General features: G+C 35.0%; 31 protein-coding genes across 31 annotated transcripts in view; 15 read left to right on the top strand and 16 right to left on the bottom strand.

Moving 5' to 3' along the window:
* Nucleotides 1–140, bottom strand: part of Tsp_03101 (putative anaphase-promoting complex subunit Cdc20) — a 1,395-nt gene extending 1,255 nt beyond the window's left edge. The window contains exon 1 of the mRNA XM_003379392.1: nucleotides 1–140. This exon is cut by the window's left edge and continues 1,255 nt beyond it. Within this exon, the coding sequence (XP_003379440.1) occupies nucleotides 1–140 (140 nt within the window).
* A 944-nt stretch (nucleotides 141–1,084) lies between these two features.
* Tsp_03102 (conserved hypothetical protein) lies at nucleotides 1,085–3,270 on the top strand. The gene is made up of 2 exons (XM_003379393.1): nucleotides 1,085–1,187; nucleotides 1,955–3,270. The coding sequence occupies exons 1-2, from the start codon at nucleotides 1,085–1,087 to the stop codon at nucleotides 3,268–3,270; spliced, it is 1,419 nt and encodes a 472-aa protein (XP_003379441.1).
* An 808-nt stretch (nucleotides 3,271–4,078) lies between these two features.
* Tsp_03103 (gastric triacylglycerol lipase) lies at nucleotides 4,079–7,153 on the bottom strand. The gene is made up of 13 exons (XM_003379394.1): nucleotides 7,037–7,153; nucleotides 6,726–6,791; nucleotides 6,392–6,442; nucleotides 6,281–6,363; nucleotides 6,117–6,226; nucleotides 5,937–6,051; nucleotides 5,705–5,858; nucleotides 5,557–5,655; nucleotides 5,312–5,464; nucleotides 5,056–5,127; nucleotides 4,889–4,957; nucleotides 4,602–4,814; nucleotides 4,079–4,102 (listed from the first exon to the last, which is right to left on the bottom strand). The coding sequence occupies exons 1-13, from the start codon at nucleotides 7,151–7,153 to the stop codon at nucleotides 4,079–4,081; spliced, it is 1,326 nt and encodes a 441-aa protein (XP_003379442.1).
* A 6,289-nt stretch (nucleotides 7,154–13,442) lies between these two features.
* Tsp_03104 (hypothetical protein) lies at nucleotides 13,443–14,462 on the bottom strand. Its single transcript, XM_003379395.1, has 5 exons — nucleotides 14,353–14,462; nucleotides 14,182–14,281; nucleotides 14,066–14,125; nucleotides 13,755–13,967; nucleotides 13,443–13,718 (listed from the first exon to the last, which is right to left on the bottom strand). Exons 1-5 carry the CDS (start codon nucleotides 14,460–14,462, stop codon nucleotides 13,443–13,445), a joined length of 759 nt encoding a protein of 252 aa, XP_003379443.1.
* A 618-nt stretch (nucleotides 14,463–15,080) lies between these two features.
* Tsp_03105 (hypothetical protein) lies at nucleotides 15,081–15,728 on the bottom strand. Its single transcript, XM_003379396.1, is given in 5 exon segments — nucleotides 15,081–15,169; nucleotides 15,286–15,338; nucleotides 15,433–15,569; nucleotides 15,580–15,624; nucleotides 15,678–15,728. The coding sequence occupies 5 exon segments, from the start codon at nucleotides 15,726–15,728 to the stop codon at nucleotides 15,081–15,083; spliced, it is 375 nt and encodes a 124-aa protein (XP_003379444.1).
* An 841-nt stretch (nucleotides 15,729–16,569) lies between these two features.
* Tsp_03106 (putative nudix hydrolase 6) lies at nucleotides 16,570–21,959 on the top strand. The gene is made up of 6 exons (XM_003379397.1): nucleotides 16,570–16,811; nucleotides 20,277–20,336; nucleotides 20,987–21,163; nucleotides 21,235–21,307; nucleotides 21,389–21,523; nucleotides 21,597–21,959. The coding sequence occupies exons 1-6, from the start codon at nucleotides 16,570–16,572 to the stop codon at nucleotides 21,957–21,959; spliced, it is 1,050 nt and encodes a 349-aa protein (XP_003379445.1).
* A 935-nt stretch (nucleotides 21,960–22,894) lies between these two features.
* Nucleotides 22,895–25,928, bottom strand: Tsp_03107 (putative leucine Rich repeat-containing domain protein). The gene is made up of 12 exons (XM_003379398.1): nucleotides 25,903–25,928; nucleotides 25,698–25,741; nucleotides 25,416–25,631; nucleotides 25,249–25,337; nucleotides 25,055–25,175; nucleotides 24,762–24,964; nucleotides 24,366–24,652; nucleotides 24,322–24,335; nucleotides 24,148–24,272; nucleotides 23,901–24,058; nucleotides 23,517–23,784; nucleotides 22,895–22,933 (listed from the first exon to the last, which is right to left on the bottom strand). The coding sequence occupies exons 1-12, from the start codon at nucleotides 25,926–25,928 to the stop codon at nucleotides 22,895–22,897; spliced, it is 1,590 nt and encodes a 529-aa protein (XP_003379446.1).
* A 4,491-nt stretch (nucleotides 25,929–30,419) lies between these two features.
* Nucleotides 30,420–31,349, bottom strand: Tsp_03108 (hypothetical protein). The gene is made up of 5 exons (XM_003379399.1): nucleotides 31,176–31,349; nucleotides 30,850–30,975; nucleotides 30,758–30,791; nucleotides 30,617–30,669; nucleotides 30,420–30,527 (listed from the first exon to the last, which is right to left on the bottom strand). Exons 1-5 carry the CDS (start codon nucleotides 31,347–31,349, stop codon nucleotides 30,420–30,422), a joined length of 495 nt encoding a protein of 164 aa, XP_003379447.1.
* Nucleotides 31,350–37,254: 5,905 nt separating this feature from the next.
* Nucleotides 37,255–37,742, bottom strand: Tsp_03109 (conserved hypothetical protein). Its single transcript, XM_003379400.1, has 2 exons — nucleotides 37,515–37,742; nucleotides 37,255–37,374 (listed from the first exon to the last, which is right to left on the bottom strand). Exons 1-2 carry the CDS (start codon nucleotides 37,740–37,742, stop codon nucleotides 37,255–37,257), a joined length of 348 nt encoding a protein of 115 aa, XP_003379448.1.
* A 629-nt stretch (nucleotides 37,743–38,371) lies between these two features.
* On the top strand, nucleotides 38,372–38,701 carry Tsp_03110 (hypothetical protein). The gene has a single exon (XM_003379401.1). It carries the CDS (start codon nucleotides 38,372–38,374, stop codon nucleotides 38,699–38,701), a length of 330 nt encoding a protein of 109 aa, XP_003379449.1.
* A 2,251-nt stretch (nucleotides 38,702–40,952) lies between these two features.
* Nucleotides 40,953–48,960, bottom strand: Tsp_03111 (hypothetical protein). The gene is given in 31 exon segments (XM_003379402.1): nucleotides 40,953–41,312; nucleotides 41,376–41,462; nucleotides 41,544–41,617; nucleotides 41,707–41,820; nucleotides 41,914–42,007; nucleotides 42,083–42,295; nucleotides 42,363–42,444; nucleotides 42,517–42,599; nucleotides 42,662–42,805; nucleotides 42,868–42,996; nucleotides 43,054–43,194; nucleotides 43,210–43,557; nucleotides 43,641–43,732; nucleotides 43,818–43,899; nucleotides 44,010–44,149; nucleotides 44,304–44,385; nucleotides 44,437–44,508; nucleotides 44,587–44,697; nucleotides 44,757–44,853; nucleotides 44,917–45,039; nucleotides 45,113–45,285; nucleotides 45,353–45,515; nucleotides 45,584–45,693; nucleotides 45,781–45,919; nucleotides 45,985–46,184; nucleotides 46,252–46,344; nucleotides 46,600–47,052; nucleotides 47,329–47,451; nucleotides 47,524–47,668; nucleotides 47,719–47,878; nucleotides 48,894–48,960. The coding sequence occupies 31 exon segments, from the start codon at nucleotides 48,958–48,960 to the stop codon at nucleotides 40,953–40,955; spliced, it is 4,494 nt and encodes a 1,497-aa protein (XP_003379450.1).
* Nucleotides 48,961–49,538: 578 nt separating this feature from the next.
* On the bottom strand, nucleotides 49,539–51,405 carry Tsp_03112 (phosphotyrosine protein phosphatase). Its single transcript, XM_003379403.1, is given in 7 exon segments — nucleotides 49,539–49,544; nucleotides 49,555–49,728; nucleotides 50,086–50,112; nucleotides 50,285–50,393; nucleotides 50,445–50,623; nucleotides 50,681–50,754; nucleotides 51,372–51,405. The coding sequence occupies 7 exon segments, from the start codon at nucleotides 51,403–51,405 to the stop codon at nucleotides 49,539–49,541; spliced, it is 603 nt and encodes a 200-aa protein (XP_003379451.1).
* A 35-nt stretch (nucleotides 51,406–51,440) lies between these two features.
* On the top strand, nucleotides 51,441–56,243 carry Tsp_03113 (microfibrillar-associated protein 1). The gene is made up of 19 exons (XM_003379404.1): nucleotides 51,441–51,516; nucleotides 51,596–51,647; nucleotides 51,706–51,921; nucleotides 52,057–52,192; nucleotides 52,355–52,494; nucleotides 52,543–52,651; nucleotides 52,735–52,876; nucleotides 53,007–53,191; nucleotides 53,253–53,402; nucleotides 53,487–53,575; nucleotides 54,032–54,113; nucleotides 54,174–54,290; nucleotides 54,356–54,476; nucleotides 54,535–54,658; nucleotides 54,722–54,928; nucleotides 54,989–55,114; nucleotides 55,168–55,235; nucleotides 55,577–55,677; nucleotides 55,911–56,243. Exons 1-19 carry the CDS (start codon nucleotides 51,441–51,443, stop codon nucleotides 56,241–56,243), a joined length of 2,574 nt encoding a protein of 857 aa, XP_003379452.1.
* A 134-nt stretch (nucleotides 56,244–56,377) lies between these two features.
* Nucleotides 56,378–60,433, top strand: Tsp_03114 (pyruvate dehydrogenase complex, E1 component, pyruvate dehydrogenase, beta subunit). The gene is given in 10 exon segments (XM_003379405.1): nucleotides 56,378–56,927; nucleotides 57,553–57,596; nucleotides 57,609–57,867; nucleotides 58,025–58,076; nucleotides 58,452–58,671; nucleotides 58,726–58,824; nucleotides 58,887–58,994; nucleotides 59,619–59,796; nucleotides 59,861–60,063; nucleotides 60,143–60,433. The coding sequence occupies 10 exon segments, from the start codon at nucleotides 56,378–56,380 to the stop codon at nucleotides 60,431–60,433; spliced, it is 2,004 nt and encodes a 667-aa protein (XP_003379453.1).
* A 331-nt stretch (nucleotides 60,434–60,764) lies between these two features.
* Tsp_03115 (hypothetical protein) lies at nucleotides 60,765–64,190 on the bottom strand. Its single transcript, XM_003379406.1, has 2 exons — nucleotides 63,644–64,190; nucleotides 60,765–61,450 (listed from the first exon to the last, which is right to left on the bottom strand). Exons 1-2 carry the CDS (start codon nucleotides 64,188–64,190, stop codon nucleotides 60,765–60,767), a joined length of 1,233 nt encoding a protein of 410 aa, XP_003379454.1.
* Nucleotides 64,191–64,662: 472 nt separating this feature from the next.
* On the top strand, nucleotides 64,663–67,653 carry Tsp_03116 (40S ribosomal protein S20). Its single transcript, XM_003379407.1, has 6 exons — nucleotides 64,663–64,716; nucleotides 64,740–64,837; nucleotides 64,901–65,104; nucleotides 65,342–65,610; nucleotides 66,447–66,784; nucleotides 67,546–67,653. The coding sequence occupies exons 1-6, from the start codon at nucleotides 64,663–64,665 to the stop codon at nucleotides 67,651–67,653; spliced, it is 1,071 nt and encodes a 356-aa protein (XP_003379455.1).
* A 2,571-nt stretch (nucleotides 67,654–70,224) lies between these two features.
* Tsp_03117 (hypothetical protein) lies at nucleotides 70,225–70,786 on the top strand. The gene is made up of 3 exons (XM_003379408.1): nucleotides 70,225–70,251; nucleotides 70,335–70,454; nucleotides 70,634–70,786. Exons 1-3 carry the CDS (start codon nucleotides 70,225–70,227, stop codon nucleotides 70,784–70,786), a joined length of 300 nt encoding a protein of 99 aa, XP_003379456.1.
* Nucleotides 70,787–72,322: 1,536 nt separating this feature from the next.
* Nucleotides 72,323–72,637, bottom strand: Tsp_03118 (E3 ubiquitin-protein ligase synoviolin-A). Its single transcript, XM_003379409.1, has 2 exons — nucleotides 72,537–72,637; nucleotides 72,323–72,428 (listed from the first exon to the last, which is right to left on the bottom strand). Exons 1-2 carry the CDS (start codon nucleotides 72,635–72,637, stop codon nucleotides 72,323–72,325), a joined length of 207 nt encoding a protein of 68 aa, XP_003379457.1.
* A 6,551-nt stretch (nucleotides 72,638–79,188) lies between these two features.
* Tsp_03119 (hypothetical protein) lies at nucleotides 79,189–80,481 on the top strand. Its single transcript, XM_003379410.1, has 3 exons — nucleotides 79,189–79,219; nucleotides 80,179–80,231; nucleotides 80,386–80,481. Exons 1-3 carry the CDS (start codon nucleotides 79,189–79,191, stop codon nucleotides 80,479–80,481), a joined length of 180 nt encoding a protein of 59 aa, XP_003379458.1.
* Nucleotides 80,482–83,804: 3,323 nt separating this feature from the next.
* On the bottom strand, nucleotides 83,805–84,215 carry Tsp_03120 (hypothetical protein). The gene has a single exon (XM_003379411.1). It carries the CDS (start codon nucleotides 84,213–84,215, stop codon nucleotides 83,805–83,807), a length of 411 nt encoding a protein of 136 aa, XP_003379459.1.
* A 5,395-nt stretch (nucleotides 84,216–89,610) lies between these two features.
* On the top strand, nucleotides 89,611–94,834 carry Tsp_03121 (plasma membrane calcium-transporting ATPase 3). Its single transcript, XM_003379412.1, has 14 exons — nucleotides 89,611–89,758; nucleotides 90,157–90,351; nucleotides 90,429–90,788; nucleotides 90,862–90,999; nucleotides 91,275–91,478; nucleotides 91,542–91,744; nucleotides 91,817–91,952; nucleotides 92,017–92,255; nucleotides 92,369–92,610; nucleotides 92,726–93,236; nucleotides 93,294–93,500; nucleotides 93,586–93,996; nucleotides 94,587–94,694; nucleotides 94,787–94,834. Exons 1-14 carry the CDS (start codon nucleotides 89,611–89,613, stop codon nucleotides 94,832–94,834), a joined length of 3,150 nt encoding a protein of 1,049 aa, XP_003379460.1.
* A 1,310-nt stretch (nucleotides 94,835–96,144) lies between these two features.
* On the top strand, nucleotides 96,145–96,453 carry Tsp_03122 (hypothetical protein). The gene has a single exon (XM_003379413.1). It carries the CDS (start codon nucleotides 96,145–96,147, stop codon nucleotides 96,451–96,453), a length of 309 nt encoding a protein of 102 aa, XP_003379461.1.
* A 967-nt stretch (nucleotides 96,454–97,420) lies between these two features.
* On the top strand, nucleotides 97,421–97,909 carry Tsp_03123 (conserved hypothetical protein). Its single transcript, XM_003379414.1, is given in 2 exon segments — nucleotides 97,421–97,486; nucleotides 97,505–97,909. 2 exon segments carry the CDS (start codon nucleotides 97,421–97,423, stop codon nucleotides 97,907–97,909), a joined length of 471 nt encoding a protein of 156 aa, XP_003379462.1.
* Nucleotides 97,910–99,902: 1,993 nt separating this feature from the next.
* On the bottom strand, nucleotides 99,903–100,283 carry Tsp_03124 (transcription termination factor 1). Its single transcript, XM_003379415.1, has one exon. It carries the CDS (start codon nucleotides 100,281–100,283, stop codon nucleotides 99,903–99,905), a length of 381 nt encoding a protein of 126 aa, XP_003379463.1.
* Nucleotides 100,284–102,093: 1,810 nt separating this feature from the next.
* Tsp_03125 (vesicle transport protein SFT2C) lies at nucleotides 102,094–103,720 on the top strand. The gene is made up of 7 exons (XM_003379416.1): nucleotides 102,094–102,121; nucleotides 102,166–102,439; nucleotides 102,817–102,848; nucleotides 103,076–103,287; nucleotides 103,342–103,407; nucleotides 103,462–103,530; nucleotides 103,670–103,720. The coding sequence occupies exons 1-7, from the start codon at nucleotides 102,094–102,096 to the stop codon at nucleotides 103,718–103,720; spliced, it is 732 nt and encodes a 243-aa protein (XP_003379464.1).
* Nucleotides 103,721–106,931: 3,211 nt separating this feature from the next.
* Nucleotides 106,932–107,493, bottom strand: Tsp_03126 (calmodulin). Its single transcript, XM_003379417.1, has 3 exons — nucleotides 107,392–107,493; nucleotides 107,198–107,312; nucleotides 106,932–107,095 (listed from the first exon to the last, which is right to left on the bottom strand). The coding sequence occupies exons 1-3, from the start codon at nucleotides 107,491–107,493 to the stop codon at nucleotides 106,932–106,934; spliced, it is 381 nt and encodes a 126-aa protein (XP_003379465.1).
* A 4,889-nt stretch (nucleotides 107,494–112,382) lies between these two features.
* On the top strand, nucleotides 112,383–113,310 carry Tsp_03127 (conserved hypothetical protein). The gene is made up of 4 exons (XM_003379418.1): nucleotides 112,383–112,434; nucleotides 112,706–112,787; nucleotides 112,825–112,889; nucleotides 113,195–113,310. Exons 1-4 carry the CDS (start codon nucleotides 112,383–112,385, stop codon nucleotides 113,308–113,310), a joined length of 315 nt encoding a protein of 104 aa, XP_003379466.1.
* A 3,776-nt stretch (nucleotides 113,311–117,086) lies between these two features.
* Tsp_03128 (mitogen-activated protein kinase 14a) lies at nucleotides 117,087–119,018 on the top strand. The gene is made up of 10 exons (XM_003379419.1): nucleotides 117,087–117,193; nucleotides 117,330–117,459; nucleotides 117,785–117,843; nucleotides 117,916–118,027; nucleotides 118,102–118,131; nucleotides 118,188–118,235; nucleotides 118,300–118,414; nucleotides 118,470–118,541; nucleotides 118,616–118,820; nucleotides 118,886–119,018. The coding sequence occupies exons 1-10, from the start codon at nucleotides 117,087–117,089 to the stop codon at nucleotides 119,016–119,018; spliced, it is 1,011 nt and encodes a 336-aa protein (XP_003379467.1).
* A 5,408-nt stretch (nucleotides 119,019–124,426) lies between these two features.
* Tsp_03129 (conserved hypothetical protein) lies at nucleotides 124,427–125,130 on the top strand. The gene is given in 4 exon segments (XM_003379420.1): nucleotides 124,427–124,452; nucleotides 124,648–124,738; nucleotides 124,749–124,832; nucleotides 124,900–125,130. 4 exon segments carry the CDS (start codon nucleotides 124,427–124,429, stop codon nucleotides 125,128–125,130), a joined length of 432 nt encoding a protein of 143 aa, XP_003379468.1.
* A 2,788-nt stretch (nucleotides 125,131–127,918) lies between these two features.
* Nucleotides 127,919–131,255, bottom strand: Tsp_03130 (hypothetical protein). Its single transcript, XM_003379421.1, has 2 exons — nucleotides 130,908–131,255; nucleotides 127,919–128,248 (listed from the first exon to the last, which is right to left on the bottom strand). Exons 1-2 carry the CDS (start codon nucleotides 131,253–131,255, stop codon nucleotides 127,919–127,921), a joined length of 678 nt encoding a protein of 225 aa, XP_003379469.1.
* A 924-nt stretch (nucleotides 131,256–132,179) lies between these two features.
* Tsp_03131 (conserved hypothetical protein) lies at nucleotides 132,180–132,558 on the bottom strand. The gene is made up of 3 exons (XM_003379422.1): nucleotides 132,500–132,558; nucleotides 132,307–132,458; nucleotides 132,180–132,286 (listed from the first exon to the last, which is right to left on the bottom strand). The coding sequence occupies exons 1-3, from the start codon at nucleotides 132,556–132,558 to the stop codon at nucleotides 132,180–132,182; spliced, it is 318 nt and encodes a 105-aa protein (XP_003379470.1).
* Between the last annotated feature and the right edge of the window lie 775 nt (nucleotides 132,559–133,333).

The following is a 133,333-nucleotide window of genomic DNA, read 5'->3' on the forward strand; positions in this document are numbered from 1 at the left end:
GCTTTTCGCGAAGGAAACAACTGAACTTTTTGCTTCAAACTGACACAACTTTTCGAAGTAGATGAATTCGAATGAACAGAACGTAAAGATCTACTCGAACTGTTATTACTAGACGTGAAAGAAATGTTGAAAGAATTCATTGAAAAGCACTAACTAAGAGCAACAGCAATTAAACTGAAACCTCACAATTTCTCTGCTCTCACTAGATCAGCTACTGAAATTTAAACAAAACGCAAACACTGTTTAATGTAATCTAAATTTCCAATCCGTTAAAATAACTTTAAAACGCGCGTCCATTTACTAAAAAAACACCACTGGTGAACAACAAGTAAGCGATGCACCTTTTTCTGGTGACATAACGAATTAATTTACTAAGTAAAATAATTTTCACATCTTACCTTTCTGCATAGAATATTTTGTTAAAATGCTTCTCCTTTCGCCAAGTGCCGCATTTATTCCTTTTAATTTACAATTCTATAATCTTCATTGTAAAATAATTTGCATTTTATGACAGAAATTTCACAATATGTCCTCTCCTATCTACATTCGGATGAAACAAACTGAAGCTATACTAACTACATAATAGATCAATGAATAATACAGTAAGACATTTGTACCTAATTTTATTTATTTTTACCACAGGAAGATTTTGTTATTTTGAGCATTTGCTTATCATGAATGTTTTTTACGTTCATTATTTGTTGGGAATAATTCTTCCTACTTCTTTAAAATTAGCGCGTTTCGAATATAACGAACATCTTGACCAAAATATTATGGGTTTGTTTTGATATTTTTTATTTCAGTTCTTAGCATCTTTTCATAAATAAATCAATGGTTTATCTTTGAGTTAAATAAACAATTGATAAATTAAATAAGCAAGTAACTTTATATTCACTTATTTATCTGTTTACTATGAATTCAATGCTTAATCAACAGACTATTGAGATGGAAAGATTCTCGCTGATTTCTCTCCTGATTTGCTTGCTTTTTTCTTTAACTTACATATGCAGAGTTTTACATAAATAAACATACATATTTAAATTTATGCAATGTTTTCGCGTCTGTCGGCGTCCAGTTGAACTCAATGTCCATGCGTTTGCTAGTTGTCTTCACTGTTTCAATCATTCACAGTGTCATGCTGATTAGTTTTCATGACATTTTCCTCAGATCCTTATATCGTTTCCATGGTAAGATTCAGATCGATTCGGTTGAACAGTAATATTCGGTGAGTTCAGTTAACTAACTAGGAACAGCCTAACGGCAATTCACCACAGGCTAAAGACCTGACCGAATACAGATGTACAGATTCTTTCATATCATTTATCCATTTCTCTTTGAAATGAACGCAAACCGATTGTGTTTGTTAACTATATGGCAGAAGAAACTGTACCCAATTTCTGTGTCAACAAGTCGACATCGGTAATCGTGACATCGAGCATCGGTGATGTTGACGTCCGTTCTGATCAAATTTTTCATCCGTAAAAACTCGCGTTTGCCAATACATTAGGCTTGAAAAAGCGTGTTTTTCTGTGGAAGATGTCAACACGTCCGTTGCGTATGTATGCTTGTAGCCACAATTATGTGGCCGGTTTCCGCTGTTTAAGCCGGTCTAAATGCTAGTACTGCGAGTTCTGACAAACTGGATTGACGCACTCCTTTTGCTTCAATTTACGTAAAATCATTTAAAATTTCACTCAGTTATTTCAGTTTGCAAACAAATCTGCTATTGTATCGTGATAATATTTGAAAATTTCTTTCTGAAAATAAATAATTTAAAAAAAGCAAATAAATTCTGTAGACTTTGAATTGAAAATGCGATTAATAATTGCACTTGCTGAAATAAGCTCCGCTTTCTTTTATGTTGCCTTTCCGTCGGTAACGTTCAAATGAGTCATTACCTTCGCTGAGATCGCGTGGCCAGTGACAACGTCATGTAAATCTTAGACTGTTTTAGCTTCTGAAACTGCCATGCAAACAGATCAGCTGTCGGATGTCGAATCGTTGAACGGGGGAAACATGAAAACGGTGGACAGTTTTTCCACCGTCATGCAAACATTGTGCGAAATACGAAGGGAAATAACCACAAAACTGCTCAACAAAGAAAAAGTACCAGAAAAATTGGTGACAGCTATTGAAAATATCAAAAATGCGATTGAAGCAAAAATGAACCCCAAACACAGCATAACGTTGGCTCTGGATACGGGCATGGAGATGCAGTTCAACGTCAGAGATGAGTTGGCTGGTTTGGAGAAAGATTTGAAATTTTTGCAGTACGTTCAGTCTGGTTTCAAATCTGCGGACTCTTTCCTAGATTTCCTAGCCAGTTCTCATCCTCACGGTAAAAAACGGTTTTACAACGAAGTTGCCCAGTTGGAATACATGCTTATGCGACGTGTCACCGACGGTTTGGACGTATTCATCACCGATTGGGATGGAACATACAAGACTTATTGTTGCAATTACAGAACAAGCGTTCAGCCAGCTTACAGTGCTTACTGGCTATCCTTATTTGCAAAGAAATGCGCTCCGATGAGCGCCGTACTCACTGCTGGTCCGTTACGTGATTTTGGCATTTTGGATCTCATCGCCGTTCCGGCTGAGAAAAGTGGTATCATATTCGGTGGATCGTGGGGACGTGAGTGGCTAATCAAAGGTAAACGAATGGTCAACAAGAGCTACTTCTGTGCGGCCAGCGAAATCCAGCTGAAAGATCTGGCCACCAAGTTATCAGATATGATCAACGCTAAACCAGAATATCATCGCTTTTTGTTCACCGGATCCGGATTTCAGAAGAAAGTTGATCGTGTTACAATTGGTGTGCAGACGGTCAAAAATGACGTGTCAGAAGAGGAAATTAACGCATTTCTCGATTCTGTCAATCAAGTCGTTCAGGAGCTGGATCCGCATTCTGAAATATTTGTACAACACAAAGAGCGTTTGGATATTGAAATAATTTTGAAAACTACCACACAGGGGACTTGGAGCAAGGCGGAAGGTATTAAATATTTGTTAGACATGCTAGAAATACCCGCATCTAATCGCAGCATCTGGATATGCGGCGATACAGTTTCTGATCTGCCAATGGTTCAATATGCTATACAGGCAAATCGAGCCGGCACGATAGTAACGTTTGTCAGTCCACCGGCTGAAGTGATGCAATTCTTGGTCGAAACGGCAAGACCAGACGGTTATTGTATCGTCGGATGTCCAGAAGTGATCCACGTCGCCATGGCAAGAGTGTTGCGCAAATGCGGTGCCCTTACCACGTAGAGAACCGTGCAAATCCATTTGTTGGAAATTTCTCAAACTGCCCGATTATGACATTATTAACACATTAGCATTTTTTAAAATTAACTCATTTATTATTTTATCTTTAATTTAAGTAAAATTTGTGCGATTTTATTTGCCTTTCAAAATTGTTTGTTTCCATTTTCAAACTGAAGAAGTATAAAAATATATTTTTTCCATCAAATTAAATCATTCCGTGAAGATGATGATTACAATCATCATTGTTCTCAACATCTGATATTCTCATTGTAATGATTTTAATATTTTCCCCCTTTTCATGCAAATACACTGACGTTGTCGTGTCGATTTCTGCTGTCGACTGATTCATTTTTCAACAATTCCATTCTCATGTCAGAAGCTTGAAACAAAGCACACTGCTTATTGTTTGTTTGACTTTGTCAAATTTTCACTACCATTCAAAGAAACTCCCAATAATCCCCCTCCCCCACCCCTCACACACACACACACACACACACCTTTCATCTTGTTCTACCTGTCTCTCTCTCTCTCTCGTACTTGTAATCGATCGACAAAATACTGCGCAATAAAAATGACAGTGTTCGATTGGGTTATATCATTTTTCAAAATTGAAATGCTCCATTTGTCTTGAAAACAACAATAATGAAGAAAACAACACAGAAGGAGAAACGACATTGAACAGTACAGACTTGCAAATTTTACGTCATTGCCTTTATGACAAGAACATCTAACTACGCTCATATTTTAAAACTGATAGAAAAATAAATTCAAGCTATTAGTTAATAATAATAAATTTGGAAAATCAGCTTCATTAATTTTCATAAATATCGATCGACTAAATGAATAAATTAATTAATACTTCAACAAAATTATACACCAAAGCGAAGATCATGGAAAAATAATAAAAGCAAAAAAGAACAAACAACAACAACATGCAGTAAATAAACTAGCTGAAATAGCATGACTATCGTTATTGCAATAGAAATTCAAATCAAACGCCATGAAACAATATTTTTACACCATTTTGTTTACTTAACACTACAACTGATACGACACTGCCTAAGCGATAAATGATAATGTTAATATGATTGCACAAGCCAATTGCTTACTCACCTACTTACTTATTGCCTAAATCGTAAAATATTTTCGAATGTTTGGCCAGCAAATTCAAACAAATAATAATGAATTCAAGCTAATAATAAAATGCTGCGTTTCCAACTTCAAATTTAATTTAATTCAATTTAATTTAATACGAATAAAAAACAATAAATACATCAATCTATACGGCATTACAAAATAACTTGAAAAAAGATCATTTAAAAATTAGAAATTACTTCCAACATTCTTCTGTAGGCACCGTCAGCCATGTTTGTACCCCAAACGAAATCCACGTGGTCAGAGTCATGGTAGTAATGAATGCTTAAAGTGCTTTTCAGCTCCGCTGAAAGTCTCATGATGTCACTTTCTACGGTAAACACGTCGTTACCGCCCCAATAGAGCACCACCGGCACCAGCATGTTTCCAACCTTGTATTTCGGTGATTCTGGCTAAAAATACTACTAAATCACATTGCAGCGCAAATCAAAAAGACAAAAAGTAACTAAATGCAAATAATCTGTACCTGGTTGTAAATTTTCGTATTTTCGTCAGATCCATAATCGAATTTTTTAAATTCACCCTTCTGAATCATCTAAAATATCGCAATTTATTATTGCTATCCCTGCTATGATTAACAACAACAAAAATGAAAAGCATTTTCAAAAAAAAGTTCAGTTCATCAAAGCAAACCTGAGAAAAATGCATAATATTTGAAACTGAAGTACCGGATGGGGTGTGAGCCATGTAAACTGGTAAGCGGGTCTGAAACAAGTGCAAAATGAAAATCAACTGCCGCCGGTAAATTACGAATGACGATGCACGAATCAGCATTGATAACATAGCAATTGGATGAATAAATTTGCAAATTTTGATTACTGATTAATTTTGTCGTTGAACCGTGATTGAAATTTTATTTGCTATTGTGACGACAATTGCGAATGCTTACCATGTTGAAATTGAGAAAATCACAACCAACAAAAAGGAATAAAGCATTCTGGCACAGAAAAGCTGTCCTGCCAGTACAAAGCTTTCCACCCAACCATTTCATGAATCTTGTAGAAGGCATAAATTCGTAGCCGCCGACCATCTCAACCATTGGCTGAAAAGAAGTTAGATGATGATGATTTGCCAAATTTGCGTACAAATGATGTTCTTATTGTAAAATAAATGAAATGACTTGCTTTCAACAACCAACTGTACGGAACGACATGCCTCAGGGCGCTTTTTGTGTTGCCCAGGTAAACAACCGGTGCAAAAGCATGAAACGTTTTCACCTAAGGAAGTCATATGCTTCGATCAAAATAACAAACAACTCAAACAGGCCGTTTGTATTCATCACCTTAGCAGCAGACCAAGTTGGCCTTTCAGAAAACAAAATGAAGCCAATAGTGGTGCCCTGCGAATGGCCTGCATAGTGCAAACTTGGAGCTGATGTTTCATTCAGGACGAAATTAATAATTGCCGGCAAATCATAATTTGCCATTTGATCAATGCTAAAGCGGAAAGAAAAATATTACCAAAACGTTTCACAATTAATTATCATAAAATTGACCCCAATTTCATTTACTTACGTAAATGCCCAAAATTCTTGGGATTTTGGATGTAAAGAAACATGCCGCCGTGAATAGACATTGCCTCGGACGTTGGACAGCCAGACGTCGAAGCCAGCATCCGCAAGTATAAAGCCTATTAACAAAATTGTTGATTTTCGTTTTATTTGATCGTGTTAGTTCGTATTTCAAATTTTATACCAAGGCTGTGATTTCTTGAATTCAATACCCAATCAGAAGCTGACTGCAGCAAGCCGTGCTGAAGAACAACTGGCAATTTCTTGCCAGACCTGTGTCCATCATTCGGAATTCTATGATAAATTTTTTTCTGTATTGTTAAATTACACTCAACAATAATTACTAACCGTTGAAGTCGCAATATGTATCCATCTTCAGTAATTACACTGTGCTCTTCGCATCTGTAGCCTTCACGAACAATAATTCCGCACTAAAAGTAAAATGTACTAATAATATACATTGCTGAATTGTTCACAAAACAATTTTTCGCAACTTTTCACACAATTTGACTAAATGAATAAAATATTAAACATAATAATGCAACAATGATCAAAAGTTGAAAAATTCACCTAAACTACAAGGATCCAATATTTCTACTATTATAAATATTATTGCAATAAACTTTACTGTGTCAAGATGGGCTTCGGGATCTGCCAACGCAGAGACAAACGGAAACAGAATGAACAAGTAATTGATAATTCTAGCAAGAAAAGATAGAAAATTCATATTCAGAATTCAGAATTTGCAATAAGCGGCACAAAAAAGAAATCACTTTTATACTAAATTTATTACATCTGCAAATAAATCCTTGTTTGAGAATAAAGAGACAAAATAAATTGAGTAATGTTTGCCTGACCACTGAAAAAATATTTAACTTATCTTTGAATGCAATTAAATGTAATTATCATTACAGTTATAAGTTATCATTTGCAATTATGGACATGAAATAAAATTTCGAACAATTATTGAGCAAACTACCTATAAAATTTCACGCTCAGCCTTTTTCTAGTATAAAAAAGAAATAAAAGGCTTTTCCTTATAAAATTTTGCCCTTACGATAAAAGTGCGACCAAATACAGTTGAAAAAATTTTAACGCAAAGACCGTGTGTGTCAACATGGTGCATAATATGCAGCATGGGAGAAGAGCGTATTTTGAACTTAAGAGATTCCCACTATAACCGAAATGTCTCGCTGAAGTTGCATCATACTTGGCAAACATTAAAAATAATTAAATTTCATGTTTATTTCGCTTCATTAAAATTTTGAGTTGATGAATTGAAGAAATTTAAATGTCAGCAATAGTGTTCGCAATTAATGCATAAGCGTTTCGCATTTGAATAGCAAATTGCCACAGATACAATAATGTATGAAAAAGAAAATACCACATTTGTTGTAAAAATTTAATATGAATTGCATGTGAATTAACTGACTTGAAGCCAACGCAAAGTATTTTATCATTGCATTTTCAATTGAACACATTTGCAAAATTTATACAAATGCAAATTCACGAATGTGCAAGATGTTTGCTTTTTATGTACCAAAAAAAGAAAAAAGTTTAATTGTTCAGTAAACTAAAGCGCAAAGCGAGTAGTAATGAAATAGTAAAATAAACAACCGCACATATTGAACTTTATATTTGAAATTTATTTTTTTGGTTTATTGAATTCTTTACTGTACAAAATGGCTTCAAAATAAGTAAGCGATCGTCGTTTTTCTGCGTTGGCTGTGCTCAAGTGTGGCGTTTTAAAGAGGTTGGAATAGTAAAAAAGACAAAACATCAAATCCACTGCACCACCAATCAGCATGCAGAAAGTAGATAAAACTTAAACCCATTTGAAGTGCCAATTTTCCGGATGATCCGGAAAGTTGAGCTACTGCAATCGATTGTTACCTAAAATTTGCTTTGCCAGCAACCGAATGCTATTTCCAAATGCAGTGCACTGGACACACTTGGATAATTAACATCTGCCTCTAGTGAGTTTCGTATGCGCTATTTCCTCCTCTCCAGCTCATCCCACCCACAAAAACAGAATCAGTCTCGGTTCCTAAAATGAACATACGCTGAATATAAAGTTAGTTGCAAGGTTTGCAAAACAATATTCGAAATAGATGACAGAAGTGAATTGTGTAATTGTATACTGCATGCGCAAATCCACGCTTGAACAATCAACAATAAAAGCTGTTCGACAAAGCAACAAAGCGGAATAGCCAAATCAAAAGCCAGAAAACACACATCCCACTATCGGAAGACATCGCAGAATGTCCAGAAAAAGAAAAGCAACAGGAACTTTTCACTGCTTAACACATTACTTTTGTAATAGTTAGTTTTTGCCCATCAACGCCAGATAAAAATATCAGTGCCAAATTTTGCAAAATGCCTGCTTAAGTGAGCTAACTGAATGGCAATAACGACGACAATATCATCATTTACATATATACAAGTGGCGTCATTTTGAAAGAAAATTAAAAAACAAAGGCAATTTCAAAGCAGGTAAGCATAGCTCGTTTGTTGTGCTAACACGTGCTCATTAATTTGCAACTAACCAGAAAACATTGATTGTATTGCAACTTAATATCAATTTTTATTGTTGCTTTAATTACAGAAAATTTTCCGCTTTCTAAAAATCGAAAATGTGCGGTTATCGAAATTCAGTATATTGTACACTGCTGCATGAGAGGTAAAAAATACTAAACACGAACACGCAGTTTTCAATCGAAAAGTTGTGGTCAAACGGTTGTGGGTGTTATTATAGACTGTGCATTGAAAAGTTTCCGTTCCCCTTTGGCAAAGCGATAACCCAGCTGCGAATGTTGTTAGTAGTGGGGGTTGAACATAACTGAACAATATTGGCCCCGAAGGTCGGCAACATCCGTACTGGAAAAGGGAGATTTTTCGTTGATCACTTTAAAAAGCATCAGTTTAAGTTGTTCAACAGTATGAAACTAGAAATCAAGAGAACAGCAGCAGTTTCGAATTTCCAACAGTCCATTATTAGTAAATTGAAAGAACAATGAATCTGTGACCAGAATCAATGCATCAGAATGTGGTCACTCAACAATTGCTTCCAAATGCGGGGGCGACGGCCCTTTCATGTTAATGACGCAGAAATTCTTGAACTAATTTCTCCTATTCCAAATCAAATTATTTTACAATTGAGTCATTACAAACTGCTTGCAAGCAACTCAAACTTGCAAGCGGTTTTTTCACCAACACACCATATAGCGCATTGTCAGTGCATGCATGCGTGAAAAGCGAACGATTGTCATTCAAGCGGAAAGCGTTTGTTCAATTAAACTTCAAAAGCAACTTATTCAATCCGGCTAACGTCATTGCAAGCAGAAAACAAAATACACACACACACACACACACACAAAACATTCAATTGCTGAAAAACATGCGTGCTATTTTAAATAAATATACATGTACCTTTATACACCCATATAAGTTTTAATCTTACGCAAAAAAATGAAAAATAAAAGAAAATGGAAAACGCCTGTGCATGTTTCACATAAACAAAAAACGGCACACATGCAAATATAGATAGATGTAAATGCACCGTATAATAATAAATAACTGGCATGCTTTTTTGATTGTTTTATCAGTTGAAAAAATGTCTGCTCGTAAAAGTCACTGCTGAATGGGCTTCCTTGTCCATTCACGACATATATATATATATATGTGTGTGTGTGTGTGTGTGTGTGTGTCGATCAGAATGAGTGTTTAAATGATGAAAACAATTAATAAATTTAAAAAATGAAAAATCACTACATTTCCATGCATGCGTGAAGACAAGCAAAGCAAATACAGAATCATGAGATAGATCTCGTTCACATAAATGATAAAATCAGAAATCTATCCAATCTTGTCAGAGACATTGCTGGTTATTGTGATTTCATTGTCTGCTGCTTACAACGGTTTGTTTTTCCTTTGATCAAGCTAGCCGTCAGTTAATTTAGTTATGCAACGTCCGGTGACGCAATAGGTGGATAAAATTTGCACACATTTTTCAAATTGAACGCAAAAGGCCATTTGTCAAATTGTCATCTCGCACATCGAATCATCAAATGGAAATATATTATTTAAGTTGTTGTATTGTTTGGTTGATTGATCTAGAAAAAGAGACAGACAGAAGAACAATCTGTCTGTGATGCAGCTGAAATTGAACATTCATCTTTCTTCTGTCAAGTGACGACCTGACAGCTTGAAACAAGTATGATAGATATATCGATGTGAAAAATTCAACAACAACTTTTTCTGTACACTATTTCCCAAATCGTGCATGCATCTTGTCGTGCTGTTGCCACATCGTAGATTGGATCTGAAAATTGTTCATCTTCTTTTCTACGGTGCAAAACAACCGAAAAATTGCCTACGGCTAATTGACGATAAGATAACCAGCAGAGCCAAAAATTAGAAACCAGAACGCGTTAAGCAGAACAAATGTATTTCTGTTTCTGCTCTGTGCATCGAAGAAGAAATGCTGCTGCTGCTGCTTTTGCTTTCGCTTGCATGCAAACTACTGGCTGATATATTCAGTCCCATGTGTCTGTTGGTGGAGTTGTTCAATAACGGGTTCCCTGACGCGATGTTTATTTATCAAATGTACAACTTATTATTATTTTCGATTCACTTCTCACCGCGCATAAATAATAAAATTACTTAATAATAACCGTCAATGCATTGTCGAATCAGTCGAAACGTCAGAAATATGTTCGCTTATTTCATCCTCAAGCTTGCAACCAACCTGTGGGCTTTGCAAGCGTTTCTCGTTAGCAACTGTAGGCATAAGCAAATGCTATTGATAGTGCAGCTGATAAAGGTCAAACGCTAAAAATGCCCAACTATCGCAGACGCTGATCTCCGCGCTGCTCCATAAAATTTTGTTCAATTTACCCACTTTTGGAATTAAACTGTCCAGTAGCGCATGGTCTCGTTGCAAAAGTGCAACGGGTCAAGGTTTCCAATGTTTTGTTATTCAGATAATTAAGCTGTTTCTAGTCTTCACGTGTGCCTGATAAGTTGCTCCTAAATCGAGAACAGATTCCAATCTCGACAATTAATAGCTCATGACGTCACATAAATGGCATTGCACAACGTTTGATTTCTTTCTTGACAATACATTTTTCAATAAATGAATTAACTCAGCTAAAATCTCCATCCCATCCTTCGCCTTTCTCTGTTTGTTGCTTTCCATTCATCAACTCCCTCTCCTCCTATTCATTCCACTCCGCCACCTCTTCGCTCCAGCTGATGTTCTTCCAAATTCACCTGTATTTACAAATTCACCGCAAAAGTTCAATTGCAAGCAACGACATTTTCTGTTGATTAAAATATATCTGAATTCTCAGTACTGGTATAGTTCCCAGATGATCCTATGCCAAACAGTATTGATGTAATTTTAATCACAGCACAGAGAAGCTACATTTTTATGGAAAATCAATCTTGAAAATAGGAAAATTTTTCACCTTTATAAATACATACGGATATTATTAGTTTTCAAATTAAAAACTATGACTCGCACAACACAATGAAACCAAAAGCAACCTTGCCCATACTTCATGAACACTTTTTCTTAAAAAAAACTAGAATGAAAAAATTTTAGAAAACTTCTTTCACTGTGCATTGCTCAAGGTAAGCATGATAATAATTATTATTATTTACAAATAAACTACTGTAACACAAATATGCGCACATAGATATTATATTATATTATGACCAAAACAATGACCAAATCTATAAGAGTTATTGTCACTGGCATCCCGAGTGCAATCACTGGCTGATCTACTGAACTTACATAGATGATGTACATACGTGGAACGTTCCTTTCATTAGCACTGGAAGTTAACTCTGCTGCTAATGAACATATTTGTTATTCAATTGAAGACAGTTTGTCTCGATTTCGGGTTTCAACAAAATTCAAAATTTATCATGTCACAATCGTTCTAATCTACAAATCTCTTGAGATTTTCTAAGTTGGACTTTGGAAATTTTAAATTACTTTTCTCAAACAACAGCCAATTAAAATTAAAGTCAGTGATGAACAAGCAATATATTTTCCAAATATCTAATGACGCAGTGCGTTGATGATCTGCGTTCGGAGAATCCGTTTCTCTGAATTAATCAAACCAACTCGACCACCGTCCGACCGTTTTCAAAGTTCTGCGAAATAAATTATTAAAAGAACAAATCGGAATTTTTTTCAGCGAACTTTCACTATTGAATAAAGAGAAAGGTAGATGACTGTTATGTGTAATTTATCATTCGATAAAACTAATGCATTGGTTGCAAGAGATATCTTTTCAAAAGAAATGACTTTAACTGACCACGCAAATGAACAACTGATGATAAGAAAGCTTTTGTAAAACGTTTTCGAAGACAAATTGCGCAAAGATGACTGACGGAAAATGCTAATAAATCAACAACTTATTCATCATTCACCAAATCAACTCGCACCACCCTAGCCTGACAGGTTTCCAATAGACACAGAGTTCGTTATCTATATTATATATATAGCTAGCAAATCTATCGCAGAAATCAATTAAAAGAATCATAACGCACTTGGTCACACTCTTCATAATAGACCTGATAATTTTTCATTTAACTTCAAATTCAGTTCCCCTCTTTTTTAACAAAATAAAAAGAACAAAGAAGAAGAAGAAGAAAAAAACATACCTGACTTTAAACCAGCACGACAACTGCACAACTAACTTAACTGAATTAAGCAAGGAGATAAGAAAGAAAAGCTGAAAACAAAACCAACTAAATAATGACTGAGATAGATACATAAAAATGTCAATTGTAAATTCTCCCTGCTTTCAAATGCCTGGTCGTATTCGGATTAATGGTACGTATTGGTTTGTACTGCACAGTTGGGTGCGCATGTTGAACAGCAGCTTGGACCAAAAAGCAACAGTGTGCAGGTAATCTTTGCAAGAAGCTCGACAATAACTTTTTCGGCTCAACTTGATTTCCACTTGCTGTTGAACTGAAAACGTGTCTACAGTACGCCAAATTGCGTGACTGGCTGATCGCATCGCATCCGAATATTGCGGAAATTTTCCATTCATCGCTCGTCGTAGACAACCTGGCCAAGCAGGTCTGGCTCCAGAACCAAATCACTTCGAAACTACTAACCCTGACTACATCACTTCAACAGCAGACGGTAGAGGCTTGTATTTTAACATTTCTCTCTTCTTCTAATTAACTTTTTTCACTTCTTCCGAGGGATGATTGATTCCATACAGTTTAAACAATTTTGAAATGGGCACACTATTTTTCATTTTCACATCATCATTTTCTCTTCTAGATAAATACATATACGTACATACACACACATTTACATACACACACACACGCATACATATATATATATATATATATATATATATATATATATATATGCTTTTCCTTCTTTTCATTTTTATAGTGATTACCATGGACTAATAATAACAATAATAATAACAGTAATCAGTAGGAGAAGAATAATAATAGTAATTCAACCTACATGTCATAAAATGCAACCAGTTGTTGAATAACCGCAAAGATGCGCGGCGCGCCAAGAATTAACGGAATTCAATGATTTAAAAGTTGTAATCGGCGGAGTGACCCGTGTCGTACCATACCAGAAAAGCAGGCAAAGGTGTGCGCAATTTGTCAACAGTGGAAAAGCAATTGTTGTGCAATTATGAAAAATCATCCGGTCCGCCGACGCAGTACGATGCTTGTTCGTCGTCGGTTCATTCACTTTGGTTGTTTTAAATTTAGAAAAAAAATACATATAGTACTTTGTAAGAACATACAAATAAATAAATAAATAAACAAATAAACAAAAAGCAGTAATAAATAAATGAATAAGAGAAATTAGAGAATTATGTGCAGAAAATTGGAGTTGAGGAGATGTGATGCATGTGCAAGACCGTCTTGCAGCAGCAGCAGCACCAGCACCAGCAATAACAACAACAGCAACAACAACGCCAGCTACTGCAACCAAAAAGCATCTGGCTTCAAGCGATTCGTCGTTGTTGGGGGTGACCTTAAAAAATCTTCTCGCTTGCTTAAATATCGAGGCCAGGAATGATGACAATGCAGTCGGCAGAAGCGACGCGCCTGGGAATCCGCAAGACAAGACACCGCCGACCACCGCCACCAAACACTGTTCCGTTCCCAAAAGCACAAGACTACTCCTTTCAGCTGGAAATGTTTCGATGAAATGTCACCACAAGCAGCCCTACACCACAAGCATTAACTAGAACGGTGTTGCCAAATTCGTTTAGCCGACCACGGCCAAAGTAAGCAAGCGGCCAATAGTAGCAGTAGTAGTAGTAGTCATGGATTAGTCGTATTATTCTTTTTACAAATATGAATCCCAAATCAAATAAAAAATATCATCCATACTGATAAATATTAGAATATTTCACATCTCTTTATGCTCAATCTTGTAAGCCATTGTACAATGTAAGCCATTGTAACAGTTTTTACATGCAATGATGGTGCAATTGGTAGGTGCAATCAGATTCCTCGTCGCCATTAAACCATCAAGCAGTTATTATTGATGTCGCTACAGTGCATGTATGATGGTCACTTTCTCGCAGGTTATCGGTATTTCATTTAAAATATTTTGCAAAATCTCTGTACAAATAATCTACCAGCATTGTCATACACTGGGATTTTTTTTTCTTGTTTTTTATCCAAAATTTTTTCTACTTTCAAAATTTTGCTTTTAATCATTGTATCTTCAATATTTGGTACTCGCCGATGATGTCAACATGGTGTTGTCCAAAAATTTGCAACGCAGTGGAAAAATCCCTTCGTTGATAGCCAATTTTGTCGAATGAATTGCGTCATGAGGTGACCGAAGAGGTCAAAAGCAGAAGCCTTGTTTAACCAAACGGCCAATTCGTACCGACAAGTAGCTCTTGTCAAGTTTAATTAACCAACACTGTCCGGCTAATTGCGTCCACTTATCTCACTAATATCTAGCTAATGCGTCACTGGTTCACTGCTTCGCACCCTCAATCAGTGCTCATGCGCACACATCTGCGATTACTAATATTACGCACTACCTACCACTATTACTATTACTGTTATTATTATGATTTTTAATATTAATCATATTACCAATACTATGGTATTCAATCATCAGGAATTATTCTGAGAGAGTCACCGGTACCAACTTGATCACTACATTGGAAAAATTAGCGTCATCCGGCGCCAAGGTATTCCAATATCCGTAGGCTATATTCATATATACATATACATATACAGCACAGCACAGAACAGAAGTAAAATAGAACAAAAGTGAGTCTGAAAATGTAGTGCATGTTTTGGGGTTTACTTATTTTCTTTATTACCAATCTTTCGTTGATTTTTCATTCCAAATGTTGTTGTAATGGAATACAGCAAACTAAAAACTACTTAACAAAATGATGATAAGAAGAAGAATCTAGTAAGGTTATTTTCCTTTCGGCTTGCTACTTTGTTCTGCATTGCAAAGTTACATATTAGTGGTATATTGGTTAACACCTTGTCCAGCTTTCTCTAAACAGTCAAGTACAAGAGTGTAAAAATTTAAATCAATTTCACGAGAACGACAACAGTCAAGCTGTAGTGCTCGTCGACTTGGCGTTAATCCACTCTAAAGATACAGAAATTTTCAGTCCCATTCGGCCAGTGGACAACTGCCGCCGGCCCTGGATTGCATGCATGTTGACAAATAAGGTGTGACAGCGGCATAGTTGTATACCGGCCGGCTATTCGCACTCGCGAATAGTCGGAATTCCAGAGTGCCGGTCATTGTGATAAAAGTCGGTGACCACCAGCGACGTACACTGTGGCTTTGTGCAGACAACGTGGCGTTCTTTGCCGTTCAATTCTCACTCTCACAATCTTCGTCATTTCAATTCACACAAAGTTACAAATAGGGGCTTCTCAAATCGCTTGTGTAATTATAAATACAGCTTGACACTCGGTCCACTACCTCCTGTAAGTTCTCTAAGATTCTGAGACGATAAGCTAGTATACCCGTTCAAGCAAGCACAATATTATATACACCACTAACTACACCACACTACACTACACTACACTACACTACCGTTAACTAGTAGTACTGGCTGCTATTTTCTCACGCACATATTCACTTCCTCCATTTGCTCATTCCATTATTTTTCTGCATAATATTTGCAAAAACCTTTTAATATAAGACCAGAAGCAAACAATGCAATAATGACCCCGACAGGCATCTTTGCAACAAATGCACTGTTGTTTTGCCACAATTGTTTACGGGATGCTTCTGCTGAGCATTTCTTCTTATCGATTATATTATATTATATTATATTATATTAATTAGTATGCCAAGAGGATTGCTAGATGGAAAGACAGCTAGTTAGTTAAATAGATAGAAAGATAGATAGATAGATAGATAGATAGATAGACAGATAGACATATAAGAAAGATGGCTAGCAAAATTATGCCTGCCGGCTGAACCACTGACACGCAGATTATTGTGCACAGCTTTTCACACGTTGCTTGCTCGCAGTTCGATAATGAAAAAAGATTTAAAAGAGACTGTGAAAAAATAAAAAAAATATTCCATTTCAGAAGCGCTGCTGCTCGTTGGACGTCGGTGATCGGCCGCGATGGCCAGCTTGTCGTCAATGCTGCTAGCAGTTCTGCTGGTGGTCATTTTGCAGACTGGCAACGCCAACCCGTACAGGGTGGCTAGGCGGAGCCGGACAATTCGCGAAAAGCCATGGGAGATGTCGGCCGGGAATTGCCCAATCTTCCAGAACGAGGTCTTGCACGCGGTCGTGGACCGCATCTGCGACATGTGCCATGAGATGTTTCGCAACGCCGACCCAAACCTGAGAGCCAAATGCAGGTATGTGTAGAAAAATTTCCATTTTCATTCGCATCAAGACTGAGTTGCAGAAGCAACTGCTTCAAAAATGAGCTTTTCACCACCTGTTTGGCAATATTCAACCCAACAATGGAGCTTGCGCCGCCAATCAAGCGCACCGTGCGGCTCGGAGGTTGACGGGCGTGGTCGTTACGTGTAAAAAACCATCCGGCTTTTCATCTACCGGCTTTGGTGAATTCCAGTAGCGGCAACAGCAGCAGAAGACAATAACAACAACAACAGCAACAACAACCAACTAACAAGAACCTGGTCGATGTATTGTTTTTCTACTTTAAAAGTACCTTTTCACACTTTAACTTCTCCTATGTGCAAGCTACTTCAGCCGGCTTGTACCGGCTTCCGCTGTGCTTCGAAACCGTACAAACCCGGTCTATTTTTCTGTGATTCTCTCATGCGTGTGCTCTCCTATTTTTGTTTTTTTCATCATTTTCTCTACTTCTTCTATTCCATTTTTTACGTCAGATTCACTCAAAAAATGGTGAATCATGAGAACATGTCTGAAAACTCTCAACTACTACTCCTACTACTACTACTACGCTTAGACAGGCAATGCTTGTCCGTATATTTTCTGTCGTCTGTGAATCTTCGCATTCTGTGTCTGTTTTAGACCTCCCTTCATATTCTTTTGCAGCTTTAATCGAAGCGAGCTTATAAATTATTGCTAGTTTAATGTGTTGAAAGACAAGAAAGAAAAGGAAAAAACTGTCAAAAATTGAATCCAGACTATTGAATTTGCTAAGCCACAAGACAGCTAACGCGAAAACTGCAGCTAAACAACATACAAACAGGAGGAGGAAAAAATGTTTTTGTTACTAACAACAACAGAAAGACCGAGATGCATTGTGTAAAACATATAAGAGAACTGTTACGTGTATACGTCAACGGACGACGTCTACACATATTTCAGATTCCTGCAGATCATTATCAGCAATGACAACATAGTAATATGGTGAAGTTGAAGACGTTTAGCCTACTTGTTTAAATATTGTCTATCCTGAAAGCGACGTGCTCTTTCGCTCAGGCAGGTGTAGTCAGGTCGTGCTAGATTGAACGGTTTAGTGAAAAGCAGCTCAGCGGCACAGAACAGGCAGCCCCCACCAATATATACCACCGACGGGCTGAGACCATTGCCGGTGGCAGTGCTGACGTCGAGATGATGACAGAAACGCGGAAACAATATTAACTTAGCAAACTTAAACCAAAGCAACAAAGCTGAACACTGGTGCAAATATTAATAATGATAATAACTTGAAAAGCTGCTTTCAAACCAAGTGAACCAAACAAATACTCCACCCATATAAGATGTGTGTAGAAGAACATATATGATAGAAGCCAGTCGAACAAATTTTATCGTATGCATATATATATATATATATATATATATATATATATATATATATATGCATACGATAAAATTTTATAAACATTCGAAATTAAACAAAATATCATAACAGAAAACATGAAAAAATCGCGTGCAATTTTTTCAAAGACGACGCAGATACAAGAACATTTGAACTTCATTTCACAATTACATCAAAATGAAAAGTGCGAATTTATAATAATAACATGCTGATAAACTATAAGCTACTGTCATGAATGCGTTGCATTTAATAAATATGATTTATAAATATTAAACTGAAAGCTGATGAAATTGCTGCTTATCACAGTTTTGCGGCAAAAGTGAATGTGATTGTCATTTTCATTATCAATAAATTCATTCATTCGTTGATCATGAATATGCATTATTTAATTGCGCAATATCAAAAAAATTATTTTTCTACATTAACTGCTAACAAAAAAAGAAATATAATTAAAATAAAAAATCTTCACTATAAAATAAATTGTAAAAAATATTAATAAGAAGTAAACAAATTATTATTATTATAAAGGTATATATTTTCAATGAAAAGTAATATTTCAATTGAAAATACATCGAATTATTACTGCAAAACCATGTTTTTTAACTTTGTAAAAAATAATATTACTGATAGATGTATTTTAAAATTCTAAAACTAAAATAATTCCTAAAATGCATATCGATTCATTCAATTATAACAATGCACACTTTGCCTATTTACAATCAAAAAATAAAAATGACGTCGCTTAAATAAAATAATTATTAATTAAACCGTTCTCTTAAACTCATAATGATATTGGAAATTGATCAATATTTGGCAGTAAAAAACAACAAAGACAAATGCTTTAATGCTAAGCAAATTCCACTTTATGAACAATTTCATTCATTTACAAAATATACATTTTTATATCTGTAAAAAATAATAACTATTGTTTTGTCATCATATTATAAAGAAAAGGCAATAAAGCACGGATGTAATTTAATGAATGGCAAAAAGTTGATCAAAACAATTTTACTAATAATAAATTCTACTACTACTACTACTACTAATAATAATAATAATACAATTTAAAATTAAATGAACAACAAAGTAAATTGTGATATTTCTCAACTTTTAATATTGATTTAAAAATTGAAAAAAAAGAATGCACAGGTTAAATGAAACTGTAAAATAAACTGGGGAAATTTTGAATTCCTTTAAAATTTTTTAATAAAACGCACGCCTGACAACAAACACTCGCTCTTTGCAAACTCTGCAAACGAGTAATGCAAATTACAACTGCAAATCAATGCATATATCTTGGCAAACAAATTGTGCAGTAAAAATTCGCTGCATACATACAAAAATGTACAAGAATATTATTGTTCTAAAATTGAAATTCTCTTCGTCACAGGAACATTCTCAAACTCTCATTTCGTCATCACACACTCAAGTCGTTCAACAAACAATAATGATGATGATGTAAATGTAAATAAAAGCCGTAACGAGCAGCTTTTACAAAATGCTTGTTGAGAAAGTTAAATTTCTATAAATAATATACACAACGTTTGGCGTACATAATTGCGTGCACAGTTTCCCGTTTGGTTGGCTTAAACGATTTTATAAAAAAAATAATAATAAAGAAAAGAAATCCATCTATACAGCATCGTTGGGAAAACATTGTGAGTATTTAACAGCAAGAAGATATATTTACGTAATATTTATTATGTGCGCAAAATTTCACATCCGAAGCGAATTTTAAGGATCATTTCACCACTGAGATCGATATCAACGTGTTAGCAAGCAACAAGACATGCTGCTACCAATATTAACATTTCTGGTATTTGACAAAGAAAATTTATACGACGATTCTTTTATCAAATATTTTTTGCATGACAATTATTTTTCTAGCTCAAGATAGCGTTCGTAAGCAGCGTCATTTATGAAAAATATTATGCCGGTTCAACATCTGTAAAAAGTTTTACAATTTTACAATAATTCACTGGCTTGATGATCTGCTTGTTCAGATAATACGCACTTATGTCCCTCCAGACAAGGCATCATGGAAAGTACCCTTTCCAAATTACAGCCCGGTGCATTATTCGGCCCCCTGTGATGCAAACAAACATTGCGATCCGGAAAAATTGAGGTAAGTACACAGTTAATAAAATATCAAGAAAAATACCAAAAAAAAACATCTCGATTTAGTGAAAGTGAAAATATATTTTACTAAATATTTCCCAGTCGACGAGCTATTTATCAGTTTTTCCATCATCCGTAGGCTTCTCTCAAGCATTAGCGAACAATACTAGCTAGCATAGCTACCCCCTGAGCACGTTAATTATTAGACAGCAGAATTTTTCGAACAGCACATTTCATTGCAACTGCTAACTTATTTCATTAAAATAAGTAAAATCTTCTCGCATATTTAAATCGATAAGCATAAAATCAATAAATAAACTGAAATAACAGGACAAATAATAAGCCTAAACAAGTACAAATAATAAACAGGAACAGTTGAATAGAAGAAATACCTTCACTTGCATGATTGATGGGCCAGTCTTATTATTACTGTTCATATAAGTTAAATAACATGCAATGCTACGAAAAATCATTTCACAAATGGAATACCTTTTCTTGTTGAAAAACATTCATTGCAACTTTCCCATAGCTCACTGCTGAAAAAAAAACCAAAAAACAAGCTAATGCAACGAAAATTTCATGGCAGAAGTTTTTTCAAAGTCATCTTGACGCGCAATTTCAATTTCTCGTCGCATAATTTCAACAAAAAATTTTCAGCCCTACGGTGAAGTTCAACAGCATCGACAACAACGTAGACAGACGATCGACAGGAAAGAAATATTCAATCAATGAAAAAGGTTTTCCTATGAATCCGAACGGAAGGACAGGAGTAGAAGGACGCGGCATCCTGCCATTTTATGGACCAAACTACGTGGTCGTCTCCTTGATCACCCGGTAAATAATCGAACTGCAAACAATGAATTTTCAACTGTACAATTCTGAACCGTGTTCGTTTAATCAATCAGGAGTTCAAAACCGATCGAATATTTGGCAGTACAAAATGCTGACACTGATCTGGACATTCTTGGCATACCAGCAGTAAGGAAGAAGTGGCTTTGTTTCATCACGAAATAGATTAAAATTTAAAAACAGCAAAGCTCACTTTGATTTTTTCTTTAGGAATTTGTCACCATGCCAGATTCGGTCAAAATAACACCGAAAGCAAGAACAGTCATCAAAGAAATCATGCTCAAATCGTACGCCAACGCAACTATTGAAGAGATATTTAACAAAGTGACAAAAAAGACCACACTGGTAGAAAGTGCCTTGTGACAATAAGTGAAGCGCTTTGAACTGTGAATTTAAAATTTCGCTTCAAACGTTTCAGCTATTCCGCGGAACATTGGACGACGAAAGGAACACGGACAACGCCTGGATTGAAGTGATCTGGATTCAGCTCGCTGATTCGAATGTGAGAAAACTCGGCTTGGTTGAAGTTGAAGAAAGCAACAACCCGCTCGGCCTGCACTGGACTCCGCTGGATATTTCAGAATTGAAAGCCCGGCTTCAACGATTGGTCGCTCAAGCGAACCTGAGCATCACGGACTCGGCAAAGCAACAGGCGAGAGAATTCGCCTGGGACATGAGAGATCAGGGAACGGCGGGAAAATTCAAAACTTTCGTCAACATCCTGGCCAACGGTGTAACAATGGTCAACATCGTCTTGACAACTGCCTCGCTGGCCGGCTAGTTGGCTAGCGCACCAACCCACACCACCTTGCAAACAACAGTAAACTAAACACTACCAACCACTACTAAGCTAAACCAAACCAAACTAACCACCGTTCAACCGTTGAATCATTTGTAAAGAAAAAAACAATTTGAAAAAATTCATACATCGAAATAAAAAAACAGCATCTTACCAAAATAAAATAACAAAGCACAACTGTCGTAACTGTGAAAAAGTATCTTCCAAAAAACCGCTGAAAAGTACTCTGCTTCAACGAGGAATCGAAAGTACTTTGCAAATGCTTCTTCGTCAAAGTTAAAAAAAGAGCTTTTGAAAGTAACACCAAGCCACTACCGTACACCAAATATTATTTACAGACAATCAAGTTCAATTGTCGTAGTGGAGTAAGTCAAATTTTAATTTTCATGCCGCTGTCAAATTGAGAGATATTTGCCTTCTTTGGAAATTTTCATTATTATTTATTGTTTTTTTTTGCTTTTCTACTTAGAATTCTTTCTAAATATATGACTTCAAATCTTCGCGCAGAATTTGTGAATAACCAAATTAATTATACAAACAACTCACGCATGAAAAAGTACACGCACAAACACAAACTCGAATAACAGAAATAATTTTACTCTTTTCATGCCATCGGAAAACTGTTATAAGCATCGTTTCAATTTTCCACTCTACCGCAACCAATTTTGGTTTCCAGGAAAATGCACTCGGTACAGACATAGTTACAGTCAAAAAAACTGCCAAAGCAGATCGCCTGTGCCAATAAACTAGCTCCTTCCTCTGTTGACTACTGTCATCTATGCGACGTTCCACAGTGGCTACTGCTTTCATACTGTTATTCATACGGTTTTGTAAATTGTTACTGTCGGCAAAATGCTCGAATCAGCAAGCCAAAGGGCATTTATTCATTCTTTTATTCCAACAAAGTCACCTTGAAGTTACAGATTTCCACGATACGGCCCTTGCATTTTCAAAAACTAAAACGTAAAACAAAAAAGTAATAATCAGATAATTTCTTATCAAAAAGTTGTAAAAAGTAAAAAACTATGAGAAACAAATTCATTTCAATGTATGTAAAAAAAGTACTGCATGATGTGAACAGAAAATATTCTCTGCTCTTTTTGTAACAACACTGTTTATGTGATGATGATGTGATTAATAAAAGTGGCTAAAATGAAATAAACATCAAATTACTGGAATAAATATTCGCACAGAAAAAAAATACAACTTGCGTCTGTAGGCAAGACCATTTGTTAGTCAAATTAAGCGTGCAATTATGCAAACTCTATGCGACGGAGGATTTCAAAAACAAATAAAAAATACTACAACTATTGCCAAAATATTATTTCATCACAATTTAAAACATGCCAACGTGGTTGAATTAAAATTTTTAGCGCAAAAATTATCTAGCCTGTATAATGATTTAAACTTTTCAAAATACACTTTACAGAATAAACATAATCAAGTTCAAATTGACATGGAATCATATATACGTAGATAGAACTTTTCGTAAGCAGATTGAAAATAGCATGAAAATTTGTTTCTTTTTCAAAAATTTACCTGAATGACCAACGATGGACCACCGGCAGTAATTTCAGCCGGAATTTGCGACAGTGGACAATTTTCGATGCTCATTATTTCCAATGACCCGCACAATGCAAGCTCGTACGGCAACGTGTGCAACGAAGGATTGTCGTTTATGTACAAAGATTTCAAATTTTCCAATGTTCCTGCACAGGAATGATTTCCAATGTTAATAAAACTTCGGCGAAAACAATTTTTCTTACCAATCTCTTCAGGTAAATAAGTCAAATTATTCTCACCGGCCCTCAAATCTTTCAAGCTGACCAAATTGCTGTAGAAAAGAGAGAGTGAGAGAGAAAAAAAATTAAAAATTGAAATAAATACACTGATGAAAATATTTTAAATTTGCAAAATTTATACCCAATTGTTCGCGGCAGACTTGTCAGTTTGTTAGACTGAACCAACAGCTTGGTCAAGTTGAGCAAGAAGCCAATCTCATTTGGAAGACTTTCCAATTCGTTCTCTTCCAAATCTAGCTCGCGCAACTTTTTCAAATTTCCAATACTCAGAGGTAGACGCTAAATGCGGAAAGAAAATTAGCAACAGCGCTCTATGCTTTTTGCAAAATATAACCACGACGTAGTTAATTGAGATCATATGTGCATACTTTTATGTAGTTGTTGCTCATGATGAGAATTTCTAAATTTTGCAGTTTGTCAATATCATCTGGCAGTAATCTCAACTGATTGGTGCTTAAATTCAATTCGACCAAACTTTTCCACGTGCCAATATCTATAAAATTATAAAACATCAAATCACCGAATGTCAAGTGAAAAATAACCGACAAAATAAACGCTATTATCATATTATTATTTTCATTATTACCCAACGGCAATGCAGTCAATTCGTTCTCCTTCAAATTCAACGTGGTCAAATGTTTGGCGCGTGAAAAAATTCCAAAAGGAATTTTGCCAATTTGATTGTGCTCCAAGTTGACTGCCTGTTTGAACAACAAACATCTGATTACCGAACTGCTTTAAACTGTACAACCAAACTCTACAACGCACCACTGAGGCCGTGAATTGAGCAGGTCCGCCTTGTGGAAATGCGGCAAAATCATTCCTGCTGAGATTAATCGTCGACACATTCGACAACCTGGACAACATACCCTCCTATGAGAAAAATAACAATAATAATTATTGTACAAAAATTAAAGGAAATTTTTGTTTGTTGTTCTATCTATTGTCTGCTTTCTTCTTATATATATATATATATACTTACTGGTAAATATGACAAATTGTTGCCTTCAATATTGAATTCTTCCAATTTTGTACAATTTGACAGTGAAGCAGGAATTGCTGTCAATTTATTGTAACGTAAACCCAGCCGAGTCAAATTGCGCAAACAGCCGACACTTTCTGGGATCTCAGACAGTTCGTTGTGTTGAAAATCCAACTGAGACAATTCTGCACACTGACCAATTTCTGTTTTGAGAAAAAAAACAATAAAATTATCAATTACATTAAAATATTTATAGCCGAAAGACTGAATTTCAACAACACTACACTACTCACCGCAAGGCACATTGCGCAAATGATTATATGAGCATAATAGAACAAGAAGACATTGAAGTGAGCCAATTGAATATGGCAACGCCTGAATTTTATTCTCGCGCAAATCCAACATTTTTAATTTCTAAAAATAAAGCACAAAAAAGCAGAATTTTATCCATTAAACTGCTTGATTTGCATAATTGCTCACTCTCAACAGACAGATTTGTTCGTCGACATTGGTGATTCTGTTGTATCGAAGCCACAATGTTTCCAATGATGTTATGTGATAGATGACCGGTGGAATCTTAAAAATGAAAAACAAAAATAAATCATCAATATATATGTTGAACTAAATGAATGTTCAGCATGCATAATGAACAACCTCGTTCAGACGATTGTGGCGTAGATCCAACGCCTGAAGATCTACCAGTGCAGCCAGCGAATCCGGCAAGGCAGTTAAATAATTTTCCGACAAGCCCAGCTTGCGCAAGCTGACCAAATTGCCAATTTCCGTCGGCAAAGTGGTCAACTTGTTCTTGTACAAAAACAATTCTGTAAGTTGCACAAGTTCTCGAATAGACGGTGGAATGGATGTAATCTGCATTTGTGCAATGTGAAACATATTTTTATGAGGAATAAAAAATAAATTAAAAAAGAAAAATACTCACATCTGAAGAACTCAAATCTAGCCGCGTATTTTGATTGTCTCTACATTTTTGAAATTCTTTCTGCAAATCCTAAAACAGAAAACCAAAAAATGTAAAACCAGCACACTGTTAATTTTAAAACTGCCTTACACCAAACAAGTGACTTTTTGAATTGTGCAGAAGAAATTGTAAAAGAAATTTTTTAAATTATACATTTAATACCCCTCCCGGGAAATAAGCGGATGCATTGCAAATTCATGATGCAACCAATTTTGAATATATATATATATATATATATATTGAAATCAATTGCGACAACAATCACAGCAATTTCACAAAGTAAATCTGACAGCAATTGCCCAAATAGAAAAGATAGGCTGCTTTTATGAAAAAAGCATGCAAATAGAAACTCGTCATTCCAGACTGAATGAACAAGCTTCTTTTTTTAATTTTTCCATTCGCAACAAATTCGACCATCCAACACAAAAGCTACAACTTCCCACTTGCTAACCATTACTGCTTGATTGTCGAATAAATCTATTTCCTTTTTCCTAGTTCTTCTTTTTTTGGTTTCGTTCTTCACGACGAAAAAAGTGTACATGGAAAACAGAAAAGTGTTTAAAAATGTAACCTTGAACAAATGATAATTTTTTTCAATAACTGACAACAAAGCAACCAAGAGATGATTGATGACTATTGTGAAATGGGAAGAAGTGTGGCAAATATGAATGCAAAATTTAGATAACAAATTATCAAGTGGTGATGTTTATTAAAATGTGACGATTATTATTATTATCATTGTTTCTACTAGGCAGTCGTTTCGTTTCGTCATCATCAAGAATCACGAAAACAGAAGAAACACACACGATCGCTGTTGCATATGTTTCAGCTTATCATCATCATCATCATCATCATCATCATCATCGAGCTCTCTCACTCATTATAACGCAGAATTACATATGTCATTAAACTAACGCTCCACACTGCGTTGTCGCTAGAATCGAATAAAATTTAAATATTCAACAAATAAATGAACAGATAACAAATTTTCATATGAAAAAAGGTCATATGAGGAAGAATGAAAAATGAATAATGCTTGTTGGCTGTTGGCAAAGACCAAAAATTCAAATCGACGCTTGCACTCGATGTTTACATGATGCTGTTATCACCGTACGGTTGTGTTATCGAACTTTCAGCAAGCCGCATGATGATAATGATGATTCACAAAATTTCCAATAAAAACTTCTGCTCAAAAATAATAATCGTAAAGTGAATTCAATTTTCTTTATTGGTTTGATCGAGAAAAAAGCAACTTCCCAGATACTTATTTTTTCTTTTTTGATAATTGCATTCCCCACTGAGATTTAAATCGAACCCTCTCAACGGGAGATGCTGAAAAAATATTATTGTTCTTCATCAATTGGCCATTTCAAGCCCAGCACAACCGGACCCGAGCAACCGGGAGAAATTGGTACATAAAAGCCTTAAGGCGACAGAATGATGGTCATCAATCCTCTACCACCACCCCCACCCTCCTAATCAGGACCATCTTTAACATGTGAAGCAGATCTGAAATTTGGAAAAAACCAGTCCACCGAACCCGTAAGTTACAGTACTATCATAGCAGGCAATTAATAATTTGTTTTCGTGATTGTGGTTGATCGAAAAGAAAAAATAAGCGCAATACTAGCGTGCCAACAGAGGTGAAAAATAGAATCTGCTTGCTCACAGCGGCAAACAGATGTGCAAGCCAACTGACCTCAACTGGAGAGAGGTAGAAGGCAATTTATTATTATCATTATCTCCTTCTTCTTTTTTGCGATCCATGCCATGCACAGAAAGGTCGACAATTCTTCATTCAGTTCACCGGCTTCAGTGTGCACTTGCCAATAATAAATAAAAGGCAGTGGATGAGAAAAGGGGGAGAGGGAGAGAAGAGAAAAAACCAAAAAAAAAACACCACTACGTTGCTTTTGCATACACAGACAAACAAAAGGATATATATAATTGAATGGAGAGAGGAAAGAGAGGCAAAGAAGAAATGAAACATATTTTCATGAACAGAAATTCGCCAATTTTGAAAATGATAATTTTCAAATTTTTGCCAGAGGCTTCTTATCATTGAACTGGATTTCACTTGCGACAACAACACCACCAAAGACGAAGAAATTATGAAAAAGCAAGACAGACAACGGTCAATGAAATAAATGTGATAATAATAACAAATTAAATAAAATTAAATTAAATTTTACACAAAAACTTGTGCTTACAACTCGCTTTTCATCCGGGTATGAACAAGGCGTTTCGACAGTGCCATTGCTGGCGCTGTTTCGACGTCGATAGCGCAACGAGTAGAGCTTTTCTAAAAAACCGATCGGTGATTTCGACCTAACACGACCTCCACCAATCGACACTGTTTGAGCAGATTTTTGAGGTCTGAATTCCAAAGAGCGATGCCTTTCAGTTTCCATTTCCACTGGTCAATTTAAATGTGAAACGAAATTTGCCTTCAGTTCATCATAATTTGCTCTTCAAATGGGTGTGGCGTCTTGTTGTTGTTGTTGCTGTTGGGTTGATTTGAATTTCTTTTCGCACAAATGAAACAAGCAACGAGCAAAATTGAAGAATCAAGAATAAGATTGCTGATTGGAACAAAGACGACGACAAACGTGTGTGCTTATGTCAGTGTGTGTGTGTATATATGATAAGAAAATTCAAAGCAAGTAAGCAAGCAAGCAAGAAGGAAAGATAGCAAGATAGCAGGCAAGCAAGCAAGCAAGCAAAGCTCCTCTACTGACTGACTAACTAACTGACGGCTGGACAACAGCTGCTCAATGAGGCACAGCAGTTAAGCTAGGTTCGGCCGAGTACAATGTTCCAGTACTATGTCGAGGTCGAATGGCCGCAGCAAACCGAATACTTTTCACACACATACACACACAAATACAACGCCAACTCTCTGACGAACACAACAGTAGTTGCTTTTCAATTTCTCTCTGCCCTGCTTTTTTACAAATTATTCAAGATAAAAATAGAATGCAACATGATAGTAAAGAATAAATTAAATATATTTTTAGAAAATTAAAAATTTTTCTCAAATAAAAAATGAACAAAAACAGCGTGACTGAAAGCTGCTAGTAGTAGCAGTAGTTGTAGTAGAAGTTAGTAGCCGGCACTGGACTGTTGCTGTTGCTGCTGCTGCTGCTGTTGCTGCTGCAAAAGCAAACGTGCACGCTTGTTCATTTACACAATCTAGGACACTGGCGTGACAATGGACCGGGTCGAAAATGAACCAATGACACGAGTTTGAATTCCACTTTGCCTTCCATGCTTGCATGCTTGCTTGCTTGCTTGGCCGAACACTGCCGCCGGGTCGGCAAGAAATTTAGATCGCAACCCGATCGCAGCGCCACGAAACCCTCACACACACACACACACACACACACACACACACACACACACACACACACACACACACACACACACACACACACCAATGCTCGCTTTATTATTATTCTCATTTCATTTTTCCTTTTCAAAACGCACCCATATTTCATATTGTTTACAAAATTGCTCAACAACAAAAATCAATGCTTTCAAATTTGGAAAATTATCACCCTTTCATCATTATGATTAATTAAGAACAAAGCTAAATTTATCAATAATTTATCCAAATTGACATGATCAAATTATGTACAGAAAATTTGGATAATGAATAACAAATAAGATTATATTTTGCAATAAATATTCCTTTTAGTCTTTGATAAGCATGTTGAATGATCACTACCAGTGGAAAGTAAACACAATCACACACTTCACCATGTGTGTGTGTCTTACTGTAACGCTGCTGCAACTGAGCTTATTATCAATTAGCCGTAACGCACTTGGAACGCAAATTGGAGAACAATCCAAACTTCCTCAATTACTGATTGCAAGAAAAGCAAAAATTAAAACAAAAAACAATACACTTGACAAAAAAATCTTTTACAAACCACTTATCGAAGAAGAAAATTGATTTTCAAGTATTAATTTTGTTTGCATTCCCAGTCATCACTGAACTTGAGTGGAGTTTGATTTTTTTTTTGCTTCTTTCACTTTTGCTGTTCAATAAATTAATTGTTCAACATTTATCGGTCAATAAATTTATTTTTGAATTTGCATGAATAAAAGAATACCCAATATCATTGGACGAGAGAAAAAGGAAATAATTTCCCCTTTTTCCCATTTGAGAGTAGTTTTGCTTAGATGTTTGGTGTTGATTACGTTTCAGCACATGCTTTAAATAGTGTTCTCAATGAACAAAAGTTAAAGTATATATTACTTTTGTAAAAATTTGTTTGTTTGCTTGCGACGTCAGAAAGCGGCTCAGAGTGGAATTTAGCATGAAATGAGAAACAAGAAAACAAAATTAAAAGCCAAAAGCCTTCCAGCTTCGAGCAGAAAACCAAACCAGTAAAAATATACACACCACCAATATAACAACAACAATAATAACTTCCTTGTTTACCGAAGAAATGCTGCCCTCGTCAGAAAAAAAAGTATCGCATTTTGAACAAACATTCGCTCGATTGTTCCCTCCATTGCACAATGTTGAGAGTAATGATTGATTAATTTTTAAAGCAATAAAAAAGGGGTAAGAATAAAAAACAGGCAGAAATGTATAACTTGAAAAAACAGAGTTAATGCAAAAATAATAATACAACAAAAAACCCCTCCCAACAATCATGTGAATTGATTCATTACAATTTCAGCTTGAATTGTTTTGCATCGCCCGGTGGTGTCGTTAGCGTGTTTAAACTAATTTTTGAAACAAACCAGAGAAGAAAACCTGCCACTTTTGCACTGGTCTATAGAAAAGCTTTAAAAAGACAATTTTCAAGAACACAAAGACAACATACATATAGCCTCTCTCGTGCATGCCCTCCATCTTTCTTACAAGAGTAGCTATTCTAAGACAAGTTTTGTAATGCCCAAAACAAGAAACGTCTGCTAAAATAGAACTTTAAAGTTAAACTGCAATAAATCAGTAAATAAATAAATAAGTCGACAAAAATAAAATATGCCAAAATAATTTCACCGCCCGCCCAGCCTACTGTACTAGAAACGATCAGCTACATGTGACATGGTGAAATTGTTATTTGACAAAAATTTCTTCAAAGCAAAACTTACCGGCTGTTTACCAACTGTCGGTCGTTTTTTGCTCCCAGGATGCAGTGGTTTGTCAAGACCAGGTCGTTCAAGAATCATCACACGACGGGCATCACGAGGAGACCGATTCGTCTCTTGAGAAGCTTTCTAAATGAATATAAATATACCATAAATAAACAGATTTTTATCTTAAATTTAAAGCATGCGAAAGTGGTGATAAATTTTTTACTAATCAGTCCAAATAAGAGAATAAGAAAAAAAAATCAGCAAAGCAATAAATATCAGAACAACAAAAATTGCCATGATATAACAGAATGCTAATTGATAATAAAGCAAGAAGAATTTACTTTTCTACTGAGCTTTCTTTGCAAAAAGGGAGCTTTTTCAGTCGTGCCAAACTGGAATGAAAATGTGCTGGAAAGACGCGATGGAATTGGAATTTCAGCTTGTTCAGCTGCTGTAATTTGGACAAAGCGATCCAAGGAAAAAGCCCTCAACGGTGGACAACGTTGGCGACTCATCGCCGTTGCAAAGATGAAGAAGAAAAAATAAAAGGGAATGAATACCGAAGAAATATACAGACACTGATGTGTCTAACTCTGCTGCTCACTCAACTGAGAGAACTTGACGACAAGGCCGTACCAACAAGGACAACAAGCGATCCAATCAATTCGAACAGATAGATTCTAGCCGATTAGCTGAGTGATTCAGCCAGCTCGCGCTCCTTCCTTCGCCCCAACCCCTCTCTGTGTATGTGTGCGCACTATGAGGTCAAGACAACGCCACTTTTTCAATTAGCATCAAACGTGCAACTGGAGATCGTTTTCAGAAATCATCAAACTCAATTATACGAATTGAGCGGATTTTAAACACGACATGCATGCATCACTGCTTTTCTCATTTCATTCTCTTATACCTCTCTCTCTCTCTTCGCTCTTTCTTTTTGGTATGTTAATTTAGTTATTGTCTGTTCATATTATTTTTACCCCCTTAAATGTTCCCTTCTGAAATAAATAACAAAATGCCCGTTGAGTGTCAAATTTTTTGCGCAAGTTCAAAATCACAATTCTCAGAAGACAACGAGCCATGGGTAATAACGATGACAATGTTATGTTGTTACACATTGCCGTTTTGCAGTTTAGGAAAATTGATTTGAAATTTTGAATTTCACCTCTTTCGCAACCATTCATCGAAGATGATAAAAGTGACATCAAATAGTGTTGAAAAACAAGAAAAAAGTGACAAAATTGCTTGATAAAATATTAAAAACTAATTCACAATACTAAAAATTACTTTGCCACATTGCATTGGCGTGTATTATGTGTTTGCTATCGATTCGAAACAACGATCAGCAAGTTGTCTGCCACAATGAATGAAGAAGAAGTTGAAATTCGCTTTTCTTGCTCTTCTGCGCATTATTCAATTTCAAAAAGTAAATAAGCATAAGGAATAAACAGAAATACAAGCAATATTAATAAAAATAATTCTATGCAAAGACAAATAGTATAGTTAATTGAAGTACTTTAAAAAGCAGCACTGAAGACTATGATTAACTACAAGAAAGTGATAAGTGCTGCCCTTGTTCGCCTGATTGAGGATGAACAACAATATGCGCTGTTGATTAATAATTAATACTAAAATTCAGCTTTCCAGTTTTATGAACTAATTTCCATAAGCAACAGAAGATCAAGCACCATGCAATTAATTGATCAAACAACAACAACGGTGACAACAAATCTCATCGCATTATTTACACAGTAAATCACAGAAGTTTATCAAATAATGATAAAATGCAAATCAGTCACTTAATCAACTAGAATCTCACCGTGGACATTTCTGCTACCACAGAATCGTCACCATTCGATATCAACGGAAATTTGAATAGCAATGGAATAAGTGGGAAAGAAAAATCAAATCAGAATCAAGTCAAAATCAAGTCCAATCTTATCAGCCGTTTGCCAATATTAGCCAATAAAAGTCAAGTGAAACAGTTGGGGGGGATTATTTATCCACAACAGAGACTGATAATGGATAGCTAATGTAAAATAACAACAACGACAAAGCATCATCATGTGCCTTTAACAATACGGTAAAAGAATGACTGATCAATTAGTAAAAGAGTATTTATCTCCATGCTATAAACAAAAAATCAAAATCACTAAATCAATAATATGCACAATTTTCACATTGCTACAACCTGATGAACATTTTTCAATTAGTACATATTTATTTAATGATTAAATAAATAAATAAACGATTAATATCATATTAAAATAAATAATGCACAAAATAATACAGCACAGAACCTGGCTTGTCAAAGCGAATGAAAGTAAAAAGGAAGACAACCAAAATCAATCTTGAAAAATTCTTGGAACGACAAGACAAAGAATAAAATAAATTTATAACCTTCTTCAAAAACCAATGAGCTGTCAACAGATGAGATGACAAACAAATTTATTATTCCAAATTCATCAAGCGAAACAATTCTTCATTATTATGAAAAATATAAATTTACTCTGAACGCAACTTATTAACTAACTACAAATAACTTTATTCAATTATTAGCATTGTTGAAAAGAAAGATGAATAAGAATATTGAAACACCCTGATATGACCGAATCAACATCTCTTTCCTCAAGCAAATGCTTGTCGTTTCCCAGTAAAATAATCACATTCCACACAAATTTGATTACAAAAAACAGCAATCGAGCAAAAACCAACAATTCAGCATATTCGGCATAACATCGAGCAAACTGCATATTGGAACAATTAATTCAGCCTTTTGCACATTTCAGTTGAAACAAAAGCACGCGTCTATGCTGTTGCTGATGCCGCGTATGCGCGCATAAAGTGATCAATTTGAAAAGAATTAAAATTTCATCCGACGACTGAACAGAACAGCCAACGCAATAAATGTGGTCGATAAATTTCTTCTTTTTTTTCTTTTGCGAAAGAACATATTCTTCATACACGCATGTATATATATATATATATATATATATATATATATATATATATATACAATGTATTATAGAAGAATATCAAGCGAAACAAAAATATTCCACTCCATTTGATCATGAATAAACGACGCTTGAGCCCTTTTCTCTGTCATTCATTTTCATCCGCTCGTTTTATCCAACCTTTGCGATTTTGTGAAGCAAGTGAAAATTAAAAGAAGCTTCAGTGAGCAAAAATGGTAATGATAATAATAATAAATCACAAAATGCCTCATCTCTGGTCATAAATCAATTTTTTGCGTTGAAACAGAAAAAAGTCTCGTCGAGGTTTGGAACTTTTCGAAGCCGTCCGTCCATCACGCTGTATTGAAATTTCAAATTATAACAAGCAACAACACCCGAACATGATCACCGCCGCCCCTTTTCAATTAGCGGTTCAAATCACTTTTGCATAAGTGTCGATGACGGCAAATGAACGAACGACCATGCAAATTTATCCAATCAATCGCGCTTGAATGTCCCGAGGAAAAACTTCGAGAGAAGTTCGAAAAAGCTAATCCATCTAGTGATAGGTGCTTTGAAATATGCGCACCCGCGCACAAAGTCGTTGAAAGAATTAGCATTGGAAAATCGAAAGCGGAAAATATTTTTCATCCGTTGTCGATCTGCTCATTGAAAAGCAACATTCCATACAGACCAATGCAAAGAAATGCTACACCCCTGGGGGGACAGACAGTGAAAGATCGATTGGCATTGAAAAAGAATAATAAAAAGAAAACCAAATTTCTCTCTGCATATGACACAATAACTGATATATATATATATGTAAAGTTACATAATTTCAAAATTAAATAAAATATTCGCTTTGGGATGGGTACAAAGTAAAAAACAATACAATAATAAATTGTGCTAACAAAAAAGTACTTTTCTTGTTCTAGGTCGTTGTTGAAATGCATCTCATGTGTATGAATATGAAATACAAAAAAATATCAGACAAATGAAATCTCTCATTGTACGTAAAGTAAAATAAGTATGCAAATATGTGCATAGTTGGTAAACATGAATTTGATATAATTATTGTTTTTTACCTTCGTATGGCAAGTGATCATGTTTGTCTTCTGACGATGATCTGAACTGAATTTTCGTATAATTAGTGGAAAACTGATGAGCAAGGAAAGAAGCAAAAAGTTAAAAGATGAAAAAAATCAAAGGTCTTTTCCACAAACGTGTATGCAAATCAGGAATATCTATCTTCAAGCAACCATAACTAATGGTGCGTGTATTTCAAAAAGAAACAGAAAAAGAACCCCACATATATGTATGTTTATAAGTGCGTGCGTGTGTGTAAGCAGGAGGCTGAAAACTTCAGACGACGATGCTATTTTCGTTGCTGTTGCTGTTGTCTATACCAAAAACACTGCAGCGCACCGCCTGTTCGTCACCTGATCGACATTGAATTGCAATAAACAAAACCAGCAAGCAAAGAAAACAAACCAAAAAAGCAGCCAGCTTAAGAAGCAAATTATCAGCTATTTTTGACAATCAATTTGACGCAAAGCCGCCGTAATAGCTCAACTCTGCCAAAATTTTGCAAGCACAAAGCCAATATAATTTCAACAGGCTAAGAGTGACAAATTCAAACTGATGTTTACAAATTGTACGAATATTTCATATAACTTTTAGCACACATGCGTATATATATATATATATATATATAGTTTTTGCAAGTTCTGCGAGAAGGTGAAGAAATGTGAGCAGGAAAAAAAACCTGCACATCAATTATAATGAACACCAAGTGCGTTTTGCTACTTGAAACGCAGTTGATTGAATAATATGAGGCAAAATTTCTCCAGTTAATCCTCCCTCCAATGCAGCATTCTCCAACTGAGCGTGTTCAACTTTGAACGACATTGTTTTGAAGCATTGCATTGTGTATTGCAAATAAAATGCATCGATGCGTCAACATTGACAGAAAGTGAAAAAACAAAAAAGAAAACTGAATACAAGTACTAGCATAAAAGTAGCTAGGCAAAAATCTTTCAAGATGACCAAGCAGTAACAGTCTAGTTAAACGGGTTTATTTTCTGTTTTTCTATTCATAAATTTATCTTTATCATAATTTTACAAGTAACTTGGTAAAGAGAAAATCTTTAACGCAACAGAGTGTGTAACAGATGACGTCGAAAATCTTTTCATTATTAATACATGTACCGTAAAAATGAACAAAAATTATTCCACAACATTCGTATAAATAAAACATGAAACTCAGTTCCACATGCATAATGACGGTTGCAATAGCATAATAAAGAAAAAAGTTGAATAACAAAAGATGCCCCCCTCTGCAAATCATCATTACCTATATCATATCTACCTGCCTCTCTGATAATGAAACTGACAGAAAATATGTACATTCGTTTGCATTTTACGTTACTTTTTTTTCTAAAAGTTACACATTTAACGCAATAATGCCACAGCTCAGTTGTAGATTATTTTAAGCTGAAATTCGAATGAAAATCTAAACTCAATTTCATATTGCAAAATATTACAAAACAAAAATGAATGCAATGCAATGAAAAATACGGTCGTTTCAATAAAATATGAAAAATATGGATTGCTCGGGTAATTTTTAGTCATATTTTCAAACAACAAACAAAGCGTGCTGAATGACAGGAAAAGAAACAGAACTGATCAAATGGATAATAAAAAGTGACAAGCCAGTAAGTGACTATCCCACCGTTGGGTAGAAAAAAGAGACAAAAACATCGAGCAGAAAAATCGACAACGACAAACGCATCATCATGAGAATAAATAAAATGCAATGGAACGCCATTTCTAATCTAATTTCTCATCTATATTGTTGTTCAAAAAGTATGCAATGGTCATCTGTATCGATTAACCATTTGTATTATTACTAACCAATTGATGGCGATGATTGTGTACAAAATGAAATACAAGATGCACTGCTTATTTCAAAATGTATTTAATAAACAAGAATGCGCGTGGATGAATTTCAAATGAAAAATGAACATTACTATTATGAACAACAACAACTACTACTACTACTACTACAACACATCGTGTTGTTCAAATGCTAAAATACTATTATTAATTAATAACTGTGCTGTAACTAGTAAAGTGAAAGTTGTTCGCACAAAAATTGCCTCTTCATTCATCCACTTACTTATTTATTCACAATCTATGTTGGAAATATAATTATCGAACTGTCATCATCAAATAAATATTTTTACAAAATTCTATAACATTGCTTAGCAACAGCTTGAACAATGGAAAAATATAACATATATATAGATGAGAAAACGAAATCATTACTTTAATTAAGATATTTTTGTTTAAAAATTAAAATCATCATTCAATTATGAAGCAGTTGCCTCGTTACGGTGACAAAAAATCTAATCTGTCAAATGAAAAAGCCATTTGCTTTCGTTCAATAAATAAATAGTTAGCCAGATTAAATAAATAGGCATGAAATATTAATGTTTCTTTTTTTAACAAACTGTGTAAAGATAAGCCCTTCGTTGGCTTTTTCAACAGGTTGAACCGCCTCAATTCCCTCAACATCGCCAATGTGCTACTAGTTTGAGAATATTATTATTCAATTATGAATGAGTGAAAATAAAAAAACCGCTCACAATCGTTTCCCAACATAACAGCAGAAGAGGAACAGAATTCAAAATATAACCAACAGCACAGCACAAAAGCATTACTTACCCTTGTACCACTCATGGCTGACAGCAAAGCGACGCTCTCGCCAGCTTCTAGCTGACCGAGCAGAGAACATTCGGGCAGACTAAAGTGACGAGCCGTCGGAGTGGTCAATGACGGTGCTGGTTCCGGAACGACAAGCACAACTGAAGATGACGAAAGCTTTTTCGACGCCACCTCACCAGAAGGACTACCGGATGTCGGCTGCAGTTGGGACTTTTTGCCGGATGGCATTCAAACAGCTTATCGTAAAACTATACTTAAAAGACAGATAATAAAATGATATTACATTTTTTTGAGTACTTTTCAAAAAAAAATATAAGGCTGAGTTACACAAGAGGGAAAAGAAAAAACAACAACAGATGAGCCAAATAACCAAAAGTACAAAAGGATAAATGATAAATCGCTTGACGCAAATGTGCAGCACGAGCACAAAAGAGTTGGTGTAAATAGTGAACGCCTGAGACGCAGAAGCAGTTAAAGAGACTATAGAACTGCGAGAAAATTACTAAGAGCGCTTTGAGCTTGCAATCGAGGTGCAACTTAAAATCGATACCACATCAACGAGTAACGTAAACTAATTTCTCCTTGCCCAGTATATTTCAGCCTGTTCGAAAACAAGCCACTATTCCCATACCTGCAACAATTTCTCTCATTCATATGCAAATTGCAAATATACTGTATAAATTTGCATTTATACACTGTTGAACTGTGCTTCATTTGATGATATGCAACAACAAATCTCATTTGTATTTCTTCTTCTTTCGCTTCATTTTACTTATATTTAAGTTCAGTTTCCAAACACCCACAACTAATCATTGAATTACCACAAACTTTTCCTATACAAAGTGAATAGACAGACAATGCCGACAACATCGACATCACCAACAGCAATAGCAGCAGCAGTAACATCAACTAGAACAACAACAACAATTGCATTTCTTGCGTTGGCATGTATTGATCGGTCGAACGTGGGCAATGAAGCTTTATTAAAATTGAAGTACACGCTATATAGCATGCAAGCGACGACGACAAGAAAGCACGGTCGAAAAGGAAGCCCAGCTTTCAATAAGCAAATGATCACAGCAGGTCAACTTTGCCAACTAGTGTGCAACAGTGAGCGTGAAAAATCGAACCAACGTGAAAACCTTGCACAATATCAATTCCAAGCAAGCAATCAAAAAACCAAATAAAAGAAAAAAAAGAAGTGCTTCCCACCCCCCGCCCACTTTTCGCAGCCAAAACCACTGTTCAGATATATGCGCTTGTTCAACTTTTCTCTCCAATAAACAAAATGCAACAGTCAAATTATAGAAATTAAAAAAAATAACTAAATTTACTCATCAACTGATAATCGGGATCGCTTTTTCCATTTATAATTTTCCCATGCCTTATTAGGTGGAAAATTACATTTCCGTTTTTACGCTATTTCTTTGCCTTGACTGAATAAAAATCACAAAAAAAGAAAAATAATAAAAATCGTTTCATATTCATATTCTTATTCCTCCACTTCACTTATCTGGCCAGCATGTTGAAGCGGATCAACTGTATACATTCATTGCACAACTCTGTTAGCATAAACAAAGTCGACAGCATGCAACATCAGCACATCGAACTGTCGCCTCATCGGCTCTTCTATTCGTGAAGAATCTTTAAAAAAAATTCATCACCAAATATTTACACAACATCCTGCATAACCAATTATCGTAGAGTGTTTTTCTTTTCATTCAACACATACAGAAGAAGCTGATCATAATAACAATTAATAAACACTCTCTGAAACAAAAGCGTACACAGGTGCAGTGAAAGGAAAACTCTTTGCAATTTTCTAATGATAAACTGCTATTATTCTATGTGTAATGTAAATTGTAAAAAATCATTTGATTTTGATTAAGCTGCCACAATCTGCTTTTCCAATTCAAAATGAGAAAAAATATCTCCCGATATATATCGGCACCAGGATAAATTTTAGATAATTGACAAGCACTACAAATTTAAATGAAAAACTACCTACTGAAAAATTATCCCTTTCAGAAACGCATTCAAACACTACTAGAGATGCCTCATAACTAGCAATTTTTCCTTGAATGAAATGTACGAAATGAAGAAAAATTTTCACTTAAATAAAACAGTAAGTAAAATTAACTATTTCAAATTGCACACAGTTATAAATAAATACAATAACAACGCATATAAATGCTTACGTATGGTCATATAGTTAAATAATGAAGCTACTTAAAAGTTGAATTGGAATAAAACTAAGGCAATCAAATGAATGACTTAAAGCACAACATGGTTGCAACTACTTATCACAAGTGTCACTGGAATTATCATATAAACGTCAGTTTCGAAATTTCGTGAAATATGCTCAACAAACGGCAAATGCCATGCGTTCATTAAATGCTTCAATATTACTACTCAGCTTTCTCTGCTCTTCAAAAAAACAAACAAGAAATTCCATATCTAAGTGGATAAAAAGGAAATATCCCTTTTTATACACGATAAGATATTTAAAATTATAAAATAGACAACTGACAAACTACTGTATGTTAACAAATTACTGCGTTATTGCAGGGCATGCGCACGGCTTTATTTATACATTTTTATTGCTCAATTTGAAATATATAAGCTGCTTAAGATTATAGATAAAGATAGGGTTAAATTAAACTTCGAAATATGACAGTTGTTCAGAAAATTAACTCAACCAAAACTTTATAATCAATATTCTCAGATAAAACCAACTAATATTCGGAAGAATTTTTTCCACCAATTTCAGACGCATTAATTAATAAGATGCAAGAAATGAATACTTACTCCTTTTTTATCGTTTGTAAAAGTTCATTGCAAAGCGCGTCGCACAACACGTACAGATGATTCTTGCTTGTTTCCTCTTTTTGTAACGCAGGGACAAGAAATTTTCTTCTTTCTGCGCCACATAATTTTTTGGATCGATCAGCAAGCCTATTTGGTTGGCCAAAAAAGGACAATAAGTAGAATGTGCGCAATTCAATCAAAAAACCCACTCACAAATTTAATTATGCAACAATTATGCAATATGCTGCTAAACTGCCCCTGTTCGAGACGTTGAACAAAAAGCATGAAACTTTCCTCCTTTTCGTTCAGCTTGCCTATAACCGAAGCTTCAATATTGCAATTTCCGAGTGTCCAAAGAAAAAAATTTAACATTGTGAAAAATTAAATTTTGAATTCAAGACAAAAAAAACAACGAACATCAAATTCGTTGAACATGGATGCACAAACCAAAATGATGTTTCATGCAAAAAAAGAAACAAATCACAGTAAATATTTTACTGTATACTTTTTTACAACTTATAAAATGCTTTTCATTTCGCTTTTAAGCCATTCTTCTTTGAAATAACACCAGGCATTAAAATGCACTCATTTGAATAGATATCGCTGAAGAAAACTTCATCATCCATCAGCTCAATAAGACGAATAGCTTGTTCCGCTATCTGAATAATAAGTACTGTCCTCTTCACTTCCCGAATATTCGGAAGATGCAGACTGATCAGATCCGGAAGATCTGTTCATGTGCCTTGAATTTTCCGAAAGATAGGATGAAGTGGACGATTCACCATCACTGAGCAATTGTTCGTTCGTTAAATTTCGCTGCAAAGCATTTCTCGGCAGCCAAGCAGCATTATTTTCATAAGTTCCTGTACCCCCTTCATCATCATCATCGTCGTCGTCGTCGTCGTCGTCATCGTCATCGTCATCATCATCACTTTGATAAGCATCCTCAACATCTTCTTGGTCAATTAAAAATTCGTTGCTTATGCCGTCCTGCAAGCAAAACAAAAAAATAATCTGATACAACAGAAAAGCAATAAAAAAATAACTATCTACCTGCAAATTCAACTTTGCCTTCCTGCCCACTTGATACAACACACAAGTACTTTTATCAATATCGAATCCATCAGATGCAAAATTGGACTAAAAATTGAAAAGAAAAAAAAATTAAAGCAAAGCTATCATTGTCCACTGCAGGCAGATAGAAAAACGACAATTCCTTACCGCAATCACTGACAAGTGCGTGTCAAACGGATTCACAGCCACATGCACGACATATCGTTTGATGTCAAAACGGTCTAATAAAAGAAGAAAAATGGCAAAAATTAATAATAATAATAATAATAATAATAATAATAATAATTGTTCTACAATTTTTTCATCTTACGTATCAGCGAATAATCGCGCGCATTGTACACGGAAATGAAATGATCGTAGAGCAGAGATTCGCAATTATCCGCCCGATTGCTGCTGCTCACTTCCTCATCGTACTCTTCAAGCACTAAAATAAGGTGTGTGTTTTATTCCAAAATAAATTTAAAGAAAAAGAAGAAGAAAAGAGAATAATAATAACAACAACAACAACAACAGAAACCTGCAAATATCACTTCGCCGGTTTTGTTGAACGTCAACTTTTTATTGTCCAATTCAAAGATGCTTTTCATCAGGCGATATGTGCGCATATCCCACTGAAATTTTATCAGTGCAAAAAACAAAGAAACAAGCAAAAAATGGAAACGTACCACTTCTGAATTAATGATCACCTCGGATCCGTTGGGATGAAATTCGCCCGCTACGCGAGGGTTGAGTTTGTCAAATTTGTGAATCACATCAGTTGTACGCGGATCCCACAATATTCCATCTGAAAGCACAATATCCGCTTGAGGATGGAAGTGGGCCCGATTTCGTTCGTAGCGGTTGGCAAGGCTCGTCTTGAACAACTTGACAACACGAACGCCAGTTTCCACATCGTATACCTGAAAACAAGACGGGAAAATTCGATTACAACAGTTTTCACTTTCTCAAGGAAAAAATAATAATTACGTTCGCCTGAAGTGATTTAGTTCCGAGCATACGATCTTCATTGACGTGGCTGAATTCAGCATACTTGTCGTCAAACATGTGTCTGGAAACAAACGCAACGCATTATTAAATAAAATAAAGAAGCAAAATTCAAATGCCATTCGAATTCGGTTACTTGGGAGTTGTTGAATCATTCAACGACCAAAGTAAGCAAAAGCTGTGCGTGCCGGGGTGTGAAACCAGCATAAAAGGGTGAAACTGAAATAAATACACGGTCCAAGTAGTAAGTAAGCAGAAGTGGCAAATCGGACAAAGCTCACCTCAGAAAAAGCAATGTTTGCTACCGGTGGTAACAACGACGAATCGTGGTAAGCGTAATGGTCGGGCATTATTGTGCGGTCGTTCATGTTCATTGCATGGACAATTCCATTTATGGTACCATAGTAAAGAGCAGAACCATCCGGCTGAAAATGAATAATAGCAACCGTTTAAACGAACAACTCTTGTGAAAAGAAGCTGAAACAACCAAAAATGCAGAACAAAACGAAGGATTCAGATTCGCATTGGCAAGAACAAATTGATCGAAACGAAGCCGACTGTAGATAAATTTCCAATCTTCATCGTAACTATCGACAATGCCCCGAAATCGGAAATACTACAATCATTGGATTGGAAAGTCTGTGATTAAAATTCTCGAAAATGGAAAATTTACTGGACGATTGAAAAATCGTGCAGCCAAATTTGTAGGAACCGACACTGGAGGTTTCGGTTCTGGACAGCGATGCTTGCTGAAAAAATAATGCGGAATACGACGACGCCCAGTTAGTTTAGCTTGGTGGAAAAAGAAAAATGCCTATTACTCAAAAACAGAAAATTCCATGCAACCAGCGATTGGTTTCGGACAAGCACGATGCTGGCTTCGAAAGTAGTCGTTCATCACGTTATCCAACGAGACCATGTTTGATGGAAAAGTTGGATTTTGCAGCTGGCTGTTGGATAAAGTTTTGATCGAAGATTCTGAACAACAAGCTGGAAAAAGGAATCGATTGGGTCGACGAAAATTGTTCGACGACTTTGGTGTGAAATCCGATGGGCCGGAAAATGAAGATCCAACAGAACTGACTGGACGAACAGCCCAAACGCGATTTCCCCCTTCAGAACGTACAGCCTGCTGCTTTTCAACTATCATCCCACTCGACTGAGAATACACTCTATCCTGAAACGACTACAACATTCGTGAACAACAAAATATATATATATATATATTTATTTATTTATTCAAATATAATTTTATTCTACTTCTCGTGCGCTTTGCGGTTGCTTGAAAAGCAAATCATTGTAAACAGATAATCCCGCTTCATCGTACAACTTCTTCGCCGTTTCAAACATACCTGCAACAAAGCATACATTTACCACTTACATACACCACAGTATATTCAAACATTATAGTATAATAAATTCAACAAATCTTCGCACCATCTTCGCATAACTTTCGAAATATTAATAAATGTATCTCTCTTTGATCGTACTGGATGACCATATCGTTCGTCACTTTTTCCTTAAACATAATATAAATAATAAATAAGAATAACAGAATCTACAGATAGATAAATATTATTTTTTCCAAACCAGCCGAATAAGTGCTCATTTCAACTACACTAAACACACCTTGTAAAGCTGATCGTTTCTGAAACTTTCATTGGTGACAACTTCAACGCCGACAACTTGCTTCAAAAATTTCTGCACCTGTTTTCGAAATGATTGCCCCTGTTTTCGCTTTTGAAGTACACCTGATTCTTTAACCAAATCTTAAAATTCACATCACAAATTAGCTGTTTGCTCACTTTCTAGAACAAATTCTGAAATATTCAATGTTCAATTTCAACAATAAAGAAAACTGAATGAAATGAAACACCAGTTCACCGTCGTACAAAAATTTACGCATCCATATAATAAAATTACCTAACAGCTCGTTATCAGCAATCAACGGCAACTGCATCAACATCTGCTTGATGCTCTCGTCCCTGCATAGACCATTCAGTGCCTGCACAATTATTGAAATTATTTTAGCAAACGTGCAAAAAAGTATACATACCATCAAAGCAATACGGGCCCCTTTTTCTTCAACTTCCGATGATACCGACTTGTAGATAAAATCCAACAAAGGCTACAATTGTAAATTGGATGAGCAATTTCTATTGAAAAGGAAACAAAAAAGAAAAGCTAAAAAGTTGACCATGATAACGTTTTCCTGTCGAACAGCTTTCCAAATCATTTTCAAAAGCTCCTCACTGGAGCGTACTGTATTGGCGTCATTTCCAAAGCCCACCTTTTCACTGTTCGGTAAACATTTGTACTAGAAGAAACAAATTCATTGAAAATAGCTGAAAAATGAAAGAAGAAGAACATTCAAACCTTGTCTAGTGGGCCGCAAACACAGTTGACCATAATATCGAGAACTTCGTGTGAAGACAGTGAATTTTTCATTTCTTGACATATCGGAATGATAATTCTGAAAAATTGCACACATCCTCATTATTATATTGTGTAAAAGAAGAGCTCATTTCAATTATACTGAAATCCTGTCTTCTTGGATGAAAACCAATTCTGTGGTAACATTTTCAACAAATCCAACTGAACAGCAGGATGTACAGACACAAAGCGACAAACATTCAACGAATAAAACACAATTTCACCACTGAAGAAAGATTTGAATATTCAAAATTAATATTTAAGGGATATGAAGAACAAATGAACAATCCCAACATTACCGACTATGAATCCCTGGAGGTGAGTGGAAGACGTTTTCAGTCAAACGCAATACACAACGGAGACCGTCGAGCTGTCGAAACTGTTCAATGACATGCCAACTGGGCGACTGTGCCAGAGCAGTTGATAAAAAGCGAATACACTTTTCCAGTACCTCCTGATTGGCAACCATCACCTGAAAGCAGAATTAAGAAAAAGCGCAAAATTAATTAATAAAATGAATATTATCAAAGGAAATTTACTTGACTGCAAACAGGAGCATTGTTGTTGCTCAGTGCTACTGCTGCTGCTGAAGAAGAAGAAGAAGAAGAAGAAGAAGAAGCTTGAGAAACGAACAAGTGGCGTTTGGAACGCTGCTGAAGTCCCAAATCTTCTGCATAAAAGTAAATATGGCTTTCGAAATATCTGAAAAGGAAAAACAAGCAACCGTTTGAATAGTTGTAAATTTATATGCAAATCAAACAACGAATTACGAGCTCAACGCCTGAATGACGAATTTGGCAGTGAAGCGCCACGAAGTTTGCGACTCCAAAGAGAGAAAAGGATTCAACGAGGTTGGATGACGATTGTAAACCGATGCGAGCTGAAATTTGGAAAGAAAAAAAGAATAATACATCTGATTTTTAATAATTCAGAAATGAAATGAGAAAAAATGATAACAAAAACATACACAATTGAGCAACGAGCGCAAACCACCAACCCTGTCAAATATCTTCAATATTGTGCGATATTTCAAAGCGTCACCCAAAAACATTGCCCCGTAATAACGTGCCGATTCGTGAAAATTTTCCAACAATGCAATCACAAATCTAAATAAAATTATCATTAATAATTTGTGTGCAAAGATCCCCCAACAAATCCAGATCCAACTGACGTGACCAATGCCAAGATCGCATCTGTACCCAGATTGCTTATTCTATCCATTGGCTCTTTTTCGGCGGACAACTGAGTAAGAGTACGCGCCACACTGCATGCCGCCACTGACGACGTTGACACACCGGTGAACAACGTCACACCACCATGTTGGACAAATTCCAGCATCAGTTTCGGATGTTCAAAAAGAATCCCCATGCACTGAAATTGAAAATACAAACAAACACCAATCAAATATTTTTGGCAAAACGTATAAAACCAAAATTACCTGAGCAGCTTGAAATACAATAAGATCACTTCCAGTGTTTTCAAATTTCAAAAAGTGAAACAGCAAATCCAAAATTCTGTGCTGATTGGCAACCTGAAACAAATACAACAACAATATCAACCAACCTTGATAACAGTTTATGCCTCATAATTGGAATTCAATTGATCAATCTTCAAGCAAGTTACAAAATTTAAAATTACAACTCATATTCAAAAGTTACTATCAAATAATTCAATCAGTCTTACTTCAATTTGTTAAACGGAACATCTGTTATAAGCTAACAAACAATACTCTGTTCCTTATTTAAATTTCATTTTGAAACAATCTTCTTCAATTCAAATATTTTACCTCACAATAGACACACGTCGCACTGATGTAGCGCAAAATTATCAATATCATTTGATTGTCATCGGGCAAATTTTTAAAGATTAAGTACAACCGCATAACGTCAGCATCAACTTTCGCTGGTGAGTTCAATTCTGAACTCAAACGAGCTTGTTTGGAACAAGTGGCGCTAGTGGATGCACCATCTGATGCCACTCGGTTGCGTTTGTTGGAATGCTGAATTTCTCCTTCAGATCTACTTGCGGTGCCGACATTTCTAGTGACAGTTCTATTGGCCAGCGTCCAAAGCTGTGGCAGAATAACATGCATCACTTCGATGTTTTTACTTTTCCACGAAGAATATGGTTCAACAGATTTCACAATGTCTATCATGCCAACCAGAATAGATAAGGCGTGCATTTGCATAGGCGAGTTACGCATAAGGGCTCTACTGCATATAATTTCTACTGCTCGTGGCTGCAATAATGCATTAAGAATACATTAAGTTTAAACAATAATTTTTCTAAAAAACAATCAAATTCCACTTTTCTTATAAAATTTTATAAGTATACTAAAAATTCCTGATTAATTTCTAAAGTAGCAGTAGCAGAATTTCTGTTCACATCTGACACGTCATTTAACTACAGATATTTTTCTTCAACTTTTAACAATTCAAATTAAATCTGGTTGTTTATGTTGCAAAATATATCATTAAAAAACAATAAATATAAAATACATTTCAAAATTAAATACCTCAGTCAAAAAAAAGTCTCGAATTATTGGTTCCATAGGTATATACATGGACATAGCAGCTAATATTCGTCCGACGACGTATATCACTACATGGTCCGTATTATGCAGATACTGTTGAAAAAGCTAAAAACCAAAGTAAAACTAAGCAAATTTTTAACAACAAACAAATTATATCGCAATAAATAAGAAACACACTTTGATCAAAAGTTTCGGATAAAAACCTTTAAAAAATGAATTGCAGTTAAACAAACGAAAAAAAGTTTCTTCATGTAAACATTCCATTGGATCGGGATCGGACTGTACATATCGCTGGAACGTATCTTCAAATGCCTTCGCCATACTAATAGATATAAATTAATAATTTAAAAAACATAAACCCTCAAAACTTACATCTCCAAATCAGATATCCCATCAGACCAATTATATTCGTCAGTAAACTGCAAGAAAATTTCGGTTATAATTTCTGCAGTTGTCTGATTGCGAAAACGGGGATCGTCAAACAAAGCTCTTGAATCCTCTTCATTATCAGTAGACATTTCAGTATATTTCGCTAAAATATATTAACTTTTATATTAAAACATATTTTGGAAAAACAACATAACTTTTCATCACATTAATAGAAAACAAAGTTTGGTAGAGAGAAATGCCTATTACCACATCATAAAATGCAAACATAAAAAACACTTGCACACAAGAACGTAATCAAAATCAAATTGCAAGTGAAATTACCGCAACAGTTCGAATAACAAAAAGAAAGTATAGTATGACAGCTACAGTTCAAAACATATATGTACATTCAGGAGTCTGAATTCAAATTTATGATGAAACTGAATCAGAAAGTAAACTACTTAAAAATACACGATTAAATAAAGTGTACTGATTATATATATCTGTGCTATTAAAAAAAATATTATTTGTTTTAAAACATGCTCACAACGTGGACAATTCAAAATAATTAAATATATTTTATTTAACTGGAAAACCTTTTTAAATGCATTAAATTTAAATGAAACAGCAATAGCTCATTATATAAAAATTTAATATCAAAAAATTATTAAAATTATTATATAAAATAACTTTAATTCAAAGACAGCTAAACAAAACTAAATCACTCAAATTCATTTGATATGTTTTATACTTTACATGTTCAGTATTCTTTTGAAATGCTGGTGCAAATACTCAGAAGTAAAATATCGATAGTAAGTTAAAATTTTATTTATTATTAATTAGCAGGAATTTCAAGACAGCCCTATTAGTAAAATACACACGCACTTAATAATACCTAAAATGGATAATTAAAGTACTGGGTAAAAATTAAACTGCAATTAATAATGTTAAAATCGTGAGATAAATTTCTGGAACCAAAAAGCTTTCTTAAAACAATATAAAAAAAATTACATGTAATATTTACAGATACTTCGAAATCTAAATGCCAGTTGTTAAAGTTTTAATAATGCAACTGCAACTGCTACATTTAGGAAAAAGATTAAGAATGATATATATATATTTTCGCCATCGCATTAAATTATTAAATGAAAATTCACTTACTTTAAAACTATATAAACTTCTTGATTTTTTACAGTACGTAATCTGCACTAATGTAAGATGTTCTAATGCGACAATGGAGCTCATTACAGTTTATGATTTTCAAGGACTAATAGCATAAACGTGTACTTTGTATGCAGTTGTCAATGTTATACTAAATTTATAGTATCATAAATATGATTCTGATAAACTAAATATAACTGTATAAATCTGATTATTATTAAGGAACTGTTGAATAAATTCTCATAACTTTTTATTTACAGTAATGTTTGAAGACGAACCCAAATTATAAGTTTAAACTATTATTAGAATATGAATTTTATCGAATATACAGTTAATAGTTAAATTAAAAACATTTAAAAGAATAAAATAATAATATAAATGCACAATTTTAATGTGAAATCTAATTTTTATTGCACAGCAGTTTTTTCACACATTCCTTAGCGCAGCAACTTCAAATGATTTAAATATTTTTTGATTTCCTTCAAATAATATGGCTTCACAGCTAATGCGGTTGCAGAATTTTCTGGCATTTCAATCCATAGAACATGATCAATAGAGTTTTCAGTAAAGGTGGCAGACAGATTTCGCAGTTCATGTTCATTTTCAACCGAAAACATTTAATACTAATCAAATCATTCATAGTACAAATATGCAATAAATGTTTACTTCTAAAACTACTTTCACTTGATTTCCAATGACTTGCATATATTGTGAAACTAGTGGGTCGTCTCTGAAATTCCACAATACAGCAGACGTAGCATGACAAGCCTGACCTATGACAGCTCCAGAAGTCCAATTTAACCTTTTAGCTAAATCGCTGCGAACAACAATATACATGACAATCTTTTCCATCTAAATAAAATATTTCATTATTCAACAATATATTGTTGAATGTATTTTATAATTAAACGTAGCCATGTATAACTTTTTACTGACAATAAATTGAATGTTGATTAAAACCTGTATAAAGCATAAAATACATACAGTACACATACTTTTGAAACAATAATAGCTTCTTTCTTTCACATTACTTTCTTTACTATCACAACAAAAGCATACATAGAATCAAAAGAGCTACATTATTAGTTACTCTCAGTCGAGGAATATTATTTGGAAATTGAAAAGATAAACTGATGCATAACAAAAGGTGTTCAATTAATTTTCCTTTGCCAAAAAGTGTTCACATGCTCTCTGGCACAATTCAAATACTTCTTCAAAACTGCTCAAGCCCTTCGTCTAAAATGCAAAAAATATTCAAAGTCAAAAACAAATCGCAAACAATTACGTTAACAATAAAATAAATATCATAATGATAATGATAATAATAATGAAAAAATACTGATTTTCAGATGAATAATAAATAAAAATAAGTATTATCATTTGGAAGATATTCATATAAATAACTTACATAGTATGGATCGGGAATAATTCTGGAGTTATTTTCAGGATCATAAGATCCTAAAAGTTGTATTTTACACTTTGCATTGTTTACTTTACTCTTCATACTTTCCAGATCTCTGTAAATTATTCCTTTATAATAAAGCAAAAAAGATAATAAATATTTTTACCTGATATTGTTATCATCCATGCCTAATATGTAGTCAAATTCTCGAAAATCTTCATCTGTTACAATACGAACCGTATGCTCATATTGTTTAATGCCATGTTTGGACAGGACTTTCATTGTCCGATCGTCTGGTGAACCTCCTACGTGATATCCACATGTGGCTGCGCTATCAGCCATCCACTATAAATTATATCAAAAAGTAACGAAACTGCTAATGCGATAAAATATATAAGGAACCTGCTGAGTAAGATTTCTATCTTTCAATAATTTTAAAAATACAGCTTCAGCCATTGGTGAACGACAGATGTTTCCTAGAAATTCAGAAAATAGCAAATTTTAACAATGGAAATTTTGAAAATGTAGAGCTGTTTACCCAAGCAAACAAATAAAACAGATTTCCGTGACATAGTCTACCTAAATTAAAAAAATATAAATACAACAGCCAACTGTAATAAACTATTAAATTAAACATTATAAAACGGATTTGATTATTAATATTACAAATCTTTTAATGGGCTGTCAAGCTAACAGTTATCAATTAGCATAACTTTAAATATAAGCAAACTGATAATAGAAAACTTAAGTTTACTGCAGCATTGTTACATAAATAAAATTAAGTACAAATAATGATAAAATATAATTCATATATAGCATATTTTTAAAAACTACTTACTTACTGAATTACATATCATTATATAGCATTAGTTTATTTATTTAACATTATTTGACTTGTTTTTCAAGTTTGTTGACAATTTCGATTGTTCAAAAAATTAGCATGAATTCAGCAGATGTAAAAACTGTAATATTAAATATATACAAATGCTTACTTTCAAACATATAAACGTTTTCAAAATGCTCATATCAAATAATAAAAAACATATTTCATGAAAAATTTACTTGATTTACACTTTTACAGTGCACAGAATACTGTAGTCGAGTAAATAATTGTGCAGGTGATTCATAAAGAAGTTGGAGTTAGCATTAATTCCCATTAAAAATGTCTGGAATTCCTGTAATTGGAAAGGTAATTGTGCAGTCAACTGCAGGAGCTATTCCTGTTAGAAATGAAAAAGGTAAGTAAAATTCTTAAATGAAAAGTATCTTTCATTAAATAATGGTTGAATCTTGTTTATATTTTTCATTTAATTTCAGGTGACTTAGTGATGGAAAAAGTAAAAGTCAGTAGATATGTGGCTGGGAAACGGTAGAGGAATAGTTATATTTACTTTATTTAATTCTTTTGACTGGACTTTCAATTTCAGACCAGATTACGCTGTATCTTGCAACAGTGACAGTGATGATGATGATTATGTATATCATGAGGAGTCAGATTTGAAGAAGTTGGAAAGTGCACATGTTGTTGAACAGCAAGAAGAATTGGAAATTCGAAGCGAAGAATTTGAAAGAAAAGCTGTGAGTGATCCACGCCTTCGTCGTTTGATGAAAACAAATTTTCAAGATGAAGATGAGGAAATAAAGTAAGAATTGTTTTAGAATTTACTGAAATTTTAAAATAAAATGATCTATTTTTTACGAGTGTCTTGCTGCTGTTTTATTTAATGGGACGCATTTTATATTTGAATGATTGATGTGCTGAGACAAACAGTTTTTAGAGTTGCTCGCCACAGAACTATTCATGAAGCTAGCCGTAGAGGGCAGCGCAAAGTGAAGGAATTTGATGATGCTAGCGAAAATGAAGACAATTACCAGAGTGATAGCCAAGCAGATAATGATGGATTGACAGAAAATGTTAGAAACAGTAAAATGAATATTTTCATATGTTTAATAAGCTTTTTATAGGAATTTCTTCAAAGGCGTGCATTGCTTCGTAAGAAAGCGCAAGAGCGATCAGAAGAAGTAGTTTATCTTCTTAATCTACAGTATTTCATTCTGTTTCCTTTTTTTTAATAGGAAATTGAGGATGAAGCCATTGAATGCATGGGGGATGATGAAGGCGAAGAAGAAGTGGAAGATGAAGAAAGTGAATATGAAGAATATACAGATTCAGAAGATGAAACTATGCCCAGATTGAAACCTGTTTTTGTTGGAAGGTACGAAATTGATAATGCAAATTTTGCATTAATCTTACACTAATTCAGGGAAGAACGAGCTACTCTTTTGGATGCTGAAAATGAGCGTATTCGGCAAGCTGAACTGGAACTTGAAGAAAAGAGAAAAGCCGAAGAAAGAAGAAAGGCAACTGTCAAAGTAATTCGTTTTTTTATTGTATTTGGATTATTTTATTTATATACTATTATTAATTTATGGATATTTCTTGCATTGCATTTCAGCTTGTTGAAGAGTTAGTGCGATTGGAAGTGGAACAGGAGAATCAGAAGCGTGAAGAAGAGGTTTTCAACTTAGATGCAGTAATAACGGATGATGAGAATGAAGAGCTAGCTTACGAAATGTGGAAAATTCGAGAATTGAAGCGTTTAAAACGCGATCGAGAAGAACGAGAAGCGTAATTTTAATTTATTTTTTAATTGTCATATATTTATTGGATGTAATTGTATGACATTTTTTTGGAATGTAGCTCATCTGTATATTATACTGAATTCAGGAGGAGGAATTATTTTTTGTTGGATGAATTTGTCGAATTGTCAAATAAGTTGTATGGTTTTAAAATATTTTTACTGCGAATTTAGATATGAGAAAGAAAAACAAGAAATTGAACGAGTTCATAATATGACTGAACAAGAACGTCGGGCCTACTTACGTGCAAATCCGAAAATTATAGTGAACAAGGTTAGTTTGTTAATTTTTTGTTTCAAATAATATAATAGGCTTTTTTTTGTTTTTATTTTAGCAAGAGAAAGGAAAGTTTAAGTTTTTGCAAAAATATTTTCATCGTGGTGTCTTTTATTTGGATCAAGAAGACGATGTTTATAAGAGAAATTTCGCAGAACCAACATTGGAGGATCGTTGCGATCGTACCACGTTGCCTAAAGTGATGCAAGTATGTGTGTTTTCAATCCTGTTTAATCCTGTTAATTATAAAATGGAATTTTAATTAATGAAGATGAAATTGATTTGTTTTTAGGTGAAAAATTTTGGTAAAGCCGGTCGAACAAAATGGACTCATTTGGTTGCTGAAGATACGACTGACTTTCAGTCACCTTGGGTATCTGAGTCTGTTCAAAATTTGAAATTTTACCATAACCACGCCGCAGCTGCTCGAGATATATTTGTCCGACCGTCTGCAAAAAAGCGAAGAGAATGAATTGTAATTTGTCTCTAATTTTTATTTTAACAATATTTTCTACTAAGTTTATCCTTATATGTATATGTATTTATGTGTATACATTGTAAATAAAGTGGTTGCCAGTTTTTTAATTTGTTCGATGTGGTAAAGTAAAGTACTTTCTCTCTACTTTTTATTTTGATCTGTTCATTTTGATTTTTCCCTTTTGTTTGTATGCATGGAAATTTCATGAACAGCTTGATGGAGATCGAGTTTGAAATCAAAGAATTTGTCGAATCAAGAAAAGGTTTTCACTGCATTTTCAAGCACAGGTAGTGCCTGTTAGCAAACACGCCTATGCATAGGTTGAATTTAGAAATAACGAAAGCACATTGAAATTTCAGATATCAAGATTTCATCGTTCACGAAATAGATTCATCTGGTGTAATGGTACAATTGACTGATTTGAATTCGGCAGTTTCAGAAGTACTGCAATTAATGTTGAGACTTTTTTCTTTGTAATTCGTAATATATGCAGATTTTTAGGATTTAGTGAAATGTAATGATAGATGCTCTGAATCTTTTTTTCATGATATTGCAATTGTAAATGGTTTAAAAAGTGTTGCCAGTGGAGAACTGAAAGAATATCAGATCGATTGTACAGTAAGATGAATTAATTTTAGTCAGGTTTGAAATCATAAAAATAATTTTCTGCTTTCGAAACAAAGGGAAAATCGAAAGAAGAACGAATGCTGATTCATAAAGCAGTAAGGGATGAATTTACTAATGCACTTGAAACGGAGACTGTAAAATGTGATTCAAACACTTTCATAACTGTTACTGTAGCTGGTGGGTTTTTTTTCACATTGATCTTTCAGTTGTTAAGAATGATATGGCACTACTGTAGGCTCTAATAAACGAAAAAGACAAATTTGGCCAAGTGATCGGGAAGGTGAACATTGTCATTTTGTAATTTATAAAGAAAACACCGATTCGAATGTTGCCATTGCAAAAATTGCCAAACTGTTACGGTAATTGACTTTTGTTATAATTTGAGTTGCATAGTATGAAAAGAATTTTATTCTCCTTTGCAGCATTTCTCCGAAAACTATTTGCATTGCTGGTACAAAAGATCGCAGGGCTGTTACTACTCAGCGCGCCTCTGCTTATCGTTTGGAAGCTGGCCAGCTGTTGCAATTGAACAATCGTTTGCATGGTGTACGCGTCGGAAATTGCGCTTACAAGCCGAATGGAATTTTTCTGGGCGATCTCAATGGAAATCGTTTTACTATTGTTTTACGGTTTTAACTTTTGTAAATTAACTAACAGAACACGTGTAATATTTGATTATATATTGGTAGTAATGTAAAGGAAAATACTGATTTTATCGAAGAATGCATAAAGCAATGGAAGGAAGTCGGTTTCATTAATTATTATGGAGCCCAGCGCTTTGGAACAGGACCTGTTCATACTCATGAGGTTGGCAAGTAGGTGAGAAAAGCAGAACATCGATTAATGCAATGATAAACATTTATTTTAGATTGATGTTACATAGAAAATGGAAAGAAGCCGCAGAATTATTGTTGCAACCACATTCAAACGAAATTTGTAAGAAATGCGTTGTTTAGACTTATTTGTTGTTTGAATATCTTTATAAATAATAGTAATTGGAGTAGTAGGAAAGAAATTTTTGTTTAGCAGAATGTGATAGCATGCCAATTGCAAGTGATGATGGCGAAAACAATAGGAAAGAACTTGTAAATAAAAAAAAACATTTGCTGAATATCCATGATTTACTCAAATCAGGATTAAGAAGAATGAAAGGAAATGACTATGCAGCAGTTTTTAGAACTGTAAAATAAAAACATTTATAATTTTCTTAAAATAGTATAATAATGCTATCAGATTTATTAGATTCCAAGAAATTTGAGAAATCTCTATATACACAGCTATCAGAGTATTGTTTGGAATCGAATGGTCTCCAGACGAGTTGCAATGTATGGTGACCGTTTATTGGATGGGGATTTGGTTATTAGAAGCAGTGTCGACGGTATTGCGTTTTTCAGTTTATGTGTATGAGTATTTTATTTTTTATTTTAGCTGAAGATCAGCCAGTTTTTTTGACGAAAGACAGCATGATCCATTATGATAAATTTGATTTAGTTCTTCCGTTGCTCAGCGGAGATGCGATTTTACCGAAAAATGATTGTACTCTATTAAATTTGTTGTTGTTTTTATTTATAATATTTTTTAGGTGGAAAGTTATATGAACAGATATTGAAGGAAGAAGGAATTGATGTGGAATATTTTCATGCACTGCGGAAGGAGTTCGGCTTGCATGGTGGTTTTAGAAAAGTTTTCGTTAAACCTTCAGAAGTTAATTATGAATTTCATCGTTATAAGTATGCTGACGAACAGCTTGTGCAAACTGACTTGGATCGACTCAATTCGATAGATGAACATGCGGTAAAATCAAATGCAAAAGAAGAGGATGGAGAATTAAATTATTTGGCATTGGTGATTGAGTTTTCACTACCTCGTGGAAGTTACGCGACGATGGCATTAAGAGAATTATGCAGACAAGATTTATCAAGAAAAGCCCAGATTCATATCTGATGCATTTCATTTTTCTCATTTGTGAATTGAAAACACTCTGCTGAAATTAAATAACTGTTATCTATTTTTATGAATACTGTATAGTATTCTTGCAAATCTATAAACATGTATACTGTACTTTTTATAGTGTAATTATGAAGAATTGCGGAAAGTGCAGTGTTTTATTCGAATTCAAATTAACTTCACCTTTAGGGCCACTTAAAGTAGAGGAATGCACAAATGGTTTGCACACTTTACAATATGACAGAAAGAATTTAAACTGGGATAGCATTGATGCAACTGAAACAATTGCGTTCATGAATACCACTGGTAAGGAGAGTGCTGTAGCATTACTCATTCAGAAATGGTTGAAAGCTTATTTCGAAAAAGACTGCGAAGAAATGAAAACAGTTATAAAAAATTTGAACATATGTTGTATAAATCAAAATTTGCACGCCAGTTTGTTCAAGTGCAAAGTTTATCAGGAGCTTTTGAATCTTCCTTTTGGACGAAAGATGTCATACCAACAGGTGGCAATGAAGCTTAACAATAAAAACGCAAGTCGTGCTGTCGGAAATGCGATGCGAACTAATCCAGTGGTTCTGATCATTCCCTGTCATCGAGTAATAAGAAACACCGGTGATCCAGGAAACTATATGGGACTGCAAGGACGAGAATTAAAGCGGTGGTTATTAAATTTTGAAAGTTAATTGGAATCTACATTGTGCATTAATTGAAAGTATACATTAGTGTACACTTCTGAGTAGATGTAGTTTATACATTTGTTTTCAAATAAATAAAGCAGTAAATGATTTCGCCAGTTTGTTTCTCAAATGCATGAGTGAATTTTCAGAGATATTGATGAATTGTAATAAACAATAAATAAGTTGTTTTAATAATAAATCTTATGTTTCATGAAATGCATCTGAGTATGTTTGTATTCTCAATTTAAAAGATATTACTAATTTGAAAAAATCGCTGTTAATGTGTTTTCTTTATTAATCTTAATAATTATTAATTGTTGCATCAACTTGCACCTTTACAGTAATAGGAAATTAATATTACCTGCTTTAATATTGCTATCATACTGTATTATAATTTCAAAACCACTGTAGGTGTTGAATTTATTTTATTGTATGATGGTATTCTGTTTTTTAAGCATATATTTTTTGTGTTTGACTCATATGTGATAATTATAAGTCTGTTTTATTATTTTCCTCTTTAACTGCAGGCTTTGGTTGCCTAATAGATTAGGACTTCGCATGAACTTTTTATTTGATTTAAAAATTAATAACTCTTAAATTATTACATTGTTTGTTTATGCATTTAGTTTATGTATATGAAAACATAGCTGGAGTATATTATACGGACGTTGTGATTTTTTAGTGTGCGTTTTATCGGTCGGTCATGGCTGTTTACCATGATGAAGTGGAGATCGAAGATTTTGAGTACGATAGTGTAGCCGAAGTTTATTATTATCCTTGCCCATGTGGCGATCGATTTGAAATTTCGAAATTAGAGTTACAGTGCGGTGAAGATGTGGCACGGTGCCCAAGTTGTTCATTAATCATAAAAGTAATTTATGATTTGGATGAGTTTATGGTATGCGAAAGTATTGCCATGCCAGTATCCGAAGTGGCAAACAGTTGAATTGTTTGTGATGTTGCAATTTTGAATTAAAGACAGTTTCAAATTTTTGTGTATTGTACTTGTCTGTATTAATTAAAAAAAATACACTTGTATTTTTCTAGATATATTTTTAATGTGTTTTATCTTTCCTGTAATGATAATTTTATTTTTAGTGTTTCCAAATATCGTAGTTACTGAATTTCACAAAATTGTTTGTTTAGCAAAGTATGTTTATAATACATTTAATAAATAATATTATGATTAACAAATGACCAATTATCAGCTTTTTCTGATCATTAGCATCATTAGATGCTTTTTTGTAGAAAATAAAAATAATATTTAACTGATTAAACAATTTCTAATGAACACCAATACTTGCATTTCTGAAATACATTAAAAATACAGTATGCCAATGAATGATTTTACTATAGCATATTGCAAAGTTTGCTGCAGTGCCATCACGTGAAATTGATTTTTAACTATAATGCATATATTTTAATCAATTGTTTTTTAATATTTAATAATAAATAGAGTTTTTGATTTTATTTTCAGTTTATATTATCACTTTTAATTAGCATTTAATGAAGCTGTAGTTTTTAGATTTTTTATCATGTTGTCGAAAGCCTTCGTCTGCTTCGGAATTCGAAACAAAGTGGTTCTTTTTTCACCGTACATTCGTACGTTTTCCACATCAGAGGCGTATCTGGCAAAAATGACCGTTCGCGATGCCTTAAATGCAGCAATTGATGAAGAAATGCATCGAGATGATCGAGTATTTTTGATTGGTGAAGAAGTTGCACAGTATGAAGGTGCATATAAAGTAAATGAGCGAGGTTATTTTTTGCAAAATAAATCTTCACATTTGCATTTGTAGGTGACTAAAGGACTGTGGAAGAAGTATGGTGATAGACGAGTAGTTGATACTCCTATAACAGAGATGGGATTCACCGGCTTAGCGGTTGGTGCAGCTATGGTATTTTGAATAAAATAATGTTCTTTTTTGCAAATTGTTTACGTTATTCCATTTTATTTTAGGCAGGGCTCCGACCCATTTGCGAATTTATGACTTTCAATTTTTCTATGCAAGCAATCGATCACATTGTTAACAGCAGTGCGAAAACTTTGTACATGTCAGCTGGGCAGGTGATCATTTATTTCAATGTTATTCGTTTCTCGCGTGATATTTATTTTTACGTCTTTTCTATTTATAAAACTTATTTTTAACAACTAGAACGACCTTTTCATCAGTGTCATGCAATACTTCATAATATTCAATCATAAAACATTTTATAAGAAGACATGAAAATTTACTTAAGGAAAGTTGTCATAATGTAATTATTAATTTTGATGTTTCTTTTACTGTTTACTGTTTATCTTGCATTAATAGTTGTATTATTTATTTAAAAACGCATCAGGTTATTGAATGTCCTCACCATGTGGCGTTTTAGAGGCTATGATTCAAAAAAGTAATATTTAAGTTTTTGTTAGTATTATGAATTTGTTATAGTTATTTAAAAAGGCAGTGGTTTATTGCTATTTGATGCGAAGAATTTGTAATTAATTTTCTTATTATAATTTGTAATGTTATACTGTCAGTATAAACGATAATTAAGTATTCTTTTGATTGAGCTTTATAATTATGTAACTTCTTCCTTGATTATTTTTTTAAAAAATGTTTTTATTGTTGCCATTTAAGGAATGCTACATTTTGAACACTAGAGCAGCTGAGTTTCATATTTTTCGAACAATTTTTCTCTCATTTTATAGATATCTTCGCCCATTGTTTTCCGCGGTCCTAACTCTACTGCAGTTGGTGTCGGCGCTCAGCATAGTCAAGATTTTTCATCCTGGTATGCACAGTGTCCTGGTTTGAAGGTATTGTCTCCATTTTCGTCTGAAGACGCGAAAGGATTGTTGAAAACAGCAATTCGTGATGAAAATCCTGGTTAGTTTCAGGTTTTATTACATCATATTTATGCATATACGTTCATCGACTTTTGTCATTTCAGTTGTTTTCTTGGAGAACGAATTGTTGTACGGCGTTCCATTCGACATGTCCGAAGAGGCGATGAAGGATGACTTTTTGATTCCGATGGGTGTGGCCAAGGTGGAACGAGACGGCAATCACATTACACTGGTATCATTCAGTCGTATGGTTCAGGTTTGTCTGGATGCTGCTGAAGAATTGGAAAAGATGGGTGTATCGGCAGAGGTGAGTGAAGCGAAAATTTGGCAGAAATATATTTTATTTCGCCGATAAAGTACACTCATTATCAACAGTGAAATTGTAGATTATAAATTTGCGTTCACTGCGCCCGTTCGACATGGAAACGATCAAGCAGAGCGTGATGAAAACCAACCATTTGGTTACTGTGGAAAATGGTTGGCATTTTTGCGGAGTCGGAGCGGAAATTTGCGCTCAAGTGATGGAATCCGAAGCGTTTGATTATTTGGACGCCCCAGTATTGCGCGTGGCTGGCGTCGAAGTGCCAATGCCGTATGCGCACAACTTAGAAACTGCTGCACAACCGACACCACAGGATGTGATCCGAGTGGTCAAACGGTCTCTGAACATTAAATAAATTAGCTTATTGTTTAGTAAAATTCATTTGGATTAGTTACATTACAATTCAATTGCATTTTCTTGCTTTGTGATTCGTTTTGCATTTTTACTTGTGAAATTGTATTTAGTGAATAAGTGTCGTTGATGCAAGAAGAAAGTGAAAGAGAAACTTTTAGAAGTAAAACAAACGTACGTAATTTGATCGTTTTAACTGTACATAATGAAGATTATATTCGATCATATTTTGAGTGATTAACTGATTTATATAATGATATAGCAACTACAGAATGAAAAATGCTGGCCAAGAATGGAGAGAAATTTTCTGTTTCTGTTTTCTCCTTCTGCGTCTTTCAAAATTGCTGATGATCCGTGGACGGATTGGACAACAGTTTTGACTCAATGGCGTTGGAAATCTCCTTGATGCCGGATACAACCGACAGCCTGTCACAGTAGTCTTCGATTTTGATCACTTCATCCGTATCAACGTCCAACAGAATGCCAATGTCACGAAATCCCAGCCGTTTGTTCAAAACGGTCACTCGAGCTGCACCTTTGTTGCTGGACAGCTGTTCGATCACGGTTTGCTTTTTACCATTTTCCAAAACAAGAGACGAATAGCCATCGTCCACGTCATCGGCAGATTGCGGGGATTCGGATTTCCGTTTGAACAGCACTCGTTCGAGCAGTGTAGCGCAACACGGGATGTGTATGTTCGTCGGCGGCAGGTTCCAGATGAACAACAACGGATACAGTAATCCTTGACAAATGACAATCAGGTAAAACATGTATTGGGCGGCGATGGTGTAGTGGATCATGTCGTCGGGGCTGCGAGTCGATGACTGCACCCTGCCAATGGCGAGCAACGCGAAAACGTTAATCGCCGACCAGCTGACCGCGTTGACAACAGTCGGGCCGAGCAGCAGTTCCACTGTAGCTAAGCTTTTCTGCAACTGCAATCGGTAGGGGAGTGGAGGCTTTCTCGCCTCACCTTCCCAACGTATTCGATTCACTTTAGCCCTGTGGTATAGCCAAATTCCTAAAATTGATCAAATATACTGATCGATCGATTAATTAATTTCTTTTTTCAAATAGGTTAAGGAATCATTTAATTGGAAACGGTATTATTTATTATTACTTTTCTTCTATTCTGTCATCTCTCTATCTTTTGATGCTTTAAACGGAAAACAACAAACCGTGATAAATTGTGAATTTTAAATTTAAACTGATCGATTAGTTTTGGACAAGTGAAAAGCGCTTATCAGCCAACTGCTGATTGCTTGCACTGTTGCAACCCAAGAACACATGTAGGCCTATTTCGACAAATTTCCACTTCATCCGATTGGGGAATGCTTAGGTTGAGCTGAAATTGCGAATATCTTTCCTAAATTAACATTTCGCAGAACAGTAAAAGTTTCATCGACATTTACTTGTTTACTTTGTCCTCTCACTGTTTTGAAAATTTCAACAGTCCATTGCCGTCGAATGGGAGATTTTGAACTATATACTCTGAACAGTATCTCTTGTTCAAATTTACCAGATTATTATTGAAGATCAAAATGTGATATTAATATTTTCAATGATTGAATTGCCTTCACTTTTTGCAAATCGATTCGTCTGAAACTGAAATCGATCGATTCCTTTCGGTGTTCAACATGCATTTTTCTCTGTTTATTCTATGAAATTTTTTTTATTATCAAGTTGTAAATCAACGCATGCAGTTTTTACAATGATTAAATAAATAATATATACATATATATAAGCTGGGTTCTTTTTGTCTTTCACATTTACTTTATTTATTGTTTTCTTCAAGCATTGATTTAAATTATTTCCGGAGAGAGTTGAATTCTCGAAAGCATTGGGGAAGTGGGAATAAAAGGAAGATAGCAAATAAGTTGGATCTGAATCTCTCATTAAAAATCCAGCACCCACATTACTCAGTGGAAAAATTCGCATTTCCCTTTCATTAAACATCGCCAATAAATTTCATTTTTTCTAGGTAAAGAATTCTTTAAACAATACGCAATATGTATGTTCAATTTAGGTGTTTCCCTGGATAATAAATTTTTCTAAAATACCGATTACACGCATATTTACAATATGTATGTATGCGTACACATCTACAACATACATCCATATATATGATCAAACGTTGTTAATGATGTTTGAAAAAAATGAAGCAATCACCAGGGCTGAGTGCGCTGATTGAATTTTTTCACATGAAAATGATATCCACTGAATGATCGAAAAGCTTCATTAGTAATGTAATTTTGTGGTACAATTAATTCTTCTAGTGCAGTATTTTCAATATTTCATACGACCAACCATTTATAAAGTTGAAATGAATATTTTTTGTTAAAATTATTTTCAGTTTTTGTTTCCATTCATTTCTAACTAAAAAGTACCGTTTGACATGAGTGCAGAAATAAATGCAATTTTCGTCTTATATGATTCCAATTATAGAAGTCCAAATTTTCAAAAAGTCTTTTCTCGACTTGGATAAGTGCTGGCATTATTTTGCAAATGATTTCCTAACGAATATCACGAGCCGAATGCAACTAAGCTTGTCTGCTGCTTTTATAGATTTCTGTCGGTCCAGACAGATTTTCAAGTAAATCGCGCGTTCTTTCGCTTCTCCTTTTACTATAAGTTGCTAGTTCTAATGTTTGTATTAAAGTTTGGCTTGATTTTCGTTATTGATTTTTCAAAATTGACATCAACTAAGTTTGATTTCCTCCTAATAACTTTATAACTTCTACGTATAGTGTATACATATTGATGTAAACTGCATTTTTGGTATTATTTATCGGTACATAAATTTCTTTTGACCACATCTAGAAAAGCAACCTTTCGATTGGCAATAAAACTGTTATTTGAATTCAAACCATCCGTATCAAATGAAATAATTAGTAAAGTGGCCGACCCTGTGATTTGATTTCTATTTTCCATTTACATAATTTATATAAATTTTGATTTTTGTTGTTTTCTTTAATTTACTTTGTCTGTTGATTCAGATTTTTATCTGGAATAGTTATCTGACAATCGATCCGTTTCCTGAGGCATAACGACAAACCCGAGGGATCTATATCCTCGATCGTTGTAAAGATAAAGCGACATTAGCCAGTGTGGTCACTGGGGAATTATTGCTTGAAAGCAGAGAAAGATCAAGACGAAAAATGTTTCAAAAAGGGATTGAAGACTGAACGTTTAAAATGAAAAATAAAAAACTTACCGATGAAGACAACCAACGTGAGAACTTGTAAACAAGAGTTGACGCTAACGATGACAGCACCTGTAGCTGGATTGAGATTTAACAGTTCGTTGCACAGTGGCAACGGTAAGCTTTGTCTAGCTGTGGCTACGATGGCGGATGTGCAGATGATGGTCGAAGTCCACACCAGAAACAATAACAGCAAACCAAACGCCGGTTTCGGTTTCGATTCATAGTTGTTCATGGTAAATGTGGCGTACAGTCGTTCGACCAGCATCGACGTATACGTGCCGACGACGGCCAACAACGTCGCAGAAAAGACTCCAGTTTGAAAAGAGCACAGCTGTGGAACTTTAGCCGAGCCACTGATTGCGCACGGTCGACCGGCAGAAACCGACACCAGGATCAGGGCTGATTTGGCGGTCAAATAGAACCCGTTGAAGACACCACAGGCGGCGATATTCACCAACAAGTGGCGGGCATTGACGTGAAGCGACCGGCAGTGGCACAGCAAATATAACAAGAGCAGGTTGAGCAGAGCCGACGACGGCGCCAGGATCACCGACATCGCTTCGCCGGTCCAGAACCAGGAGCTTCGGAAAAGCGCCGTGGTCTCGTTGCAGCAGCACATCCAGCAGCTTTGAACGATGGACGTCGACGATTCATTGGCACTGCACGCTGACTCAGCAACGAAGCAACGCGCGAGCAACAATTATGGATCCGCGTGTGTGTGTGCCAATCATGAATCGAACTCTTCAGTCCAATCCGAGGACAATTTCAACAACTTTCAAAACGCGGCTTTAATTGCAAACCGACACATGCATGCACATAACAATTTCAACAACAAACTCCGACCAAGCAACTTTTAGTATATATATATAAATATATATATATATATATTCGTTCGTAATAAATTTTCAATCGGTCAATTCACCGCAGTCAGTGATGACCACTTTCATCGACGGTTTGCCATTTTCGCCGCCAGTTCGTTCAATTTGTCTGACAACGTGCATCCCATCTGCTACACGACCAAATACCACATGCTTGCCGTCGAGCCATTCCGCCGTGCCGGTTGTGATGAAGAACTGACTGCCGTTGGTATTCGGTCCGGCGTTAGCCATCGACACCGCCCCGGCATCTCCGTGCTTCAGCAAAAAGTTCTCATCGTCGAACTTCTCGCCGTAAACTGATCGCCCGCCCGTACCATCCTGGCAGGTGAAATCTCCTGCCTGGCACATGAAGCCCGGAATTATACGGTGAAATGGGCAACCTTTGAAGCCAAATCCCTTTTCGCCGGTGCAAAGTTGGCGAAAATTTTCCGCCGTCAACGGAACCACATCGTTGCGCAATTCGATCACTATTCTGCCGATGTAACGGATGCCGATTTTTATGTCCAAATAAACACGTGGTAGATGGCGCGCATTTTCCTCCCCGGATACCGCTCCATCGTTGCAAACTGAAGAAATCTCTGAAACCGCATTCGTACTTTCCCCCGCAGTTTGATTTACACCGGAGCCGCTTCTGAAATGCAAAAAACGCTTCAAAGTATAAACTGATTTCAGTTTCAATAAACATCTTTCTTAATACTGATATTTCAAAATTAAACTATAAAAAACTATATGTAGATTGTACCTGAAAATCACAATTTTACAACATGTAAACCATTGACAGGTTAAGGATGAACAATGAAACTAATTTTTCAAATGAAACTTAAATCAGTGTAACCGATTCCAAACTAAATGTGAATGCTTACCCATACTGCCTGATCCATTCATCGTCAGCCCAAACAGGTTTCTGGGATCGTTCATTCGGTTTCGGTGCCCGTGCAAAACTCACTCGTATCGTTTTTCCAAACAGTTCACTGTTGTTCATATTATCTACAGCAGCCAAAGCATCCGATTCTAACTCAAATTCAATGAACCCAAAGCCTCTATGCTTGTTCACTTCAAAATCCAACGGAATCAGAACATCAACAATGTCGCCGAACGGTATGAAAGCCGAATGAAGTAGTTTCTCGTCCACTTCTTCGCCAAATCCACCAACATATATTGTTCTCTTGCGATTGTACGGATGATTTAATCTAGAACCCATGATCAGTTAAACCTGCACGCGTAAACAAAAATTCGTTCTACAAATTTTGGTGCAATGGAATGCAGGTAACATTGACAGATGCATTAAGCGTTACTGCATTTTTTCAAATTAAATGGATATTTAAATTACAAATATTATAAATTTAAACTTGACATATAATTTTGAAATAACTACAACTAAAAAGATCACGTTGCACTTTAAAAGACAATTGAAGAAATTTCATTGTTTATAATGTTTCAAGTTCAATATAGAAAAGAATTTTAAAATAAGAAAACCATATTTATTCATATAAAATTATTTTATAAATTTATTTTAAAACTCATGATTCTGTGTCTTCAATAAAATGCTAAATCGGTTTCTTACAGTATGAATCTGTACCATTCGTCTTTTTGATTACAAATGTTAGGGTACATTATTACGATAAAACATGGCTATGAAGATTTTAGTAAATTATAATTTTTAAGAAACAATTTTTGTATAATTTTATTTTTGTTATGGAATTAATCTTGCGAATCAGAAATTGTAGTGCCAATCTGGCCACTTTGTTTGTTGACGAAATTCATATTTTGTGTATTATGTGTGTTTTCATAAGACTTACATTATTTTTAAAAGATAAAATTCGAAAATTATTGTTTCATATTATGCACAAATAATGTTTCTAAATTCGTACTGTAATGTGGAATCGTGCTTTTGCTAATAATGAAATGTTTCTGATTTGTGTTTTTCTATTTAGAAATGGATTATATGAAAGAAAAAACTGTTGATGATTTATCGTCGACGCAGCACAAAATTCGTATTTCATTGACAAGCCGAAACGTTCCTGCTCTTGAGAAGACGTGCCAGGAATTGATGAACAGTGCGCGTGATAAAAACGTTATGCCGAGAGGTCCAGTACGTTATCCGACAAAAACTTTGCGCATTACGTGCCGGAAAACCCCATGTGGTGAAGGAAGCAAAACTTGGGATCGATTTCAAATGCGTATCCACAAGCGTTCTATTCATTTTCGTTCAACATCAGATGTATTGAAGCAGATCACGTCCGTCTCTGTTGAACCCGGGGTTGATATCCAGGTTATACTAGACGACTGATAATGCTTATCTGTTTTCTCAGTATTGATTAAATAAAGTACTGAAAAGTATATTTCACTTAATAAACTGTCTATGAAAATTGAATTTCATGCAGAAAGAATTTCAATACATAAATATTTAAAAAATACATAAATAAATCTGGAAAAAATAATTGCTGTATCGTTAAAAGCTTACAAACTTCTTATTAATTTTGTTCATGAAATGAATATTTATAGAAGATAATGAACAGTTAAATTTGTAACAAACTGTTTCTTTTAATTTGTATTTTAAAATAAATATTTCAAAAGAAAAGGTAAAAATATGAATGCAGACAATTGTTATTAATAACAGACTTATTTTTATTTATTACAACATGTATTTTACTTAATTTTTTTATTTTAAATAAATGAGGTCAAATTATAAAAAAAAGAAAACCTGAACATCATTACGATAATGACCTGTTTTATTTGATTTTAAACGTGTTATTACGTTTCTGTCCAAAGATGTTGAAGTGACTCATTTGAAAGCACCGTGCGATTTGTTTTATCAGAAACAACAAGAAGCAGTTCAGCGAATGCACTATTCAAAATTTTCAACTGATTGGTAAGTTATTTCACAGAGTTTTAAAAAATGTTTTTGCATGCAATTTTTATCGGTTGGCGTTGTTTCAGCAGTCGCGATTGTAGGTGCAGTTTCTTTTTTGGTTTTCTTTTTGTATCAAACATTTCTAATGGTTGAGTCTAATATTATAGTAATTATTATAGAGCTGTCCAGTACTAGTTTTTACTAAACTTTTCATTTGGTTGCTACGTTTTCTGCCACTGCGTAACTTTCTTCGTCAACGAATAAGCTTATTTAACGATGTTTTATAATTTTTATTTTGCCTTTTTTCTAATTTTGGGTCGGTGAGACGAAAAATTGCTTTTCTTGGTTTTTTATTGAATTCATGGCGTATAATTTCAAAATTTGTTATTGCAAATTATCTCGAGCTTTACCAATTACTCGATTTGCTAGAATATTTTACAACTTGTATATAGCTGGTTTAATTTATTTTCTACAAGCAAGGAATCGATAAGAATAAATTTGTCGATTTGCATAGAAGATCGATGGTGACCGCTTAGAATGAAAGGAAATGTGTAAAACGGTGCTGATGTGAGTTTGAAAAATTTCTCAAATAAAGTAATGAATAAATGTTTGCCGGCAGTTTGTAAAATTGACACAGTGATAAGTCAATGGCACCTGACTGTGTTGAAAAATTTCCACAACTTTTATTTCCGTTTTATCAGCTTTAGAGCTCGAAGTTAGGTTTAAGGTGACACAATTCGCTTCAGTTATGTCCACCAATCGATCGTTGAGTTTTCATCCAATGGAGACGAGCTCCGCAACGTCCATCGTCCAACCGTATTTGGCCTAATGTAATAATCGTAAGCCGATGACGTCTGTGGACAATCTTTGAAGGAAATATTTTTTCCAATCTCCTTCTCGTTGTCTTCTCCTTTAGTTGAATTTAATTGTCATCTGCGCGCATAATCGTCATAATGACTGATCCATATTGGTTACGATGGTAAATAGTAAAACTATCTAATTTTTTCTAATTTGCAAAAATATCACATTTTAACGACTGTAATCAGATTAAGTGTAATTTTATCCGAAATTCGGATTGTAATTTTTTTACTGTAGCATGAGATGCAGACGAAGCTTAATGAAATTAGCCATAATGTTGCAACGGTTCACCATTGTACGGCTATTATTTTTTTATTTTTGGTAAATTTTTTGAAAATTTAAACAGACTTTACATTGTACAACGACGGTGTATGTCGATCATTTTTGATGATTGCTTTTCATGTAATTTATTTTACATTTTTGCATCATGCTTTTTGAGTTGTATTGAGAAGGCTTTTTGTTTATTTAAAGATAAAAGCGAAATAGTGAAAAACTTGGTATCAGTGAATTGAATGGAAGGTTTATTTTTTTCGTGGTTTGCCATCAATGGCGAAATGCTGTGGGAGAGGAAGTCGCACCTGATTGCTAAATGAAAAGAAATTAGCAATCGGTTGACTTCGACATGCAAACGACGGTATGGCGCTGTTTCTAATTTCCGATCGTTGTCTTATTTATTATTCTTGGTGTCGGTCTTTTCCAACACAACCAACAGTAGGGGAAAAGGCGGGGATTTGTTGTCAAAGAAATTTTTTACTGAATTATTTAATCACTTATTGATTCTCGAATGGGTTTGTGAGTGGACAAAAAAACATAACTAATTTTTAATAATCGACATTATCGATCATCTGTCTTGTTCAGGGTTCAACTTTGCTGCCCTGATTGAGCTTCATTTTTTGCTTATAATCACTGGTTTGCCAGTTCTAAGTGCATTTTTCACTTTTATGTTTAGTTGGCATCGATTCTGTTTCACCTTTCAAATTGTTGTTCTGCTTTGCTGGTTTTGTTTTTTAATTTCAGATAATGAATTATAGACGAAACGAAGAAAGGCAATTTATTGAATAGTTAATTGATGATCTTTCACAAGTAGGCAAAGCAATTTGAATTCAATAGTTGTTATATTTTAAGTGATTATCAGGTGCAATTGAATTTCACATACTGTACGTATAGCGGCGATGTGGTTTGCAAGAGTGTAAAGGGAGTCTATTTGTATTGGCAGGGGCGATGGTCGATTGCTTTTTCAAATTGAAGTGGGAAAGTGGGGAATTGAAGTTGCCTTTTTGAGAACTTTACGTGAGCAGTGGAATTCAGTGTGAATCATTGGATTGCATTGATCATCCCTGCCATGTTTGTAGATAGATCGTTGAATAGAACAGAAAAGAAACTTCTCTTTGGAAAATAGCTAATAATTTATTTATTTAAAAATGATAAAATGTTTATTTGTTACTTTTTTTTAAATTGATGATCCTAATGAATTTTGGTTTTGTCATATTCTGTAATTAGTATTAATGTGTTTGGTGAATATTTTTTTTCTTTCAACAACGTTTGCTTGTTTATGTTGCCGGATATAAATAAAGTTGTCTACTTGGTAAATGGTCACTTGGGTAAAAATTGAAAGCTGTTCATATTGAAGTTATCTTCTTTTTCTTCAGTCGGGAAAGGAAGAACTTACACTAATTGAATTCATCCTTGAGATGGAAATTTGTCATCGTTCTGCTTTTCCTAAGATTAAAAAACTGTCATCGGGTTAATTGCATTCGCTGTTTTAAACGTGCTTTATTGCAAAATTGAGCAAAAATGGCTTTTTGAGTATGGTGAAGAAATGTTTTTGAAAAGTGATACATATTTGGATGAAAACATGAAAATTTTTCAATTGACATGGATAAGGTATGATTTTAAACTGTAACAATGATTGATAAATTTGATTATCTTTTTTTCGTCGACGATTCAGTCAACCGACTTCAAAGAGCATGTGCAATAGTTTATTATTTTTGAAAAAAAATATGTACCGAGTCTATGTACTTGTTTTGGTATGTTTTTAATGGTAAGAATAAAAGAATTTCTAAATTTGATAAACCAGTCGTCACAAATTGTCCTGGAAAATGTATTTTAGAGCAATTTGGGAACAACATGTGCAAATTGTCAACATTGTACAAGTTGGAAATTTGTATTCTTCGTGTTATCTGTTTTTTCTATTCGAATACGAGAAAACTTTTTGTATTCAACTGTGCAGGTTGATTAATTGCTGATAGTTGAAACGAAAGAGAAAAAGAGAAATACGTTATATACGTAGTTGTATATGAGTGAATTGCACGTCATTAATATAGCTGGATTGGATCATTTTTACTGAATTCAATGATAATCGGCTTTCAGCGACTACGGTGCATTAGTTTTAATTATTTTGAAAGTGAGAGCCTGTGCTGCCTGCCCACTGCACGGCCAGTAGTTTTCAATGGTGGGGCCACTGCTCATCTTGGCGGTTGGTGCTTTTCAACTAATGGATATTTCAGAAAAGAACCAATTTTCATTGCGAAACTTGGAAATTGCAGATTTTTAAATAAATAATTTGTTCAGCATGCATTGAGATGGTTTGAAATTGGTTCATTGAATTGTTATTATGAAAAAACAGTATTGTTATCGTCTGATATTTGGTATGTGCGTGTGTGTGTGTTGGATGTTTTGTTTCATCATCTAATTTGACAGCTTAATCTTTTACCTCAGAGATTCTGTTGATGTGAAGCATAAATTGTGAAGCTTGACATCCAAGTGTTAATTGATTTATTTTTACATTTGTGCGTTCAAGTTTAAATTGGAATGAATGTTGTTGTTGATGTTGGTGTTGTTGTCGTTGTCGTTGTATTTTCAGATTTAGGCTGATTTCCGAATGTAAATGCTTAAATGGCAATGATTGCAGCTTTGTTCTTTTCTTCGTAACAGACAAGCGTGTTGACTGTGCTTTTTACGCTTCGTTGACATGTGCAAACTTTTGACTTGCAACACTTTACAATTATAATAGATTAGATAGAATGATGTTCTCAGTTAACGACAAAATGACAGAATTATTTCAATTTAATGAACATTTGATTTGGAGACGACAGTATGCTTGGAAGAAAGATTTCATTACCATTTAACGTTTCAATATAAAATGATGAATGCATGAATTCAACACTACAACTTTGTTATTCGGATACAATTTGCAAATGATTGCTAACTTTTTTGTTTATTTGATTCCAATTTGAGTTCTTTGTGTTATTTTCAATAGTTCAGGGATGAATTTTGAAAGTGGTAAGCATCACCGACTCAACTCTTAAGTGGGTATATTGAAAATTTTATTCTTCATTTATGATGTCTGCAATTCTATTACACTCATTTGAAGATGCGATTATTAACACCAGTAGTTGTTGACTAGATTGTGGAAAGAAGAAGTTGTGCGAATACAAATTTTCATACTACTCATTATAATTACTTTAATTGTAATAGCTTTAAACTGGTTGCTAACCGCGATTACGGATCACTTTTCGAAATAATTGAAAAAGAAAATTCACTTAGCGCTTGGCGCGCGATATTGTGTGTGTCTGCTTGGGTTAATTTTCTTGATGCGATTGCTTTTTTTAACGAGTAGTATGAAAAATGTTCATGTCCTGTGAGCACAGTCATCATCGTCAGTGGTTTTTTGCAATTGATTTGGTTGTTTTGTGTATGCATGTATGTGTCGCCTTATCCTCTACATCAGTATTATTAGTAGCTTTTATTAAATATACATGTGTATGTGCTTGTTTTTTTCTTTTTGAATTTATTCATATATCCTTCAATTTGTGAAAGGATGTGCGGGGGTTGGTGTTTTTGAATTGGAATCGACGGTCGCCTTAGGAGGTGACTTTTAATCGACTCGTTTGCCGTTGGTGTTGTTACGGGCAAGGTTATCGTCTGTGTTCTGTGTGTCTGTGCACACCATCGCTTGCACTACCTTGTTTGAAGAGTTCATTTCGGATCGATCGATTCTTGTCATTCAGTCAGTAGTCAGTTGGAGTCTGTATGTTATTTGAATAATAATTATTATTATGTTGATGATGATGATGATGATAAACGGTTGCTTTATTATTAGTAATATTTGTCAAGCACTGAAGTTCTTTTTAGCAATGGTGGGCGTGGACAACCTGAGGTTTCTTTTATATGTATGTCGAACTGTTTTTTGGTGCTTGCTTGACTGAGAAATGATTAAAGTAGAAGTGAATTTTTTGTGCTCAGGCCAAGAAACTGTGCGATTCGAGATTTAAAAATTGAGATGCAAATGTCTGGCGGCTTAGAAGCTAACCTTCTTCGACAATATTCTTCTGTTGGCTGCTTTTGTTGAATAATTGATGAATAATAGCACGCATCAGTTGCCGATTGTCGATTGTCGGCAGTGTCTGTCATTTTGAAGAGTAGATCTTTTTTTCCTGTTCAGCGAAAGATTATTTCCAAAAGAAGATGCATATAGATTGGATATATATTTCCGTGATAAGCAGAAATTACGCAAATAATTTTCTCCAAGTGACGAGCTTGTATTTGTTTGTTTGTTTTTTGTACTGTCAATGCTTAATGTTGAATGTGGGGAAAATTTTGTGGAAGTGAAAAGAGTTTTAAATAGCATGTTGTTGTTTATTGGACGGATTGACAGAACCACCGAGAGAGCGGGCTGTGTTCTGTGCTTTTGAGCCGTGAGCTGCTGTGCGTCGTGTGTGTTGACATTGCATTGCCGTGGTTTAAGCAGTTAAAGACCGATCGATTTGCTTGCCTGATTTGATCGATTCAAATGTCATAATGTTGGCCTTGGTTTTGCTGTGTTGCCCGGATCGCGCAATGTTGCATGTGCATCGTCGTCAGACGATATATCACAGCTGAATTTCTTCTCTTGTTCAGCTTGGTGTTGTTACAAATTTGCTGCTCATCCATCCATCATTCCCCACAGCAGCAGCGATCTAGCATCTCTACTACTGCTTCCCTTGCAATGGTATTTATTTATGTTCATTTTGCAATTTATTATTCATCATTTACAAAACAAAAATGCATTTGTAGTAATGCTATTTATGCAAATCTTTATTTTGTATTGTTATATATATATGTAGAGAGAGAGAGAGATAGAGAGAGGTAATAGAGAGCTTTAGACTTTAGTCAGCAGCAGTATTGTTGTTGTTGTTATTGTTTTTCATATTTGTAATGCAGTTCAAAAATTGTTCGGCTGATAATAAGCGGAATGTATACATGATGCTGTGGAACAACGAATGTTGAAAGAGGAGAAAAATCCCTCTGATCGGCTATGAAAATAAACACGTGGTGGCTTCGTCTTCTTATTTTAACATATTTACAATCGATAAATACTTGTTTGTCATAGTGCGGGCTGCTGTAATTGATTCATCTTGTTCGAAACTCTCCCACTCGCCGCCACTCTGCTTCGTATTTATCCACATCAATGATGGAAGATTGCACTTCTTTATTTTCTGTCTTTCGTCAGCGACAATCTTGTCTAGCTACTTCAAATTCTACAAGAAGCTCTCATTTACCCACCGAAGTGTTCATTTTTGATTTATACTATTTTATAATTCTGAATTTCTTCATTGCTACCTATTATTATTATTATTATTATTATTATTATTATTATTATGTTGTTGTTGTTGTTCATATATTATGATTTGAAATTGCTTTGCTTTTTTTGAATAATCAGCTATCCTTTTTTACATTCAAAAGATAGATGAATAAGAAAGGGTTTTTTCCATTTTACTTTCTTTAACTGACCCCTTTTGTTATCAGAAATTATACGCGAATGGAAGAGCAGCCGTCTGGGCGTGGCAGTTTTTCTATCTTTAATCATTCACATATGTTCTTGTTTGGGTAATAATTATCTATCTTGCATTTTCGAGGTCATCACACAGTTGCAAGGCTATTTTATTTGTCATCGTACTATTAATATTGTTGTTGTTGTTGTTGTGTATTCTACAATCAACGTGGGTGATTATAAACAACGTTTTGCTAATATTTCTTCTATATGTGATTTTTGTAATTATATCCTCTCTTAAAATTTTAATGAAAAAGCAGCAACGACAGGCACTATTTTAACATCTTGGTTATTTATTATTCGTTGATTTCATTTTTTACCATATCAGGAAGCATGAAATTATGTACATTTTTCAAAGTTTAGAGATCATCTTTGATTGAAACGGTGACAGGTGATTTCGTTTGTAATGATTCATAAAATTACTAGAAATGCGAAAATTGAAAAGGGAGCGAGGTGGAAAGAAAAGAATTGTTAATCGGATTTATTAAGCTCATATTGAATAGATGAGATGAGTTTGTTAAATATTTATCATTGCAAATTAATATATTATTTTGTTGGAAATGTTCAAATTGTATGTATTGGGTTGAAAAGATGTTCGTTCTACAAGTGCAAATTGGTCATATAGTTTGGCAGTGAGTAAGAATGTGTATGTAAACTGTTTGTGAGAATTGTCGGAGATGGTGAATTGAATAGGATACGTTTCCATTTTGATTTGTCTGTTCATCTGATGCAGATTTGTCAAAGAAGTATTTGCAGATATCAGTTGCGTGGTGATCTTGGCAATTGTCAAAGATCACCTGGGAATTTGTCTCTTTAAGGAATCGATTTCTTGTTCAACGTAATTAGCATTTTTCAATCTTTGTTGGGTGCTTTTCAAGTGAAAGCATTCATTTTTACCATGCATCATATCTTGCATTTTGTTCGCGTTTGATTACTTGTTGTTGTTTTTCTAGAAAATTCATTTTATACTTGAAGTTTTCACTTGAAAAATTTTATATTTTCAGTTGACGTGAAGAGGAGAAAATTTAAGGTTCACCACTTTCGAAGAAATTCACAATTTTACAATTGGAAATAACGATAATCAACCAACCGCCAATTCCTGCGTTCTCAGTTCATGTTTTGTTCGATGCCTGCTTATTATAGAAGGATGCCATTTTGCATATACAGTTTTTAATGCCAATGTCATTATTGCGCAAGGAACAATGATGCGTCTGAACGTTTGATTGAAGGCCTGTAATTGCTTGGTTACTCATCTTGGACGATGACGATTGAAGAATTCGATATAAGTTTTCACTGATTTACTCTAGTGGATGCAGTGTGACGACAAACGTTATAGAATTTCTTTGATTTATTTATTTGCAGAACAGAGAGGAGTGGCCATTTGGAACCTCAATTGAGACTCGCAATAGAGAGAAGAACGAGACGCAGAGAGGCAGAGAAAGAAAGAGAGAGAGAGAGGGGGGGGGATGAAAGCTCCTCTAGTCATTTTATCGAAATGTAACTTCACAAAGATGTAAAAAAAGGTACGTAAATATTTTGGCAAAGATAAAAGCTTTTTTGTTGTCCATAAATTTTCTGGTTAAATATTAAATCATGATTATGATTAGTTTGTAATCATTTTTAATTATATCCAATTTTGAAGAATTATTCTTCTTTATTATTCTTGTTAACGTTCACTCAGGTATTTGCAATTTGATCTTTGCTTGCAGTTCGTTTAAGAATCGATTTTTCATTTTAAATATCTAACTATATGTTGCAAGTGATTTTCGTTCAGCTATAATAGAACGCTTTTCACCATTGTGTTCTATTATGACGCAGCTGTATGAATTCATTTTCATTTTATTTCTATTATTCTGTGTATTCAATATTTTCTTGTCTTTGTATTATTGTATTTTTGAAAATATTATACTCCATGAAAGCCATAATTTTAATTTATTTCATTTCATTGCTGAAATTGTTTTCTTACTTTTCTCTTTCTCTTCCTCTGTTTGAATAATATTTGATGCTTAAAATAGAGAAGTAAAATTTGTGCTGGGGCATAAAATTGTGACATAACAATGTTTTCTTTCATGACCAGGGGTTTATTATTAGCGATCGATTTGATTCAGTTTTCAATTTTACTTGGTTGGTTTTTTTCTTTTTCAACTTTTGCATAAATGTTATTTATTGAACTGACTGTGTATTCATTTTGCTCTCGAACAATTATTCGCATTGATGGAATGCTGTAGTTGTGATGTATTTCTAGCTTTGATACTGGCTTTTTCCAGTGTTATTGCTACTTTTTTTTTATTGTTGCGTCATGCACTTGTGCAGATATTTTTGTATTCGATTTTCGATTTATATTATTTTTGTTGTGAAGTTTCTCTTCTGCCCTGAGCTTGCTCTTGTTGATGAATATGAAATTTTGTACAACTTTACATTTCAAATATAGATCACCCTATATTTAAGATGTACATTTTATGCAAAGATTGAAGAACAGCTGAATGAATGTGTTGTTGTGTATTTCTCGAAATGCGCGAACCCATTACAACTGTTCATCAGCTTTTATCATCATTATTAACATTAATGAATATTTTTGCCTCGCTTTTTGTTTACATGTGAATCATTTTCTTTGTCACGACTGAATTGCTGCTACCTCTGGACAGCGTCGTTGCATAAAGAGTTTTATTTTATTTATTTTTCCTTTTCAATAGAAAAATTTATTGACAATGTAAATTTGAAATTGTCCTGTTTAAGTGATCGACTGTATATTGGCAATTTTATTTCTTACTCTTTCAAATTATTACATTGCCCTGTCGTCGTTTTCATTGCCTTCAGAAAGCAAGTACAATGTATAATTGCATTGCCTGTTGCAGCACATCTGATGCAATTTGCAAAACTAATTCATTTGTATTTCATTTCTATTTGTCATCATTGTCACAAATTTTTGTTCTCTTTATATCATTTGAATTATAATTTTGATAAAATATTCTTTATTCTTATTCTTAATATTGAATTTCAAGTTTTATGATATGAAAGGAAGGGTAGCTCATTGATTCTCACCTAAACAAATTATATAAATATTATTAAATATTCAATTTTTCTTTTATAAATGAAAAAAGGAAATTCTCTATTTACCGAGTCGAAATGGGTTCCATTGTTGTGGAAGAATTACCTCGAGGGTGTGTCTGACTTTGTTTTATTATTGGCCTGAAGTTATTTTTAATGGAAATAATTGGTGTTTTTCGTTTCCGTTTTTAAGTTGTAGTGTACTCAGTTTCTATGCTGAAATGAAAATATGTTTCTAATAAATCTGTGTAATTTTTGTATTGTATTTTATTTATATTTAAACGTTTTAGCGTGGTGCAGATAAACAGAATTTTCATTTTTTAAATTGCATTTATTTTATACTTACTTATGTTTGGTTTTTCTTCAGTTGTTTTGTCATCATCGTATTTATTGTGTAATAAATGTTTAATTTTTAAGAAAATCATTCGAAGCGGTGTGATGCAAGTATTTTTTTGCTGAAATTGGTTGCAACTGAGACGTGAATTTCATCTCATTTGAAATACATCGACAAAGAACTTGACAGATTGGTAATTATTATTTTTTTGATTGAATTGGAAATTGTTTTTTGAGTAGCGTTAATAGTGTTGTACATAAAGTGGAAAATTTTTTTCAAGTGAAACTGTAAACAAAAAATTGTATATAGGGAGGACTTGTAATTTTGAATGCAATTTCACCAAAACTGTTGTTGTGTTGTTTGATTTGATTGCTTATTTCAGTTTTTTCTCTTCTCCCAATCAAAACCAAGAACCTTTTTTTACGTTAAAAGAAGTTTATTTTAGTGGAAAGACAAAAGCATAGTTTGCATAATTATGGCGAACTATTCTTGCATGTTTGCAATTTTTTCACTGTCTGTTATTTTACTGCCTAACAATTTTTATTTTCTACACTTCTTTTTTACGGGCTTTTTGTAATGAGAAGCAATTGGATTCGGTTATTTGCAGTGGAAATGATGTCGCGCAAAAATGTGATTAGATATTTTAATAGAGCAAGCTATTCAGTTGGCGCCGTAGCGCCGATCAGCTGCTTGGTCGGCGAAGCGGCCAAGCCATCACCACCAGAAGCAGCAGCTGAACATGCTTTTTCGTTTTCAGGAAGGTTTGTTTTTACCTTGGAGACGTTTCCACCAGTGGAGAGGGGAAACTGAGAGAGAGAGATGGAGAGAATGAGAGAGCCAATCAAGAGGCGAGGGTAAAAATGATAAATGTCGCATAAGTAAATATAAACTCAAGTAGCAGCAGCCGGTGTGTGTGTGTGTGTGTGTGTGCTTGTGACGACTGATGTGGATAGATGAGATTCGGAGGGAAGGGGGTGGGGAAGATGTTTCAACTATTATATAAAACTGCCCCCTCTCTCCCTTTTGCTCTTTTGATTGCTTTGCTATGCTATGCTATTCTATGCTTGCTTGCTTACTGGCTGAAGAAATTGCAAGCATTCACCGAGAGTTGTTCTGGTTTGCTTGTTTTTTTCTTTCTTCATTTCATCCTTTGGTCATTTTTCAGCTTTTACTACGGTTATGTATTTCTTTTAAAATTATTGCAAAATTGAATATTGCAGTAATGCGTTCAAAGTTTGAGATTTGTTCTATTTTTTAATCAACAAATATTGCACAATCTTTCGTTAGTAGTTGATTACGTTTAATTTTTTTGTTTGTAGCATTTTCATTTCATTTCATATTTGATTGAAGTTACTTCTTTTCAATTAAAATACTTGTGAATAGTACTTCTACTTTCAGACGAATAATTTCAAGTAGTTCCCCATTGATACATGATGTACACGGATGAAATCAAGTCTCCTTTTCAATTTTTATTGTATTTTTGATTTTGTTTTTTGGAAACAAACACCTTAAAATGGCATTTAATCTTATCATTACCTGATAGTTGAAGTTACTGTAATTTGGCGAAATAGTACTGTAGGAATCGAAATTAATTCTTAAATTGAATGGTTGGTTTTCTTAATTTTACGATGAGCAGCGATTTCACTTAAGCTGACGACAATTTGCTCAAAATTTACATATGGCTTTTATATATTTGTGAAAAAAAAGTTTTTTTTCATTCGTCTTGATTTTTTCTCTCCAAGCCAGTAGTATTAGTTTCAGACTTTGCAGATGGTTTGCGTTTGCTTGAATTATCTGCAATGTTAGTTTGCTGTTGTTGTTTATCTTTTCCGCTACTGCGTTCGCATTTTCTCTGTGACTATATTTCAAGAGGCTGTGTGTGTGTTTGTGTTTGTGTGTGTCAAAGAGATTCTTGTTATTATTGACTTTCTGTCGCAGTAGCGCACTGCTATTCGTTGCATTAGATTGAAATATGCAATATGTTTGTTGACACTGTGTGTGCATGCGTATATTTTTTTTCTTATTTATATTTTTATGTTTTCTGTCAGCTGAAATTATTTTCTCAAAGAACATCCGATACGTCTCCAGTTGAATATATTGTATCTGGCTGGCATTGGGTTTTTTGTTGTGAATATTCGGAAATCCACTGCTGCTGCATGTATTGTCACTAGAATTGTAGTGCCTTTTTTGATAGCATATGTTTGTTGAAAGTGAATGATTTTTACATTTGAATATATTATTATTATTATATAAGTTGGTCGGTGAGTAGTTGTTGGAAGTGTACCATAGTCAGAATAGTTTCCGTTGTTTTGGATTTTGCAAGCAGCTATTTTCCTGAACCATTCTCAGAGGTATATCACATTTGATTCATTTTAATATTAATGCAAATTATATGTGAACATACAGAGAGAGATAGATATGCGATTGGGAAAAAAGGAAGACAATTTTTCCTTCAACGAAAAATATGGAAAGTGAAAATACTGGCATATCTTAGCTGCAGTTTTTCATTTTTCTGTACAAGCTTGTTTGCTTTCTCGTTGTCAATGGACACGAGAACGATCACAGTGGGGGCATTCGTTATGTGGACACATGCAGAAGTGGTGTGCATTCTCTCGTCAAGCTGTTCAGGCGAGCGCGCAGCTATTGCACCACACAGCTTCAGCTTGTCATTCATTTTTTTTATCAATATCCGCTAGTCAAATCCAAATCTGCAATTTTAATACAGCATGTAATTTTTTTGAATTATTTCTTTGTTTTCAGTTTGGCTCTCTTTTCAGCTTTTCAAATCCAACTTGCGTTTGGTAACTCCGCGAGTAAGTATTAATGCGTCTGTTTTGCTGAAACGCTGATTTAATTTTTTAAATGGTTTTCTTATATATATGTATATATATATATATATATATATAATTTTTTGTCGAACATACTATTGCAATAAATTAATTATCCTCATTGATTGATATTTTTCAGCGCAATTTGAATGAGTTCATTATTTTTGTTGTCGATCGTGTCATTCTTGCGGGATTTCATTTCGAGTTACTGAAAGGTTGTAAAACTGTGTCATAAAAACAATACTGATACTAATTTCAATTAATTATTTCATTTGTAGGTTAAATATTTTTCTTTTTTTCGAAAATAACATCGTTATTTTTTTGCAGTAGCTTATCAGTGATTGCAAAATGAAGAAAAATTGCCGTGATTGTGTCCAACAACAAAGGTAAGTATGCTTTGTAAAGAAAAAATAGTTATATTTTGCTCAACGTTGAGCAGTATTTTAAATAGGTATGCAGTGAGTGCATTGATGGCAGGTGGTGGTCGATCGAAATTGTCGATTGCTTGCGTGCATTGCTTATTTTAGAAATAATTTCGTGAAAAAAAGAAATGGCTTTTCCTCTAGTATTGCAAATTAGCAATAATCATCTTTGGGTATTTTATTATGGTAATAATTTTTTATTTGGCATTTTAGGCTTTTTATGTTCGGTTGCAAGGAAAAGTATTCAGTTTGAATCGTTGACGCCATATTGTATTGTTTAATGTGGAATTGTCATTTCCATTTTCCCTCGTCAAAATATATCCCAATTAATTGGGCAAACTGTTACTGTGTTTGTATTGAAAATGGTTCTTCAATTTCTCCAATCTTCAATTTTTTTTATTTGACCAACAGTAACTCCATTACTGTTGCTTGTTGGTCGGCGGCAAGTGAGTTTTTGCTTATGGAGCTTTTGTCATCTTATTTTATTGTAGTTGTAGCTGCTTGTTCTGGTCACTACGCATGCGCAGCACAGAAATTGGAAAATTTGCTGGAATGTTTTTAAAATTTTTGATTTCTCGTCCAGTTATTATTGATTTTTAAAAATGGACACACAACAATTGTTGACCGACCGGACTGATTGTTCTCCTCATCATTTGCTCGTTGGAATGGATGGTTTTTGAGTAGTAGTAGTAGTGAAATGTAGGAATATGAAAGTGAAATTGTTGTGTTGTTAGTTGGCTGCCATTTTTGAAGCTCTGATGTATTGTTGTGTTGGACCAAAAGCGAAGAAGGCATTGTTTTCGCTTCCATTGTTAACAGAATACAACACCATGACCCAGTCTAGCTGGTCGAACTTGTTCCCCCTTGTAACTGTTACATTTTAGCACAGTGGGTTGTTAGAACAGTGTTTTCCAATGCTAACGACAAAGTCACAATAACTGATCATTATTGCATTTTGTTTGAAGCATGTTGGAAAACAAAGAAGAAGAAGAAATGTTCAACAGTTTGTATCTATTAGTGGTGGTGATTGATTGTATGTTTGTTCTGTGTTGTTCATTTCAATTTTTATTCATTTCTTGAAATTGGTAAGTATGCATGCTGATGGTATGGCAATGGTTTATAGTGATGGTTTAATTTTGCATTCTTGATGCAACGTGAAAAATTAACAAACTTCGTTGCAGCGTGTTCTCGTGTAATAATCAACCGTATGCATTGCTGCTGCATTTGTTGCTAGTTGAAGAACAGCGACAGCTGTTTTACGCTTTTAATAACGGCTGTCAGTAGTTGTGTGTATGTATGTATTCTGACGCTGGCGAACTTCTCTCTCTCTCTCTCTTTCTCTTTGCATTCCTTCATTTCCTTCCCTTTCGTTTCCTTTTCCCTCTGCCTCATCCTCTGGTTCGATCAAACAGCATGAAATACAGCTTACTTGAAGCTCTTGTTTTGCCGCTAAATATATTCCATATTGCAGTTCATCATTCGGACAACAGAAATTGAATGAATAGAAGAATATGATTAAAATAGCAATCATGGTTGTCATTATATTAGAAGAAGAAGAAGAAGAATTTTAAAAAAATAGGTGGAATACGAAGAAAATGATGACGATGATGATGGATAAACTAGAAAACAGGAAAAATGCATTTTCAGTTTTCTAATTAAATTAAGTTAAATTAAATTAAATAATAATTCATTCACTTACTTCACTACGCTACGCGGCGCCCGTTTGAATCGTGCTGCTTTTCATTGTATTATTTTTATGTGTTCTTTTTAAATATGGGATCTGTTTTCAGCATATAGTCCAAGCGGCATTTGCTGCCGTGCGTTTAGTTTTACCGATGCTACGAAGCGAAAGTTAATCAAAGGAAGAAAAAGAGAGAGTAGTGAAACGCGACGAGCGATATCCCGTTTTGGGCGTTGGGCCAGATCCCAACGGTTCATTCAACGGTAAGGATGCTTATTTATTTATTTATTTGTTTGTTTTTGTGAAACGGTACAAAATTTAGTCGAGAATTTTGCGTTTGGCAAAAGATTTTTGCCCTTCAACAAGAAAGAGATAAAATTGCTTTTAACCAAAGTGACTTCATTCATGACATCACCACCACCACCAGCGCCGCCTCCATCATCATCAGTTGATTGCTGATCCACGACGACAATCTTTTCACTTTTTTGTTTTGTTTTTCATTTTTTATTTTTCGTTCGACAACTCTTACCTCAGTTTTTTCATCGCAACTACTACAGATATTACAATTCACAACTAGTGGTAAGTAGAATTTATGTTGCTTTTTTTAAGTTTTTTTTTTGCTTTATTGTTGTTGTTGTAAGCATTTTCTTTGTCAATTCATGCAAATTGATGTGAATTCGATCTTTTCTTCCCAATGTTCCGCTTGCATAGCAATTGCATTAATCTGCGACCGATTTATTGTACTGCATTTGCTTTGTATTGCATTTTGCATTGTGTTGCAGTGTCAATAGAGAGACAGGGAGGGAGGTGGGGGTGATTTTTTTGATTGACATTTCATTTGCTTTCTTGTATTGTTCAATCTTTAAAACTGGTGTAGTTATCGAAATAATTTTCTACCACTTTTTACCTATGTCATTCCGATGATGTAAATGTCGTCATTTGGTATTATTGCATGGCAAGAGTGGTGTTTCTGTGATGATGGGCGACATTATTAATTTACAATCAGCTTACTCTTCAAACTTGAACTGACGAAAAAGAATGTTTTCAATAATTTGTTAAATTGAATATTGTTTTTTGGAAAAAAGATTTATTTCACTTGGTGGTGGTACAGATTGATTTCGGCTGTGGTAAAAACAACAAAATAGAGTTTGGAAATTTGATAAGCACACAAAGAGACACAGCGTCAGTAGAGAAGCAAGCATTTATTAGATTTTCTTCATTGGATCTGATGACACATTCTTTTTACGCTGTTATTTAACAATATAAAAAAAATATTATTTCATTCAACGTGTGACGTATTCGTTGTGATGGAAATCATCATATTTATTTATTTATTTATGTTCTTTTATTAATAATGATGGCTTGGATTTGACCATTGTAATTTTGAAGATAACAACAGTGATTTATTTCGCTGACGATCGGTGGATGCTGATGTGATAATAATTATTATTATTATTATAATAGCGCAGTGTATTGGTTGAAGAAGAAAGGAAGGATAATCCTGGGTGTTGTCAGATGATTATTGTTTTGTTCTTCTATATTCAACGGGGTTGAATGCGTGTTTTTTGTAATTGCTGCATTAACATTGGATAACCAAGGGCATGAATCATCATAATTATCAAACAGAATAAGAAAAAAAAGCACTTCCCTAGTTTGTTTTCGGGTTGACGTGTCTGCTTGCTTGTTTGCATAATTTTCGAGTAATAAAGGATGGCCACTTTTGAGTGAGCTGAAAAATGACAGGCAGATTTTTCTGCTGTTCATATTGCACAGCTGACTTCGTTGAAGTTCGTTCGCGTTTTGCTTGCCCAAATCAAATGGCAAAGCCGCAGGGGGAGTTTGCAACAGCAAACGACAACTAAGCATCGACGATGATCATCGGCTCGGTTGCACTCGTTTTTCCTCTGTTTCTCGCAGCTTATTGTGATGGGAACGTTTCGACATTGATTCGAAATATGTCACTTTTTACGTTGTTTAAAAATAAATTTTTTTTGATGTTTTTCCCGCACATCCTGGGGTAACCAAATTCTACAGATGAATTAGTTGAATATTCAAATGTTGTGATGACGCTTTCGATGTTTAGCAGTATATAATTGATTTATTTACTTCAGCAGCAGCAAACGACAGCTTTTAATAGCGAGGTTCTTTTTTTGAAATGTACTTCAATTAATGTTTGTTTCAAAAGCAAGAAATGATGTTCGATGACAGAGGAGTGTGTTTTGTGTTGTTTTTATTGTTGTTGCTTTGTTCATTTCTTAATACCATTCATCAGTGCATATCGAACGATAAGCAGTTCTTTCCTAGTTCAAGCGTATTTGTTGACCTTTGCCAAATTCTGTGTGTTGTACAGCTGTTTTCGACAAACATTCATGCATGCTTTGCAAAATGAAGATTACACCTAATATAGTGTATTTTAGGTGTAAAATGAAAATATGTTGTTGTTGTTGTTTTTATATTGCTTTTTTAATTATTATTTTGCCATTACTATTTTTTGCGTACACTTGATGTCATATTTGTCATCCGGTTGACTGGCCTGGGAGAGGGGTAGTGAAAAGTAGAGAGGTAGAGAGAGGAGGGGTAGGTTTAGAAGAGGTAGAGCGATGAAAATGATTTGTGGCGTTGCGCAACGCTCGAGACTGACTTTTTGACAGAACGCGTTAAGTTTATTGCTTTTTACGGTGGCATGCGAAGCAATAAACGCATCCTGTCTGTGTCATAGAGATGATTGTTTGAAAAATGATCAGCCGACTGACATAAGCATTTTATTTATTATTGCTCATCTCCAAAGAGGCCTTTCATCTGACGTACGTGTGTGTAGGAAATTTGCATATCTATTATCAGATTTACTCTGCAATTGTTGTCTGTTTGAATTTGAATCGATGAAATCATTTGTATTATTATTATTATTATTCTAATTATTAGTCGGCGTTTTTGTTGTAAACGAAACAATTCAGTTCAACAAATTGGATATCGTTTGACGTTGGCGCCAGTTGCGTGAATAGTTAGTTAGTTGTCTGTTGAGGTGCGTGCGAATTGATTGCTTCCGCAGTATCGGAAGCGTTCTACAATGCGATCCGCTTGCTCAGTGGTGACATTGATTTAAGCCCCTTGGATGGGAGAGAAAAATTTTTGAAAAACGATCGACCACCAAACGCGCGCACTGCATTCAATTTGTACTTATTGCATTCAGGTGTGCACAAAATTCTCATCATCATCATCTTCTTCTTCTTCTTCATCATCATCATCACTACGTCTACGATGCTTAGTATTTTTTCATATATTTATTTATGTTTTTCACTGTGTTACTTCTGTTTCAGTTGTTTTTTTTTTGTAAAATTTATTCCGCAGCTATACTTAATTTGTATGCATTTTTAAAATGTGTGTATACACACAATTACCCTAATTAATTGTTCAAATGCATGAAATTAGAAATGAAAATTTTAATCTGATAAGTATACAACTTTCAAATGTTTGTTTAATAATGTCCATGATAAAAGGCTGTTAAAATGTAAATTGTGTGCATAAATTGCAAAGTTGTTTGTAAAAAAAATTTCCCATTTTAAATGTATAGGCGTAGATGTTTGACGTGTGTTTGTGGTGCTAGTATTGCAGAATTGATGATTTTTAGCTAACGACAAAGTTAGCTCATGAAGTGTTCCGTAATTATTGCAATCAATCGTTATTCTTTTCCGACAACCAAAAGTTATTTGACGCTGACAGCTACGAAAATGCGTGCTTTATTCAAGTTTCTGTGTAGTAAATTATTTTTCACCCCCTTCTTAACGATATATTGAATTTTTCGACCATGCGAGAAAGCCACCCTGCTTGTCTATTGTAAAAACTGCTTTTCATTACAGTCGTCGTCAGACGAAGACGAAAATCAATTGCTGCAGGTTGGTATGGATTTCAAGGTGGATGGATTATTATTATTCCTCGCTCCCTCTCTCTCTCTCTCTACCTCTTTTCCAGAATTTTTCTTCCTCTTATTATCATCATCATCATTATTATTCACGCACATTAAATATGTTCTGATTCGTCGTTTATTAGTTTTCAATTAAGGAATATCAATAATGTATGGCCTTCCATGTTCTGAGTGACGATATCTGTAATCAGTGATGCGCGTTATTGGAATGATATTTTAATGAAAATTTTGAAAAAAAAAAATTTTTTTACTTGCTTTTTAATTTTCCTTTTCACATTCACGCATTTACATTCTGAAGTTAGTTGAATACGATTTGTGTGTGTTTGTAATTTTACTTGCATGATGATTATTTTTTCTTCTTTTACTATTCGATCACTCAGTAAGTATATAGATGGAGGAATAATTGAACGTGGAAAGAAGATTGAAAGAAAATCTTTCCAATGAAAATGTGCAAATGGTCATTTCTATTAAAAATGTGGTTTGCATTTAGTAGTAGTGATGAATTATGAGTTGAAAATGTTTTTTAGTTTTATTTACATCATCATTTATCCCATCTATACGTAAGATGAATTCGGTTTTGAAATGGCGCGATAAAATCGCCACTGTCAGTGTGGATAGATCGATTGTATTCGATCGCTTATTGTCAACGGAGATGGAAGCCAAAGCATTTTCAACTTTTCTACTAATGTGAGAACATTATTTATTTAGTGCGTGTAAACAAACCTTGTCTGCATATTTCGCAAAAGTTGCATGCACATCAACCAGCAGTAGATATCGATTCTGTTGACTCTGACAACGACCTGGTCGTCTCGATGGCTGCCACCATGTATATATATATATATATATATATGCAGCAGATCATTCTAATCACTGGTTCACTCATTTTGTTTTACACTGAGAATTTTGCACTTTATTTTCAGTTTTTTTTTTCATCTGATGTTGATTTTACATAAATTACAACTGGAGAGACGTTTTTCTTTTGATGAATAATAACTGTAATGGAAGGTGGAAGTTATTTTATACATTACGAGAAATGATGCATTTGGTGTTTTTATGTCGTTGCTGCTGTGCACTTAATTTAATTTTTATTCCATTTCTGTCTTTTCTTCTTTGGTTAAAAATGGACTATTGGAGAGACAAGTTAATTTGAAATATGCAATACAGTGAATGCAGGTTGACTGACTGGCTATGAATCAGCCAAGTAAGTACTTATTGTAATAAAATTCACGCCATCTTCGTTGCAGTTTTTATCTTTTTCGTTAATGCACAGCATGCACGCACTCACAAATGAGAAAATTTCAAAAAAGTAGAATTTTTAAAGCATCGATGATGGACATGGAAAATTTATTTGCTCGCTAATTGAAAATTTCTTTTCAAACAGTTGTTGTGCGAATAAATTATCGCTTTCACCACCAAATGATTATAATTTTTTGTCGTCAGCCGGTGAGATTTTTGTTGATTTTTTCCTCTGTTTTCTTCATTTTATTTTATTTTTTTAAAAATCAAATTTAATTGTCCGTTGACTTATGGCATCTTTTGTCGTGCAATTTTGCTAATAGAGCACGTCTGCAATGTGGGCTGGCTTTTTTTTATTGTTATTACCATTCACGGATCATCGTCATCATCTGTCTCTCCGTCTGTCTGTCTGTCTGTCTGTCTGTGTAATAATATAAAGCTGAGCAGCAGCTTTTTATTTCCCTTTTACCTCTTGGGTTATTATTATATTAATCTTTGATCAGTTGGTCAGCTTTTGCTTTTTATTCTCTTCATAATCTTTATTTTTAGGACAGTTTTTTTTCCTTCTTTCTTATGAGAGACTCTGATCGAAATAGTAAAACTTTTAACAATAATAGTAAAGAGGGAGGGGTTTTTTGTACTTATTCAGTATCAATATCAATATCAATATTTCATCAGTCTTGTTAGTAGAATTGGCGTTGATATTATATTTTGCTGATTGAGAAGCTGACTTGTCGATGATACTTTCTTTATGTTGTTAATTTCTTATCGTTGACTTGTAGATCGTGTAACTAGCTAGCTGAAGCGGTGGTTGAATAAATATCCGGAAGCATATGAGGCGAGTAGGAGGTGAGGAATGTTGAAGGAAAGGCGGTGGCGATTCATTTAGTTGTTTTTATTTTAAACAAACAAGGATCATCAATTTTAAAGTTTGTTTAATGTGTTTCATTGAAACAAATTTTATCTCATCCGCCCAGTGTTTTTATTTGTTCATTAAACGGATCGTCGGTTTATTTTCATAGTTGAAGATAACTTTTTTTGAATTTTTTAATTTAAAAAGTATATTCAGGTTTAGTGTTTTCTGCTGTTGAGACAACTTGTGAGATAGGCGGGAAAAATTGAAAACACCACTACCATGTAATAATTACTTTTACTACTTTACTCATTGTTATTTAACTTTACTTGCTTGCTTACTTACTACTGCTTCTACCACTAATGCTACTACTACTACTGATACTGCTACTGCTAGTCTGCTACTACTGGCTTAATGTCGCAGCCGCGTTTTGTTGTTGGCTGCAAAATTTTCTCGCACTCGTGATCCCGTTCGATCGCCTGCCTCTCTTTCTCTCTCTCTATTTCTACTCGACGTGTTTTCTCTTGTCTTACTTCTCTCTTTCTCGTTCATGTGCACATGCACAGCTTTCTCTCTCTTTCCCTCTTGCTTTTCTTTGCTTTTTCTTTTTATTCATTTTGTTTCACATTTCTATAATCTCTCACTTCCCCTTACACACACATGTATGTGGATATGCCTCACTTTCTCGTCTTTTTTTGTTTAACATATTGTGAATAGTTGTGATATTGTTTATTTATTTATTATTTATTTATTGTATTTGTTATATTTATTACGCAGTTTACCTTTTTTTGACAATAATAATTATCTTGACCATTTTGTGGATGGTACTTTTTTGTGAGTTAAGTTTTTCCATTTTTAGTGATGATAATTATAAATGTGTTTTCTTGTGGAAAATTGAATTTTTTTTTGCAAAAGTTCTCAGGAAAACTGTTGATTTCATGCTGTCGTTTGTGCTTCTATATATATATTCTCAGTGAAGTGTCATTGTTGAGAGGTAGCTGTTGTTGTCTCTAGCCGATAGCGGTGATTTTTTGCAATCAAATCTGGCGCGTTTTGTTCTCATCGTCCAACCCAGCCAAGCAGCAACCTCTTCCATATTTCGAAAAATATTATTTTCAGCTCCTCCCATTGATTAGTTTCTGTTACGATTAATTATTAATAATCATAATACTACAATTTTCATAAACTAATTTGTTCTTTTCTTTGATTATTTTTCGTTTTAGATTGCAAATCGTCGCTGATTGGCAACGATGTCCGGCAAGGCGGCTTACGAGTGTACTGTGGAAGAGCTGCGTTTGCTCATGGACTATCGTGGCACAGAGGCACGGGACAAGATTGTCCAAGACTATGGCGACATGAAGGAGTTGTGCCGCAGGTTGAAAACTTCACCTACACATGGTATGTACGTTGTGCTTTTGGGGTTGCTTTTGAAATTGCAATGGGTCTCTGTGAAAAGTGGGTTCGTTCTTTTTCTTTGTTTCTTGCTTCTTCTTTCTCTTTCATCTTTGTTTACGCTGTGCAATGAGCAGGGTAGGATTATACGGCCTTGTATCAAAGGGGGGGGGGTGCCAATCAAAAAGCATGACTTGAAAAAGACTGGTGGCAGCTGCCGACGAACGGGCGACCCATCATCGATCGATAGTGGAAATGAATAAATCAATACATTTTTCCCGCTTATTTTGTTTTTATTTCGATTATTGCTTGCGCTGCTTGCTTGGGGTAGAGTTAAATGTGGAATGATTGCGTTTTTTTTGGAAATGAAAAGGCGAAAAAAACTAATGTTGTTGATGTTGCAGGTCTCAGTGATCCCAGCGATATTGAACGGCGGCGGCAGATATTCGGCGCCAATTATATTCCTCCTCAGAAGCCGAAAGCATTTTTTCAACTTGTGTGGGAAGCGTTGCAAGACATCACGCTGATTATTTTGGTCGCCGCCGCGATCATCTCGCTCGGTCTCAGCTTCTACTCGCCACCGCATGATTCAGAATTTGGTAATTTGATGTTCATTTCTTTTATTTTAGAAAAAAGTAATGCTCACCTTTTTACATTCATTTGTTTTTGTTTGGAGGTGGTGATGATTCAGAGCAGCAGGCTAGTTGGATTGAAGGTTTGGCAATCTTGGTCTCGGTGGTGGTCGTTGTACTGGTGACCGCGGGTAACGACTACACCAAAGAGCGTCAGTTCCGTGGTCTGCAGCAGAAAATTGAACACGAGCACAAATTTTCTGTCATACGCAATGGTGAGCAGACGCAAATTTTTGTCACTGATCTGGTCGTCGGTGATATTTGCATGGTCAAATATGGAGATCTCATACCGACCGACGGTATAATTATACAAAGCAACGATTTGAAAGTTGATGAATCTTCTTTAACCGGCGAGTCGGATTTTATTAAAAAAAGTGTCGACACGGATCCATTCCTTTTGTCTGGTATTGGCGCAGTGATGTTTTCTTTTTCTTTCTCTCTCTTTTACGTTATCTCCAGCACAAATAATACTCTCAGGTACTCATGTGATGGAAGGCAGTGGCAAGGTAGTGGTAACGGCTGTCGGCTTGAATTCTCAGACTGGCATTATTATGACCTTACTTGGGGCTGCGAAATCTGTGGAAGAGGAGGAAATGAAAAAGAGAAAAAAGCAGGGTAGTACATAAATAAATTATTTATTTTCAATTGAAAATCTTGCCATTTGTGAAGGGAAGAAAAATCGGAAGAACAAATCTTTTTCCGTCGAACCACACGATGCTACACAGTCTTTGTTAGCTGGAACAGATTTGCGTATGTGTATTTTATTTATTGTCAATTTTATTTCAAGTTATCGTTTTTGTTTAATGATGAGCATTTTTCTCGAAGCTGGATTCTTTTTTTATTGCTCCAGTTGATTGTGATTGGATGGCAAAATTTTGCTCTCGTTTCAGATAACAGTAAAGTGCCCGGTGATGGTGTAGTTATTAGTGATGGAGAAACGCATCTTCATGCGGCGGCGAATTTGAAGCCAGACAAGAAACGTGACGAACAGCAACAGCAGCAGCAACAACAATCACAGCAATCATATACGAAGAAGGAAAGATCCGTTCTTCAAGCTAAATTAACCCGACTGGCGATTCAAATTGGTTACGGCGGTGTGTGCTATTTTTATTTTTTTATTTTTGCGCTTTTATTATTTTTTGGTATGCTTTTTTAAGGTTCTTTTATTGCTGCGTTGACCGTTATTATTTTAATACTGCGATTTTGTATCGAAGAGTACGGCATCAAAGCTCGGCCGATTTCTGTACTTGATGTACAGTATTTTGTCAAATTTATCATCATTGGCGTTACTGTGTTGGTCGTGGCCGTGCCTGAAGGACTTCCTTTGGCGGTCACGCTTGCCTTAGCTTATTCGGTTAAAGTGAGATGGAGAAGTTTTTTTTCTTCCTTTTGTTTTTCGAAATTTTGCTTTTGGTTGCAAAATGAATTTTAGAAAATGATGAAAGACAACAACCTTGTTCGTCACTTGGATGCCTGTGAGACAATGGGTAATGCCACTGCCATCTGCTCGGATAAGACTGGCACGCTGACTACTAATCGTATGACAGTCGTGCGAAGTTATATTGGAAGTGAGAAACGACTGATGTTGTTCACGTTGTGCTTTTTATCCAAAAGTTGTTTATTGTTCTTCAGAAAGCCTTTACAAAGAGATACCGAAGTGGGATCAGCTTGACGAGAACATTCGATCGTTGATGTTGACTTGTATCAGCGTGAACAGCAGCTACGCATCGCAAGTGGTGCCCGGCGAAAAAGGCCAGTTGCCCAAGCAACTCGGCAACAAGACAGAGTGTGGTCTTCTTGGATTTGTGATGGCCATGGGTCAGAGTTACCAGCGAGTTCGTGACGAGGTGCCTGAAGATCGACTAGTTAAAGTATGCCACAATCTGCGCATGATGATGATGATGATGATGATAATGATAATGATAATGATGATACGCACATTCACAAATGTAATTAAAAACAACTATTTTACCTATTTTGTTAGGTTTATACGTTTAATTCAGTACGAAAGTCCATGTCAACTGTGATTGAGAAGAACGATAGCCAGGGTGGTTATAGGCTTTTTTCAAAAGGCGCATCGGAAATTTTGCTTGGCAAATGCAAGTTTATTCTTGGAGCCGACGGTACAGCTCAGGTATTTCGTCAGCAGGACAAAGATGAAATGGTGCGCAGGGTGATTGAGCCGATGGCTTGTGATGGCTTGCGTACAATATGTCTAGCTTACAAGTGAGTGCGAGCGAACTAAATCCATGCACTGCACACGTAGTAATTGTGCAGTTTGTTTGTGTTTGCTGAACAGAGAGAAAAATAATAACTTCTTCTACTGATTGCAATTTTGCAGAGATTTTGTCGCCGCAAATCCAGAAAACAATCAGATACAATATCGAGGCCAGATTGACTGGGACGACGAAAACGCTGTGGTGAAAGATTTGACTTGTATAGCGATCGTCGGCATTCAAGATCCGGTCAGGCCTGAGGTACCGGATGCTATAAGAAAGTGCCAACGTGCCGGCATCACTGTGCGCATGGTAACCGGCGACAACGTGAACACGGCCAGGTCGATAGCGATGCAGTGCGGCATTATCGAGCCTGGTAGCGATTTCCTCATTTTGGAGGGTCGAGAATTCAACGCTCGCATCCGTGACCAGAACGGTGAAATTCGTCAGGAACTGTTGGATCAAGTTTGGCCAAGATTGCGAGTGCTCGCCAGATCCTCGCCCACCGACAAGTACACGCTGGTCAAAGGCATGATCGACAGTTCGTACAGTGCCAATCGCGAAGTAGTGGCCGTTACCGGCGATGGAACCAACGATGGCCCGGCGTTGAAAAAAGCCGACGTTGGCTTTGCAATGGTCAGAAGAGGAACATTTTAATTTTCCTGTTTTTTGCTGAACGTTGCATTTATGCAGGGAATAGCCGGAACTGATGTGGCGAAAGAAGCGTCGGATATTATTCTGACCGACGATAATTTTACGAGCATCGTCAAAGCAGTGATGTGGGGTCGGAATGTGTACGACTCGATAGCGAAATTTTTGCAATTCCAGTTGACTGTCAATGTGGTTGCCGTTGTAGTGGCGTTTATTGGAGCGTGCGCAATTGAAGACAGTCCATTGAAGGTTGGTCTGTTGGTTAAATTAGCATTCGTCATGTGATGGATGAATGAGGGCAAAAATTCCGTATCGAATCGTTTTATCTTTGCAGGCCGTGCAAATGTTGTGGGTGAATTTGATCATGGATACTTTTGCCGCATTGGCATTGGCCACAGAGATCCCGACCGAAGAACTGCTCAGGCGCAAGCCGTACGGTCGTACGAAGGCGCTCATCTCGCGCACGATGATGAAGAACATCATCGGGCACAGTTTGTACCAGCTGGTGGTGATTTTCACGTTGGTCTTTGTCGGCGAACGGATATTCGACATTGACAATGGCCGCTACGCGAAACTGCATGCCCCGCCCACGCAGCACTTCACCATTGTCTTCAACACGTTTGTCATGTTGACTCTGTTCAACGAAATTAACGCCAGGAAAATACACGGCCAGCGCAACATCTTCGAAGGCTTGTTGCGCAATCCGATCTATTATTGCATCCTGGGCGGCACGTTCATTTGTCAGGTATTGTTGTTTTTTTTTATTTTTGCTTTTTTATTCAGTATTTTCTCTTCATTTTGTTTAAAGAAATTGATAGGCAATTTGGCAAAATTGATTCGTTTCTCTGTCATTTTCGTTTTGTTGATTTAAACAATAGATATGCTTGAAAATTGAATTATTTTTCATTGATTCTGCGCAATCTAAGCATTGTTTGACCTGAACGATGCCTAGTGTGTGTGTATTTTTATATTGCTTGCACTGCCTCCCGTGCAATTTTTCCACAACCCGAATTATTGCCACATCACTTGCTTTGCCGGTCGGTTGTGTTGATTAAGCTTCAAAATAGGGTTGATTGTTGTTAAAGATGACTAGAAGAAGTTAAAATATATTCATCTGTTTTTCTTCTTTTTGGATGAAAGTTGTTTATTCGCTTATGGCTTGTCGTCCTTCTCCTTGTCGTCATATGCCATTAAATTGCTGGTATGCTTTCTTCCAATCGATGCGCTAGTAGCATCTCCTTTGCATTTTCTACATTCACTGCTGCAATTTGTTTCGTTTTATTCACATTTTCATTGTCATATATATATATATATAGTCTGTAATAATTCTTTTAGATTTTTATTGTTCAATTTGGAGGATTTTTCTTCTCCACTGCTGCGCTCACCGCTGACCAATGGCTATGGTGCATTTTCTTGGGCCTCGGTGACCTTCTCTGGGGTCAGGTGAGTAATTTCCATATTTCAAGAGAAGCAGTCAGTTTGTTTGTACATATGAATTTCAGATGTAAGTGATTGTTAAATTGTTCTTATTTCAGTTCTTGACGCATAGTGAGAATAAGGTGATGCAGTTGGATTTATTTTAAATTGATGTAATTTTGCTGTTAGGTTGTCACATCGATACCGTCGAAAAAGCTGCCGAAAAAGTTAACTGCGTTCTCTGAAGGAACGGAAATTCCGATCATCTTCGAAAATCCCAAAGGTGAAGGTGACGAAGACGACATGGACAATCGTTCTGGCCAGATTCTTTGGCTCCGCGGTTTGACGCGCCTTCAAACGCAGGTACGTTGTGTTGTTATGTGCAACAGTAGTGTAGTAGTAGTAGTAGTAGTAGGATGATGATGATGATGACGATGATAGGCTCTGTTTCTATGTTGTTGTATTTCATACCCCGCACTTGTTTTTCAATCGTGCATATTTTTTGATATTTGATTTCATTCCATTCATTCTGTTGCCATAATATTCCTGGCTTTGAAGAAAACAGAACCGAGGAGGCGATGATCATCACCAAAAACTGTAAAAAAGAAACATACCTATTTTCCCCGAATAGTTTATCTCATTTGCCTGGCTGCTGCTATCTCCAGCTCTGTTGTTTCTGTTCATTTCCCCTATTTGTGCTCATAGACAGGCGTAGGCTTTATTTGTTTTTCGTTAAAATTTTTCTTTTATTTTGTGGTTTTATTTTTTTATCCGGCTTGCGTTCTCACCACAAGCATCAAGTGTATATTTTGATGGAATAGTCGTCGTCTTCTTGGCTCTGTTTTTATTTTTGTCTTTATTGTTTTATATTGTTTAGCACTTTTTGTGAAAATGTTATTTATTTTTCTATTACTTGTTTGTTTTTTTTTGAAAATTTTCGGTATTTTGATTTCTTTATTTTTTATTACGTCAGAGAGGGGTAATGTCGTGTTGCTCTGCAATGAAAATGGAATGACCCTATATGTATATATATTGAATGCTTTGCAATGAATTTCAATTAGTTGGCTGCTGCAGTTCGTGTACAGTTTTTGTTATTTTTTTCATTGTTTCTCACTTTTAATAACCAAGAAACCACGGACTAGCGTAGCACAACTACAAGCTCAAACTGTCAAAAGTTTCTCTTGTTGTTTCTTTATCTTTTTTTGCCATATATATATATATATATATTTCAAACTACAGTTTGAAAATTCTACAGCTTTATATATTTTTTTTCATTCATGATGCAATTCTGTCAGAAATTCTGTTTTGTAAGTTGCCTTATAGCCAATTTTACTACGAGTCAGTCAATTTTTTTCAAATTTCTGTTCAGTCACAATGGGCATATTGTTTATTATTTCGTTCATTTCATTCATTTTATTGTTGTTCATTACTAATAATTTTGTTTTGCTCATACGTCAGAAGCTTTTTTCTGTTAATCATGCGATGTTGCTTTTCTGTTTCTCAAGCTACGCTTTTCCGTGTGCAGGTCGTTCTTATATGTTTGAACTATTTTCCCAGTTTATTTATTTGTTTGCTTCGTTATCCTTTTTTATCACAACAGTGCAGCACAGTTACTGCACGCTACAGTACACTTTTGGCGTTGTTAACTCCTAGTGATGATGATGGTAATGATCTTGTCCATGTTACAATGCCCACGTCCATGCATGGCATGCTTGTTGCTCTTTTTGCTGCTGTATTCGCTAAACTGAACCGCTGTGGTCAGTCACTACGATGCTCTCTGGTCTGAACCAATTTATTCCATACTGCCCTTGCCCTGCCTGTTCGTTCGTTGGTGGTCATCTTATATTCATTTCATTTTATTTCTTTGTCAGTTTTCTTTTTTGTATTATTATTTTTTATATGACAGAAATTTGAAGTATTGAAAGATATTTCTTAGATTGGCGTATATAAAAGGGGTGCATGAATTTTTAAATATGCAAATGCCATCTACCCCTTGTTTGTTGAAAAGATTCTTTTCCATGTGAATGTTATTGACGTCGTCGTTTTCTATTTTCAAATTATTGAATTGATTGATGCTTTTCATTTTTATCGTCACTTAATCGATTGCACTAGAACAGCGCCGCAGAGTATTTAATTGATTGGCCATTGAGAAATTTGTTTATGAGCGAAAGGTGTGTGAATAGGACGTGATTTAAGGGAAATTTAATTAATTACTTAATTAATTTTATTTCATCTCTTTTTCATTGCATATGTATGAAACATGTTCGAAAACGCAGGAGAGCTGAAAAATTGTGAACACTGTAACCTCCTGTTGCACAGATACATTTGCCAACGGTTCATATGCTGATGTAGTTTTATGACATTCTGCGTTGCGCTGCTGCAGTCGTTTTTGTTTCTTTTTAATTTTATTTTTACATTTAAGTTAGTGTTTTTTTTCTTTTGAATTTGAACATTCGTCTGCCCCTTTTGTTGAGATGTTTTCTATTTTAAACAATTGCATTCCGGACGTATGGACAACGCAACACGCATACAATATATGCATGCTTTACATCTGTCATTTGTTTTGTGTTTCTTTTTCTTTTTGTTTTTTCAGCATTGTCGACCTTTTTTCTGTTTTATTTTTTGTGAATTCTGGAGGGCATTTGGCATAGATGAAGGCTTGTTCTGTTATGTACGTATATATATATATATATATATATATATATGTATATGTATATGTATGTATATATGTATTTCTGATATGACGCACGCGGATGTGGATGGACAATGCCTGCTGCATTTGTGACATCGCGACAGGGTTGTTGCCACGTCAAACATGTGTTTTCTTTTTTGTTCAGCTTCGCGTGGTTAAAGCGTTCAAGAGCACAATGGAAGATTTGGACGACCAACGATCAATGGTCAGTGGCCAAAGTTGCCTTAGTCTTCGAAGTCTTCGTTCCCATAGCTACCGTCCATTCTACGAGTTCCGCTGTAATAATCCGTACGAAAATTTCTCCCGGAACTCCTTTACCTCTCTCAGAGAGGCGAGAACGTTTGGCGATTCCAAATTTTTGCTCTCTGACATTCCCGAAGTGGTGGATGCCCAAGCCAGTTGTGGCTATAAGATCACCAACATGAACATGATCTTGAAACCGCCCAAAGATGGTATTGGGAAAAGTGCCTCGTTTGATTTGCGTTCCGGCTATGTCCGGCACGTTTACTCGCCATCGCTCAGCGCTCACGGCACCACCACTGCACTATAAAAGCGGCTGCATGTTTTCATTTTCTTTTTTGGCAGATTTATTTTTGTTTCTTGTGTTTGTTTTTTGGAAGAAGATGAGAAAACCAAAAAAAGTCCGTTTATTCAGCTGCTGACTGTGTACATTCGTACATACTCCGTAGTGGTGGTGTGGTGTAGTGTAGTGGTCAGCTGATGGTGCTTTATACAAAATTTTCGAATCTGACTGTTGCTATGTTGGTGGTTGATCGACGGAGAGCCGGTGTTGTTTGCTTGTAATTGTAGAGTTGAGCAAAACGATCAAATCAAAAAACAGCTGAAACAACCGCGCTTTGCTGTGTGCTGCACTGGTGTACCGTTTTGGGCCTTTATTTATTTATTTATGTATTTATTCATTTATGCTGCCATCTGTTTTATTGTACATGCATTTTTACTGCTTTATTATTATGAGTATTATTATCGTTTCTTTTTGTTGTCTAGCTTTAGAAATTAAACGGGTATTGTTGAGACATTGAGAGAGCAACAGATTGTTTGTATAAGCACCCAGTGAACGTATGAATTTTGAATTGAAGAAATCATTAATAAGTTGATGAGCTTATTTATAGCGAATTATTTCGTATACTTTTTTTTCTGATCGACGTATGTATGTTTGTGTTATGTGCGGAAAGTACATGTACTTGCCGATATTGATAGCAGACACACGCAGAGCGTGAGATATGCAGAGGCAAAGACAGTTTTTAACTAATTTTTAAACCAAAAGAATTGCATTGATTCTTCTCGGTTCAATACACTGCGCCTGATATATATTAGGTAATCGGCGGCCAATTGACCGAGCATCTGATTCCGGTACCGTTGAGCAAGACTCCTACTGATCAAGCTGTAAGAGCGCTGTTTTACTGTTATACATTGCACCCGAGTGTTGATGATGATGACGATGAGCAAGCAGATCGCATGTAAAAAATGTGCATCTTGCCAGCTTTTTTCAAGGCGGCTCGTGTGTCTACACGTTAATTAATCGTTCATGTTGTCGAGATTGTATTTAGCCTGCACTAGTAGTACTAGTAGTAATAGTTGTGGTAGTTGTTGTTGTTGTTGTTGGTGCTGTTGTTACTGTTGTTGTTGTTGTTCATATTCATTATTGTCATTATAGCCGTTTTAACTGAAGGGTGCTGTTGTTTCTGTGCTTTGATGGCCGCCGACTTGCCTGGCTTATTTATTTAATCTTCTTCTCTAATTAATTGCAAATCATTTTAATCCATATGAATATTTTCTTATTTTCTGTTTTGTAATATTTATTTAGGCCATAATTTTTCCATTTTGCACACATTCATACATGCACTGCATTTATTATGACGTTTTTCTGCAGTTTTGTTTTTTGAGAGGATTTTTTTAATTATTACATATGATTATTATATAAAGTAGTATTCTAGCTGGAATTGATTTTTTTATCGAGCTAGCTAATCTTTCTGTATAGACTAAAAACTTCGGGATGATAGGAGCATTGTTTTACTTTAGAACGGGATTTCAGTTTATACAGCTAGAGTGTGGTAAAGGGGATCCCAAATGTAAAAAGCTATATTTATTTTAATTCTGTACCACAGGCAGATGGATTCATTCACCATGGATTTCACTCAGACAATTAGTTAGTTAGTTGTATATAAAATATATTTACCATTTTGCGTTAATGTTTTTGAAGTTATTTTTTGCATGCTTTTTAAAGTGGATGCTTAGTTTATGTTGTAATACGTTTAATAATTTTTTTTGTTATTGTAAAAGTTTTATTTTTTATTCTCTAATTATCTTGTCTGTGCATTGTGAAAAAGCAGAGGTTTTATAGAAAATATAAATAATTGTTCGTAATTTTTTGATACCTCTAATCTAAATTTGTTTCGTAAGTTATCTATTTATATTATGTTTATATTAACCTGTTATGCGATGCATTTCATACTAGTAACTGCTGCTGTTACGTGTTTGCTTTATTGTGCAATGTGGTTTTCTTGTTTTTAGTGTTGTTGTTATTAAAACTCCCAGTCTAACTTGTATAAACTGTTCGATTTGTTACAATTGTAGATTCGTGTGGTGAACGCGTTCCGTATGGGCATGGAACGTCGAGAGCCGAGCTTGTGCGGCCCCTCTGTGCAGCGCTTGAGGGAAATATCTCGCCAGTTACAGCTGCAACAAGCCCAAGAACGATCGCATCGTGCTTCAACGTTGCTTTCATCAATGCCAGCCAGTTTGATGGCTGGTGGAAATCGCTCTTCACCTTCTAGTCCAACCTCGGATCCGTCGACCGACATGCCAAGTGTCAGAATTAAGCCGGCCAGCGCTAGGAATTCTGAAGCGACACACCCGAAGACCAGCACAAGTGCTGTTTGAGTCAGCGACAACACAACCATCATTTGTATATTTCTATTTTTTCATTGCTTTTTTACAAAAGAAAACGCTGTCCTTGTATTATCTAATCTTGGTCATACATGCGTTCGCACGTTTATATATATATATATATATATATATATATGTCTGGGTGTACGATTGTTTGTCTGCAGGTGCATTTGTATGTGTGTGTGTATGTGTGTATCGATTGGTCCGCTTATATGTATATTTACATATGCACACAACTTTCATAATGCGAAAAAACTGACAAGCAGGCGTATTTAACCTGTCGAGCACTTTCAACATGCCTTACTGATTGTTACCTTGATCATTTTTTCTTTCTTTCTTTCTTAGCAGTTTGCTTTTGCTTCATTTTCAGCATTCATTTTGTAAGGCGAATTTTCAAACATTAGTTTTACGTTGAATATTGAAATTTTATCTACTTTTCTCCATAATCATTATTGCTGTTCAAAGTTGCGCTATTTTGTTTTTTATTCAGTATGTTTGTTTTAGCAACATGCATTATCTTCTCCATTTTTTCAAATTTCATTTACGTATTATCTCCCCCCCCCGAAATCCCTACAAATGGTTATACAACAACGGCTATGCAACAAAATGTTTTGCCGTCTCTCTTTTTTTTGCTTTATTTTCTATTTCCTATCTTGTACATTTTTTGTACAGATCACGAACAGAACGTCTTTCTTTATTCCTGCTAGTGAGTTGAGTTCAGTGTTCGTAATCTTTTGTGATCATCAGATCGGTGAATCATTGTTGACACTGAACTTGGCTTCTCAAATGCCGTTCTTTCTACATAGAGCAGTGCAGTAATTTTTCTTGTAATCTGGATCTCTGTTTTGGTCGTCTCAACGCTGCTTATCTCATCTTTGATGATGCTAACGCTTGAGACCGCAAACAACTTTTATTGCTTTCAAATACGAACAGCATAGATAGATATGCTACAGGATATTATTTTTGTTTTTTTATGTATCATCTTTGTTAGTTGTTTGTTTTTTTTTATTTTGTAAGTGTTTCAGCTTAGACTAGTATTATTTTTTATTATCATTAGTCGCTTCGAATTTTTCATTTTATTATATTTTTGTTTCGGCCTTTTGTGCGTGAAATCCATATAAAAGATTGTTTTTCTTTACAAAAAAGCTACTTCTTGTTTTGTTGTATGGTATTTTGCGTAGTTTTGTTTTGATTTTTTTTATATGCGCGCATACGATGTTATTCTGCAAGAAAATGATAATGTCCTGTGAAAAGGCATTCGCTTGGTGTTGTGCATGCATGACGACGATGATGATGATACATTTGATGGATAACTTACAAAAAAACGTTCATTGATAAAATTGTTCGGCCATAAATGAGACTTCTGTCCACCGTAGTAGTTTTTTTTACCTAATGTTGACTTATTATTTCTAATCGTTCACAGTGTGAAGAAAGTTTCTACATTTGTGTCTTTTGTGGATTTTTTTCAATTTTTTCGCTCTCTTCTGTCTCTCCTTACAAAATATTTCATTAAATAATTTTTAAATTGAACTGTGTGCGTGCCTATTAAAAAAGGGAATTAATTGTAATGGTTGATGGTAAAGTTTGATCTTGAACTTCATTCAAATGCTACAGTACACTGTTTTCACGCGAACGTGATAGAGTAACATCAAATGGAAATTGAAAGCTTGGAAGGCTGAACAAATTTATGTGCAATTCGAAAGCAACACAATTTCAAAATGGCTTGTTCACATACAAACTGAATGAGCTGAATTGAAAATATTCATTTATGAGTTTTTTTTAATTCTTTGATGCTGTTCAAAGTAAAAGAATACGCAAGAAATAATAATGATAAATAGTACATGTTATTATGTTGGTTATAAATAAATAAGCAGTGTACTTATGGCATGTGAATCATAGAACTAGTAAGAAAACACAACGAAAATGTGCTTGTTGTTGATTCATTCGTTCAAACAATTCCAACCTCTACTATTGGAAATAATAACACCACCAACAGTTGTTCGGCTCAGACGAGATCGTATCACAACTTTCCAAATGTTAACGACAGTGGGTTCATCCTTATTCAGGTACTGCCCATTTGGAAAGTTCAACAACAATTTTCATCATCATCACTGCCAAGTGATTACTTGTTCACCTATCAAGATCCTGCTACCCAGTGTATCGCAACAGCGCTGTGGGTTTTGAAAATTTATAGCCCATGAAGATCTGTCTTTATGCTACATTATATCAAACAGATTTTTTTCACTTTGACTGATAAGTGAATTGAAAAATCATTATCACAAAACCAAAAAATTTCCCGCAAAATTTCTGAATACAACTTTAGAACAACTTGTTATTGTTTCAAGAAACTTTCTCTTATAAAGTAAAAGTGCATTTCAACTATAAAATAAAAACACTACAAAATACTATTGAAGTAACTCAAAATGTTTGTGAAAAACAGTTTATTACTTTTAACTAACTTGAAAAAATGTTTACTGTAATACAGTATTCGTTTTTTCATTTAAAAAAACTATTTGAAAATATGTTTTTATATTAATTAATATTATTCAGAAATGAATGGACTGATGTTCCGGTTATTATTGGTTTAAGATTTTTTGATAAAAAGTTTAATTTGGAAGGATTGTTGTTTGCCGTTTTTAGAAGAAAAAGTTAAAGAAAAGATAGAATAAATTTTCCTGCGCGTTGATTATTGAAAGAAAAAAACATGTAAGTTGAAATTTATAAACTATTTTTTGTACGTTATATGTATTTTTGCATTTTCTTTACAATCAGTACTTTCAGCAGTATTAATAGCGGTTATTTTCTTCAGCAGTGATGTCTCAAGAAAGTTTACTAGGCAGTTATGTTAAAGAGAACAAAGCAAAGAACAATACTGCTTTTGGTCTTTTATCTGTTGGCAGTTTCAAGGAGAAAATCATTCCAATGGAATCTCTGGTCAAAATGTTAAACACGGACAGAGTAAATTCCAGTGAGATGATGTCTTTACCCCCTGAAAAGAATTCATCTTGGTTTCCAACTTTAGTAATTAGTAGCAGTTGTTTACTTAAATTTAAATTTAAATTTATACATTTCCAGAGTAGAACTCAACGTTTGCTTGGTTTTGCCTTCTGCTTTATTTCTGGTTTGATTTGTCTCGGCTTGGTATGACGGGTTATGGCTTGTTCTCTGTGAAAGCTTATTCATTTTGCTTTTAAGGCTTCACTTTATCTTCCTCTGCTTTTGCTGAAAGCTCGAAAATTTGGTACTCTGTACACTTTTGGTAGCGTGTTTTTCCTTCTAAGGTGAACATTTTTGTTTATGAACATTAATGAAAAAAATGGTAAAATTGCAGTTTAACCAAAAAAAAACTTCAGCTTTAATTTTCGCCTCATACTTTTTACAATGAGTAATTGTTGTTTGCCAGCTTTGCCATACTGCTCGGCCCTGGAACCTTCGGCAGCCACATGTTCTCTAAAGTCAGACTTCCTTTAACCTTCGTATACTTTTCATCATTGTTTGCAACATTATTTTGCTCCATTTGGGTAAGTCTGCGTATTTTTGCTTTTTATATTACGATTCACTTGCTTGAACATGGTTGAAAACATTGCAACTCTGCTGTAATCATCTGGGAAATAATTGTTGATCAATACTGTTTACAATGAAAAGGAAAATTAATTATGTAAATTTAAATTCAATTTTCAAATTAGCCATCTTCAGAATATAGCTGAAAATGTTTGGTTTTCGTTTATTCTGTTGTGGAGTTGATGAAATGAGTATTTGAAAAGTTGAAAAGATGAACTGTTCTGCAGATGATTCAAAAATGCGTGCCTGTTATGCAGATAATCGATGCTCGCTTTTTCCGACTTTGAACTTGCGCCATCTTCGCGTTTATTTAATGAGATAAATTAATGACGCAATAAGATAATAGGCAAGGAAGCAGAGCATATGGTAGAAAATTAGTTTTTTCTTTAAATTTAACATGAATTGAAAGAATCTGTATTCCACGGTAATTCATTTCCGTTTCTATTTCAGTTTTGGTATATTTATTTAATCAAAATCTCTGACGATGTGTGTACGTTTGTATTTTATTTTTTTTTCTCATTTGTCGGCGTTATTTTAAGCGTATTTTTTCCGATAGTGTATTTTGAACAAGCGAATAGAAGAACAGTAGTTATTGATTTTATTTCTTAATTATCTTTGTTAACTTCCCCAAGAACAGTGGGAGTTCTACTGTTTTGCTGATTTGGCTGTATAAATCTTTCATGATGTTAATGTGTGTCAATTTTCTTCAAATTATGACGTTCAAATTTTCAATTTTTCATCTTCCTCGACATCAGAGCACATACGCACCTCTTCATATTTGATTCACTGCCCTTCAAGCTTCGCTTCTTTAATTAAACTCATTCTGTTGAAATAATTACTTACCGGAGACTGTTGAAAATGTAAAATGGATTTTTTTCTTCTTTTTTTTTCTGTCTGCTTCTCTCCATCATCGTCTCTTTTTTCTTTACGTTGTTTCGTTGTCAAGCAATACGAACTGCTGCCGCTAGCTGGCTAACAAAGCATGCTCATTTGCTTGGGAAAATATAATAAATCTCTAGTGCTCTGTTCAATTTGTGGCAGCAACAACAATGAAAAGGGAAAATGAATGAAAACCAAAAAAGAAAAATAATGATATTTGCTTCATCTTGTCCAACACTGCACTCAATGTATCCATACATATATATATATATATATATATATATATATGCAAATTGTTATCATTTATTGCTTTGAGTTTATTTGTGTGTTTGATGGTGTTTTTTTCTTTATTCTCTTCTTTATGCAATTTTTGAATTTGTCCCAGTTGGATCTCTATTCTGTTTGCTGATTTAATTCAGCTTTTCTTAGATTGCCGTTTTCTGTTTATTAGCAAAAGAAAAGAGCAAAAAAATCTTATCACTATTCTGAATAGTCAAATAAGTGTATGCTAAAGTGAGCAGCTAGTGGAAAAAGATGGAAAATGGAAATTTTCTTGTGATGTGATAAAGTTCATCGAATGCACGTATTTATTTTGTCTAATTTGTGATTGTTTGTTTCAATGGGCTTGTCGAATTTGCTGTTGAATGCAAGATCGAAATTCTTTCTGTAAAAATTTCACGCTGTGATTTGCTTGTGTAATCACAGCCCGCGATCGATCCGCTGCCGTTGTCAACTTCTGACAGCTTATTTCCTTTTCAGCTTTGCAGATCGGCTTTTACGAGGGTCATTTATACGCCTTGCCGACGTTTAAATGGCCCTCTTCAGTAAGCACTCTTGAAATTTGTCCAACAATTTTGAAAAATCCACTGAAATTCAATTTCACCAGTTGGCATTTGAATTGATTTTTTCCAGCTCTTTATTACCATTAATAACAATAATAATAATAATAATCATCATCATCATCATCATCATGAATAATGAGAGAAACTTTAATTTAAATTGAAATGGTTTTTTACTTGATGTGATGAGAAAAATATTCTTCGTAATTTTGCAGGGATAATATTATTCAGTTTGCCTTTGCGAATTCTTCTGCTCTTCCTTTTTTCTTCTGAAATCAGAAAATTGAAAGCAAAAAGCAGCAAATAAAAAGTAGAATATATGCAAAAGACAAAAAAAAGAAAGGCAATTAAAAAAAAAATAAAATATCCCAATGCAAGCTCATGGTTGGTTGATACGTTGTTGTTGTTGTTGAATGAATAAAGTGAAAAGAAGTAGCTGAATTATTATTATGATCGACTGCAGCGTGTTGAATCGATTTTCATGAAAAGTCAGAGAAGAAAAAATGGAATAAAAAAATATGCATGTATAAGAAGAAAGCACAACAGAGTAAGAGAGAGTGAAGCCAGGCCAATTTAGTTTGATTATATTTTTCGCAAAGTGGTTTTGAGTTATTGGAAATTTCGCGACGAGAGTTCATTTCTGTTCGTTTTAAAATTTAAATAACATTTTTTTAAATTCATTTTTCCATTCACAATAAGCTACTACTACTACTACTACTACTACTACTACAAGCAGAGTATGAACATATGGAACTGGAAGAAGCTCAAGTTGAAGGGAATTAGTTAATTGTCTATTTTTGCAAAATTTGCATATCAGAGATTTTATTAAATATTTATTTATTTATTTATTTATTGAAATTCCATCGTGTAGATTTGAAAAAAAGAAAAACCTTTTTGAGAATCGATATTCTCCTGAAACGAAATACGATTTGTTGATTATCTGTTTGGAATTGGGTTGGCTTCATCGTCTTGGAAAATTCAAAGGCTTCTGGCAATGTTGGTTGTTCTATTCAATTTCTTTTTTCTACTTACAGTGTTCTCTGAGTGTCAGTTGATGAAATTATTTCTTGCATCGTTTTAAACAGTTCCAGCGTGTGTTTGCTTGTTTCATTGAATGCCAGCTGTAGCGTTTACCGTTTACACCAAAGCAAGAAGTGTAAAGTATTATTGCAATCCGAGTAAAATTGAGGAAAACTTCCGATATTTTTTAGTACATCTTTTTGTTGTTTATTCAATTAGTTAAAATTTGGTTGGTCTTTTCAACCAAAAAGTTAATAAATAAATGATTTGAAAAAGTACCGCGTATGTGGGGTGGGGCGGGGACATATATTAATTATGGTACAGAATGGTTCGAGTAGAACAACCGACCATTTTACCATTGACTGTCTATTTGCGGGTCATCATTTGGACAAATTCTTCGTAATTAATTTGTCCATCGCCGTCAATGTCCACTTCGCGTATAATTTCGTCCACCTCCTCGTCGGTGAACTGTTCGCCCATGTGAGTCATGAAGTAGCGAAACTCTTGAGCAGTGATGAACCCGTTGCCGTCTCGGTCGAAAACCCGGAACGCTTCTCGGATCATTTCCGAATCATTTTCTTTATTCATGCGTTTCATCATCTGGCAAAATTCAGCAAACTCGATGGTACCACTGCCGTCGATGTCGACTTCGTTGATCATGTCGAGCAGTTCTTGTTCCGTTGGATTTTGCCCAAGTGAACGCATCGCAATTCCCAATTCTTTTGTCGTGATTGTACCGTTACCATCCTGTAAAGCAGTTTATTTTTCAGTACAGATAAATTTGATTGCAAATGAAATGAAATAAAATGTCCAATTTTAATTTCACCTTGTCGAATAGACGAAAAGCTTCGCGAAATTCTTGCAATTCATCTTCGGTGATGTTTTCAAATTCAGGCGGAATTGCGTTCGGCTTTCGAAAACGATTCATCCTTCTATCACTTATTATATATATATGTATATATATATATATATATATATATTGCTTTTGTTATTTTTCACTTTTATCTTCTATTTATTTCAAGTATTATACAATTTTTGTGCTTTCTTTGTCGCCTGTTCAACAGGCCAACTCTTTTCACCGGGTCATGTAGAATAGAACAAGCATTGAAAAGGAGAAACAGCTCAATCTCTGAAAAACACGCACACATATATGTGCGTATATTCATTTTCAAATAAATTTTCTTACAATTACAAGTACTGCTGCAATGTAAGCTGCACAGATGTTTATGCCACCTGTAAAGCAAAAAAGACAAAAAGCATCAATACTAGTAGTAATCAGCCACGTAGTATTTTCAGCATCGCGAGAATATATTTTCTAATTTTCTATTCTTCTCATTTAAGCGGATAGTATTAATATAAAATATTCTCAAACCTATTTCATCTTCTTCATTTGTATAAGTGGTGTGTGTGTGTGTGTGTGTGTATGTTTGTTTGTTGCTGAATTAACAAGTTTGACGCAACTGAAGTGAGTGAGAGACAAAGTTGAACAGAAGAGGGAAAAATTAAAGTTAGAGAGGCAAATAGAGTCAACGAGTGAACGACGACTAGTAAACGAATAAATTGCAAGGAGAGAAAGAATAAAGGAGAGTGGGAGAGAAGCAGACAGGCAGAGAGTGAGAAAGAATAAGTGAAAATGTTCTGGTTGGTTGGTCGATTGGTTGCATGATGGTTGGCCGATTGGTTGCATGATGGTTGGTCGATTGGTTGATCGGTTGGTTGGTTGGTTGGTTGGTGAGTCGGTTGGGCAATCCTGAGGTCTTTGTGGAAACGACGAACGAAATTTTGTGCACTAGCCGTGTTTTCGTGTCGACAGCCACCAGACGGCTCTGCTGTTGATCAATTGTCCAAAATGGGTTGACTGGATCATTGGACACAGAAACTGTCACTCGTTGTGTGCTCGAATTGACGACGGAGACGAACCGCGTGTTTCGATGATCTTTAACACCATCTGTACGCACAATGTTGTTGTGCGTTCATGCAGTTGTTGTAGTGTCTGATTTTTGTTTTTTGATCGATTCGTTCGCTAGTCGAACCGTTGATAGTTTCAACGTTAATTAGCCCCGTGTACTTACACCAACAGCCGACTGATGACGACCAAGTGACTGACAGACGGCACTTTATCTTGCAACGCAAGCTGCATCTCTCTCTCTCTCTCTCCGTTTGTTCACCAAAATAGGGCCTATTTCTTTGTTTAGATATTCATTTTTTTCCGTAGTTCTCTTAAATTGATTTATCAAGGCTGCTGCCGTATTTTTGGCCTGTTCATAATGGAATAAGTTGTTGTTGAATTTCAATTTCACTTTTCAAATGACCGTTGGTCGATTGATTCCAATAATTTCTTTGGCATTAAGCATCATTACCAGGCAGGTGGTTGACCGGATGAGAAAAAAGTTTCTTTTGAAAATTTATTGCACGTTTCGTGTATTTTTTCCTTTTGCTTATTTTGATTTTTCGCTTGATCACCTTTCACTTTTCCAAACCAGGAAAGAAAGCATTGATCCGGCTGGTTTGAGAATGCAATTTTTTCTTAACCACTCGACCCGTTAAGCTGACGAGAAAATGAAATTTCCGCCACACTGCACGAAACACTGGCACAAAAGGGAACTAGCTGGCTTTTCGAAATCCAATTGACTTTCGAAATGGGAAGAATTCAACCAAAATTACCCTCCGTCGAACTGACGCCTCCAAATTAGCCGGCGCCTGATTCATTTGCCCCTGGGGGTGAGGTCTGTTTGTTTGCAAGTTGTCGGCGATGGCGTGTACGGTTTTCCAATAATAAATTGCCGTCATCGCATTTGCATTTGCCCGGACGACTAGGATTAACACAACCGCTGAGAGGGGAGCGGGAGGGGGAATGGGAGGGGGAGGGGGAGGGGGAGGAGAGAGGAGAGGAGAGGAGAGGAGTGGTAGAGAGAATGAGCAAAATTGAACACGCAAACATGCACAATATAAATATACGCGTGACTGAATGAATGAACTGAAATTTTTCTCATTCACTTAAAGGAACAGCAATGATGAGAACTGGAAGGTTCGATTCACTTCATTTGACGATTCATTCACTTACACATACATACATGTATATATCACATTTTTGCAGCTTGTGCTTTTTTTAGCAGTTTGTTTTATTAATTGTTCTTTTTTTCCACTTTTCCAATGATAGATTGCTTTCTCTGATATTTTTCATTTTTGTTGCAAATTATTTTAAATTCAAATGACTAGAGTTGATTGGAAATGTTATATATTTATGTTGATTTAAAATTTCCTTGCAAAGCGGTTCTTTTCTTCAATATATTCACATTCATCCTTTCCCCTGAGAAATGTGAACGTAACTTTTTGATGCTCTAGTGAAGCAGTCGTTGCGTTGTTTTGGAATGAAAGATAAATGACGACATGAAAATTATGCATTTCATGATCATACGTGTTTTTAACTACTGTTGACTGATATTGTTTTATCTGCATATGTAGCACGAATGAAATGAATAGTTCAGTTGTTGGTTGTGGAATATTAATTTGAGAATTTTTTTTCCATCAACAATATCGACGATGTTGATGAGGACGACGACAACACAACAACAAGAAGATACTGATATAGATAAACAATGGGCAATTTATTATTGAATTTGCTGTTTGTATGTTTGTTCGCTTATATTTATAGGTTGTTGTTGAGTGGAATTCACTGAAATTTTTCGTCTTTTAGAATTTTAACGTTGAACAATTTGTTTGAGATCTTATTTTTGTTCATTTTCAAAATTATTGCTCAAAGTGGTTGAATATGGTGAAACAACTGGCACAAAACTGATGCTGTTGTTTGTTTTTGAACAAGTTGTTCACGTGGATTGTTCTTGATAATTGCGAACTGTTTTATTGTGCACCAAAACGATAGATAATGTTAATGATTTATGACAGCTCCATTCAGCCCAAATTGTGAATAATAACAGTCGGCTAGCTGTTTATTCATTTAGCTGTTTTATCTAGGGGGGATGGCGATTGGTTAATTAATCAGCTAAGTTTGGAAGCGTGCAGCAGCAGTGATTGTTGTTCCTTTGGTCGGCTTGCTGCTTTTCATGGCTCCAAAGTACAATCGATCGATCACTTTTCGATACGTGTATATTGAACTAGTACGTTCTGCATCTCTTTGGTCAGTTGGATCACTTTCTCTTGTGGCAATTCTTTTCCGCAGCTCACGTCTTGTTTGTTCGTTATCTTCAGCAATACCATTATGAACTGAAAGAATGGACTCGCTGATTGAGCTTTTGCATGATGATGTCTTCCTTCTGCATCGATGTTGATTGATTGATTATAACTATCTTGCATCAATGTGCTTGTTTTTGAAGTTTTCTACACTTGGTTAACAGTTTGTAATTCACAAATATTTTACAGCCAACTTTATACTTTAAATTATGGAATTTTGAATGGTCAGAATTTCACTTGCCAAATATATAGAACTGATAAACGTGCATACAATTATTTATTTCTATGATTGTCTAAGTTTCACACGCACACACACACACACACACACACACAAATAGCTAAATGACAAGTAATATAAGGTTGAATTTGCAAAGTGCATTTCGAAGCTTCAAAATGGAGAAATTGCGTTAACTAATGACGGCAAACTGATCGTAGATGGATATAACTTTGGGTCGATTGGATCAATTTGAACAAGTGATTAAGTGATTTTGTTTTCAAGAGGTTAATCTGCGAACAGTGATTTTCAGTCATCCAGATACCAGTGTGAAGTGCTTCACTTGTTCTGTTCAATAGCAAACAATACACGATGGGGCGATGATGAATTTTTATTTTAAAAAAATAGCAAAAAATCAAATTTAATATCAGTAATGGAGCAAGCAACTTTTTAATCTGAGCAAGAACATATTTAATATGTTGATGTTTTTATTTTAAGAATGATGAAATAAAAATGATCTTTTCATTCGACAAATGCATTAATTGATTCTACTTTTATTTAATTTTGTCATTTGTTTTGTAGGTTTTGTAATTTGTAAAATCTGCTTTATGTGAAAAAGCAAAAATCAATTATCATTCAATAGTTTCAAAGTGTCTACTTTTCTTGTTAGAAATTTGCGGCATGTTTGTTCACTTTAACACTGTTTGAGCGATGTTGTTGCTTGCTAGGAGTGAGTGTAAAAATGTCTGCGCTGCACAAATTGAAAACCGAAATATTTGATATATACTGGGAAAAAAATTCCCTTTAATAATAATAATAATATGTATTGGATATTATTGTTGTTTAAATGTTGTCAGCTTTGTAAATGAATAGAATGGAATAGTGTGTGCGGTGTATATATGTGTATTGATTTTGACCTGCTGACATGGAAAACCTATGCATCCATCCGTTTAGCAGGTGAATGGAGCTTCAGTTTGCCATGTCATTTCTGAATTGTTGTTGAAAGTATTGGTGAATTTCACGCAAACAGCAATCAAAAATAGATCGAACCGCTTGTTCTCGCTGCATAACTTTTCTGTGTTTACTCACACTTGCATCCGAGGGGTAGGAGAATTTTTGAGCTAACCGACGTTTATAAGCAGCAGTGTGGCGTTGTGCAGAGCCCAACTTTGACAACAACTGTGTGTGTGTGTGTGTGTGTGTGTGTGTGTGTGTGTGTGTGTGTGTGTGTGTGTGTGTGTGTGTGTGTGTGTGTGTGTGTGTGTGTGTGTGTGTGTGTGTGTGAACTGAGAAGAAATTTTCATTTTCTTCCCAGCAGCATTGTTTCAAAGAGCAAAACAGCAGACGGGACAGGAGGTGGGCAATTTTATTGAAATAGTTTCCCAATAAACATTAATGACAATTTAATGAAAATGCATACTGTGTTCAATGAGATTGCTGCTGCTGTTATCGCATTGTTGCAACGTCATCTCATTTCAACGTCGTAAAGCTGTCAATGTTTGATTAAGTTTATTTAAATGATCAAAAAATTAAAACAATGTATGTATATATTTATAAAAATGCAGATCTGCTCAGCATATTATTAACATTTCAATACCATGATGATGTAGGAAAGAAAAATAAATCTTCTGTTTTAACTTTTAATTTTCATATTATATGAACAGTTTGTTGTGCATGTGTGTGGTGGACTTTATAATAAGTCTGTTTATTTACATGTTGAATGATCTATTTTTAGTGGCGAAGTACACTGCTGACGTTGATTTGCGTAATTGTACAAGTTTTCACATTCATTTGGTAAAAAAAGAATGCACTGCGTTGTTTGATGTTCTCACATGTTTTGCATTCTTTTTGCAGGTTCATGTTAGCTTACATTCCCGGTGGTGAACGTGGCATGCGATATCTCACTTCCACTGTGACAAGTTTGATGCGCAGCAGAATTATCCCTTTTTCTTCTTCTCCTTCTTCTTCTTCTTCTTCCACATTGCCCGTCTGAAAATGACACTTGTTGGAATTGTATTTGATTCACTTTATTTTACATTCGGTTTTGTTATTTGATTTTTTTTTCATTTCTTAAAATTCAAATTGGAAAAAAACAAAAGAAAAATACGAAAACATATCTTGCAATTTCAGTTTTTGTTGCAATTATCTTTTACATTGTTTGCTTTACAAAATAGCTTTTCCAAAGCAAAATTGCAGACGATTGTACTTTTTGGTGTTGATTGAGTGAATGAGACGATCGATCAGTTACCGGTGGTGGGTGATTATCAGCAACAAGGCAGAGGCGGTCGGCTTTGTGTACGCGGCGCTCAACAGTGCGGCAAAAGTGTCGAATTTAGTTAATCGACAACATTGTGCAGCGCTAGCATCACACTTTCGTCAAGCTTTCGTTTCTTAGATTTTGTTTTTGTTGTCAGTTTTCCTTTGGTTGATCTCAGTTGAGCATTTCACAAGTTCCACTGGCATGTCGTTGAAGTGGAAATGGAACTTATTAAGCGAAAAGTTCAAGCAGCATGCTTCTTCTTATTCTTCTTCTGTTTTCTTTTTCATATTATTATTATTATTAATCTTCCATATCCATACTTGGAGCAGTTCATAATTGTTATTTTTCATCGTTAATCGAATTGGATAAAAAATTTAAAGCTGACTTTATTGAAAATAGCAGTGGTTTCGCTTGGGTGAGGCTAAATTTGTTCAGTATGTCACATTTTTCGCATTCTGCGTTGATAGCTGAAAATAAATCTCAACAAATGACACACGCCTATTTGTTCGACTAGCCGCTGTATGTTGTTTGGGTGTAAATTTATTTTTATCAACACATTATTATTAGTATTATTATTCTTTATATCCATCCCGTTTGCACTGGATACAAACCAAATAATTTCTGCTTAGACTTTTTCTGAAACAAGCCATCTTTCAGAGAATTTGCCGAAGATCAATTTTTTATTTCCTTAGCTGTTTCCACTTTTGGATGCTGCAGTTTCGCTTTTGGCAAAGTTGAGTCCGTTTTCATGTCCATGAGAAGTGAGCTCTGTGTTCCCATGTTGTCAGTTTGATAAATTTTCCTCAATTTGACAGTTTCGTTTTGGAATTTCGTCACAATCGATCGGCTTTGACATTTGGCGCCTCATTTTGTCAGAATTGAGCATCCCTTTCTAGACACGCTTGACGTCTGCAATCAATCACCGACTTTCTGAAGTACAGCAATTCATTTTCCGGTGATTGAACTCCAACAAACGAAAAAACGAAACTATACATATTATAATTATCAATTTTTCAAAATTCTGTTTCCCATTCTATACAATTGCTTATCTGTTTTTTTTATTGTTTTTTAATGTTTAAAGAAGTTTAAAATAAAAAATTATCATTTCTTCTTTATCAGTCACATTTTAAAAGATTTTCTTCCACTTCTTCGATAAGCAATAAACAAATAAATAAGCAAACATGTTGTTTTGTGGGCGTCGATGAAAAAAGAAAATGAGTACGTAGTATATTAAAATAACATTCTCTGACGTTTCTCTCCATCCATTTAATTGTATATTTTAAAATGCACCATTGTGCAACAAATGTTTGCCGTCGTTGTTATTCAAGCATTAATTCAGCTTAATTTACCTGCTTGTCAATATTTTTGTACTGTAAAACATACTGTGGATAATTTATCAATATTCAAATTGTATTAATTGCTGATGGAATTAATATTGATTTTCAGTAATTAAGTCACGCAATGAACACGCAGTGCCGAAACAGTCCATTGCTGTACTGAACGTGAAAACGATATACAGGAAAGAAAAACTACCTTACCGTCTGTCTGATTTGCAGGCTTGATTTGCTGATCACGTTCAAAAACAAGAAGAAAAATATCATTTATATATTTTCAAATATACATTTGTGATGAAACATGGACAATATTTATCTTTAATTTGGCCTGTTAGAAGCAGAACTCTAAAATTCTGAGAAAAACTCTACTACCTTCGTTTAAAAATAATAAAAGTAAAAAATCAAATCATCTCTGAAACAGATTTACTTTTTAACGTATTTTTGAACTTTTATTTAAATAAAAACTTTTAAGAGTACGCGATAGACTTTGTTTGGTATCGTATTACTTGTCGACTTAAATCATTTCACTACTTGATTCAAACGGATGCATTGCAGCTAGCTATTGATACTTAATTTCTAATTGTACTGTGTTAAACAAGTGGATCGCCGAAACAAGATCATTTGACGTTGATGGTTATTATGTGAAGGTTTGTCTTTTTTTCCACGATCACTTACGAACAACTTGCCGGAAAAGATTTCCCAGTAGCGCTCCGGTTCGAATGTGAGCATTGTTCTTTGGTATTGTTTTCGAAATTTTATCGACACCATATATCTAGACAAACAAAGATGAGAAACATGTACACCAACCCGGCGACCAACAGAAGCGGCTCTCATCGGGAGCGGCTGCGTACACATCTCATATTTGGACCAGCTCCAAATCGACTGGCGCGAAAATCTCGGCGTCGCAAAGGTATGGAAAATTTACTGTTTTGCATTGTAAATTTTTGAATTTTATCAGTTCATTAAGTTAATGCACTTCAATTCATATTAGGTGCTAATTTGCAAAAGCCAACGTCGATTCAGCATGATGTGGCCGTGCAGACACCGTTGGAACTTGATCCGTCGCAGTGGACAGGCAACCAACGGGTTGTTCACTACGGGCCGATGGCTTACCGCGATCCGTACATTTATTATTATCCGAAAGGATGGAATGTGCTTTATCCGGCCCAGTTTGGATTTTTTCCATACCGGACAAGAAAATTTCGTGGTTCCAGTCCGATAGTTTGCCTATCGGCGTTTGGAGTTTTCTGTTCAATCGGTGGTGCTGTTATGACTTACTTGGCTTATTATGTTCTATTTTTGGAAGACGATCAACCGTTGCATCCTATTCAGGTACACTGTTATTATTATTATTATTTATTTTGACTTTTTTTCCGGTTGTTTTCAAGTATTTTGTTCTTGTTGCAGATTGTAGGCCCATTTTTGCTTTTCGTTGGTATTTGGTTGTTGCTGATCGGATCTCTTTGGTGGCTGTGTTCGTTGAATCTTTGCAGCGAACATTTGAGACACACGCAACCGCATCACGTGAAACCGAGAAAAATTGTTCGACAAGACGATGAATTTCAGGTATATATCTAACGGGCCGACTGTTCATTTCTGTCTGTTGATTTATTTATTTGACAATAAACGTCAAGTCATTTGTTTGTTTGTTTGTTTGTTTTCATGTGTAAGCTTTCAGATGCCAAAGATTCGGAAGAACGTGGCCGAAAATTCACCATATTTGCCTCCTCCGCCACCGCCGCTTCCAGTGTTGCAGAACGCTTGCACTGATCTCTCGCTGTACGAACCAGTGAAAGAGATGAAACTCTACCCACCGGCGTAAGCAATGCTTTACAGTTGAAAAATACTAGCTTGTTATTAATTAATTCGTTTCGCTGATCCTGGTGTTCAGTTTTCCAGGTGTCGGATCTTTGAATTTGTCCACCTCATCAGTGTCGTACGTGACTCCTTATGGAACGTTGCGTAAGACAAGCAATCACGGTGACGAAACATCTTTGGTTTTTGAAAATCACAGCTTTGCACCCACACTCAGAGACGGTACAACTCGAAGTACAAGCTTCAGACTCGCTCGACGTCCATAATAAGATGCAAATTTAAAATTACTTTTTGATATATGTATTTATACGTTTTTCTAAATTATGGCCTTTATTTTATTGAATTTCGGTGCTTTTCATATTGTTGAAAACGATCTAGTCGAAAAGGCGGTTTCTTATATGATGAAATCTCTTTTATTTCCTTTCTCTTTCTCTAATTCGATTTTTACAATATATATGCTTTGAAAATTCGATATTGATAGTTTAATTTGTTTTTAGTTGTAGAAAATAGTGAAAATTTTATTATTACCACTATTATTATTGCATCCGTTTTACTGGATGTGCAAAAAAATTTTTTAAGTAAACATAGCTTTTTTGATCAGAAACATGTTTTCAGTGTGTTTGTCGACAGTTTAATTTGCCCACAGTATTTTGGCCTGTTTTTGCTGTGCATTCTTCAATTTTCATTTTAGCGACCAAAACAAAGCAATGAAAGTAGACTATCAGAGCTTGGAGTTGAACAAAACTGAATGGAAAGTACCAAACTATTATGAAGATTTGATTCCAGTTGGACACGGAGCTTATGGATGTGTCTGGTATGTTTTTGGAGAATGTTCGTTAGTTTTTAATTTCGTTGATTAAATCATTCATTGTTCTAAGTTACATTTTCAATGCTGCTGTCATTATATAATTATAATTGTTCTGCTGTTGTTGTTTCAAATTCCATTGCAGCTCTGCGCGGGATAAACGACGGGGCACGAAAGTGGCAATCAAGAAGCTGATGCGCCCTTTCCAAAGCGCTACACATGCCAAACGCACATTCCGAGAATTGAAAGTGCTCAAGCACATGAAGCATGAAAACGTGAGAGTTAGCTGGCTAGTTAGCTGAACTGGCTAGCTTGTCAGCTTGTTATAAATTTGCGCTATAAATATTCACATAAAGTGATGTAAACATGTTTCGCTGTATGCTCTTTTCATTAGCAATTATTTTCAGTTATCATCATTTGTGTAGCATTCTTGAATTTACTTCATTATCTTTACTTTACAGTATAATTATTTTTTAATATTTTTTGAACTGCATTTTTTTCTGTCGATCACTGCATGAAAATGTTACTGAAAAGAAATCAGAATTTTTTAATTTGATTTTTTCTGTATTTTTAAAATATTTATTTGAAAATTATTTTCAGGTGATTGATTTGGTTGATTTATTTACCTGTGATGAATCCGCCGAATCTCTCACTGATGTGTAAGGGATGCATTTTGTTGTATTTCGGAAACAAACGTGTACAATATTTGCATTTTGATTTTTGTTTTTCAGATATATGGCTTCTTCACTGATGGGCACCGATTTGAGCAATATTTTAAAAATTCAGCAGCTCACTGAAGATCACGTTCAATTTTTAGTTTATCAAATTTTACGCGGCCTCAAAGTAGAAGAATTATGATAATTTGAATAATTATCATTTTTATTGTAAATTAAATATTGTTTTCTTAATTATTCTAGTACATTCATTCGGCTGGCATTATTCATCGCGTATGCATATTTTCCTTTTCTTTTTCTTTCAATTTATTGTTAATTTCCTTTTGTAGGATCTCAAGCCTAGCAATATTGCAGTGAACGAAGACTGTGAACTCAGAGTAAGTGTTGAGAAGCAGAATAAATTTATTGCATTATTGCTGTTGTTGTTGGTGGTGAATTCAGATTTTGGACTTTGGTCTTGCAAGGCAAGCAAATGATGAGATGACAGGTTATGTGGCAACGAGGTGGTATCGCGCACCGGAAATTGTGCTTAACTGGATGCATTACGACAAAACAGGTTGTTGTTGTTCGTAAATGTTGTATTTGAAATTTAAGCACATTGTTTTGTACAGTGGACATTTGGTCCGTTGGTTGTATAATGGGCGAGTTGATTACAAGAAAACCCTTATTTCCTGGCGCAGACTGTAAGTCATGGAATTTTCTATCAAATTTCATCGTATATGCGCATGCACAGATGTTTGTTTGTTAAAAACTGTAGATATTGATCAACTGAATCGAATAATGCAACTTGTGGGCACGCCGGACGAAGAGCTCATTTCAAAAATGCAATCAGACGACGCGAAAAATTACATCAGAAGTTTGCCAAAATTGGAGCCACAGGATTTTAAGCAAGTTTTCACCGGCGGTTCAGACAGTGCTATCGATTTGCTGCAAAAAATGTTAATTTTAGATCCAGACAAGCGGTATTGTAAAATTACATATTACTTTTTGCAATAGTATATGTTTTTTTTATTTTTTAATGTTCAAGTTTGACTGCAACCGAAGCTTTGGAACATCCTTACGTGAGTCAGTTCCATGATCCAGACGATGAACCAGATTGTGAACCGATTGACTTTTTTTTCGACAATCTCGAATTACCTTTGGACGAATGGAGAAGTTAATAATAATATATGATTTTATTGATTGCTTTTATCCATTTAATTTTTTTTCAATTTATCATGTAGAATTGATATGGAAAGAGATTGAAGAATTCGTACCGGAACCAATACCACCACCGTCAGATCAAACGACAGAAAACAGTTGAAAACCAAGCCAGCGCGGCAGCAAGTGTAAAAGGTGGAAGATGGGAAGGAAAATAATTTTTATTTTTTTATTTTTGCTTTACTGTTATTCGTATTTTTAATTTGGTTTCAATTTTCACACTTCAATCATGGTAAAATACTGTTTTTTTTTGAAAAAATTTAACCTCTTTGACAGTTGATTTGTTTCACTTTATACTGCCTTGATATATATATATATATATATATATATATATATATATTTATTTATTTATTATTAATTATTAGATATTTGTCTAATTTTTTTGTCTTGAATCCCACATGGTGGAAGTCATTTTTACGGGACTTGAACAAATCTTTTACTTTTGTGGCAAGAATGTAAAATAAAATTTCTTACTGTAATATTTTACGTATTTCAGGTGTTATATAATTTGGTTTAATTTAAAATTTTATTATTATTATTGTTGTTGTTCTTATTACAAAGATTTTGTCTAAATTCAGTTGAATATTATTTTTTCACCTTATTCTAGTAAGAGAACAGTTGTTATTTATATTTCTACCGTACATTTTTTAGTGATTTTTTTGTTTTCTAATTTTTAGCATTAAATGATGAAAAATATATGTATAAACTGTTGTAATTGGACAAAATTACGTTCAACTGAATACAGAATGAAAATAAAAGTGTTGCTTGTACAAGTAAATTTGTCTTATGTAAGCTTGAGCTTCTGTTCACCAAGTCGATTTGACGGTCATTGATCAACAGCTTATGCTTTTTCGGTGTTGCTGTTTCGGTTGTTACCTTTTGTTTTGTTTTTCTTCTTATTTTATGTTCATCTGAAAATGTTTGATTGGAATTTTTCAGCTGAGAATTCAACATGGCATATAATTCCATTTGATTGCCTGAGTGCAGCAGTTCAGTGAACCATGAATTTGCAATCTTCCACCACACCAACCTTTGTAAAAGGTAACTAAAATTCTATTTTTTTTGTTTTGCGCGTATTCATTTACTATTTTGCATTTTACTTATCAATCGGGCTAATAACGAACGACCCTTTTTCAAGCAATTATTCTTGACATTATGTATGTATACTGTTTGTAGAGTGTAATTTTCAAATTGGCAAATTTGATCCAATTGGTTAATTATTCATGCACAGTCATTTATTTATTTATTCCATCTACTTTGTTATTGATGACATTTTGTGCATTTTCATTGTTAGCATTGTTATCGTTGTTGTTACTGTTATTGTTGTCAGGTGGTATATTGATTAGAAGCACTCCGCATTGGACAATAGTATACAATTGTATTATTGTAAAGGAAAATATTGTTTTAATCAATTATTTATTTCTTTATTTATTGTCTTTGCTGTTCTTCTGTTCATCACCATTCACAGTATGCGTTGGTTAAAAATTCAGTAGTCCATTTGTCAGACGTTTTATAACAGCAGGCTTGTCTTGTCTACTGTGAAAGTGTCATTGCATAATAATGGCAGATGATAAATTGCTTTTCACATTTAATAACTGGATTAGGAAAATCTGGCGAATTCATTTTTCTGTTCAATTTCAAGTAGAAATTCTAATCCATCAGTTTTTAATATAGCAATTAAATGAGTTTGGAAAAGAAATTAATTGAAAATATTGAAAAAATTTTTGTTCAACTTCTCATTAACTACTGTTAAAAGTGCCGTCATGCGCGTCTGTCATTCAAATACCCTGTATCAACCAGTGGTAATAAGGTTTTCTTAATTTTTCTATGCATATCTTGTGTTTGTTGGAATGAAGTTGGATTGAGATGAAGTTGATTGAAATCAAAGAGTTATTAGCAACAGTTACAGCAATTATCAGGCTTGTTTCTGTACAAGGGCAAAAGTGATATGAAATAATACAAGGCGACAATTCTCTTTGGGATAGAAAAATTGATTTCAAAACTGACATGCTGTTCAATGACGGTTGTGAACCTGCCGTGAAATCGACCAGCAGCGTTGACAAGCCATCGTGCATCCTCCCGCCATGTCCCTAAACAGGCTTGACTAGCGTGGCGTCCTTGGTCCAAGTTTAAGCTCTCTGCCCTCGGTCTCGTCAATCTTTCGTGATGACAGACTCTGGTTCGCCTGTCAGGCAAGTGTCAGCGGACATCAAAATTTTTTGAAATACCATCCTGTGAATGAACGACTTTGAAATATTATATCTCGTAATTTTGTACGCATACATACATATCTATATATGCATAATGTATACATTGCTTTTTTCTTTCTTCTCCCATTGTTGCTTTTCGGTGTTTTTATATTTGTTGATGCAACTTTCAAATGATTTTTATGTTCAAATTGCTTTTCATCTTTCTTCAATACTATTATTGCAATCTTCTGGCTATAATTATCCCATTGAGAAGTGAATTTTATTCGATTTAGGAAGTTGCCTATAATTGATCGTGGTAATTCTCTATTAATAGCCTACTTTATTAAACTTTTTATTCTCATCGTAAGAATGATCGTTTTGTGGGCTATTTTTACTCTTCTCATAGCTTTATTGTTCAGCTCATTATATCACAGCTCTGCGAGTGTATTTAGTTGATCAGCTTTCTTTTTGCTTAACCAACACGAGAAATTACGTCGAATTTTGCATCTCGTGAAATCGATAACTGCACTTCTTTCGACTTTTCTCACAAATTGTAATTATATATGCTGCATATATGTGTTTGTATTTGGGTATGTATGCAGTATGTTGTAAATGTTCGAGGGGTAAATTCAGTTTAATGAATTTATTAATATCTTCATTTGAATTAGAAAAAAATATATATGTATGTATGAAATTTGTGATTTGTTAAAATGACCAGTGTCAATGAAACGTCATTATTTTTATCATATTTTCTAGTTATGTTTGACTGGCTTGCTGGAAACTTCGCTAGTTCATGAAAAAGGGATGCATTCAATTGTTTCGAAATGATAAATGTCCATTTTATCATTGAATTTTCAACTTTATCCCTTCTTCTAATTGATGATAGGCAAATTGCAATTTCTTGATTTTAGCACGCTTTCAGTGTTCAGGAAGAATTTTTGCTGTAGTTCTGTTCAAAATGACATTGAAAATTGTATGATAATCAGCAGTTGTGATTTGTTCGATTGGTTGAGGTTGATGTTGAGGTTGATTAGCATCAAGCTGATCATGTTGACTGATTTATTTATTCCATCAATTTTTTATTTGAAAATTTATTAATCAATTAATTATGTCCAGTGTAAAATTTGCATTCGCACTTAACAGTTGACTCGAGCAACGGTGGCTTTATTCCTTTCTTAATCAGCAATCAACCCGATGCTAATCATCAGTTAATTTAAATTGACTTTTTAAAATACAGATTTCATTCAACTGTTATACTTTATGATTTTGTTTTTTTTTTCATTTTTGTTTTGCCTCTTGTAAAAGAATATCAAGTTCGGATGATGTGGATTTTGTTAGCTGTACAAATCAGGTTAATTTTATGCCTTCGTGTTAGCGAGGTCGACAGTGCTAACTAAATTAATTGACTGAGCACCTGATGCTCGGGCAGAAGATTTCTTTTCCAATCGAACCACTCGCTCATCCACTGACTGACAGACACGGCCAGCTTTGTACATCAACAGATAACACTGTGCTTTCCTTTTTCGTTATAAGTTTAAAAATTATAAGCCATTACGTTTTTACAAGTATGAATAATAGACATTGTTGTTATTGTTGCTGCTACTGCTTGCTGTTGTGGTTGTATATGTTCTGTCGTTTAGTTTTGGCGGTTGGCTTTTAGAGCTGCTTTAACTTTTGATCTGGCCTTATTTGGTAAGCTAATTTTGCATTTGCATGGCCACTGCAGTGACGTTTTGCAATTTAATTCCCTCCCAATAATTATCATTATAAGCAGACTCCTCTTTGACCTCAAGCAACGTTTGAGCGATTTCAGTTCAAGATCAGCTAGTGTCCACAACATCCGGGCCTACACTGCGCGTTGCCAATCAACAAGTGCGCCGTTTAATTTGAGGCGTGCCACAGTGCAGTTTGCGTGCATATTGTCCATCTTCTCGGTAGATTGGATCGAATTTTCTTCATCAACCTGACATTGCTATTTCTGATCTTATTTTGACCAACTTTGCCATACCACTGGCTAAATAACAACGCTAATTGCTCTTTGATCAGTGAACTTGAAAGCAACGACTGAAAGCTTGCTTTTGAAATTGAATTTAACATTATCCAAGAAGATGCCAATTCTCATTTTAACATATGGAAACATTATTTGATAGATTCATTGCTGATTCTTATTATTTATCCATTGCGTTGCATTTGTATTTGTAAACAAAATTTTATTGTCATACTTTTTTGCAATTCCTACGCTAGTGCATCACATCACTGGATAAATAAGAATATATGTGGCAAGCACAATGTTCAAAATAGCTTTCAATTCATTCAAGTGTCCTCTTTTCTCTCTTAAATTGTTACAGAGTGGGCTTTTTTTTCGCATGATCAATATTTCAAATTTTATCAAGTTGTTGTTTTTCTATAAGTTGAAAGAATTTTTATTCTTGAAAGAAAAAAATCGTTTTCAATTTGGTATTCTGACATATGAATTCGGCGAATGTATCATCGAGATGCGAATTTTTCATTCATTCTGTTATCATTTATCAGTGGGTATATTATTCAGAACAAGGAGATTTGATATTAATTATTTTGTCAATTCATAGCAATCGGTGAATCAGCAAAATAAATGCATACAAACCAGAACAGAGAAATCAAAAATTGAATATGCTTATGCAACGTTGCCCATGTGCTTGGATGGATGGAGTTGTCCAATGTGCTCGCTGCATTGTTGTGTTTGATTGATGTTAATGATTTAAAATCTAAAAGTGCACCGATTTCGCTTTCAGTTGATGAGTTGAAAGTAAATTCATTTAAACGAAACTCACGTTAGCTAAATTTGAAATTTTGTGCGATTTCACTGTACTTTGTTTTCAATGATGAGTAAGTAATTGACAGTCAAGTTTTACAGTTTCTTGGTTTTACAAGCGGGCAAAATCACCTGCAGTTTATTTCGTCCGAGTATTCTAAAAATCAAGTCAACCTGAAAAACAGTGTCTTCTTCTCTGTTTTAATTGTTGCAACAAATTCTACAGGCTGGGAGCACAGAGTTGGTCAGATTGACGTGAAATTGTTGCAATTTATTTATGACTAGCAGCTTTTTCTCATCCTGCTAGTCTTGTCATCACAGTACTACAATACATTTGATTGTACGTTGTATTCAATCACAACTGTATATACTGTGGTGTAATGTGACAATGAGCAGTTATGTGCTGTTGATAAAGTTAATTCTCATGGTTTGCTGCTATAATTTATGCCTCCAAGCGGAGCCAAGAGAGATGATATCTTCTTTTTCACTTCACTTTGTGGTTGTTGACAACTAGCCGTTTCAGCAGTGTATAATGCTTGTTCACTTACTTACACTATTCATAATGTAGAAGGAGAAAGGGGTAAAAAGAAATAATTTTTTTTGAATCAGCAGCAACAGAGGTCGTCGGTGTTGTAGTTGGTGGACGGATGCTCAGCTGGCGGTGAACACCACCAGCAGCTGGTTGAGCTGCTTCTTCTTCGTTCATCCAGGTGATCAAGGAAGATAAATGGTCGGCTGCTGACGTGGCGGCTGTCGGTTTTCCGCCACTGCAAGCCAGTATGAATTGTGCCCGAGTGCAACAACGACTGAATGCACGCACGCACACGCATACGTCGTCGTATGATAATATATATTCTATAGTGCTTGCTTGGCGAATCTGAATGTGGATATTTGAATGATGGCGATGATGAACGGCTTTCTTTTTCCATTTTTCCAAATTTGGTCGTGTGGCGCAAAAATCAGGCCTCCTTCTTCTTGAACGATCCTTTCTTTTTGTACATCATGCCGGCGAAGACGCACATACATGGACAATCTGGAACGGCACTATCATCTGGGCCATTTGGTTGTAAAATGCCGTATGTTCCGGTCTGAAGACCCGAAGGCCACCAATTAGCCGCCGTGCTTTGCAAGAACTGTTGGCTGCTTGATGGCATTCTTCGCATTGCGTTGAGTCATTCAGTCGGTTCCAGCTTGCGTTTAACTGCTTAGGCGCAGCCCGATCAAAACGGCGCCTTTAACCAATCGCCGCCGGATTGACCAGAAGGGGCGACCACGGGGCGAACATATATCTATATATATTAGCCATTGTCAGAGTTTTATGCGCTCGTCTGCGTAGGCCAACGACCTTCACTCCTGTAACGTAGAGGAGCTGAATTCACCATTTTACAATCGTCATCGTTCCTGGCGTTGTAGGTTTGGTTTGTGAAACTTCTTATTCTTTCTTTTTACTTTTGATTATAATAATGGGTTAGTCAGTTTTGTAAAGATGTTGTTCATATTTTTTTTACTTTTGTGAGCGTTTTAAATTAGCCGAAAATGAATCTTAATCGTTTAAGTATTTATTTCAGGACGAACTGTTGTTTCTTTAAATACTATATAGTACAAGTGAAAATGAGCGCTACTACTTTACTAAATAAGCTGTAAAATAATGGGAAATTTTTTATTTTCTTTTAAGATTTTTACTTTGTTTGCAACTTTTGTAATATTTTAAACTCACACAGCAATGTCAGCGCTTTTTTTTTGCTTTTCAACTCTAAGCAAAAACACCCACATGCACAGTGTTGCGATCACTGAGATTGCAATCACATACAGTTGCTGCTCATACAGCTCAAGCTTTTATCTTTGTTTTTATTTTAATATGTTTTTTCAAAATATTTTGCTTTTTTTAAAATACAAATACTCTATTGTCAACAGTAGAGCTTATCGTATCAGTGAGTCAGTGTTTTGACATTTTGAGCATTCATTTCACTTATACATGCATATATATAGCAGCATACTTTTTCAAGCTGTTGCACGATATTCGAAAAGAAATTTGTTTTTTTTTCTTCAGCATACATATTTTCTGTATTTATTTGATCTGATTGGTGTGTAGGGTTTTTTCTATTCTGTTGACATTTTGATTGATTTCAAAGCATACGAGTGTTGTTATTGTTATTTACGCTGTATGCGAACATTTATCTATTTTTTCATTTTGGCCAAGCTTCAGTTCAGTTTAGTTCAGCAGCCTTGTACTCGTATTACAAAGCCAAAGTTGGGTATAAATTTTATTTTTTACGCGAAATGTACAAAAATAATCTGTGCTATGATACAAAAATTCATGTTCCATCGTGGTGAAAAATTGATGGATGGTTGTTTGCTTTTTTTTCTATTTTGATTTCAATGCTGTGTTGCTTGTTTGTTGCTGAAAGCATTTTGTTGAAGTCGAATTTGTGTTGATTTGATTGAAATTTGTAGCGAACAATTTAAAATCAACTACTCACCGACCGTATCAAGGTGGAATTTCAATGTTGAGTAATTTGAGAAAATGTGTGTGTGTATGTGTGTGTGTGTGTGTGTGTGTGTGTGTGTGTGTGTGTGCAGTGGCTTGTCGTGCTATAGTAACAGTAGTAGTAGTAGTAGTAGTATAGTATGTATCCGGTTTGGCAGATTTGTTGCTGTGTGTGCGTTGGGTTGTTTCAAATTGCGCTTGATAGAGCTTCTTCATATGTTTCAACGTTCTGCGCTTTTGTCGGAAAAGGTTTTTACTTCGGCTCAAGTCGGCCATAGGAGAGCTGTTTTAATTTTCGCTGTTTACCATGTGCAAAATTGAAAATGCCAATAATTTTATTTCTCTGCTGGAGCCGTTTACGTTTCCTGTCAGTCGCGTGCCAGATCTCTTTCGTTGCTTCAGATGATTAAATGCGCAGTGTCGATCGGTCTGTTTCTTTTCTGCTTTGCCTTCCATTTATTCATTCATTCCCCACCTCTCTTTCTATTTTCTGACGCGTCCGTTGCGTACTGGCTAGGTTGGCTAATTTCGAGCTTACGGCGGCCAGGCTTTTCATCTTTTCAGCACAAGCACAGTGTTGTGGTTTTTCGATTGTTGGGAAAAGTTTGCCTCGGCCTTGGAAACGTATCTTGTTCGGTGGGGTGCTCAAAACCATGCACGCTAAGCTGAACGGGAGTGTCGTCTGGCCTGGACTGGCCTTTGCTTGTTCAAATCCAGAGTGAGACGGAGAGACAAGGAGCCGTTTGTGTTAGTGCAGCCAGCCAGTGCTTGTGCAAATGCGACACAGCACACAAGCACGTGTGGAACCGATACCGGCACCGTAGTGTTGTTAGGCCGACCTTGCGACCCACCCACCCTCCCTCAGCTTGTTGATCTGTAAATTTTTTTCTTCTATTTGTACTAATCTTCAAGTTTTTCAGTACAAGCAGCTTGCAACGTGAAGTAAGCTGGCGAACGTGGTGAAGCACGCTGGTCGGTCGGTCGGTAGGCTGATCCGATTATTGTTCAGCGTTATCTGTTTGTTCAGCTTGATTGTTCATCATGCTTTTTTGGCTACTTCGCCTCGGCTATTTTCGCCTTTTCCACGCTGCTTGCTTGTCCAAGTCAACAGTGCCTTGGCGCCACGCTGAAACATTTTCACCACTCCACGGCCGGTTGTACTCTTGTTGAAGTAATAAATAGTAATAGTAATGATAATCTGTGTGTGTGTGTGAAACAAAAATGGAGAGAAACTGCATCATCTGAGCGTGATTGATTTCCCGTCTGCTATTCAGCTTATCTATCTGTTTCTTTTTGTCATCAGTAGTATTAGTATTAGTAGTAGTAGTGTTTTTTTCTTTTGTTTCATTTTGTTTTTCTCCTTTTTATTCCTTTGTTCAATATCCAGCTGAGCTACGGTGACTTGTACTGTGTTGTTCCATGAGGAAAAGTGGAAAAAGGCCGAATTATAATTGATCGTCGAAGCGTGCCGATTGCGACTGGTGCTAGCTTCGGGTGGTCGGCACGGTTGACCGGTGTCCAAGCTGACTGAATTCGACATGCAGGCGAGTTGGAAGAATCACAGCGGGTGTGGACGGAGTTGGCTTTGTTTGTGGAATTGTGAAGAAATGAGCTAGCTGTCTGGTCGTCGTTGTTGTTGTGCTCGTTGACGAGATCGCCTCCGGCTTTCGAGATAACAGCCGGACACCAGATTGTGCCCCGGGGTCGATCGGTCAGCCACTGCTGTAGTAGCCAGTTAATGGAGTAGTTAGTAGCAGCTTGTTTGTTACTTTGCTTTGCTGCTCGCTTGCGGCCAAAGGTCAGGCGAAGAAAGCTTCGGCTTCAACTGGACCAGTTGATATCTCAACCAGCCGTTTGAGAAGGTCACTGAACCGATGTATCTATCTGTACTATTTTACAGAGGTAGATGGACGCGGTGGGGAGGGGACGACTGATCGACTTTTGCACAGTTCGTCAAATTCCAAATTTCACTTTACGAAATAGGCTATTATTATTATTATCATCATCGTTATTTACGCACAAATGATATATCACTGATAAAAAGCTTTTATTCAAGATAAAGAAAGAGTTATCTTGAACTTCCTCCTACTGTTATTATTCTAACAATGTTTTGTAAAAACAGACTTAAAAGTTAATTTTTTCAATGCTAATCTTTTTATATCGGTTATTGTTTTATTATTCTTTTTTTATATTATGAATCCTGCTTGAATTTTCCATCCTGTCACCGACTGACTGGACGAAACGCTTGACAGAATTTTCGTTTTGCATTTAAGCATTAAAATCTCAGCAGCTTACTTCACTTTGTCAAAATCGTTCGGTTGGTTATCTGTGCTTGTTGGTTTGCTGTGCTTTGCAAATTTTTATGAAGCGGTTTATTCTGCATTTTCATGTATCAGAATTTTATATTTCACCATCATCGTCTTTTATTTTCGTACTCGATTCAGGGATTGCCATTAATTGGATGCAGTTTGCTTCTTCTTCTTCTTCTTCTTCTTTCTTCTAGCTTTTTCTGAACATTAAAAAGAAAGTTGCAAAAATGAATGAAGATTGCTCGTCTGCAAAGAAAGATTTGGAATGCTGAACGCTTTGCTTTGTCATTTAGCAGTAAACTTCTTCAAATTGACGGGACGATGACGTTACAATTAGCGCATCGAGAAAAACAGTTTAGCCATTGGATTTGATTTTTCTGGGATGACGATGAAAAATGATTTCAACAAGCATTTTGAATGACAGTTTCGAATTTTAATTGCGTTGCGTCCGCTGTGGCGGCAGGTGATTTTCATTTCAAAAAGTATGATTTATTTTTTAGCGGCTGTTGTTCAATTTATTGTCAACAATTATATTTTATTTCGTGCAGTTGAATTTTCGATTTTATTTACTGCTAACGCATTTGAGGTTTTTTTTACAATTTCAATGAACCAATGCGAAAGAGTTCATTTACACTTTAGAATACGTTGATGAGTACGTATTATTAGTATTATATTTCACTTTACAATTTGAATAACCAACCAACCCAGTTATAAGCCTATTACGAAACGTTTTAGTAAATAATGCATTTCCTGTATGATAAGATATCTTTTAGTCAGGTCATCGCGGATGATTGCTGTATGATTGCTTTACGTACGCTTATCTGTTGGCAAATGCTTTGATTCGAGCGATTAGCTAAGCGTCAGCGATGATTTTGTTCAAGCTTGACCTCGTTTGTTCTTTTACTGCTCCACTCTGCTCTGCTGTTTTCCGGCTTTTATCCATTCAGGTTGCATTATTTTTTTTATAATTTTATAAACGAACGAATAGCATAACCACATTTACTGCCAGTTTTGTTTCGCTAGTATTTTGTTTCTTCAGCTCAGGCAATTAATTTTCTTGCTCTCTTTTGTTGTTGTGTGGTGGCTTACGCATGTCGGAGAGCATATTTCAATTTCTCGTTATCTACTCGTTTGTAACGATTAAAATCTGTTGTGTAGTCGGGTTAGATTAGAATTTAGAATATCACGCGCACTGCTTGATGTATATATATATATATAATGCATATGTAGAGAGAGGTTGAAAAATGACAGACGTTTTCCATAGACAGGGTTGAACCATCATTTTTGCTTTATTGACGTCGTTGCCTAACAGTAAAGGCTGCTTTTGTGCTTTGGCTGTCGCAAACGATCAGACGACTGAATGCGATGGCCATATTTCATTGCTGCTTCAGTGGACGTTCGAACACTGATATAATAATAATAATAATAATAATAGCTTGAACACAAGAAGCAAGAAGACTGTTTAGTATTGATTTTTCTCGACGGTTGTTGGTGGGTGTCGGCTTTGTTTCGTTTGTGAAAATGGCCGGCTCGTTTTTCTTTCGGTGGAAAATAAATGGCAGGAAAAGGCATCGCAACCAACTCAGCTTAGCCGAAATGTCCAACGTCGACAAATGGTCGGTTCAGGTTGAGAGGCCATTGCAGTTGTCAGTTTCTGATGGATTGGTCAAAAAGCGTGCTCGGCTTCTGGCGTTGTGGTTTTGCTTTGTGACCCCCGTTCGCTGCTCTGCACGTTTTTTCTCTCTGCCAAACTTCTGCTACCGCCATCACCACAGTCAGCACCAGGCCATACTAAGTCGAGCAACTTCTGTTTTGATTTTGAAATTGTATTGCTTTTTTTAATTAAATTACACGCATTGGAAAAGAAAGAAAAGCTTATAATAATGAATAAGTGAGTGAGTAATGGAAAGCGTATTTTAAAGAAGAAAATATACAGTTTATTAACACGTAGTCTGGTAGTTCAATGAAAATGGCCTTTTTGTTCAGGTTGGCATCTGGAGACCGTCAACTGTTCGTCCATAAATATTTATTTATGCTCATAAAAGTCGATGCATGTCTGAACATGAAATTACGTTTTCTATATATATTTGTATGTATGTATTCATAACACAGTGTAGAAAATGATCCATCTCTTCAACTAGACAACCGATGGCCATCAGATAGTGATAACACTGGCCACAAGGCGAACGGAAAAGTGCAACCAGTGATGACAGAAGCGTCGTAAACACAAACACGTATATATCTGTGTGTGAGAGAATATGCTTATTTTTTCGATTTTCGTTCTTGTTTATTGTTGCAGTGTGAGCAGATGTAATTGTAATGTTATTAAGACGAGACCACCAAGCCGGCGGTGGGTGGAGTCTGGTCGATTCGAATGGAAACTTATAGTAAAAAGCGACTTTGTATTCTAATCGGGCCATTAGCTGCAGCTATGAATGCCAAGATACGACTTGCACCTGCCGTTCTCTTTGCTTGTTCCACCTGCGCTAGTCTTGTCCGGCGGTCTTTGCCTTCACCTACACAGTGGGATATTGTCGACATTGGTTTCCTATTGTGAAAAGAGTAAGATGCATATAATGCAAACAGAAAGAAAGAAAATTTAGCGAAATAGCTATCTAGTTATTTACTTAGCTGGCCTACTCTGGCGATGGTTGATCTTTATCTTTTGCTTTGGTTTATATAAGCTAATTGAACCGAATGCACGCATTTCCGGCGCTTATCGACATCGTGCAATTGGGAATTAGCTGGTGAGCTGTTTGCATCACAAATCTGAGTTGAATATCTTTTCCAAATCTTTGCTCTTCTGGTATGTGAGTCGATTTTCAGGGCCGTGGCACGCATGATCTACTTAATTTAGCTTTTGCCGCCGCCGCCTCAGCTAAATTGTCCTGCCTTTTAGTGTAGTGTTATATATATATATATATATACACGTATGTAATTGCTATTGACGTTTTGGCTTTTTGAAGACTCTATTCCCTCACGGCCTAGCGTGGGAGTGTAGGACTTTTATTAGGCGACAATTCTTGCGCGACCCGGCGCCGTCGTCGTCGATGACACTTTTACAAGGCATTGTCGGAATTTATTGCTAAGCCGAAGATGGCTTTTCTTCATCCACCTGGCCATTTCTGAGCACACTATGTGTGTTGTGTCTATAAAGAGAAGTTGCATTTCGCTTTTTATTCTATTATTTTTGTGCGAACAGAAATGAGAATATTTATTTTTCTATTCTGACTTTATTATTCTTTTGTTCCTGCATGCTGAATGTTTTATTTTTGTTGACTTTGAACGTTTCGTCTGAGATCAAGGTCGACAATATTCATATGCTTGCATGCATGTGTATGTGTTTACGGCGCTTCTGTCATCTCCGGTTGCACTTTTTCGTTCGCATTGTGGCCAGTGTTGTCACCATCTGATGGCCGTTGGCTGTCTGGTTGAAGAGATGGATCATTTTCTGCACTGTGTTATGAATACCATGTAAAGAGTCTCTGTTATTGGTGTTGTTGTCGTCATCGTTGTTGTTTATTATATTTCTTATTTTTGATACTGATCTGGTAAACTGATACCTCCAGGTTAAAGCTTGAAGCTGACAGATGACATGTTTTAACGATGTATACACGCATGGTCTGTAGTTGTAAAATGGTAAAAGTTCAGCTCGTTTACTGACAGAGAAATTGGATCATGCTGAAAAGTGTGAGATGGATGCGTGTGTATGTGTACGCGCATATTTATACCAGATATATAATATAAATATGATCTGTATAATCAGTTACTCATGGCCATGGCTTCATTTGCCACCTCTGCCAAGCGACACTTTGCGTGGCAGTGGCGAAGCAGTTTGAATTTTTATTTCTTCAGCAGAGTAGACTTTTTATAGTTCAGGGTCATGGAACACAACGTGAAACTGATTTTTCCTTGTTCGTCGAAACGCTTAAATGATTTCTCGTCAGAATTGCTTGCTTTGAATTTGCCGCAGTTGTTGCAGTTGCAATTCCTCAAGGAATTTCATCTGTCCCACTTTCTTTGTGCTTGTTCTGCTTACAACAGCTTGGAAATTCTATTGTTAACATCATCGCTTTATGGAACTGGGTTTGTAAAATTGTTGTTGGTAATTTTTTTCGCTTATACTGTTTTTTGAAAAATGAAAAAATGCACTAATGTGTAAAAAGTATTTTTTGATTTCACATATTTCTACAGTGCTGCTGACCGTACGCAGTTCAAGCACTAAATTCGGTTGCCATGCAAAGGTAATAGGAGAACGCAGGTGTTTATTTGTTTAATTATTTTTTGTTTTTTTCTTTAATTTTCATAGAAAGTATAATTTAAGTTAAAAAACAGACAGCTCTTTCCTGTTTTCAAATTTTTCTCAGTTTGCACGCCAGTTACGTTTGAAATTATTTATCCCTTGTTATCTTATCTTATCTTATCTTATTCTTTTTTACTACCAGATACTTTATCATCAGTGCGATTGATGCTTCTTAGTCTACAGAGAAGTTGAAAG

This window comes from Trichinella spiralis, assembly GCF_000181795.1.
Source record: "Trichinella spiralis strain ISS 195 chromosome Unknown Scfld2, whole genome shotgun sequence".
NCBI lineage: Eukaryota > Metazoa > Nematoda > Enoplea > Trichinellida > Trichinellidae > Trichinella > Trichinella spiralis.

What these genes read in the sequence shown, in the direction of transcription:
- Tsp_03102 (XM_003379393.1), top strand. Translation starts at nt 1,085, where the DNA reads ATGTCCATGCGTTTGCTAGTTGTCTTCACTGTTTCAATCATTCACAGT. An exon ending in ATCCTTATATCGTTTCCATG is followed by an intron (nt 1,188 to 1,954) that starts GTAAGATTCAGA and finishes AGACTGTTTTAG; the next exon opens with CTTCTGAAACTGCCATGCAA.
- Tsp_03103 (XM_003379394.1), bottom strand. Translation starts at nt 7,153, where the DNA reads ATGTTTGCCAAGTATGATGCAACTTCAGCGAGACATTTCGGTTATAGT. An exon ending in TTTGTGAACAATTCAGCAAT is followed by an intron (nt 6,364 to 6,391) that starts GTATATTATTAG and finishes TTTTACTTTTAG; the next exon opens with TGCGGAATTATTGTTCGTGA. An exon ending in CATGTCGTTCCGTACAGTTG is followed by an intron (nt 5,465 to 5,556) that starts GTTGTTGAAAGC and finishes ACTTCTTTTCAG; the next exon opens with CCAATGGTTGAGATGGTCGG.
- Tsp_03104 (XM_003379395.1), bottom strand. Translation starts at nt 14,462, where the DNA reads ATGGCGACGAGGAATCTGATTGCACCTACCAATTGCACCATCATTGCA. An exon ending in AAGATTGAGCATAAAGAGAT is followed by an intron (nt 14,282 to 14,352) that starts GTGAAATATTCT and finishes ATTTGTAAAAAG; the next exon opens with AATAATACGACTAATCCATG. An exon ending in TTACTGCTTTTTGTTTATTT is followed by an intron (nt 13,719 to 13,754) that starts GTTTATTTATTT and finishes GTTCTTACAAAG; the next exon opens with TACTATATGTATTTTTTTTC.
- Tsp_03105 (XM_003379396.1), bottom strand. Translation starts at nt 15,728, where the DNA reads ATGACCGGCACTCTGGAATTCCGACTATTCGCGAGTGCGAATAGCCGG. An exon ending in CGAGTGCGAATAGCCGGCCG is followed by an intron (nt 15,625 to 15,677) that starts GTATACAACTAT and finishes CATGCAATCCAG; the next exon opens with GGCCGGCGGCAGTTGTCCAC. An exon ending in GAAAAATCAACGAAAGATTG is followed by an intron (nt 15,170 to 15,285) that starts GTAATAAAGAAA and finishes ATATGAATATAG; the next exon opens with CCTACGGATATTGGAATACC.
- Tsp_03106 (XM_003379397.1), top strand. Translation starts at nt 16,570, where the DNA reads ATGGCCAGCTTGTCGTCAATGCTGCTAGCAGTTCTGCTGGTGGTCATT. An exon ending in GTCGTCTCCTTGATCACCCG is followed by an intron (nt 21,164 to 21,234) that starts GTAAATAATCGA and finishes TTAATCAATCAG; the next exon opens with GAGTTCAAAACCGATCGAAT. An exon ending in TGACAAAAAAGACCACACTG is followed by an intron (nt 21,524 to 21,596) that starts GTAGAAAGTGCC and finishes CAAACGTTTCAG; the next exon opens with CTATTCCGCGGAACATTGGA.
- Tsp_03107 (XM_003379398.1), bottom strand. Translation starts at nt 25,928, where the DNA reads ATGCATCCGCTTATTTCCCGGGAGGG. An exon ending in GTCGACGAACAAATCTGTCT is followed by an intron (nt 25,176 to 25,248) that starts GTTGAGAGTGAG and finishes CTTTATTTTTAG; the next exon opens with AAATTAAAAATGTTGGATTT. An exon ending in TTTGCGCAATGTGCCTTGCG is followed by an intron (nt 24,965 to 25,054) that starts GTGAGTAGTGTA and finishes TTCTCAAAACAG; the next exon opens with AAATTGGTCAGTGTGCAGAA.
- Tsp_03108 (XM_003379399.1), bottom strand. Translation starts at nt 31,349, where the DNA reads ATGAGTCGCCAACGTTGTCCACCGTTGAGGGCTTTTTCCTTGGATCGC. An exon ending in TACAGTAGGCTGGGCGGGCG is followed by an intron (nt 30,670 to 30,757) that starts GTGAAATTATTT and finishes GTTCTATTTTAG; the next exon opens with CAGACGTTTCTTGTTTTGGG. An exon ending in GTCTTAGAATAGCTACTCTT is followed by an intron (nt 30,528 to 30,616) that starts GTAAGAAAGATG and finishes GCTTTTCTATAG; the next exon opens with ACCAGTGCAAAAGTGGCAGG.
- Tsp_03109 (XM_003379400.1), bottom strand. Translation starts at nt 37,742, where the DNA reads ATGCCATCCGGCAAAAAGTCCCAACTGCAGCCGACATCCGGTAGTCCT. An exon ending in CAGCCATGAGTGGTACAAGG is followed by an intron (nt 37,375 to 37,514) that starts GTAAGTAATGCT and finishes TCAAACTAGTAG; the next exon opens with CACATTGGCGATGTTGAGGG.
- Tsp_03110 (XM_003379401.1), top strand. Translation starts at nt 38,372, where the DNA reads ATGCCGACAACATCGACATCACCAACAGCAATAGCAGCAGCAGTAACA.
- Tsp_03111 (XM_003379402.1), bottom strand. Translation starts at nt 48,960, where the DNA reads ATGAGCTCCATTGTCGCATTAGAACATCTTACATTAGTGCAGATTACG. An exon ending in GAAACGATCAGCTTTACAAG is followed by an intron (nt 43,900 to 44,009) that starts GTGTGTTTAGTG and finishes ATTATGTTTAAG; the next exon opens with GAAAAAGTGACGAACGATAT. An exon ending in AATGATTCAACAACTCCCAA is followed by an intron (nt 42,445 to 42,516) that starts GTAACCGAATTC and finishes GTTTGTTTCCAG; the next exon opens with ACACATGTTTGACGACAAGT.
- Tsp_03112 (XM_003379403.1), bottom strand. Translation starts at nt 51,405, where the DNA reads ATGAATCACCTGCACAATTATTTACTCGACTACA. An exon ending in ATGGATGATAACAATATCAG is followed by an intron (nt 50,394 to 50,444) that starts GTAAAAATATTT and finishes AATAATTTACAG; the next exon opens with AGATCTGGAAAGTATGAAGA. An exon ending in GCTTGAGCAGTTTTGAAGAA is followed by an intron (nt 49,729 to 50,085) that starts GTATTTGAATTG and finishes TATTTTATTTAG; the next exon opens with ATGGAAAAGATTGTCATGTA.
- Tsp_03113 (XM_003379404.1), top strand. Translation starts at nt 51,441, where the DNA reads ATGTCTGGAATTCCTGTAATTGGAAAGGTAATTGTGCAGTCAACTGCA. An exon ending in TCCTGTTAGAAATGAAAAAG is followed by an intron (nt 51,517 to 51,595) that starts GTAAGTAAAATT and finishes ATTTAATTTCAG; the next exon opens with GTGACTTAGTGATGGAAAAA. An exon ending in AAACCTGTTTTTGTTGGAAG is followed by an intron (nt 52,495 to 52,542) that starts GTACGAAATTGA and finishes ACACTAATTCAG; the next exon opens with GGAAGAACGAGCTACTCTTT.
- Tsp_03114 (XM_003379405.1), top strand. Translation starts at nt 56,378, where the DNA reads ATGAAGAATTGCGGAAAGTGCAGTGTTTTATTCGAATTCAAATTAACT. An exon ending in TAGCGGTTGGTGCAGCTATG is followed by an intron (nt 58,825 to 58,886) that starts GTATTTTGAATA and finishes ATTTTATTTTAG; the next exon opens with GCAGGGCTCCGACCCATTTG. An exon ending in AGATGGGTGTATCGGCAGAG is followed by an intron (nt 60,064 to 60,142) that starts GTGAGTGAAGCG and finishes GTGAAATTGTAG; the next exon opens with ATTATAAATTTGCGTTCACT.
- Tsp_03115 (XM_003379406.1), bottom strand. Translation starts at nt 64,190, where the DNA reads ATGTCGGTGATCCTGGCGCCGTCGTCGGCTCTGCTCAACCTGCTCTTG. An exon ending in CACGTTGGTTGTCTTCATCG is followed by an intron (nt 61,451 to 63,643) that starts GTAAGTTTTTTA and finishes GATCAATTTTAG; the next exon opens with GAATTTGGCTATACCACAGG.
- Tsp_03116 (XM_003379407.1), top strand. Translation starts at nt 64,663, where the DNA reads ATGCTTGCCGTCGAGCCATTCCGCCGTGCCGGTTGTGATGAAGAACTG. An exon ending in CGCCCGTACCATCCTGGCAG is followed by an intron (nt 64,838 to 64,900) that starts GTGAAATCTCCT and finishes CAACCTTTGAAG; the next exon opens with CCAAATCCCTTTTCGCCGGT. An exon ending in AAATCTCTGAAACCGCATTC is followed by an intron (nt 65,105 to 65,341) that starts GTACTTTCCCCC and finishes AACTTAAATCAG; the next exon opens with TGTAACCGATTCCAAACTAA.
- Tsp_03117 (XM_003379408.1), top strand. Translation starts at nt 70,225, where the DNA reads ATGTACCGAGTCTATGTACTTGTTTTG. An exon ending in GAGTCTATGTACTTGTTTTG is followed by an intron (nt 70,252 to 70,334) that starts GTATGTTTTTAA and finishes AATGTATTTTAG; the next exon opens with AGCAATTTGGGAACAACATG. An exon ending in TTTTGTATTCAACTGTGCAG is followed by an intron (nt 70,455 to 70,633) that starts GTTGATTAATTG and finishes TTTGAAAGTGAG; the next exon opens with AGCCTGTGCTGCCTGCCCAC.
- Tsp_03118 (XM_003379409.1), bottom strand. Translation starts at nt 72,637, where the DNA reads ATGACAGACACTGCCGACAATCGACAATCGGCAACTGATGCGTGCTAT. An exon ending in GAAGAATATTGTCGAAGAAG is followed by an intron (nt 72,429 to 72,536) that starts GTTAGCTTCTAA and finishes ATCATTTCTCAG; the next exon opens with TCAAGCAAGCACCAAAAAAC.
- Tsp_03119 (XM_003379410.1), top strand. Translation starts at nt 79,189, where the DNA reads ATGGTTTGCGTTTGCTTGAATTATCTGCAAT. An exon ending in TTGCTTGAATTATCTGCAAT is followed by an intron (nt 79,220 to 80,178) that starts GTTAGTTTGCTG and finishes CTTTGTTTTCAG; the next exon opens with TTTGGCTCTCTTTTCAGCTT. An exon ending in TGCGTTTGGTAACTCCGCGA is followed by an intron (nt 80,232 to 80,385) that starts GTAAGTATTAAT and finishes GATATTTTTCAG; the next exon opens with CGCAATTTGAATGAGTTCAT.
- Tsp_03120 (XM_003379411.1), bottom strand. Translation starts at nt 84,215, where the DNA reads ATGCTTAGTTGTCGTTTGCTGTTGCAAACTCCCCCTGCGGCTTTGCCA.
- Tsp_03121 (XM_003379412.1), top strand. Translation starts at nt 89,611, where the DNA reads ATGTCCGGCAAGGCGGCTTACGAGTGTACTGTGGAAGAGCTGCGTTTG. An exon ending in CCGACGTTGGCTTTGCAATG is followed by an intron (nt 93,237 to 93,293) that starts GTCAGAAGAGGA and finishes GCATTTATGCAG; the next exon opens with GGAATAGCCGGAACTGATGT. An exon ending in TTGAAGACAGTCCATTGAAG is followed by an intron (nt 93,501 to 93,585) that starts GTTGGTCTGTTG and finishes TTATCTTTGCAG; the next exon opens with GCCGTGCAAATGTTGTGGGT.
- Tsp_03122 (XM_003379413.1), top strand. Translation starts at nt 96,145, where the DNA reads ATGCGATGTTGCTTTTCTGTTTCTCAAGCTACGCTTTTCCGTGTGCAG.
- Tsp_03123 (XM_003379414.1), top strand. Translation starts at nt 97,421, where the DNA reads ATGTGGATGGACAATGCCTGCTGCATTTGTGACATCGCGACAGGGTTG.
- Tsp_03124 (XM_003379415.1), bottom strand. Translation starts at nt 100,283, where the DNA reads ATGATGGTTGTGTTGTCGCTGACTCAAACAGCACTTGTGCTGGTCTTC.
- Tsp_03125 (XM_003379416.1), top strand. Translation starts at nt 102,094, where the DNA reads ATGATAAATAGTACATGTTATTATGTTG. An exon ending in CATCTTGGTTTCCAACTTTA is followed by an intron (nt 103,288 to 103,341) that starts GTAATTAGTAGC and finishes ATACATTTCCAG; the next exon opens with AGTAGAACTCAACGTTTGCT. An exon ending in CTCTGTACACTTTTGGTAGC is followed by an intron (nt 103,531 to 103,669) that starts GTGTTTTTCCTT and finishes GTTGTTTGCCAG; the next exon opens with CTTTGCCATACTGCTCGGCC.
- Tsp_03126 (XM_003379417.1), bottom strand. Translation starts at nt 107,493, where the DNA reads ATGAATCGTTTTCGAAAGCCGAACGCAATTCCGCCTGAATTTGAAAAC. An exon ending in CTTTTCGTCTATTCGACAAG is followed by an intron (nt 107,313 to 107,391) that starts GTGAAATTAAAA and finishes ACTGCTTTACAG; the next exon opens with GATGGTAACGGTACAATCAC. An exon ending in CGAAGTCGACATCGACGGCA is followed by an intron (nt 107,096 to 107,197) that starts GTGGTACCATCG and finishes TTTTCGACCGAG; the next exon opens with ACGGCAACGGGTTCATCACT.
- Tsp_03127 (XM_003379418.1), top strand. Translation starts at nt 112,383, where the DNA reads ATGCATACTGTGTTCAATGAGATTGCTGCTGCTGTTATCGCATTGTTG. An exon ending in TGTTATCGCATTGTTGCAAC is followed by an intron (nt 112,435 to 112,705) that starts GTCATCTCATTT and finishes ATCTATTTTTAG; the next exon opens with TGGCGAAGTACACTGCTGAC. An exon ending in AAAAAAGAATGCACTGCGTT is followed by an intron (nt 112,788 to 112,824) that starts GTTTGATGTTCT and finishes TTCTTTTTGCAG; the next exon opens with GTTCATGTTAGCTTACATTC.
- Tsp_03128 (XM_003379419.1), top strand. Translation starts at nt 117,087, where the DNA reads ATGAAAGTAGACTATCAGAGCTTGGAGTTGAACAAAACTGAATGGAAA. An exon ending in CGGCTGGCATTATTCATCGC is followed by an intron (nt 118,132 to 118,187) that starts GTATGCATATTT and finishes TTCCTTTTGTAG; the next exon opens with GATCTCAAGCCTAGCAATAT. An exon ending in ACGAAGACTGTGAACTCAGA is followed by an intron (nt 118,236 to 118,299) that starts GTAAGTGTTGAG and finishes TGGTGAATTCAG; the next exon opens with ATTTTGGACTTTGGTCTTGC.
- Tsp_03129 (XM_003379420.1), top strand. Translation starts at nt 124,427, where the DNA reads ATGAGCAGTTATGTGCTGTTGATAAA. An exon ending in AGTTATGTGCTGTTGATAAA is followed by an intron (nt 124,453 to 124,647) that starts GTTAATTCTCAT and finishes TTTTTGAATCAG; the next exon opens with CAGCAACAGAGGTCGTCGGT. An exon ending in CCAGTATGAATTGTGCCCGA is followed by an intron (nt 124,833 to 124,899) that starts GTGCAACAACGA and finishes TATATTCTATAG; the next exon opens with TGCTTGCTTGGCGAATCTGA.
- Tsp_03130 (XM_003379421.1), bottom strand. Translation starts at nt 131,255, where the DNA reads ATGGCCCGATTAGAATACAAAGTCGCTTTTTACTATAAGTTTCCATTC. An exon ending in TACAAATATATATAGAAAAC is followed by an intron (nt 128,249 to 130,907) that starts GTAATTTCATGT and finishes TGGCTACTACAG; the next exon opens with CAGTGGCTGACCGATCGACC.
- Tsp_03131 (XM_003379422.1), bottom strand. Translation starts at nt 132,558, where the DNA reads ATGCGCGTACACATACACACGCATCCATCTCACACTTTTCAGCATGAT. An exon ending in CAGCATGATCCAATTTCTCT is followed by an intron (nt 132,459 to 132,499) that starts GTCAGTAAACGA and finishes TTACAACTACAG; the next exon opens with ACCATGCGTGTATACATCGT.